General features: G+C 38.0%; 1 protein-coding gene across 1 annotated transcript; it reads left to right on the top strand.

Moving 5' to 3' along the window:
- Nucleotides 1-29,027: 29,027 nt before the first annotated feature.
- On the top strand, nt 29,028-134,484 carry LOC130682650 (THO complex subunit 2-like). Its single transcript, XM_057497496.1, has 35 exons — nt 29,028-29,098; nt 41,782-41,840; nt 51,771-51,862; nt 55,216-55,267; nt 56,696-56,766; nt 57,614-57,735; nt 58,288-58,421; nt 71,857-72,023; nt 82,739-82,831; nt 85,018-85,173; nt 85,673-85,845; nt 87,081-87,276; nt 105,255-105,296; nt 105,708-105,838; nt 105,930-106,031; nt 109,366-109,450; nt 110,065-110,158; nt 110,586-110,666; nt 112,194-112,290; nt 114,355-114,472; nt 115,062-115,241; nt 116,146-116,310; nt 120,425-120,700; nt 121,704-121,845; nt 122,293-122,450; nt 123,351-123,479; nt 123,838-123,969; nt 124,057-124,241; nt 125,569-125,747; nt 125,977-126,079; nt 126,808-127,235; nt 128,902-128,996; nt 133,755-133,889; nt 134,217-134,286; nt 134,369-134,484. Exons 1-35 carry the CDS (start codon nt 29,028-29,030, stop codon nt 134,482-134,484), a joined length of 4,629 nt encoding a protein of 1,542 aa, XP_057353479.1.
- Nucleotides 134,485-144,179: the final 9,695 nt, after the last annotated feature.

Genomic DNA, 144,179 nt, shown 5'->3' with positions numbered 1-144,179 from the left:
TTGTGACTTTCTTTGTTTTGAAGTCTATTTTGTCTCATTCAAGTACCGCAACTCCTGATTTTTTCTCCCTATCAGTTGCATAAAATACCTTTTTCCAACCCTTCACTTTTAGTCTTTGTATGTCTTTGGGTTTAAAGTGAGTCTCTTTTAGGTAGCACATAGAGGGTCTTGTATTTTTATCCATTCAGTGACTCTATGTCTTTTGATTGGGGAATTCAGTCCATTTACATTTAGGGTGTTTATCAATAGATATGTACTTATTGCTATTGCAGGCTTTAGATTCATGGTTACCAAAGGTTCAAGGGCAACTTCCTTACTCTCAGAGTCTAACTCAAAACACTTGATATGCTATTACAAACACAATCTAATGATTCTTTTTTTCTCCTCCTTTTTCTTCTCCATTCTTTTTATATAAAGTATCATATTCTGTACTCTGTGTCTATCCTTTGATTGACTTTGGGGATAATTGATTTAATTTTGCATTTACTTAGTAATTAACTGTTCAGCTTTCTTTACTGTGGTTTTATTATCTCTGGTGACAGCTATTCAATCGTAGAAACACTTCCATCCATAGTAGTCCCTCCAAAATACACTGTAGAGACAGTTTATGGGAGGTAAATTCTGCTTTTGCTTATATGGAAATTGTTTAATCCCTCCTTCAAATTTAAAAGATAGTCTTGCTGGAGAAAGTATTCTTGCTTTGAGGCTCTTCTGCTTCTTTGCATTAAATACATCATGCCACTCCCTTCTGGCCTGTAATTTTTCTGCTTAGAAGTCTGATGATAGCCTGATGGGCTTTCCATTGTATGTGATCTTATTTCTCTCTCTGGCTTCTTTTAATAGTCTGTCTTTATCCTTGATTTTGCCATTTTAATTACTATATGTCTTGGTGTTGTCTTCCTTGGGTCCATTGTTTTGGGAGATCTGCGTACCTCCATGGTGTGAGAGACTATCTCCTTCCCCAGATTGGGGAATTTTTCAGCAATTACCACCTCAAAAACACTTCCTATCCCTTTCTTTCTCTCTTGTTCTTCTGGTACTCCTATAATGCTAATATTGTTCCATTTGGATTGGTCACACATTTCTCTCAATATTCTTTCATTCTTAGAAATCATTTTTTTTTCTATGTGCCTCAGCTTCTTTGTATTCCTCTTCTCTACTTTAAATTTCATTTATTACCTCCTACACCATATCTACTCTGCTTTTAATACCCTCCATTGTGCTCTTCAACAACTGGATCTTTAAACAGAATTTATTCCTGAGTTCTTGAATATTTTTCTGTACCTCCATGAGCATGTTAATGAATTTTATTTTGAAATCCCTTTCAGGAAAATTCATGAGGTCAGTTTCATTTAAAAATTTCTCAGGTGTTGTATTTGTAATTTTACTTTGAACTATGTTTCTTTGGCATTTCATAATTGTATATGGTGCCTTCTAGTGCCCAGAAACTCTACTCTCTGGAGCTTCTCAACCCCTGAAGCAAGGTCATGTGTGTCATGACATTGTAGTTGTATTGGTACCTGGGGGGAGGAAATTGCTGTTTCCTGCTTCCCGGCTGCTATGCCTGTCTCCACTGCCAGAACCAGTGGGCCAAGCACACAGATATAAGCCTCTCTGCTCTGTGTCTGTAGTTGCTGTAGATGGGGCTTTCCTCTGGCTGGCCTAATGTCAGTTTAGATTTGGATGGTTTGCGAGCCAGGTGGGGCTGTCTTGGAGAAAGTCACAGTAGGCTGTGTATCATGGAGGGCAGTCCTTTGAGCTGTGAAGCCAGCCAGGGAGCTGGAGGGCCTGAAGATCGAGAAAGTTCCCAACCTGCTGGGCAGTGTGCACTGAGACAATTTTGTCTACCTCTTCTTTCTCCTGAACAGTAAGCTCTGTGCAATCCCTGCCCCTTTAGCAGCCCTCTTGCTGTTAGGAAGACTCTCAGACTGCCCGCCTTTCTTTTGTCCCATAGCAGATGGATGTGGATCCCTGCTTTCCACAAGGGGCTGGAATCTCAGTCTGTCCAGGTATTCTGCCTGTCTTAGCTTTCCAACCCCCTAATCACAAGAGTACAATGAAAGCACGATGAAATGTAGGTTTCTGCTCCCAGAGCAGATCTTTGGAGTTAGGTATTCAGCAGTCCCAGGCCTCCACTCCCTCCCTGGTCCATTTCTCTTCCTCCTCGCCAGTGAGCTAGGATGGGGAAAGGGCTTGGGTCCTGCCGAGCTGTGGCTTTGGTACGTTACCCTGTTTCATGAGGTTTATTGCTTTCTCCAGGTGTATGCATTTTGACACAGCTCTCTTTCCTGTTGTTCTTTCAGAATTAGTCACATTAATTATATTTTTCTATTATATGTGGTTTTAGGAGGAAGCCTCTGTCTCACCTCTCATGCCACCATCTTTAATCCATTCTCCATATATTACCTCATTTAAACCCCACATCCACCCTGAGACCTGAATATTACTGAAAAATAAATACCTCTAGAGACCAAGAGATATCTGAAATAAAAGGGTTTATTGAGCCTTTACAGATACTAGCCAGATAAGTACTGAGTCCTGGGATACAAAATTTCTGTTTCACCAGCAGCAACACCAGTTAAGAAAAACAACTAGGCCACCACAGTCAAGATACAGGGTACATTATGGGGAAAGAAAGATTATTAAGTTCACATTGGCTACAGATGAGGAAGGTGGGCTAATGCAAAGCAAGGAAAGTGTGGAAATAAGTGTTAAAGAGAAGGATCATAGATTGGTTGTTGATGATGGTCAGACACTGGTCACACACAAGAAGGATGTGCTGGTCCTGGAAACCTTCTAGGTGATTTCTGAAATGACTTCACCCAGTAGTGTGGTTTCTGGGTAGCTCTGGCCTCTGTGGCTATGTACTTATGACCTTCCCTTGTCTCTCTCCCTCATTCAATAGCCCTTGTGTCACTTCATTTAGGACATTTCAGCATTTTTGCTGTGTCATTATGACTTCTCATTTTACAATTTTGCCCAAAGCCACATCCCTAGTTAACTAACAGAAATAGGATTCAAACCTGCATCTGTCTAATTCTAAGGCCTGTTTTAATAGCAGAGTTAATATACTCAAGAAGTAAAATAATACTACAAGTAAACCCCCAAATCTGTTACCCTTTTCAATGAATGTCTCCATATCTACTGCCTAAATAAATAATCATATTAGTGGGAGAAAACAAAAGATCATTTTCACAGGGAGGGGAAAAGGACCTACCTCTTCTATAGCCTCCTGGGCTGCCTTTTCCTTGGGCTGCCTGGTGCTAAATGGTTTTCAAATAGCAATTTAACCACCTACAGGGAGACCTCGGTTTACAGATTTTCTGAGGGCACATCAGTGCTGTTTCTCTTTCCCTGGTTTTGGGGTTTGGTTTAATTTGTGCTTAAAATAATGGATGGGTACAATTTGTAAGCATAATGCAAGTGACTAAATTTGAAAAGTAAAATGTGTTTATATACATATTTTCCTTTCAGTCTGTTTCTGTGGAGATTTAAAAAAATCTGCCACCTGAAGCTGCAGTTGTACCAAAGAGAAATCTTCTGAAATACACAGAATCACAGAATGTTAGAGCTGGAAGAGATACTCTCTAGGACCTGGTGACAGAGAACACAGGTCTCATTCTGTCTATGATAATATAACAAGGGATTGGCTGTGTGGTAGGTTGTGACTCATAGTTTATTCAGTAAGGAGAGAAGGCTTACGTTCCAACCCTAATTTTCCTTCATTTGTAAAATGTGGGCAGTAATTGTGCATCCCCCAGAGGGTGGTGGTTATATGCTTCACACATAAATTAGTATTGTGCCTGAGCCACATGTGCTCAAGAAACGTCACCTGTCTTTATCCTTTTTTAGCTCCTTTATTTCTTCTTCTGCATTGTTATAAAAACCTTCAGCAACAGCTTTCTTTTTAAGCCTTTTGGGTTTGCATACTCTTCTCAATGCTAGAGATTTGTAGTTTGATCTTGTACATAATGATTATATTTGTTTTCTGGGTTCCAGTAGATGTCATTTTTCACTTCATTTACAAATAAAACTTAGTTTCAATACTTTTCTGAATGCAGACCATCCTTTTCTCCCATCATTCACACAAAGAACACAGAGTGATTACTAGAGGTCAGTCACTGCACTTGTGTTTATGTACATATAGTTACTTCATTCACCTTGTGTAAAACAGCCAAAGTCAACATTATCTCCACTCTTCAGTTGAATAAATTAACTGAGAGAAGTTAAGTAACTTATCCCTAGTTTTGTGGCTTCTACAAGGCAGAGCTAAGATTTGAAATCTGGGCCATTTTAAGTCCAAGTATAATATCTTACCCACTGTGCCATAATGCCAGTAGGGACCGATAAATTTCTGTCATTTATAACTGTCATGGAGTTGGTTACTTATTTGTGATGTATATTTCAAGCCCGTCTAAGGTTAAGAGTGAAGCTAAAGAGCCAGTGGAGAAAAACCCAAAACAAGCATGGCTAGTATGCTCCTTACTTCACCCAGAAGAGTCAGTAAAACTATAGAAAAGTCTTTAGTTACCTGAGTGTTAATTCTTGATCCAGACCCATTGACCATCTTGGGTAGAGATATTGTTGGACAGCAGCTGTCCTCTTTGATGTCAACATAAAATGTTAGAGATATCCTCAATGGTGTAGAAGTCCCATGTATTTATAGTTAATTATAATTAGCTTATAATTCTTGTGTGTGAAAAGCTCATCCTTTTTCAGTGTGAATATCTCTAGTGCCCTTACTCAATGAGGAAAATCACCATTTTTGACAACCCTAATTACTGTTCATTAAAAAAAGAAAACCTATGGTATTTCTTAACATCCATTACATCTATGTCATCCGTGAATAATTTTTATAAGATTTACATCAGAAGCAAGATGTAAAAATAATAAGATATATTATGTACCTACAAGGAGGACATCATCTTTGCTTATTGAAATTTTTCCCATTCATATTTCATTTCATCCCAGGCACAAAGTCTCCTGCTCCTTTCCCTTTACTGTATCCCTCCACCGTTTCCCACTGAAGATGGACAGAATAACTGGAAGGCATTTCATCTGCCCCTAAACTTCCATAGCATTTTAGCTTTTCCTTTCTTAGGGCAGTTAACACTGAGTGCCAGGTACAATAAATTTCTCTGAACTTATCTCCATTCTCTAGAGTCTAAGCTTTAGCAAGGTAGAAATTATTGTATAATTAGGATGCTTTGGGTTTGCAAGAAAAAGAAAACCCAACTAAATTTGACTTATACAGTAAAATATTTGTTGTCTCCTTAAACAGAAGTTCTGAGTTAACAGAGAGACTCAGAATTGCTTCATTTAACTGTTCAGCAATTCTGAGACTGGAGATTTTTTCCATGAATCTCTTGGTTTTCTCCTCGTGGACTCAAGATGACTACCACAGTTGCAAACAGCACCTCCCCAGGGGTCAACATTTAAGGAAGGAAGGAAAGAAATAGTTCTGTCACCTCTACAAGTCTATTTTTATCTGGGAAGAAAATATTTCCCTGAAGTTCTCCATTAGAATTTCTGTATTTCTCATTCGCCAGAACAAATTCACATGCCTGACCCAAACCAGTGACTGGCAAAAAGATTATCACCATTGGTTTAGATCAATACAAGTTTAGATCAGTCAAATTGCATCCCCTGGGGCCGGAGGTGGGGGGGCCCGGCTTTGCTGAGCACATTGTCATCTGCCTGGCTGCTGAATAAAACTGGAGTTCTGTTAGCAATCAGGGAGGAAATGGCTCTATTAAATAGAATAAAAAATATTTGAATATATTTAATTTATATTCAGTAAGTGAATTACTGGCCACAGCTTTGACTTACATATCTCTTCATTTCTCACAATGAATGCTTATTGGGCAGGATTAATTTATTTTATTCAACAAAGTTATTAAATACTATGTATTCATAGGCAGATAGGCACTGTTCTAGGGGTTAGATATACAATGGGAAGTAAAATCAGATGATATCCCCGCCATTAGTATTAAGAAAAAATAGCTAATCTTATTATGAGGGAAGTACAGTGCTAAAGCTTACATGCATTATTTTAATTAATCTTCAAACAACCCTATAAGGTAGGTTCCATAAAATTACCATTTTTTTCTGAAGAGAAAATTGAGACCCAGCAAAGTTGAGAATCTTCAGAAAGGTGACGAAAGGTAAGATCTGAGCCAAGTTTTGTTTGAATCCTCTTAAATAATACATGTGTCTATACATTGTGTGATTGGTAGACTTACCTTGCTTGTCGAAATAGTGTTTTCTGACTTTATTCTTTTTGAAGGACAGCTTGTGTTATGTTTTCTCAGCATTCCTTAAACTCCTTGAAAGCCCCTTTTATCTTATGCTCAGGATTCTGGAGACAAGTCTTTTTACCTAAAGGGTGTTTTAGATGATGATTCTCCCCTCTTATCCTGTTACTTCAGCAGCTGAAGAGTAAACTCTGGCTTTTGAGAAACCCCCTTGTAGACTGGGAGAGTGTAATATAGTAGTCTGTTTAACTCCCCCTAGTTTTGAACCACTTTATGTTAATAACAACAAACAATGCCAGAAGATAAGTTATATAGGTTAGTGATAAGATTTAGACAACGGACATATTTTTCCCCTGCCCCATATCTTTAAAAATTGTTACCCATTCTTTAGAATGGAGATATTTACCTTAAAGTGTGTATTTTCACACAGTACTGAAAAACTAGGGAATTAACTGCATGGTGGCCAGTGTGTGTGCTCACAGGACAGCCATCGGCAGGAACTGTGGAGCCTCTGTCCATCTTGAATGAGGCCAAGACACCCAGTTTGCCACACTAACAAACACTCTTCCAGCTGATTGCTTTAATCACTCTAGGTGTCTGCAATATTAGTCAGCATCTGCTGTAACAAGCAACTCCAAATTGTGATGGTGATGCCAAAAATGTAGTGAAACAACAAGCATCAATTTCTTGTTCACATCACGTGAGACCTGTGGCCCAGCCTGGAGCTCCGCCAAATAGAGCTGCTCCATGGCTATGTAAATGCTTGGCCATATAGGTTCTTACGCTAAGAAGGATCCCATCTATTGATGTTTTGTTGTCACTGTCTTAAAATTCTAAATTTTTTAATAAGATTCTCTAGGTTTTCCTTTTTCAACAGGTTCCACAAAATATGTTGCCAGTTTTGCTGCCAGGTTCTTGCTGAAGGGGCAGCCATTGCCAAGGCATGCCATTCTCATGGCAGAGGGCAGAAGGTGGTGGCACTGGGCTCAGAGCACAGGACGCCTTTGCAGCCTCCAGCAGGAATTGGCACATAGCCACTTTCTATGAGTCAGGGAAGTCATGTGGCCAAGCCGGAAGTCATAGTTGTGAGGAAGTGTGTGCTTCACTTCAAGAAAGAACTTAGGCCAGTCCCACCCTACCCTGGAGATTGTCACTCTTGAGAGGATGACAGATTCCATCCTTGCGTATCTGGTGTCTAGGACCAATGTTCACGATTCAGTTGGATACAATGACCGACTGGTCAAGCCATGGGATCTGTAAGGTAATATCAGATGGCCAGTAGTTTACCAAAAGTTAATACTTCAGTTTAAAAGGCATAAATCCAAATATGCAGCCAAAATTTTTCCTCACAAATTTTCCCTTGTTCAAAATTAAAGACCAATTTGAGTCTTATCCAAACTGTGCCTTGAGTCATTTCACTATGTTTAAGTATTAATCTGTCTTCATTGTGGGTGTAGTTTTTTTTCCATTTGGTTTTTCAAGCATAGATGATAAAGTTAAATAAATAAATAGATTAGCCTTAATATTAAGATCATATTGGTGGGATATATCATTGCTCCCTAATTGAATATTTAATTCTCTGGTGACTTAGGGAAGCTTCTGTCATGACATGTAACCTGTCTGCAATGTCAGAGCCTGACCTCAGGTTCCATTATTGTGATGGAGATGATGATTGTGGGGTATGGATCTTTGTAGAAAGAATGTATAGAGACTTATAAAATCCTGCGCCTGATACATAGGAATTCTTTTTTGTGAATACCCAGAAGTTCCTGTTATGGAGAAATCTGTAGTTTACATGAGACAGATTTCTGAATCTGAATTGAAGTTACAGGGTTGTTGGTCCCTAAGATCAGACTTGAGGACTGTGGTTCTAGGCTGTGCACCAAAGGATCACTTCTCTAGGTACTGATGGCGCTGGTGCCTGTGAGGAGGGGGCACAGTAGCAGTCAAGTCATTGGATCCAAACTCTGGTCAGGAATTTATACTGAACCATAATTACAATTTCAATATTCAGTACCTGAAACCATGTTTGCAGCCAATCTTCATCATAATATCTTAAGGAAGTAATTATGAAACCCTCACCACCTTTCTTGGCATCATACCACCAAGTTTACAGAGGACCCGTACATCCTCTCTCTCATGTATTCATTACAAGTGACCAGGTGCCCTAGGAAACCCCTTGTATTACTATTATTTCTATTTTACATACAAGGAAATAAGATTCCAGGGGTCATACAGCAAGCCAGGGGCAAAAAAGTAGGGAGACAGTTCTTAAATAATGACCTCTGCTTGGTTCTCTGGGGGTCTAAGTTAGCCCTAGTAGAAACTAGAGAATTTCCTTCATGAAGAATCTAGGACGAGCCAGCTCAGCCAAGTGTGCAGCTTTCAGATTTAGAGACCTGGGTTTGACTCCTAATTCCGCTACTGACTAGCTGGGAGACTTGGGGTAAGGTACATGAACTTCCTCATTCACATGGGATAATAATACATGCCTTATTTAGGGAGTTGTTATGGGGCTTACATGAAATAAGACATGGAAAATATTTAGCATGGCACATAGAACATACTATTCCTGGAGCAAATGCTTCCGTATTTTGAACACATTGAGAAATGAAAGAAAAACTAGAGACCAAAATATCATCCTATTTACTGATAAAGTCCAGATTGGAGAATATAGCTTCAGGTCTGATTGCCAAGTGGACCTACCAGTGGGCGGACTCAGCATTGTTTCTCAGCCATGGCCGTGCATGATCAAGGCAGTCCCTCTTTATAGATGGCATGGATGCCATGGAGGAGAAGAGGAGGATTTGTGTTCCCCAAGAAGGGAAAGGAACATCACTCCAGCCAAAGTTGTCCATCAGGAAAAGCTCTCCACAAAACCCCAGGGACAAAATGAATAAAGAAGTGCAGACAAGCCAGTGGATATACTAATTGAGCTCCCATCATGAGAACTGAATATGAGGAGTCAAGAAATACTCACCACTAACATAATTTCTGAATAGATCTTAGCTGTTATTATCATTGGAGTTCAAGTAAGAAATTTCAAAGTGTACAGAAACATCCATGACTAACCTCTGATGTTACACAAATCCTACCTTGAGCTAATGATATTCCATGTTGCGGCTGCCTTTTAGTTGGGGTTTTAAATAGTCTTGCTATCAGCAAGTAATGACTCTACAGCATCTTACTATGCTGAGGAGGACAGTGACTGCAATGGGGAGGGGGGACTTGATAATATGGGTGAATGTTGTAACCACAATGTTGCTCATGTGAAACCTTCATAAGATTGTATATCAATGATACCTTAATTTAAATAAATAAATAAATAAGTAGTCTTGCTATCAGATTATTTGTGCCCGTGATTTACCTCTATCAAGTTGTAGCTTCCTTCAGAAGCAAAGGCTATGCCTTGTGTGTCTTTATATTTCCCACAGTACCTTGCAGAGTCTTCACTAATAATTATTACAGTGATGGCTCATCTCACTGTGAATTTTACAGCTTACAAAGCACTTCTGCGTTGAGGATCTCATTTGGTCTTTTCATGAGTTCTGAAAGGGAGGGTGAGCAGAAAGGAAGAGGTTATTCACCTCATTTCACATCTGAGGATGTTGAGGCTTAGCGCAGCTGTGTAACTTGTCTGGCTAGTGAAACAGAGTGCCAAAATTTGATTCTGGAACTGAAATGTAGGTCACTGACTCTTAATTCAGTGTTCCTTACATTAATATTTTTTATTTTACCTGAATGGAACTGATTTTCATCAACAGGTTGATCTAATACACATCATCCTAGGAGTCCCAGAAACACTCACACGACAAGTTAAATGCCTCAGATTCGTAGGGGTTGGAGGCTTGCTTCTCTTAGGATTTCTGCTGAGGCTTCTGCCATTTATCATGGGTCATGAGTTGTTCTGATGGAAGGAGGAAGGGGGCTGAGCTGGAGGAGAATCAGAAAAAGTCTAATGGGATAGTACCAGCTGCAGAGGTGACCCTTACTGTTATGAAGGGAGAAGGCTTTGGACACTTACTAACATCTGTGATGGGTCTGGATATCTGAATCATCTCCCAGACACCCAAAATCCACTAAGGGAAAGGGGATTTTAGCTGTAAGACTAAATTAAGTTACTTTTTATCGTGGGCATCATTAATTTGAACCCTATCACTGTGCCACTAACACCAGACATACCCCATAGCATAATGGAAAGATAATATGGTAGAATAATGACCCCCAACAATGTATCTACATTCTAATCCTTGGAGCATATGACTATGTGACTTCATATGGCAGAAGGGAATTTGAAGATATGATTAAATTAAAGATCTTGTGATTGGAAGACTATCTTAGATTAGATTGTAGTAACAATCGTGTAAGTGAAAGGAGGCAGGAGAGTCATAGAAGAATATGTCACAATAAAAGTAGAGGTTGGACTGATACTTTTGCTTACCCCCAAAGAATGCAGGCTACTTCTAGAAGTTGGGAAAGGCAAGAGAAAAAAATGCTTCCCTCAAGTCAACAAACAGAAATTCAACAAGAAGAAATGCAGCACTGCCCTCACCTTTATTTTATCCTTGAGAGACACATTTTGGAATTCTGACCTCTAGTACTGCAAGACAATATTTTGTGTTGTCTTGTGACACTATGTGTTCATCAATTGTTTGCAGCAACAGTGGGAAACAAATACAAACTAAGGTTTACATTTGGGTACCTGCATTTAGTTGCCTCATACTTTGGGCAAGTTAGGTCTGAGTACTGGTTAATGTTTATATGTTTATAATGGGATGATAATAGTATTTACTTCATTAGATTGTTGTCGGGATGAAATGAGATAACCAATGGAGGCTACTTTTGTGCACACTGTGCCCTAGAGCCATTTGAAGGGTTTGTAAAATGCCAGTAAACACTCTTTTGTGTTTTTTTTTTACAACATTTCATCTTTGGTTTTCTTTCCTTTGCATCGTTTAATCAAAGTCATAGAATTTAACTTCTAATCTAAAAATTGCTGCAGATCTATATATACTATATTCCACTTCAGAAGAAAATGTATGCTTCGCACGTTGTATTTCTCCTACACAGAAGATGATTAGTTGGACCTGATTCACCTTGGGAATGGGAAGTAGGTTTTGGATAATATTACAGGTTATTACTTAAGAATTCAGAGAGAGGCTCAGACAAATAATCAGAACAAACCATGGGCTTTGTAGCAAGATGGTTAAACTTTTCGAAAAGAGACTAGATTTTGAGGAAATTCCCAACCTACTAAATTACATAAACATGATACAGAAAAAAATGTCAGAAGGCCTTTATGTGGCACATTACCCCTTCACCTTTGACCTAGTGGCCAATTCCTCCTTGCCCTTCAGACCTCAGTTTATTCTTCTTTCTGGAAAGTGTTTCCTATCCCTGCAGCCTTCTAATCCTGTCTGGGCTATATGACCTGCGTTCTCATCCTCAAGACACCCTGGGATTAGTTCCAGTACCACTTTGTAACTGACCATTTTGCTTTTCCTGTCTTTCCCTCAGTCTTTGAATCCCATGGAAGAAGGGACTGTGCCCCTCTTGTTCACTATTATCACCATCTCTTAGCACAAGCCTCAGTAAGTATATATTTGAGGAAAGGAAGGATGGCAGGCTCTAGTTTGAGTCCTAGCCTGCATATTATAAGCCTTGTGAATGTGTCAATCTTCTAAGCATCTATTTCCTAATCCATAAACTATAATACATTTTCTGTCAGTTTTCAGGCATGTTATGAGGTTCAAGGAAGGTACAGAAGATCCTAGTATGCATGGTTGGCTCAGTAAGAACAGGACTTGACTTCAGATCCACACTGTGGCCACATTCCATCCTGCGTATACTTACTGAGTGTCTCCTACATTAAGCGCTGCTTTAGGATTTGAGCTTACAGTGCAAACACAACTCACAGCATTTGTTTTCATGAACCGTAAAGGGCTAGTGCCTAGTTCAACAATAGCGCAGCAAAGCTTGCCTCCTTCATCTGGCTAAAAGGATTCTCTTTTCATTATCCAAGAAGAAAACATTGCCAAAGACTAAGTGATAACCCGTATGAGGAATAAGGCAGTAACAGGCAGCATTTTTACCCTACACAATCAAAGACTAACAGGAGTAAACATGCATGCAAATAGCTCAAAGGTAAGGATGCCTATGATCCCATCTCTAACATCAATCCCACCACTGTGTACTGGAGAATGAGGGGGTAGGAAGCCAGTGGGATCTCACTTTCTAGAAGGAGATGGCATCTGAGTTCAGTAGAGCTTTCTGAGTAATTTAATAGTTAATTGTTAACAAATTGAGTATTTGCATATGCAAAGTGGATGTTATTCTGCATAGCTGCTTGTATGGGGGCTGAAAAGGAGGACTGATTACCAAGAAAACAGAAATGTGTGATGTAGAGTGTTTCAATCAGATAGCAGAGGAAGGACAGTGGGCAGTAACACTGTCAAGTTTATTGGGCCCATCTATTTAAGATCTTCTTCCCATACCGGTGGAGATGAAGACTTGATTGGGATGAAAGATCCATCTCAGGTTTGTGAGCAGGTATTTGCCAAGGCACAAAAAATAAAGAATAGAGAGAGGGGACGTTTGTTGCTCCTACCAGTTACGATCCTGCCAACACCTTCCTGTGTGATTAGAGTGTGGAAAAATCCCAGTGGCTTCCATTTTTTATCCACACATTTGGGATTTGTATCACTGGGTATGAGTTATTTTTGTTGTAGGAAATATTATAGTTGCAATATCTCAACCTTTTCCTCCTCCCTCCCTTCCTCCCATCTTTCCTTCCTTCCCTCCTTCGTTGAGATATAACTGACATACAATACACTGCACATATTTAAAGTGTACAATTGAGTTTTGATATACGTATATGTCTGTAAAACCTTCATCAAGTCAAGAATATTCGTACATCCATCACCTCCAAAAGTTTCCTCCTGGCCCTCTGGAATCCCTTCCTCCCTTCCCTCCCCCTTCTCTGACACCAGGACTGCTGAACTGCTTTCTGTCACTGTAGATTAATTCACATTTTTTAGAATCTTATATAAGTAGAATCACACAGTATGTGCATTTTTTTTTGCCTGACTGCTTTTACTCAACATTATCTTGAGGACCATTTGTACTGTTGCATATGCTAGTTTCTTCTTTTTAATTGCTCAGTGGTAATCCATGGTGCAGATGTACTACAACTTGTTTGTGTATTCGCTTGATAAATATTTGAGTTGTTCCCAATTTGGGGCAATTACAAATAAGCTGCTGTGTACATTTGTGTAGTCATAGGCTTTATTTTCTGTTGGTCTGTTCATTTTTCTGCCTTCACTCATTTCCTATATATTTAGACTAATGTAAGTTACAGCCAGTGGATAAATACCAAAAGGGTACACAGAATATTTGATTCTGTGTTCTATAAATTTTCTTTCATGAGCAATTGAGTGATAGGAGAAGCTATCAGGAGCTTGCTTGGAGGTTTTGAGAATTCTAAATATTTAAACATAAAGTAATGGTGCATAAAGATTATAATACATGAACCTAAAAAGTGAAAATGAGATAGAACTTCTTAAATATTTGAACTATTTAAGAGTAGATTGGGATTTCATTAGAATAAATGAGCTTCAAGTTAGGAATGGCATGCAACAGGAACCTGGGCAAACACTCACAGGGGATATTTATCTTCAGTTCCTTTCTGTCCATAAGTATGTATTGAATGTGTACAGTGTGCCAGACACTGGGGTTATGAAGACAGGTAAATCATAAGAAGCTCACAGCCTAGGTGGGGAGACCGGCAGGTGAGCAGTCACTTGCATTATGGTATAAGAAGGATTTTGTAATCGGTGCATATAGAGAGTGCCAAAGGGGCATGTCCTCAGGGACATGTGGCCCATGGAGGGGACAGAGAAGTCATCAGAGGCTTCCAAGAGGAGGAGGTACTCTTACTCTACATGAAGGGAAGCAGGGTAAGACACGGGTGGAAGCTCATGGGAAGAGACGTGGCACAAGCAATGAGAGTAGCATGTGAAAAGGCCTGGAGTTCCCAGGAAGCATGAAATGATGGAAAAAGGTAAGTTTGCTGTACTGGGAACATGACAGAGATGAGGGGAAATCCCAGGGTTAAAATATAAAGAGCTGGTACATCATGCTAAGGAGCTTGGCAGTAGGGATCTGTAGAAATGGCTATAGGTGGACCTAGACTCAGGTGGGTTTTAGAAAAACAATTCCACCATAATGGTAGGGATCCTATCAGTGGCAAATCCCCTTGAGCATGAAGGCTGCAGGGGACCAAACTAAGGTAAGTGTAGAGGAAAGAAAAGTAACAGTCCTGAGAGGTCTCTAATCTGATGAACTTGTCCAATAACCTCAACCCAAATCTTTCACCTGGACAGTAATAACAGTGTACCACAGAAAGTACCCCAATGACAAATGAAGCATCCACTCCACAATGGTACAGACGGGCCATAGTCACCAAGGTGTCTGGAAACTGCAGTGGGTCAGACCTGGGACATTCCATTGAGAGCACTTTCCCCACTAGCTCCTGGCTCCAGAAGTCTGGGCGGCAGCCTCCTCTCTTGGTGAATTTTTGATGAATGCCAATCCCCAGTTGTTTACTTTCCATTTTTCTACCTTTAATGTAGCAAACATAGATTTTTATGCCCCCTATTTCATCCATGTACTTCTTTTGTTACCATGGAAATCAGCTTCAATTTTATCCCGTTCTGCAATTGTTTTTATAGTCTTGTGCTTTCAAAAAGATAAGCTACCTTATATTTATTTCACGTGGATGCCAAAAGTTGATCTTGCTCGAGACACAGCCAACCTTTACTTCAAAACTTCACTGCACTTAGTTATTGTAGCTGATGTCTTTTTGATTTCTACCTGTGAGATCAGTTTCCAATAAAATCTCTTTTGGCTTTTACATACCTCTGCTATCCAGGGGCTAGAGCGCAGCAAGCCTGCAAGATTGAATTCTAGGCAGGCTCAGGGGCTAAGGGCACTGAGACTGAACCTGCAAACTATCTATTAAAGATGAAGGAAACAAGTTTGGATCAAAGAAGGAAGCTGAAAGCAGTGAATTCTAGTTCCAGCTCAACTACTAATTGGATTTCTGACCTTGGCCACATCACTTCTCTCCAGATCTGCATTTTCTCACCTCTAAAACCAGGAAGATGGACTAGATTAGAAACCAGCTTCAAGTGAGTCAGTAGATGAAAAAGATAAAAGTACAACAGCTTCCTTAAAGCAAAGAGGAAAAAATTATCTTGCTTTGAGAGACTTTTTAATCTTTTTTATCTTTTGTATTCAAAAGGATTTCCTATAGCTATGAAATGCCTGAAATTATAAGTGTTGTTTTACTGTCTGGTGTCGGGTTACCATACTAACAGTTACAAATAAATTTTAATTAGCTTGCCTCTCCTGGCATTCTCCAGTTTGGTACACCTTGAGTTGTCTATGTCTGTGTGTGATCACTACATCTATTGATTTTCCCTGTATCTTTTTCGTTGGGATCATCTTGGCCAATTTTGAATTGTTTGGGTGTTTTTCTTAGATATTAACTAATAAAATAAGGAATTTCTAATACATGGGATTCTAAGGTTCTGTAGGGTTCTGAATAAGTGAAAAATCCACTTATTCAGTAAATATTTATGGAATGTGAGAAGCAGTAGCCATGTTAAACAGTGATGATAAAGCTGCAGATTGGGAAAGCTTCCATTCACAAGGAGGCTGCCGCCTGGGAGGGGTGCCTGACTGCGACAGGCTGCCGAGTTACAGCGTGGAGAGTGTCACCCTTTCAGAGGGAAGCACACTGATGGAGATTAATCTATAGATCATTTCATCTACAATGTACATAATAAATGGAAACTGGTATTTTAGAATTTAAAATACCTATGTTTGACATACTTTTATGTTAGCATATACAGTGCTCCCCTCCTTCAAATACTTCATAGAATTGTGGCAGCATTACAGGCTTTTTCTGATAAAGTCAAATGTAGAAGGTATTATAGATTTTTTAGCTTCCGTAGCTCTCCTGAGTTTCCACTAAGTCCTTCCTCCACTGTGCTTGGTAGATGGAGTGGGTGGGGGGCAGGGGAAAGGAAAGAAAACTTAAACACTTGCCAACTCACTGATGAGCTGTCCCTTCTTGATTCAAGAAGGTTTCTCTTAGTTTTAAAACCTATCTCCTTGATGAAGTCCGTCTCAGGTAGGTGGATGTGTGGTCTTTCAGGGCTTCTCCCTGTTGCTTTACAGGATGGCTTTCAGTATATCAGAGGGAGGTCAGGAAGGGGTTGCCTTGGGGGTGTCCTCCTGCCGGTCACTGGATTTCCCTGGATCTATACTGGGAGGAGGCCTGGCTGGTGTGGTTCCTGCACACCATGGCTGGTATTCAAAGAGGTGCATCCAGCAGGGCCGGACCCAGTTAGGCATTCTTATTGTCTTGGAATATCTTCACTCCAGCAAGTGTCACACTTCTTAAATATGGCCACATTCTCCCTCCAGCTCCTGGATTAGATTGCCTGTCCACCCCACACCTATCCAGCCTCTGGGGCACGATCTATTCAGATCCTTTAAAAGACCCCATGGAAGGGACCAACTGGTTCTCAGCTTAATGATGCTCTACATTCCTATAAGTTAGAAGCAAACTTGCCCTTTTCTGTGCTGAAACACTACTCCTAGGGGAAATACAGGGTTAAGTTCCTGTGAGCCTCTGGTCCCATTTTCATCAACTGACGAATACAGGACCTTGATTTTTGTGTCTCTGTTCAAACACATCTTATTTAATATATATTGTAAGTTCGTTAACATGGAATTCACATCCAACAGAACCGTAACTCATGCCTGATCAAAGCTTGTCTTACGTACTCATTCTCCATAAGGCATATCACAGCCTTCTTTCTTCAGGAATAGCAGACAGCACTTCAGCACTGTGCTTTGTCAGGGGTGGGTGTGGGTGTTAGGGGTTGGGGACAGGGGGCAGCAGCTATTTTAAACAGTGACATCACCAGCTAAAAGCACACAAATGCTGAAAATGTGACACTAAATAAACTGCAAGAAAGACACTTGTTTACAATATGAAAACTGCAGTAAAAAGCAGAGTGTCATTTTGTTTGACATCAGTTGAAGATGTATATTTTGGGCGGTACAGATTTTCACAGCTCTGGGCAGGTCTGCAGGTGACCTCACAGGACTGTGGGTGTTAAGGTGAAGGTCTTGGAGTGGAGATAGTGATGCAGGGAAGCCAGGTGTGCAGGACCGCCTCTACCTGCTCCACCAGAATCACTCATCTTTGCTTTTCCATGACCACCCCTATTTCTGTGGCCCCACACAGCATGGAATTTCTAGAATGCCAAATAGTGAGCGGATAACAAGCCATCTCTGCTTCCAAGTTTTCCCACAACTTTCCCAATACCCATTTCTAGGGTTGAGATTTAGCTGAGTATTTAGTATATAGTCAGTTATTCACAGATGAATTTATAGACTATTCATAGGTTATGTCCAGGTTTTAACTATTGAAAACAATTTTTCATTGGACATTCCTGTCTGTATTTGGCATCTTTGTGAGAGAAGAGCCATAGGAAAATTCTGACATTGTAACCACAGGATTAAAAAATTATATGCTTTTAAAATTTTCATAAATATTGTAAAATTGTCTCTTGAAGTAATATACCAATTTATTATATACTGAGATTAAAATACATAGAGCAAATTGCAAAAATGCACTAATACAACCTGTGGGTATTACTAATATATATACTCAGGAGTAGAGTATATGGATTATCTCACGATTTTGCCAAAAGTGAATATTACAAATTTTAAGTATTTTGCCAATTAGATAGGCAAAAAGCTAAGCCGTTTTGAAAATTTGCTTTTCTTGACATACGTAACTGAGGCTGAGTATCTTTTCATGTTACTCGGCTCTCTTTGGGCTGCCTTTCCTCATTTTCCTATTTGCCCAAATGTCTCATTGATTTCTGGTAAACTTTTTTTTTACATCAAAATATTCTTTTTCTCCCTTCATATTTAATTGAAGATGTGAGCTATAATATGAACACATTGGGAAAGTGCCAACAACACAAGATAATAAACATAGGTGTCAATTGAGTGGTACAGAAAAGAACTGGGACATTCTAGAGAAGCTTCAGCAGAGCAGTTGAAAATAAAATTTGTGCAAATCTGTGTGGCCCGGATTTGCACAGCCTGTCCTCTCCCATAATACCATAACATGTGATCACTTTACTAATGTGCATCCCATCTGGTGTATATGGAAGCCGTACGGAGGTCAGGAACCTGAGCATAGCCCATCAAACTCCACTGCCCAGCTGCCAGCTTCCATGGATGCAGCTCAGACCACTGACGGTGCACTTGCACTCTCCCCATAGCACCGCAGATCAGGAGGAGTAATTTTATTAGTATAACAGTAGTTCAAAACTCTCAGTAAACTAAGGTGGATTGGACTGGATTGGAATAGGCTGAGCTGGGAAGAAGTTATTGGTAGACATGGTGAGGGGTAGGGTTTCCTGGAGTTGGGAAATGAATAATATGTATGGAAAAAGAATTGATTTTAATAGGAGCAGCATGAAAGCAATACAAATGGAATAAATCTGGACAGTGGTAGGTTGTGTCCAGATTGTGGACCTTTGCTTATCTGCTTATGTATTTGGAAGTCCAAGGAGGAGCTCTCGTGACTTGGCTGGGGCAGTGGAAGTCAAGGCTTTGACAAGCAGCGTGATGTGGTAGTTTACATCTGGCCACTGCAATAGTGGGTCCTGAAGATGCAATTTGGAGACTTCGTCACTTTGGGAAATTTATTTAAACTCTGAAAGTTGGTTTCAAAATCTATAAAATTGGGATAATAAAATAACAATACTAAGATCATAAGATTATCAGTAGCCTTTATTTAAAAAGGAAAGCAGTACTTCTATACTGAGATTCTACATTTTAACATATTATTCTCTTACCACATGGCATTTAAATTTTTTTAAGATTTCTAAAATTGTAACACTGGCTAACATAGCCTGAAGCCTCAAATATAATAAATGAGCACCTCTTAAAATACTAAAAAAATCCAAACACAGCCCCCAAACATGTGAAAAAGAGAAGCATCTCATATATAATGATGAAGAATTAAAACCAGCCTTTCTGGAGACAATAAATGAAATAGAAACGAGAGAAGAGGAATACAAAGAAGCTGAGGCACAGAGAGAAAAAAGGATCTCTAAAAATGAAAGAATATTGAGAGAATTGTGTGACCAATCCAAGCGGAACAATATTCGCATTATAGGGATACCAGAAAAAGAAGAGAGAGAGAAAGGGATAGAAAGTGTCTTTGAGGAGGTAGTTGCTGAAAACTTCCCCAATCTGGGGAAGGAGAGAGTCTCTCAGGCCATGGAGATCCACAGATCTCCCAACACAAGGGACCCAAAGAAGACAACACCAAGACACATAGTAATTAAAATGGGAAAGATCAAGGATAAGGACAGACTGTTAAAAACAGCCAGAGGCAGAAATAAGATCACATAGAAAGGAAAGCCCATCAGGCTAACATCAGACTTCTCAGCAGAAACCTTACAGGCCAGAAGGGAGTGGCATGATGTATTTAATGCCATGAAGCAGAAGGGCCTGGAACCAAGATTACTTTATCCAGCAAGATTATCATTTAAATTTGAAGGAGGGATTAAACAATTTCCAGATAAGCAAAAGCTGAGAGAGTTTACCTCCCACAAACCATCTCTGCAGTCTATTTTGGAGGGACTGCTATAGATGATGGAAGTGTTCCTAGGGTTGGATAGATGTCTGTCACCAGAGGTAGTAAAACCATGGTAGGGAGGGTGGAGCAGCTGATTGCAAGGCAAATGCAAACTTAAATTGACTATCCTCAAAGTCATTCAAGGGATAGACAAAAAGTCAGAATTTGATACCTAATATATAAAGAATGAATGAGGAAGAAAAAGGAGGAGAAATAGAAAAGAATCTTTATATTGTGTTTGTAACAGCATACTAAGTTAGACTCTTAGATAGTAAGGAAAGTAACCTGGAACCTTTGGTAACCATGAATCTAAAGCCTGAAATGGCAATAAGTACCTACCTATCGATAATCACCCTAAATGTAAATGGACTGAATGCATCAATCAAAAGACATAGGGTCACTGAATGGATAAAACAAAACACCCATCTGTATACTGCTTACAAGAGACTCACCTCAAACCCAAAGACATGCACAGACTAAAAATCAAGGGATGGAAAAAGGTATTGCATGCAAAAAACAGGGAGAAAAAGCAGGTGTTTCAGTACTAGTATCAGACAAAATAGACTTCAAAACAAAGGAAGTAAAAAGAGATAAAGACGGACACTACATAATGATAAAGGGCTCAGTCCAACAAGAGGATATAACCATTCTAAATATATATGCACCCAACACAGGAGCACCAGCATATGTGAAACAAATACTAACAGAAATAAAGGAGGAAATACAATGCAATGCATTCATTTTAGGAGACTTCCACACACCATTCACTCCAAAGGACAGATCCACCAGACAGAAAATAAGAAAGGACACAGAGTCACTGAACAACACACTAGAACAGATGGTCTGAATAGACATCTATAGAACTCTACACCCAAAAGCAACAGGATACACATACTTCTCAAGTACACATGGAACATTCTCCAGAATAGACTATACTAGGCCACAAAAAGAGCCTCAGTAAGTTCCAAAAGATTGAAATCCTACCAACCAACTTTTCAGATCAAAAAGGTATAAAACTAGAAATAAACTGTATAAAGAAAGCAAAAAGGCTCACAAACACATGGAGGCTTAACAACACCCTCCTAAATAGTCAATGGATCAATGACCAAAATAAAATGGAGATCCAGCTATGTATGGAAATAAATGACAACAACAACACAAAGCCCCAACTCCTGTGGGATGCAGTGAAAGCAGTCTTAAGAGGAAAGTATGTAGCAATCCAGGCATATTTAAAGAAGGAAGAAGAAACCCAAATGAATAGTCTAACATCACAATTATAAAAATTGGAAAAAGAAGAACAAATGAGGCCTAAAGTCAGAAGAAGGAGGGACATAATGAAGACCAGAGGAGAAATAAATAAAATTGAGAAGAATAAAACAATAGAAAAAAATCAATGAAACCCAGAGCTGGTTCTTTGAGAAAATAAACAAAATAGAAAAGCCTCTAGCCAGACTTATTAAGAGAAAAAGAGAATCAACACACATCAACAGAATCAGAAACGAGAAAGGAAAATTCATGAGGGACGCCACAGAAATATGAAGAACTATTAGAGAATACTATGAAAACCTATATGCTAACAAGCTGGAAAACCTAGGAGAAATGGACAACTTCCTAGAAAAATACAACCTTCCAGGACACACCAAGGAAGAAACACAAAATCTAAACAAACCAATTACCAGCAAAGAAATTGAAGCAGTAATCAAAAAACTACCAAAGAACAAAACACTCAGATCAGATGGATTTACCTCGGAATTTTGTCAGACATACAGAGAAGACATAATACCCATTCTCCTTAAAGTTTTCAAAAAAATAGAAGAGGAGGGAATACTCCCAAACTCATTCTATGAAGCCAACATCACCCTAATACCAAAACCAGGCAAAGACCCCACCAAAAATGAAAACTACAGACCAATATCCCTGATGAACTTAGATGCAAAAATACTCAACAAAATACTATCAAACAGAATTCAAAAATACATCAAAAGGATCATAAACCATGACCATGTGGGATTCATCCCAGGGATGCAAGGATGTTACAACATTTAAAAATCCATCAACATCATCCACCACATCAACAAGAAGAAGGGCAAAACCACATGATCATCTCCATAGACACTGAAAAAGCATTAGACAAAACTCAACATCCATTCATGATAAAAACTTTCAACAAAATGGGCATAGAGGGAAAATACCTCAACATAATAAAGGCCATATATGATAAACCCACAGCTAACATCATACTGAACAGCGAGAGGCTGAAAGCTTTTCCTCCAAGATCGAGAACAAGACAGAGATGCCCACTCTCCCCACTGCTATTTATTATAGTACTGGAGGTCCTAGCCATGACAATTAGACAAAACAAAGAAATACAAGGAATCCAGATTGGTAAAGAGGAAGTTAAACTGTCACTATTTGCAGATGACATGATATTGTACATAGAAAACAATAAAGACTCCCCTCCAAAATTACCACAATTAATATTGGAATTCAGCAAAGTTGCAGGGTACAAAATTAACACACAGAAATCTGTAGCTTTCCTATACACAAACAATTAACTAATAGAAAGAGAAATCAGGAAAACAATTACATTCACAATAGCATCAGAAAGAATAAAATACCTAGGAAAAAACTAACCAAAGAAATGAAAGATCTAAACTCTGAAAACTATAAGACACTCTGAAGAGAAGTTAAAGAGGACACTAACAAATGGAAACTCATCCCATGCTCTTGTCTAGGAAGATTTAATATAGTCAAAATGGCCATCCTGCCCAAAGCAATGTACAGATTTGATGCAATCCCTATCAAATTACCAACAACATTCTTCAATGAACTGAAATAAATAGTTCAAAAATTCATATGTAAACACCAAAGACCCCGAATAGCCAAAGCAATCCTGAGAAAGAAGAATAAAGTGGGAAAGTGGCAGGGGGATCTCGCTCCCCAACTTCAAGCTCTACTACAAAGCCATAGTAATCAAGACAATTTGGTACTGGCACCAGAACAGAGCCACAGACCAGTGGAACAGATTAGAGAGTCCAGTCATTAACCCAAAGATATATGGTCAATTAGTATTCGATAAAGGAGCCATGGACATACAATGGGGAAATGACAATCTCTTCAAGAGATGGTGCTGGCAAAACTGGACAGCTACATGTAAGAGAATGAAACTGGATCACTGTCTAACACCATACACAAAAGTAAATTCGAAATGGATCAAAGACTTGAATGTAAGTCATGAAACCATAAAACTCTTAGAAAAAAGCATAGGCAAAAATCTCTTGGACATAAACATGAGTAACCTCTTCTTGAACATATCTCCCCAGGCAAGGAAAACAAAAGCAAAAATGAACAAATGGGACTATATCAAGTTGAAAAGCTTCTGTATGGCAAAGGACACCATCAATAGAACAAAAAGGTACCCTACAGTATGGGAGAATATATTCATAAATGAAAGATCCGACAAAGGGTTGACATCCAAAATATATAAAGAGAACACACACCTCAACAATCAAAAAGCAAATAATCCAATTAAAAAATGGGCAGGGGAGCTGAATAGATAGTTTTCTATAGAAGAAATTCAGATGGCCAACAGACACATGAAAAGATGCTCCACATCGCTTGTCATCAGAGAAATGCAAATTAAAACCACAATGAGATATCATCTCACACCAGTAAGGATGGCTAACATCCAAAAACAAACACCAACACATGTTGACAAGGTTGTGGAGAAAGGGGAACCCTCCTACACTGCTGGTGGGAATGTAAATTAGTTCAACCACTGTGGAAAGCACTATGGAGGTTCCTCAAAATGCTCAAAATAAACTTACCATTTGACCCAGGAATTCCACTTCTAGGAATTTACCCTAAGAATGAGGAAGCTCAGTTTGAAAAAGACAGATGCACCCTTATGTTTATCGCAGCACTATTTACAATAGCCAAGAAACGGAAGCAACCTAAGTGTCCATCAGTAGATGAATGGATAAAGAAGACGTTTTACATATACACAATGGAATATTATTCAGCCATAAGAAGAAAACAAATCCTACCATTTGCAACAACATGGATGGAGCTAGAGGGTATTATGCTCAGTGAAATAAGCCAAGTGGAGAAAGACAAATACCAAATGATTTCACCAATCAGAAGGAACAAAACAGCAGCAGAATCAAAGAACCCAAGAATGGACTAACAGCTACCAAAGGGAAAGAGACTGGGGAGAATGGGAGGGCAGGGAGGGATAAGAGCCGGGAAGAAGAAAGGGGGTATTATGATTAGCACGTATAATGTGGGGGGTGGGGGAAAGGGGAGGTCTGTCCAACACAGAGGAGACAAGTAGTGATTCTACAACATCATACTATTCTGATGGACAGTGACTATAATGGGGTTGTGGGGGGAACTTGGGGTAGGGGAGAGCCTAGTAAACATGAGGTTCTTCATATAATTGTAGATGAATGATAACAAAAGTTTAAAAATTATAAATAAATAAATAAATTAATTAATTAATAATAGAATGCAGCAGCCCAATTTATAAAAGACATGTGCACCCCTATGTTTATCACAGCACTATTCACAATAGCCAAGCTAAGTGTCCATCAGATGACGTAGAGTGAAATATTATTAAGCCATACGAAAAAAAAAATCCTACCATTTACAACAACATGGATGGAGGCAGAGGGAATTATGCTCAGTGAAATAAGCCAGCCAGGTGGAGAAAGACAAGTTTCAAATGATTTCACTAACCTCTGGAGAAGGAGAACCAAGGGAAACTGAATGAACAAAACAGCACCAGATTCACAGAACCCACGAATGGACAAACAGTTACAAAAGTGAAAGGGGCTGGGGTGGATAGTTGGGAATGGAGGGAAAAGGGGAGAGAGAAAGAAAGCACGCATTACGATTAGCATGTATAATGTGGGAGGGGGGGTCACAGAGAGGGCTGTACATCACAGAGAAGACAAGTAGTGATTTTACAGCATCTTACTATGCTGATGGACAGTGACTGTGAAGGGGTATGTGGGGGGATCTTGGTGAAGGGGGAGTCTAGTAAACATAATGATACTAATGTAGTTGTAGACTAATGATAAATAAATAACAAATAAATTAGTAAGTAAATACATACATACATAAAAGAATGCAGCAGCACAGTTAAAAAAGACATGTGCACACCTATGTTTATCAAAGCACTATTCACAAAACCAAGCAAAGTGTCCATCAGTAGATGCATTAATAAAGAAGATGTGGTACATATACACAATGGAATATTATTCAGACATAAGAAGAAAACAAATCCTACCATTTGCAAACAACATGGATGGAGCTAGAGGGTATTATGCTCAGTGAAATAAGCTGGGCAGAGAAAGACAATTACCAAATGATTTCACTCATATGTGGAGTATAAGAACAAAGAAAAACGGAAGAAACAAAACAGCAGCAGAATCACAGAAACCAAGAGTGTACTAACAGTTACCAAAAGGAAAGGGACTGCGGAGGATGGGTGTGAAGGGACAGATAAGGAAGGGAAAAAGAAAGGGGGCATTACGATTAGCATGTATAGTGTGGGGGGGCATGGCGAGAGCTGTGCAACACAGAGAAGATAAGTAGTGATTTTACAGCAACTTACTACGCTGATGGACAGTGACTGGGAAGGGGTATGTGGGGAGATCTTGGTGAAGGGGGGAGCCTAGTAAACATGATGTCCTTCATTTAATTGTAGATTAATGATAACAAAATAAAACATAATTGTAAATTGAATTAAGAAATGGAGAAAAGTGAAGAGATGTTTCATAAAACAAGGTATACAAATGGCCAATAAGTACATGGAAAAACATTGAGCAACATTAGTCATCAAATAAATGCAAATTTAAATAACATTGTGAAATCACAATTACATCAGAATGATTAAAATTTGACAAACTGACACTGCGGGACATCAACTGTTGATCAAACTGGTGGCCATGTAAAATGGTATACTATTTTTGGGAAAAAGATCCGGCACTTTGGATAAACTTAAAAACATACAGACCTTATGGCCCAGCAATTCCACTTGTAGGCTTTTACCCAAATGAAAATGGGTGCTTATGCTTACAAAAAGACTTATACACCAACCTTCTCAGAGACTATATTCATAGTAGGCAAAACTACAAACAGACTTTTTAAAAAATCTGTGGTTTATTCATACAATGAAGTACTACTCATCAATAGAAAGGACTGAATCACCAATACAAGATGATTGAATCTCACAAACATGCTGAGTAAAAAACCTTATGCAAAAAAAATACAAAAAATTTACAATTGTAGGCACGCCGCTCGGGCGGTGGCACGGGCGTGGCTGAGGGCGCCACGGAGCAGAGGCAGGAGGCGGCGAGGGGCGGCCACACCGGGCGCGGGGAGCTGTCAGCGGCCGCTCTCTCAGGGCCGCCCCGCTGGCTGTACACTTTCCACCGTATGAAGGCTTTCAGGGAATTTCGGCGGCGGCAGTGGCGGTGGAGGTGGCGGCGGGCAGCCGCTTCCTGTGGAGGGAGGAGCGTTCGTCTGAGCGAGGCCAGGCAGGAGGCCTACCCTCGAGCGCCTTCCGAGCCCGCGCACGCACCCGCGGGTCCCCGGCCCGGCGGTTCCTCGCGGTCGCCCCGGAGGCGGGCCCTGGTGGCGGTGGCTCGGTAACCAAGCGGCATCAGGGTACCGGGGATGGCTGGGCCGCCGCGCAGGCGCCTTGGGAAAATGACCCCGGGGCACCGTGGCGCGCTGCCTGACGGGGGCGGCCAGGGAAGCCCTGCTAACCCAACCGGGAGAGCGCACCAGCTTGCAGGGACCGGCGGGACGCCCGCCAGGAGCTCACCCTGCTGTAACCCTCACATCTCCGATATTTTTTTTTTCAGGGTCTCATCGTTATCTAGTCAGGAATACACGGCTTTTATTTTCAGTATCATTAATCAACAATTATATGAGCAATATTATGCTTAGTAGACTCCCCGGATCAAGTGCCCCACATACCACATACCCTATTAGAGTCACCGTCCATCAGCATAGTGAGATACTAAGGAATCACTACTTGAATTCTCTGTACTACACTGAATTCCCCAGTGGAACCCCTCCCACATTATGGGAGCTAATCTTAATGCCCCCTTTCCACCCTTCTCCTTCCCTTCCCAACCAGCCTTCCTAGTCCCTTAGCCTTTGGTAAATTGGTGTTGTGATGAGTCTAGTAAACATAATGTTACTCATGTAGTTTTAGACTAATGAGAAATAAAGAAAGAATAAATAAGTACATAAATGAATACATATATACATACATACATAAAAAATAAATAATAGAATGAAGCAGCCCATTTTATAAAAGACATGTGCACCCCTGTTTAGTACAGCACTATTCACAATAGCCAAGCTAAGTGTCCATCAGCAGATAAACAGAGCAATATTAGTAGGCCATATGAAGAAAACAAATCCTACCATTTGCAACAACATGGATGGAGCTAGAGGGTATTATGCTCAGTGAAATAAACCAGGCGGGGAAAGACAAGTATCAATGATTTCACTAACCTGTGGATAAGGATAACCAAGACAAACTAAATGAGCAAAACAGCACCAAATTCACAGAATCGAAGAATGGACTAACATTTACCAAAGGGAAAGGGACTATGGTGAATAGTTGGGAGTGGAGGGATGGGGGGAGAGGGAAATAAAGCACGCATTGCGATTAGCATGTATAATGTGGGAGGGGGGGGGTCACAGGGAGGGCTGTACAACACAGAAAAGACAAGTAAGTGATTCTACAGTATCTTACTATGCTCATGGACAATGAGTGCAATAGATTAGCTTGGGGCATCTTCGTGATGGGGGTAGTTTAGTAAACATAATGTTACTCATCTAATTATATATTAATGACAGAAAGAAAGAAAAAGATAGATAGATAGACAAGATACTTAATGGCAAGTATTAAAATTAAGAACTGAACACTAATGAAACATTATTGTTTAGTCTACAGATGTTCAAATTTGCTTAAGTGTCCCAACAATGCCCCTTTTAGCAAAAGAAAACAAGTTTTTTCCTGGCTGCGGATCAGTTGTTTCCATTCATCTAGAAGAGTACCTCTCAGTCTGTCTTTGTCTTTAGTGACTGACAGTTTTGAGGAGTGCAAGCCAGTAATTTTGTAGACTGTCCCTCAGTATGTGTTTGTCTGATGTGCATTCAAGAGGAAATTCCTGCTGTGTGAATATTGGTGATGTTTTAGTACCTTTTCACGAGGCACAGGCTGCCCGTCTAATTTCCAGGAGGTGCTTCTTTTCACCATAGGATAGTGTGTGCCGTGGTTTCCCACCACAACGTTAATATTTCGCTGTTTGAAATAGTACCTGTTGGGAGATACGTGAACACCAAATAACGTAAAGTTGTTTCCAGGGTACTTGCTCCCCCTAGTTTTGCCAAGGTTACAATGACAGTGGCAGACCCAGCGTGTCAGCTCTGGTGGCTGTTTCCCAGGGCCAATTTCTGTCTTCCCCCTAGATTGTATGCCTTGTATTAGCATAATGCCTGGCACACAGTAAATGACAGTTTCTTACCTGATTCATTTCTTTTATGTCAGCAGTTAGAATGTGTATTGTAATTATCTGCCTATATGTCTTTCCCACAGACTGAGCTTGTTGAGGGTAGTCATCACGACTTATTGCTTTTCTGTCCCCAGTGTCGGTCACATATTATTAGGTGCTTGAAAATTACATTTTTCAATTAGTGGCATGCAACAGACGCTAGGAGAGAAGGTAAGGGCTACAAGTCAATCAGCGGACTGCACTTTTCCTGCTCTAAGCGGAAGTGACGGCAGGGGTAGCGGAAGACGCGGCCGGTGCAGTCCGCGTGGAAACCCACACATCTCAGCCGCCACGCTGGCGGTTGGGCCTCAGAATTCCGCGGGTGAGGAGGATAGTGGTGCGGGAAACCGAAAACCGATTTCTATACTCCCAGCATTCCACGTAGACGGTGCTTACCTTTGACCCTTCGCTCCCTTGCTACATATCCGGGCTTCTGCTGCTACTAGTCCGGGGAAGATGGTGGGTGCTGCTGTCCTGCTTCCTGTCGAGTGGATAAAGAACTGGGAGAAATCAGGGAGAGGCGAATTGTGAGTGTCCAGGTTGGAGGCGGGCACGGGCCGGGGCGTCAACTACGCTCTCACCTGTGCTGGGAGGTTGGGAGAGGGGTGGCAGTGCTCCTTCCCCCATCGCGCAACGGGCGGGGATGGTTGTATTGTTGTTTCGAACTCGGAGAGGAGCGGTGCTGGTCACCGCCGCTGACCTCCTTCCTTCCCTGGTCTCCTGAAATTCCCGTAAAAGTCTTTTCCTGCGACCCCCGAGGTGGCGGACAGAAGAGACAGCAGGCACAGGGCTCGCAACAGGGTTTATTATCTGCAAAGACAAAAGTGGCTGCCTCAGAGCTGAAATGAGAGCAGCAGCTAGGGTAGGGGCTCCCTGGCCTATATACTCTCTTGAGGAGAGGAAGTAGGTCAGGTGTTTTCTGAGAAGCGTTGCCTTACAGGGAAATGGAAACAAGTTTGTTGGGGCTGTTTTTCTTGGCAGCTGGCTCTCGGATGTGGGTGTTCTCATTACATTCCCACTGTTTGTTGATGGTATTCTGAGAGGGAGTATTGGTAGTGGGAAAAATGGTCGGGATCGTGTTTTCTTAGCTACTTCTTGCGGGTTTAGGACGGAGGTTCTCTGCTGGTGTAAAGTTCTCTTTTGGTATGGAAAAGAAGAAAAGAGAAGTGGAGGGATGGTGTGTAAGTCTGCACTCGAAGGTCTCTCAGCAATTGGAGGTGGCGCCCGTGTCTGAGTCTCTGTGCATCTGGTCTTCTTGAGTCTTTAACCGTTAGTAGTCTTGGGTCAGCATTTGGTTGATGGTTTCATTGGTGATTTTAGAGATTTGAGTAAGGAGTAAGGCTCGGAGGCAGTTGAGGAAGCAGGGGGCTAGTAGGAGTAGGGCGCAAACAGCTAGTAGGGGTGAGAGAAGAGGTAAGAGAATATTTAGAAAATGGTCAGAAAAAGGCCATCTCGGGCTGCTATTGGGATTTCTTCTCTTATTAAGGAGTTCTTTTGAGAGGTTAGTTAGCTGCTAGATATTGTATTCAATTTTACCTGATTGGTTAACATAGTAGCAGCACTCTTGTAATAAGAGGCATGTTCCACCTTTTTCTGCAGTTAGGAGATCTAAGGCCCTCCTATTCTGTAGGGTAACTTCTGCTAGAGAGGAAAGTTGGAGTTGAAGAGACTGAATGGATTGAGCAGTGACTTCTACAGTACTTGCTAGCTTGTTGGTGAGGTCTAAGAGGTCTTGAGTGAAACGGTGGGAGGATAATAACGAGTGGGCTAGACACCCTGATGGTAGCCCAGCAGCTGTCATAGCTGTGATGAGGCTCGCCCCGACTAATCGGACTCGGTGTCTGTGCGCAACTGCTGCAGCGTTTTTGTGATGATAATTTTCCCTCTCCCGTCGGGGGGGTTGGCGTTGTGGAGGCCTACTGCTGTGATTCGGTCTGAGTGTCAGGATGTGGAGTTGTTAATGGTGAAGGTGACATTGGGTTGATTATTAGATGACACAGGCGGGTGGGATTTATTCCCCAGGCTCCAGTTTGTTTTACAGTGGGGTAGGAGTAGTGCTATTTACAGCTCCACGAGGGGCACCCCACCCACCCGTTGGGATCACTTTTGCAGAAGGCGGAGTCTTGGTCTTCTGCGAAGCAAAGATACCTGGCAAAGATGTTGTGGGCAGAAAGAGGACAGCTATGGTCTACGCAGGTTTCGAGGTCATTAAAGGTTAGGGAGATAGATGGGCAGTTTGAGAGAGGACATGAGGAGGAATTTAAGAGTTTAATTTTTTCTCCATCGTGAAGTTTCCAGACTTCAAAGGTGTACTGGCCAGGGGGGGAAGTACAGTGTTTTGGGATGGATGTGTGAATGAGAAGAGTGAGAAGGAGGGATGAGATTAGGCTAGATGGCATCTTTCTTTCAGGATAGGAGGACGCACGAGAGTGTTTATTCTTCGGCGATGGGTGCACGAGGAGTGGAGCGGATCTTCTTGAGTTTGAGGGTCAACGGTCCAGTAGAAGTAATTGAATGAAGGTCTGTGGGATGAGAGTGGGGAGGAGAGGACTGGTAAGGTTTGACATGAGAGTTATGGAGCCAGTATGGAAAGTTGGCTAACTTTACTGCTGTGGAGGTTGTGAGTATGGCTTGGTAGGAGCCCTGCCATTATTTGGGGGTTAGGGGGTTATGTTTTTTATGAGGAGGGGTGATAGAAACTCTGTCGCCTATGTGATAGGTGTTCATGGAATGCTGCACTGGGGCAGGAGTGAGAAAGTTGGCACGAGACCATAGGAGGTTTCTTATAAGTTGGAGAAGAGGTGTCATGTAGGTGGGGGGCAGTTGAGGGGCGCTGGAAGGATTCCTGGAGGGAAGACTGGCCTTACGTATAGGAGCTGGAAGGGAGATAGGAGGGTGGGTTTTTTTGGTAAGCTACGTAATCTCAAGAGTGTGAGAGGAAGGAGTTGAATCCAGTCTAGGTGAAGTTCGAGGGATAGTTTGGTGAGTATACTCTTTAGAGTCCTGTTCGTTCTTTCTACTTCTCCTGCGGATTGGGGGTGATATGGGATGTGGAAATGCCAGGGAATGCCAAGTGATTGGACTAGGGATTGGGTAATTTCGGAAACGAATTCTGGGCTATTATCTGATTGTATGAATGTGGGAATGCCGAAACGAGGGATGATATCACTGAGGAGGAGTTTGGACGCAGTAGAGGCTTTCTTACTGGTAGTGGGGAAGGCTTCAGCCCAGCCGGTAAATGTGTCTACTCGGACTAGGAGGTATTTGTGTTTTCTATCGAGGGCATGTGAGTAAAATCAGTTTGCCAGTAGGAGCCTGGCAGATTCCCTCAGGCTTGGTGGGAGGCAAAAGTGGGTTTGTGAGATGAGGTATTAGGACTGGTTTTTTAGCAAACTTCACACGATGAGGCGAGATGCTGTAGGAATTTGATACTGTTCGGTGAGAGGGGGATGAAAGGTTTCACGTACTGCTGAAATGTGTGCATCTGCATGAAATAGTTTATGTAAGTAGGTAAAAAGGGATTGAGGCATAGGGATTGAAGAGGGGTATTTTTGGGAGTGGTGAAGAGGAGTTTTGCTGCTGTTAGGGTTGCCTTTTTTGTTGCTTCATCATCTTGGTTATTACCCAGAGGTGGTGGATTGGTCTGTTTGGTGTGCTTTGCAATGGACTAGGCCTATAGCTTTTGGGAGCTGTGATGCTTTGAGAAGTGTGGTGATGTGAGGGCGGTTTGTGATTGAGGTCCCTTTTGTGGTAAGGAGGCCCCTCTCTTTCCAGATGGCTGCATGGGAGAGAAAAATGTGGAAGGCATACTTGGAGTCAGTGTAGATTGTAAGAGAAGAATCACTGGCAACAGTAAAGGCTCTAGTTATAGCAATAAGTTCGGCTTGCTGGTTAGTGGTGTTGGAAGGAAGGGTTTGGGCCTCAGTAACTTCAGTGAGAGATACTACTGCATATCCTGCAATGCGGGTGTGTGGTTATGGGTAAAAGAGCTCCTGTCCATGAACCAGGTGTAATCGGCTTGAGGGAGGGCTCCCTCCTGCAGATGTGCGGGGTGAGGGACTCACTTGCTTAGGAGTTGCATGCAAGAATGGGAGTGTAAGGGGATGGGTGTTGTGTAGATAGAAGTTTGGCTAGATTGTGAGGGGGGCAGGTTTAAAAGGTAAGAGGGGGATCTTCAATGAGGGATGTTTGAAGGGTTAGGATTCGGCAGGGGGGTAGCGTTTGAAGTCTTCTGTAAGTGACAAGTTCAGTGAGGTGGTGTGGGGAACACATATGAGTGAAATCATTTGGTACTTGTCTTTCTCTGCCAGGCTTATTTCACTGAGCATAATACCCTCTAGCTCCATCCATGTTGTTGCAAATGGTAGGGTTTGTTGTCTTCTTATGGCTGAATAATATTCCATCGTGTGTATGTTCCACATCTTCTTTATCCATTCATCTACTGATGGACACTTAGGTCGCTTCCATTTCTTGGCTATTGTAAATAGTGCTGCGATAAACATAGGGGTGCATGTGTGTTTTTCAATCTGGGCTGCTGTATTCTTAGGGTAAATTCCTAGAAGTGCAATTCCTGGGTCAAATGGTATTTCTATTTTGAGCTTTTTGAGGAACGTCCACACTGCTTTCCACAATGGTTGAGCTAATTTACATTCCCACCAACAGTGTAGGAGGGTTCCCCTTTCCTCACAACCTTGCCAACATATGTTGTAGTTTGTCTTTTGGTTGGTGGTGATCCTTGCTTGTGTGAGGTGATATCTCATTGTGCTTTAAATTTGCATTTCTCTGATGACTAGTGATGTGGAGCATCTTTTCATGTGTCTGTTGGCCATCTGAATTTCTTTGGAGAACTGTCTCTTCAGCTCCTCTGCCCATTTTTTAATTGGATTATTTGCCTTTTTGTTTGTTGAGGTGCATGAGCTCTTTATATATTTTGGATGTCAACCCTTTATCGGATCTGTCATTTATGAATATATTCTCCCATACTGTAGGACAAGTTTTTGTTCTATTGATGGTGTCCTTTGCTGTACAGAAGCTTTTTAGTTTGATGTAGTCCCAGTTGTTCATTTTTGCTTTTGTTTCCCTTACCGGGGAGATATGTTCATGAAGAAGTCGCTCATGTTTTTGTCCAAGAGATTTTTGCCTATTTTTTTTTCTAAGAGTTTTATGGTTTCATGACTTACACTCAGGTCTTTGATCCATTTCAAATTTACTTTTGTGTATGTGGTTAGACAATGATCTAGTTTCATTCTCTTACATGTAGCTGTCCAGTTTTGCCAGCACCATCTGTTGAAGAGGCTGTCATTTCCCCATTGTATGTCCATGACTAATAGGAGCATTCTTATTCAAGTATCTTGGTGTACACATTGTGTGTTTTGTTAGGTATATATTGAGGTGTACAATTACTGGGTTCTAGATTGTGATTAACTTCAGGTCTGGTGGATACTGTCAAACTAGTTCAAAATGTACTCCCATCAGCAGTGTATGACAGACAGTTTACTTTGCTTCACATCCTGGCTAACATTTAATATTGTCAGACTTGAAATTTTTGGTCAATATGATAAGTATGTAATGGTATTTTATTGGGACTTTTATTTTCATGGGCATCTTATTATATGTTATTGGTCATTTAGATTTCCGGTTTCTTGTAAAAGGCCTATTTATATCTTTTTCCCACTTTTTTGTTGGATTGTTTTGCATTTCTCACATTGATTTGTAGTTTTTATGTAGTCTGTATTTGTGCCCTTTGTCGGTTACATTGTGTGTGGCAAATATGTTGTTATTCTTTGGCTAGCATTTCTGCTTTTATAATAGTGACTTTGGAAGAACAGAAGTTACTCGTTTTAATGTGGCCCAGTTTATCAGACTTTTGCAGTATGATTAGTACTCTTTTGTGTTTAGCAGTCTTTCCCCATTCCAACATTAGTGAACTTAATCCTCTTATGATTTTCTGGAAACACATTATTTTGCTTTTCATTTTTAGGTTTTACCTAACTAGAATTGATTTCACGTCTGCTGGGAAGTGGGAGCAGCAATACATTATCATTGATATATATGAAGAAAATCCACCCTCACACTGATAGTTGTTGGCAGAAGGAATTTAATACCCTTTTGAGATAATTGTAGATACCCTTCTTTGATACCATGTTAAAATTTGTCTAGTGGTAGGTTCTTAATGGTTTGTTGTAATGCCAGATCCAAAACCACATCTGTGAACTTTGTGTACTTTGTTAAATTTAAATGCATTTGTCTCTCTTCTACTGGGTGTCTTCTACCCATGCATTATTTTGCAACATCACTTATCAGTCCTTTGGAAAATACCGGTTCACTGAATGATGCAGCTCTTTCAAATACTGACACAGTACATCGTATTACATTAAAAAAACACATTGAACTAATCAGGAAAGTTGTTACCATCTGGGAACAAATCCATGGCTGCAGATACAAGTTTTCCAAAATTCCAGTTTTAGTTTGAAACCTTACCTTTTATCATTGGCAACAAATACTCTCATTTGCTTTCCTTGAAGTTCCTTTTTGAGAAAATGTCTGCGAAAGAGCCAAGTCTGAATAACCATAGTTTATCAGTTCTTTCTAGTAAAAATGGTATTCTGTGAAAGCAGCTAGTTCAGCTCACAATTCAAATATTGCATAAGTGATTTTCCTGGAGACAATAACAGTATTTTGATGTGCAGCAGAAATTCTTTATGTAATTTCCATTTCATTACATAGAAATTAAAAATGTACTAAAAAAGACGTTTTTAGGGCTGAAGATTTAATAAAATTAATAATTTTTACTGCATTAAAGACATTTTCTTTTTTTTCTTTTTTATTAAGGTGTCATTTATATACACTCTTATGAAGGTTTCACATGAAAAACAATGTGGTTGCTACACTCACCCATTTTATCAAGTCCCCCCACACCCCATTGAAGTTGCTGTCCATCAGTGTAGTAAGATGCCACAGAGTCACTACTTGTCTTCTCTGTGCTACACTGAAAGACATTTTCTTTATTGTAGATAAAACCCATAACAGATCAATCCCTAACAGTTTTTTAAGTAAACAGTGTGGTGTTGTATTACAGACCTATAGATCTTTTTCATCTTGCATGACTGAAGTTTTATGCCCATTGAGCAACTCCCCCATTTCTCTTTGCCCTTAACTGCCTAGCAGCAACTGAAATTCTGCTTTTTGCTACTATGATTTTGACTACTTTAGATCCTCATATAAGTAGAATCATACAGTATTTATTGTTCTGTGACTGATTTCACTCAGTCTCAGGGATCATCCATGTTTTGGTATATGATTGGGTTTCTTTCTTAATGACTGGATAATATTCCATCATATGTATAATCTACATTTTCATTATACATTCATCTGTTGATGGACATTTGGGTAGTTTTTACCTCTTGGCTACTATGAATGATGCTGCAGTGAACTTGGGAGTGCGAATAACTCTTTGAGATACTGATTTCAACTCTTATGTATGAATACCCAGAAGTGGGATTGCTGGATTGTGTGGTAGTTCTATTTTTTAATTCTTTGAGTAGCTTCCATACTATTTTCTGTAGTGGCTGCACCATCCATTTCACATTCCCACCAGCAGTTCACAAGGATTCCAATGTCTGCACATCTTTCCCAATGCCTTTTCTTTAAGAATTGAATTTTTAAAGCAGTTTTGGGTTCACAGAAAAATTGAGAGGAAGGTACAGAAATTTCTTATTTACTCCTTGCCCCCACCATATGTATAGCTTGCTCCATTATCAACATTCAGTACATCAGAATTGTGAACCTACATTGACACATTATAATCACCCAAAGTTCATAGTTTAACCTTTTACTTCACTGTTGATGTACATTCAGTGGGTTTGGACAAATGTCTGATGATGTGCATCCATCATTATAGTATTGGAGTATTTTCACTGCCCTAAAAATCCTCTGTGTTCTACCTATTCATCTGTTCTCCTACCTCCACCTCCTGGCAACCACTCATCTTTTTACTGTCTCCATAGTTTTGCCTCAGCCAGAATGCCATGTAGTTGGAAATATAAAATACGTAGCCTTTTCAGGTTGGCTTTTTTCACTTAGTAATGTGCGTTTGAGATTTCTCCATGTCTTTTCATGACTTGATAGCTCATGTCTGTTTGGTGCTGAATAATATTGCATTGTGTGGATGTACCAGTTTGTTTATCTAATCACCTACTGAAGGACTTGTTTGTTATTTTCAAATTTTGGAAGTTATGTATGAAGCCTCTTTAAAGATCGGTGTGCAGGTTTTTCTGTAGACAGAAGTTTTCACCTCCTTTGGGTAAATACCAAGAAGTGGGATTGCCACATCCTAAAGTAGAGTATGCTTAGTTTAAGAAACCACCAAAATGTCTTCCAATGTGGCTATACCACTTTCATTCCCTCTAGCAATAATTGAGAGTTCCTGTTGCACCACATCCTCACCAGCATTTGGTGTTGACATTGTTCCAGTTTTGGCCATTCTACTAACTGTATAGTGGTGTCTCGTTGTTTTAATTTACATTTCCCTAATGACATTTGGAGCATCTTTTCATATGCTTATTTTCCATTTGTGTATTGATGAGGTGTCAAGGGCTTTGTCCATTTTTAAATTGGTTTGGCTTATTGTTGAGTTTTAAGGTTTCCTTTTATATTTTGAGGAACAGTCCTTTATTATGTGTCGTTACTGTTTTTATAAAAAATTTTTATAATGGCCATCCTTGCAAATGTGAAGTGATAAGTTATTGTGGTTTTGATTTGCATTTCTTTGATGTGGTGATGAACATCTTTTCATATACCTATTGGCCATTAGTATATCTTTGGATAAATGTTTATTCAAATTCTTTGCCAAACTTTTTTTTTTTTTGGTAGATAATTATTTTTTATTGAAGGGTAGTTGACACACAGTATTACATTACATTAGTTTCAGGTGTACAACACAGTGATTCAACATTTATATACATGATAATTCTAGGTACCAGCTATCACCATACCAAGTTATTACCATATTTTGACTATATTCCTTATGCTATACATTACATCCTGATTACTTATTTATTTTACAATTGGAAGTGTGTACTTTTTTGTTGCTGTTGTGAGGGCATCTCTCATATTTATTGATCAAATGGTTGTTAACAACAATAAAATTCTGTATAGGGGAGTCAATGCTCAATGCACAATCATTAATCCACCCCAAGCCTAATTTTCGTCAGTCTCCAATCTTCTGAGGCATAACGAACAAGTTCTTACATGGAGAACAAATTCTTACATATTGAATAAGTTACATGGTGAGCCGTACAAGGGCAGTCATCACAGAAACTTTTGGTTTTGCTCATGCATTATGAACTATAAACAGTTCAAATATGAATACTCATTTGATTTTTATACTTGATTTATATGTGGATACCACATTTCTCTCTTTATTATTATTATTTTTAATGCTGAAGTGGTAGGTAGATACAAGATAAAGGTAGAAAACATAGTTTAGTGTTGTAAGAGAGCAAATGTAGATGATCAGGTGTGTGCCTGTAGACTATGTGTTAATCCAAGCAGGACAAGGGCAATAAAACATCCACATATGCAGAAGATTTCTCTCAGAACGGGGGGGGTGAGGCTCCAAGCCTCACCTCTGTTGATCTTTGCCAAATTTTTAATGTTTTTTTCTTGCTATTGAGTTGTAGATGTTCCTCATATAATTTGGATATCAACACCTTCTCAGATGTATAGTTTGCAAATATTTTCTTCCATTCCATAGGTTGCCTTTTCATTCTGTTGCTGTGCACCCAATTTTTAGTTTGATGTCCCACTTGTCTGTTTTTGCTTTTGTTGCATCTGCTTTTGGTGTCATAACCAAGAAGTCATTGACAAGACAAGTGTCGTGAACCTTTCTCCTTGTGCTGTTTTCCTAGGCATACAGTTTCAGGTCTTATGTTGATGTATTTAATCCATTTTGAGTTGATTTTTGTGTATGACATAAGTGTCCAGTTTCATTCTTTGGCATGTGATTGTCCATAATCTGTTTCATTCTTTTGTGTGTGTGTGTGTGTGTGTGTGTGTGTGTGTGTGTGTGTGTGTGTGTCTGTCTGTCTGTCTGTCTGTCTGGATAGTCCTTTTGTTGAAATTCTCATTTTGTTCATGTATCATTTTTCTTAGCTTGTTGAGCATCTTTATGATGAGTAATTCAAATTTTTTATTGGATAATTCATATACCTCTATCTTTAGTGTCAGTTTCTTCAGACTTATTTCGTTATTTTTATTGGACTGTTTCCCCTGTTTCTATTATGTTCCTTGTAATTTTTTGTTGGTATCATTGCATTTGAAAAAACACTCCTCTCTTCCAGTCTTTACGTTCTGGCTGAGTACAGAGAAAGGCCTTTACTAGTCAGCCTGGCTGTAGATTGTGGGGGCTTCGCCAGCCTTTTCTCTGGGTCTGTCTTCTCTGTACCTGTATATGTAGATTCCAAATCAGAGGGATTTTCCAGTTTTTTCTTCCTGCCCTGGAGGCTTGTTCTCTCTTGCATCTTCTGTACCATGGGTCCTGTGAAGGAGCACACTACCCAGCTCTTTTTGTTCCTAGTGGCCCCCAGATAGCTAGAGTATGCCAGGTACTGTTAGCGCCCTAAGTCAGGCTAGATAAGAGACCAGCCCCACAGGCAGTCCCACAGAAAACTGAAATGTTGGACACAGCCACCAGTCTTCCCTTTCTCCCATGAGGGAGAAGTTGCTGAGCTGTATTGGTCTGTTTGTTGTCCCGTGGGTTCTCTGGATCTGTAGTTAACCACCCAACTCCTTTTTTAGTTCTCAGTAGGCCCCAGGCACCTAGGGTGTGCCAGTTCTTGTCTGTGCTCCAAGAAGTGGAGAAAGAAGCTAGTCCCTCAAGCAGGCCCCGCACTCCCCTCCCCTCCCTGCCAAGTTAGGATGTTAGATGTAAAGTCCAGTCTTCTTTCCCTCCCCAGGAGAAATTTGGAGGCCAGTTTACTTCCAGTTGTGTGGTGCTGTGCTGGGAGGAGGGACTATGGGTGTCATGAATTTTCCTACCATCTTTGATGCAGCTGGTTTAGTAGCACCTGGGGTGCAGGAGCCTCTTTAACTGATTTCTGAGTTCTCATAAAGGGAATTGGTATGGGTATTGTTGAACAGGTGTTTCTGAGGGAGGAAGGAAGACCTGGGGCTTCCTGTTCTGCCGTCTTGCTGATGTCACTTCCATCAAGGACATTCTTAAGTGAAGTTGGCTTTTTTTGTGAATGGTCATGAAAAATAAAATGAAACAGTTTGCATCGTACCTGAGACTGGCTTTATTCTCTGATTTCTTTATCACAATGAATCAATGAAACAGTTTGGTGCTACTGCCCTGATACATTTTAAGGTGCCTGGAGTCCTGCCTTCCTTTGTTTTTGAACAATTAGTGTAAATGTAAACAGCAAAAAAGGAAAATGAAGTCTTGGTATTATGGATATAGTTTTGACCTCACAGAACTCCGGGAACTGTCTCTGGATCAGGAAGTTTGTGAAGCACACTGAACTACCGGTTTTCTAAGTGTCTTAAAAATAATAGTGAATGGATATTGAATTTTATCAAGTGTTTTTATGCATCTATGAAACTATCATGTAATTTTAAAAACTCTGTTTAATGTGATGAATTAATTAGAACAAATATTTGGGATAAACCTGCATTAGTCTTGATGTATTTCAATATTATTTTTCCATTTATATATTCTCTTTATATACTTAATACTACATGTTTAAATACCACAAAACACTATTATTATTATTGAAGTTAATATTCACTTAGAATTATCCATGTACTTGCCAGGTTTTTTCCTCATCATCATCTTGCTGCAACTGTAAGGTTCTATCTGGGATCATTTTTATACTGTCTAAAGTATCTCCTTAAGCATTTCTTCTAGTGTGAAGTTCAGTCTTTACCTTCCCTTAGAATTGTGTTTTTTGGGTACAGAATTTTAGGTTGGCAGATACTTCATTTTAGCACCTTGAATGCATCTTTAATAATCTCTGGCATTGTGTTCTTTTTGAGAAGTCATGTTGATAATATTGTCTTTTTTTTCCTTAGGTGCTTAAATGATTTTGTCTTTTTCTTACCTTAGATAAAACAAGTTTTACAATGTCATGTCCAGATGTGGATTTCACTTCAGTTCTGGAAAACTGAATTCTAATTACTGGCTTTTAATTCCTTCAAATATTATTTTTGCCCTGTTTTCTCTCTTCTTTCTAGGATTCCATTTAAGTATACCTCTTCACTGTATCCTGTATATCTTTCTTTACTTTACTTACTCTAATGAGGAAGTATTAAAAATACAAGTATTTTTTTTCAGATTTTCAGTTTTTGTTTTTAAACTTTATTATTGAAAAAAATTTCTAAACATATGAGGAAGTAGGATGGTATATCCCCCGTGAAATCATCAACCAGCTTTAATAGTTATCAACTGCTTGTTTCATCTGTAACCCCATCACCCATTTTCCCATTCTACTGAGGTAAATATTTCATCTGTAAGTATTTCAGCGTCTGTCTTTTAAAGATAAAGAGTCTATAAAATATTATAATTGACTCATAAATGTAAATTTTAAAAATACTTGCTTGAAACAGGATCCAAGTAAGGATCCATACATTGTGATTGATACATCCCTTAAGCCTTTTTTACCCTAAAGATTCCCCACTATCTTCTATTTTTCCTTGCAATGTATTTGTTGAAGAGATTGGGTTATTGTACCGTAGAGTTTCCCATAGTCTGAATTTAGGTTCATGCCTTTTTTAAAAAAAGACAACTTCACAGGTGGGTGGTGTGTTAATTCATTAGGATCAGGAGGCACTAATGTCAGATTGTCTCTTATGATGTGAATAGCCATTGCTAGATGCCTGTGTATATTCTTCAATTTTTAGGGATTTAAAATGATGATGTTCTAGTTCTAGCATTTTTTTATTAGCTGAAATACTTCAATACAGAGACATTTCTTATCAACTGTTGGTTCATATATGAAAGGCAGAGTAAGTACTTGGTTTTTATTTACCAGTTTTCAAAATAATCAATTGATTCACTAGTGTCCGTCAGTTCTGACCAGTTAGGGTTTTTAGATTTGTTTTATTATGGATTTAACATATATATTTCCAGATATTTTTAGTTGAAATGACTTTCTCTTTAAAGACATCTGTGGTAGTATTGAAATTAATAAATATTATTTCTGGTTTATTCTAGTTTGCATTTATGCCGTGTCCTGAGTGAAAATAAAAGCCATGATTGTTCATCTTATAGAGGTAAGACTTTCAAGAGTATCAAAGCTGTTATGTTTGGCTTGGCCAAAATTAATAAATATTGTTTTCCATTAAATTGTTGCAAACGAAAACAAAGCTATAAGATAGTTCACACTATATAAAGCTTTTATATGAATATATTACAGTTAGGATTAAAACCGTAAGACTAGAAATCTCTATATGGATGTCATTAACCTGTATAATAGTCATAATGATATTGCTTGACTTTATAATTATGACATGGAATATTTAGCTACATTTCAACAGTTGCTAGCTGTATTAAAAATTATATAAACTAGCTATCAGTCATAAACAGAAGAGAAAAGCTAGCATGGAAAGGAAAACTGTTTTGATATTGTTTGCACAAGGAAATTTCCAGAAACTGAGGTTCAGTGTTTTTACTAAAGCTGGTTATGTTTAGGTGGTATCTGGGGATCTTGTTAAAGGCAGTTGTCATGGAAAACGTTAAAAGCAAAGGAATTGTTTACGCACATCACAAATACTGTTTATTAGTAAAATGTTATGTAATTAACTAGGATGTGAACTTTAATTTTAAAGGACTTTACTATTTAACACTCATTAATTTAAAATTAGGCCTTTAAGAAATTTAGATTTAGAAAAGGTGGGGCAAAAACAAAACAATTATGTCCATTATGTTTAAAGAATTTTCCTGTGTAGCTTTCATTGTGGGTGGGAACCATGACATTTTTTCAATCTGGAAAAAATGATTTATAACAAGTGTTCTATTTTAGAGAAAAATTATTGGATAAAATTAATTTTATTTAAATTATGCTTTTGTGAATAGATGATTAAGAATAGAAAATACTTCTATAGAAATGTTTACTTTAATCAAAATATTACCTTGATGAAATATATGAAAGTATATACTTTTTAAAGAATATTTGAATTTTTTAATGGAAAGCATTCAAATGGGAAGACTTGAAACAAATGAATGAACCATTTTCCCCCTGTCATTTGAGTTAGATCTGTTGTAAGATTTAACATTTGTAAGCTCACATTCCCAAAGTTATTTTCCAGTTCCTCCTGCTTATAAAATTGTAAGATCGTTCATAAGGTTTCTGAGGTTGATAAAATGCCTTCTTTTTGAATAAATCAGTTCACTGAAAAAGTATAAGAACGTAAAAAAAGACTCTTTCCTAAAAGCACTAGGATACTTAATTTTTTTCGTTCCTGTGTTTGATACAAGTGTGTGACTTCTTGGTTAACTTTGATCTTGTTTACAATTGAAATCTTAAGTGGGTTAAATAAGAACTCTCAGAAGAACTATGCATAATATAACCTAGGGGATTACTCTTTTAGTTTTAAATGGAACTGGGTGGATCTTCTATCAGATCTAACTATCATATTATTGTTACTTTTTGAATGTTTGTTCTGATTCACATATGAAACGAAAAGTATTTGAGTGTGGCCTCATTGGCTGGATTGCCAGTGCTCTCTTGCTTGCCCTTGTCGTTCTTCAACACGTTAAAGCTCTGGCTGATAGCTGCCACCAATCAAGCTTTGGTCTGAGGGCCCCAGTTTGTAGTCCATGCTGGAAATTGCATGTCATTTCTTCAGAATTTCTTTTGTTCTATCTCGGGGATTGAGTTTGGATAGGGTTCTCTCTACCCTTTCCCTTTCTGCTCCTCTCAATTGATTTCATTTCATTTCAGGCAGGCAGTTTACCTTGCACACACTACTTCCCTTGTTCTTTTATACATCCCTCTTCCCCAGTAAAATAACATTGTAATGATGGCTGATAAACCAGGGTAATCCTAGTGACATTCAACATAACAAAGAACTGTTATCTTCAATATTCAAATCCCACAAAGCACTTGTAAGAATGTCTAGAAGTTTTTTTTACTTGTGGCTATTCTTAAAACTGCTTTTTCTGAAATGTAAGCATTAAGATAAAATCCTTTGTTCATTTTTTTATGTATAAGGGCTTTAAACTTTCCACTCCATTGTAAATGCAAAGTTTTTGAACTTTAGTGTAGATTTTTTTATGATTTTGTGGAGCTAGCCATGGTAGTCTCCAGGTACCATTTACTATTTCTATGGACAAAATACAGTAGAAGAGGGAGAGGATTAAAGATGGCTGCATGAGAGGAGAGACAGAGGCTTCCTCCTAAAACTGGATATAACAAGAAAATATAGTTGGCGCAACTAATCCTGAGACAGCAACAAGAAAGAGGCCGGCGCCAGACTGCATACACCTGGAGAAAAGAGCAGATCTCGCTGAACAGGGAAATGTACTAGAGTTGTGGCTTGGCAGGACCCGAGCCCTTCCCTCACCCCAGCTCACCGGCAGGAGGAAGAGAAATGGAGCAGGGAGGGAGTGGAAGGCTTGTGACTGCTGAATACCTAGCTCCAGAGATCTGCTCTGGGAGCACAAACCTACATTTCATGGTGTTTTCATCATACTCTTCTAATTACGGGATTGGAAAGCTCGGACCGGTGGAGTTCCTGGGGAGACAGGGATTCCGGCCGCCTGTGGAAAGCAGGGATCCATATTCGGCTGCTCTGGCACAAAAGCATATCTCTGTGCTTGGCCCACTGGTTCAGGCAGCGGAGACAGGCACAGCAGCTGGGAAGCCGGGAACAGTTCTTTCCTCCACCCAGGCAGCAATAGCACTCCTCTGCGACGCCTGACATTCCTTCAGTGCTGAGCAGCTCCAGAATAGAGCTTCTGAATACTAGAGGGTGCCATGTACAAATATGCAATGCCAAAGAAACCTCATCCAGAGTAAAATGACTAATACAACTCCAGAGAAAGATTTAAATGATATGGACCTCGTGACTCTTCCTGAAAGGGAGTTCAAAATAAAAATCATCAACATTCTAATGGAGGTACGGAAAGATATCCAAGAACTCAGAAATGAATTCAGGTCAGAGATCCAAGCGTTGAAGACTATGATGGAGGGTATTAAAAGCAGGTTGGATATGGTGGCAGAGACGATAAATGAAATAGAAACTAGACAAGAGGAATACAAAGAAGCTGAGGCACAGAAAGGAGAAAGGATCTCGAGAAATGAAAGAATATTGCGAGAAATATCTGACCAAACTAAACGGAACAATATTCGCATTATAGTGATACCAGAAGAAGAAGAGAGGGAGAAAGGGATAAAACGTGTCTTTGAGGAGGTAGTTGCTGAAAACTTCCCCAATCTGGGGAAGGAGATAGTCTCTCAGGCCATGGAGATCCACAGATCTCCCAACACAAGGGGCCCAAGGAAGACAACACGAAGACACATAGTAATTAAAATGGGAAAGGTCAAGGATAAGGACAGACTGTTAAAAGCAGCCAGAGACAGAAATAAGATCCACATACAAAGGAAGCCCATCAGGCTAACATCAGACTTCTCAGCAGAAACCTTACAGGCCAGAAGGGAGTGGCATGATGTATTTAAAGGCATGAAGCAGAAGGGCCTGGAACCAAAATTATTTTTTCCAGCAAGAATATCATTTAACTTTGAAGGAGGGATTAAACAATTTCAAGATAAGCAAAAGCTTAGAGAATTTACCTCCCACAATCCATCTCTATAGTCTATTTTGGAGGGACTGCTATAGATAGAAGTGTTCGTAAGGTTGAACAGCTGTCACCAGAGGTAATAAAACCACAGTAAAGAAAGTTGAACAGCTAATTACAAAGCAAATGCACAATTAAATTAACTATCCCCAAAGTCAATCAAGGGATAGACAAAGAATACAGAATATGATACCTAATATAGAAAGAATGGAGGAGGAAGAAAAAGGGGGAGAAATAGCAAAGAACCTTTAGATTGTGTTTGTAACATCATACTAAGTGAATTAAGTTAGACTCTTAGATAGTAAGGAAATTAAGATTGAACTTTGGTAACCACAAATCCAAAGCCTGCAATGGCATTAAGTACATACCTATCGATAATCACCCTAAATGTAAATGGACTGAATGGACCAATCAAAAGACATACAGTCACTGAATGGATAAAAAAAACAAGACCCATCTACATGCTGCTTACAAGAGACTCACCTCAAACCCAAAGACATGAACAGACTAAAAGTAAAGGGATGGAAAAAGATATTTCATGCAAACAACAGAGAGAAAAAAGCAGGTGTTGCAGTACTAGTATCAGATAAAATAGATTTAAAAACAAAGAAAGTAACGAGATAAAGAAGGACATTACATAATGATAAAGGGGTCAGTCCTACAGGAGGATATATAACCATTATAAATATATATGCACCAAATACGGAGGAGCACCAGCATATGTGAAACAAATACTAACAGAACTACAGGAGGAAATAGAACGCATTCGTTTTAAGAGACTTCAACACACCATTCACTCCAAAGGACACATCCACCAGACAGAAAATAAGTAAGGACACAGAGGCACTGAACAACACACTAGAACAGATGGACCTAATAGACATTTATAGAACTCTACATCCAAAAGCAACAGGATGCACATTCTTCTGAAGTGCACATGGAACATTCTCCAGAATAGACCACATACTAGGCCACAAAAAGAGCCTCAGTAAATTAAAAAAGATTGAAATTCTACCAAGCAACATTTCATACCACAAAAGAATAAAACTAGAACTAAATTGCACAAAGAAAATAAAAAGGCCCACAAACACATGGAGGCTTTAACAACATGCTCCTAAATAATCAATGGATCAACGACCAAATTAAAATAGAGATCAAGCAATATATGGAAACAAATGACAACAACAACACAAAGCCCCAACATGTGTGGGACGCAGTGAAAGCAGTCTTAAGAGGAAAGTATATAGCACTCCAGGCATATTTAAAGAAGGAAGAACAAACCCAAATGAATAGTCTAACGTCACAATTATAAAAATTGGAAAAAAAGAACAAATGAGGGCTAAAGTCAGCAGAAAGAGGGACATAATAAAAATCAGAGAAGAAATAAATAAAATTGAGAAGAATAAAACAGTAGAAAAAATCAATGAAACCCACAGCTGGTTCCTTGAGAAAATAAACAAAACAGATAAGCCTTTAGCCATACCTATTAAGAGAAAAAGAGAATCAACACACATCAACAGAATCAGAAACGAGAAAGGAAACATCATGATGGACCTAACAGAAATACAAAGTATTATTAGAGACTACTATGAAAACCTATATGCTATGAAGCTGGAAAACCTAGAAGAAATGGACAACTTCCTAGAAAAATACAACCTTCCAAGACTGACCAAGGAAGAAACACAAAGTCTAAACAAACCAATTACCAGCAAAGAAATTGAAGCGGTAATCAAAAAACTACCCAAGGAAAAAACCCCGGGCCGGATGGATTTACCTCGGAGTTTTATCAGACATACAGAGAAGATATGATACCCATTCTCCTTAAAGATTTCCAAAAAATAGAACAGGAGAAAATACTCCCAAACTCATTCTATGAAGCCAACATCACCCTAATACCAAAACCAGGCAAACAGCCCAACAAAAAAAGAAAATTACAGACCAATATCCCTGATGAACTTGCATGCAAAAATACTAAATATAAGCATACTGAATTAAAAAATACATCCAAAGTATCATACACCATGAAGAAGTGGGATTCATCCCAGGGATGCAAGGATGGTACAACATTTAAAAATCTATAAACATCATCCACCGCATCAATAAAAAGAAGGACAAAAACCTTATGATCATCTCCATAGATACTGAGAAAGCATTTGAAAAAATTCAACATCCATTCATGATAAAAACTCTCAACAAAATGGGTATAGAGGGCAAGGACCTCAACATAATAAAGGCCGTAGATGATAAGCCGACTGCCAATATCATACTGAACAGTGAGAAGCTGAAAGCTTTTCCTCTGAGATCCGGAACAAGACAGGGATGCCCACTCTCCCCACTGTTATTCAACATAGTACTGGAGGTCCTAGCCACGGGAATTAGACAAAACAAAAGAAATACAAGGAATCCAGATTGGTAAAGAAGAAGCTAAACTGTCACTATTTGCAGACGCCATGATATTTTACATAAAAACCCTAAAGACTCCACTCCAAAACTACTAGAACAAATATCAGAATACAGCAAAGTTGAAGGATACAAAAGTAACACACAGAAATCTGTGGCTTTCCTATACACTAACAATGAACTAATAGAAAGAGTAATCAGGAAAACAATTCCATTCACAATTGCATCAAAAATAATAAAATACATAGGAATACACCTAACCAAGGAAGTGAAAGACCTATACCCTGAAAACTATAAGACACTCTTAAGAGAAATTAAAGAGGACACTAACAAATGGAAACTCATCCCATGCTCTTGGCTAGGAAGAATTAATATCGTCAAAATGGCCATCCTGCCCAAAGCAATACACAGATTCAATGCAATGCCTATCAAATTACCAACGGCATTCTTCAACAAACTGGAACAAATAGTTCAAAAATTCATATGGAAACACCAAAAACCCCGAATATCCAAAGCAATCCTGAGAGGGAAGAATAAAGTGGGGGGGATGTCACTCCCCAACTTCAAACTCTACTGCAAAGCCACAGTAATCAAGACAATTTGGTACTGGCACAAGAACAGAGCCACAGACCAGTGGAACAGATTAGAGACTCCAGACACTAACCCAAACATATATGGTCAATAATTATAAGATAAATGAGCCATGCACATACAATGGGGAAATGACAGTCTCTTCAACAGATGGTGCTGGCAAAACTGGAGAGCTACATGTAAGAGAATGAAACTGAATCATTGTCTAACCCCATACACAAAAGTAAATTCAAAATGGATCAAAGACCTGAATGTAAATCATGAAACCATAAAACTCTTAGAAAAAAACATAGGCAAAAATCTCTGGGACATAAACATGAGACACTTCTTCATGAACACTTCTCCCTGGGCAAGGGAAGCGCAAGCAAAAATGAACAAGTGGGCCTGTATCAAGCTGAAAAGCTTCTGTCCAGCAAAGTTCACCATCAATAGAACAAAAAGGTACCCTACAGTATGGGAGAATATATTCATAAATGACAGATCCGATAAAGGGTTGACATCCAATATATATAAAGAGCTCACACACCTCAATAAACCAAAAGCAAATAATGCAGTTAAAAAATGGTCAGAGGAGCTGAACAGACATTTCTACAAACAATAAATTCAGATGGCCAACAGACACATGAAAAGATGCTCCACATCGCTAGTCATCAGAGAAATGCAAATTAAAACCACAATGAGATGTCACCTCACATCAGTAAGGATGGCCACCATCCAAAAGACAAACAACAACACATGTTGGCGAGGGTGTGGAGAAAGGGGACCCCTCCTACACTGTTGTGGGGAATGTAAATTAGTTCAACCATTGTGGAAAGGAGTACGGATGTTCCTCATAAAGCTCAAAATACACATACCATTTGACCCAGGAATTCCACTTCTTGGAATTTACCCTAAGAATACAGCAGCCCAGTTTGAAAAAGACAGATGCACCCCTATGTTTATCGCAGCACTATTTACAATGGCCAAGAAAAGGAAGCAACCTAAGTGTCCATCAGTAGAGGAATGGATGAAGAAGATGTGGTACATATACACAATGGAATATTATTCAGCCATAAGTATAAAACATATCCCACCATTGGCAACAACATGGATGGAGCTAGAGGGTGTTATGCTCAGTGAAATAAGCCAGGCGGAGAAAGACAAGTACCAAATTATTTCACTCATATGTGGAGTGTAAGATCAAAGAAAAGCTGAAGGAACAAAAGAGCAGCAGAGTCACAGAACCCAAGAATGGACTAACTGCTACCAAAGGGAAAGGGACTGTGGAGGATGGATGGGAAGGGAGGGATAAGCGCTGAGAAAAAGAAAGGGGGCCGTACAATTAGCACGTATAATGTGGGTGGGGGGTCATAGGGAGGGATGTACAACACAGAGAAGACTAGTAGTGATTCTACAGCATCTTACTACGCTGATGGACACTGACTGTAATGGGGTTTGTGGGGGGGACTACGTGAAGGGGGGAGTCTAGTAACCATAATGTTCTTCATGTAATTGTAGATTAATGATAACAAAATGAATAAGAAAAATTACTACTATAGTATATCCACTGAAAAAAAATACAGTAGGACTTCCTAACCAGTTAAATGGGCATTTAAAGAATATGTGAGTTGGGGACTGTTTTTGCATCTTTGTGGATTACGTTGTGATTGTTTTTATGTCCTTTACTGTCAGCAAAATGACCTGGGCTCTTTGTTCTCTGTTTTATAGTCTCCTGTGATTAAGATTAGAATTCCCTCAGCCTCTGTCAGCTTGTATTCTTATGGAAATTTAGTTTGATATTCAGCTGTTTTTTCCTAAGAGTGATTGCTTTTTTAAGAAATCTTAGTTATCTGGATAACTTTACATGAGTATTATTTGCTGTAAAAGCATTTTATTGATGGAAATTCAAAGCATTAAGTTAACTTCATATTCCTACCATGCTAACAAGTTAGTTTTTATATAGTTTATTTTAAGCATAATTAAGGCATATTTGTGAAAAAGGTGGGATTATTTAATAATGAATTCTTCATAAGGAATTGGGACAATTGGGCTATAGTACATTAACAAATAATTTGAGGACAAATTTATTTGATTGTAGAATACTATTTCCATTGTTTAAAGGGGGATTGATATGTCTTGATTTCTATTATATTCTCTTTTTGTGACCAGTAAAACCAAGAGAGAAGATTTTAAATATTTAGTTTTTTATTTGCTGTTTTGCCCTGAAAACTTTTTGATTCCTTTTAAAAGGGGATTATAAATTGACTTTATTTTGCATAAATGTTTTTAGGGCTGCCTGTTTTCCTTTTGATGAAAGGAAGCAAGTTTTTATTGTATGAAACTAAATAAAATGATAGCTGGAAGGAAGTGTTTACCTAACCAATAACAACCCGCCCCCCACCCACACACACACAAAAGAGATTCTTCCTCCTGGAAAGGGGACTACTTGCTAATTTTTAATAGTGAATGATAGTACTTGTGGTTGACAGTTCTCATAGAGCTGCTGTTTTATGTATGTAATTATTTCAGTTTGAATTCTGATGGAAATAGAGGACAAAAAAGATTGATATTTGGGGAGAAGTTTCTCTGACCTTAGGATATGGGTAAAACTTGATTTTATATTTACTTCTATTCCTTACTTTTTGTCAGTGTAGCCCTGAGATTGAATTGACTATAATCTGAATATATTTAGAAAAATCTGTGAAATGTGCTGATGAGAGGAATGGCTAATTTAGTTTATATTCACATGGTGGAGTTCTATTCAGTCTTCTTCTTATTCAGCCATAAGAAGAAAACAAATCCTACCATTTGCAACAACATCGATGGAGCTAAGAGGGTATTATGCTCAGTGAAATAAGCAAGGCGGAGAAAGACAAGTACCAAATGATTTCACTCATATGTGGAGTATAAGAACAAAGAAAAACTGAAGGAAAAAACAGCAGCAGAATCACAGAACCCAAGAATGGACTAACAGTTACCAAAGGGAAAAGGACTGGGGCGGATGGGTGGGAAGGGAGGGATAAGTGCAGGGAAAAAGAAAGGGGAGACTTTGGTAATTTTGGAGACTTCTATAGCAAGAGAAAATGCTTTTAAAAGAGTTAGTGGGGTAATTAGAATACCAAATGATGTGCCTTGTGAATTCAAATATATAAAGTATGTTGACATAAAGGAAAAGATGGGGAGGGAATTCTCAAGCAGTAGTTATGTTATAGTAGTATAGTCAAGGTTCACTTTTTTTTACTCTTTTAGTATTTTGTTTTGTGAAAATAAAAGGAAAAAAATCTAGAGAAAAGTATTAGAAGTATATTTTTCATACCATTGTTGATGTTTATAATAATTCTTAGAAGTAGGAAATACATAGATCTAACCCTCGAGGGTCTACATTTCATGTTCCAGAGTCTGTGTTCTCACATTATTTCTATTATGTTCTACAGATTTCCAGCAAGCTCTTTATGAGTTATCATGCCATGTCGTTAATGGAAATCTCAAGCATGAACATGCATCTAATGTTCTTAAAGACATTAGTGTAAGTTGTGTGTGTGTGTTCTTTTTTGATACAAATATCCCTGAAGTGTATAAATTGGCATTTCATTTTATTCAGAATTATAGTGAGGTAGGGCAGGGACATGGGACAAGCATCATAACTTTTCCTACCTATGATGAAAAATTCTGAGATATAAACAGTATGGTAAGAACAGGAGGGACCCCATCTTAAAGCTAAGATTCCATTTTAAAAAGCAGAGAGTTGAAGAAGTAAGATTCCTAACATATTCTCTGGTAATGAGACAGTAGCCCAACAGCCTATCTTAAGGCAGGGCAGGCAGTCTTAACTGATATGTCCCCACTACTTGAGGGTAACCCTATCTTGGAGAAGAACTGGATAAATAAATTCCTTGTGTTGGGTTTATTTAGCAGAATTATCTGGAGGACTGATAAGAAAGGAAAGGAGACACGGTGTCTCTCACCAGAGATAAGCACCTTGAGACCACAAGTCAAGCCTATGCCCAACAATCCCCCTCTGCCGTTTTCCCCATTCTTGAAAGCCTTAAAAGGCAGAATCCCCAAACTTTCAGTGTGCCTTCTCTCTGAGGTCGTCCGCACTTTCTTTAAGTGTGTACTTTCAGATAAAGCTTTCTAACTGCTCAGATTATTGCGGTCTTCGCTACTCCTAATAAGTAGGAAGGGGCTGCTAAGAGATCAGATTTGGGCCTGCACGTTTCCAGCCCATTGCCTGGGTGACATGGACGGAACTGCCGCTGTGTGATCTGTTCTTAGTAGCCTGCCAGAAAATCTCCTTTCTTTGGGAAGTTCTCAGAACATAATCTTACTCCATTCTGTGCTCCGTGGCTCCCCAAAATCCTGGAGTCGTAGGGGCTAGTCCACATGCTGTGCAGATCCAGGTGGACGCAAGATGCCAGGTGACTCTGGCTTCAGGAGTTGGCAAGGGAATCTGTCCTAGGCCAAGAAATTTCCCTCTTTCCCTTGTACTTTCCTGTTCTCTGGTGCCTGCAAGGCAGCTGCCATTCCCTGCTGCTGTAGCTTTAATGAATTCCTTCCTTACCTACACTGGGCTGATCTGTTTGAGAATTCTCTCTCACCCAGAATTAAGTAGGCTTCCTCCATCCAGGTTGAGGTTTCTCCTAATTCTTCAACTAGCTGCTCAGCAACAACAGTAGTGAATGTTTTAAGGTAATAGTGATACGTCATTGTTGCTAGGCAGAAACACATTTTAATCTTTTGTCTGGTTGTGAGTAAAATGGAAAATGTTAGGTAAGCTGGGAGAGCAAGAAAAAAAAGCCTGCATTTTACTGAAGTCAAGGTATACTCAATTAAAAGTGCTAGTATAAAAAATAATTTGGCTAGAATATGTTTTTCTCCCAATATAGCATCTCTCAAGGTATTTTCTTTAGTTTGCCTTTATGTTTAGAAATTAAATGTAGTTTTTTAAATTGAGGATTCAGTGATATTGAATTGAGGTTGCATAGAGGACCTTCACTTGATACCAATTTTCATGTTTTTGCCATTTATTTTAGAAAATATTAACTAGATTTTCCCCCCAACATTTAAGTGGTTATTCTGTTTCACTCTTTTATTCTTTAGAGTATTTAAGTTAACTTCAGACCAGATACTGGTCATTGTGGTTTGATATTTAAATTGAAAGATGAATTGTCAAATTGTAGTCATGTTTATTGTAAACCAGTAGTTAAGTTTCAGTTTTTACAAGTGGTGTATTACTCTATTAGGCTGTATTTTAAACTGGCAGAAATAAAATTATCTGCCCAGTTGAGAACAACTTTCATAACTGTTACTGAGGTAGGACCTGGCACTTCTGGATATCAACATGCATTTTCCCCTGTGTTGCTTTAAGCTTCTGTGGCATTTTCATGCTAGCGTAGGTCATCTCCTTTATATTTTTGTGTTTTCCCGCGGATGGTTCTAAGGAACTTCTGTGTTTAGCTGTTGTGATTTTTTCCCCTCACATTGAGATGTATTTGAGCAGTAGAGGTTCAATATGCATTTCTCTTTTATCACTAAATTTTCTATATGGGAAAGCAACATTAGTTCATGTCTTTCAACAGTGAGTTTTCCATGTTTGAAAACTCTTGTCTTGCTCTATTATTTCTGGTCTTCAGGTATCCTGAGTACTTGCATTCAAGTAGACATAGCCAAAGTTCATAGCCATTTAAGAAATTTGAGGTTAAAATCTGGTTGACAGTTAAGGTTATTTCATTCCATTAATTGGGCATTGGTGTAGGGTTTAGTGTATTTATGGAATTTGATTATAATACTTTTCTCATTTATTGAAAATGAACAGTCTAAATGAACTTAATGTTTATTAAAGAAATTTTACTAAGTATAGTTGACATATTAGTTCTAGATGTATGACAGTGATTTCACATTTATGTACATTACGAAATGCTCACCATGACAAACAAGTGCAGTTACCATCTGTCGCCATAAAATGTGTGTTTTGTTCTTCCTTAGCTCACCCTTCCTTTCAGTCCTTCGTGATACATATTCTTCTGCAGCTGGATTGTCTTTGTCATGACCTTCTCATAGTACTGAATCTCACGGTCCCACTTCTTAGCCACAGGAGCATATCCTGTGTGTCTCTTACAGCTGCCAGGTTTTGCTTTAGAATTACATTTCTTTCTTTTAGTCTCTGAAAATAGGCTAGTTTCAGGGTTACTACAGTGCCAGCAAACTAACTGCGATAATTGAATTATGTCCTTCCTAATGAAAAATTGCTCTAAAATGGGGCATGGGAGTGGGAAGTTAGGAGACAGATCTGGTAAAAATGTTGAAGTTTTCATCCAGAAATGAGGGGACACTTTTGGGTCAGTTTCTCCAAAGGCTTACAACTGTTAGAGCATAAGGAAAATAAATATAGATTTTTGGTAATTATCTTCAGAGAATCTTGAATTAGGGAACACCAGCTTGTGATTGTTCTTGTATTTTTTAGATTTCTGTTCTGATACTACTATGATTTTTGCATAGGTCAGTGATGGGCACAATATTTGAAATTTTGGATGAGAAATAAACCATTTTTAACAGTTTTGCTTTAAGTAGGTATGAGGTACTGCAAATTCCAGTGGTTTCTAACATGAAAATTCATTGGAAAAATTTCAATCAGTTGTGCTCTTTAATATTTCCTGGTGTTTATTTTATTTAGGTTTCTATTTTATCAAGTTATTTAATGATAGAAATTCAAACATTTTTTCCAACTGTTGTCTCTTTATTTTCTCTATATTATGAAACATGAAGAATTTCATTACATGTCAACACAGTGGTGTTGGGGTTTTCTTATTCTGAAACCATAATACTTGCTGGTGTGCTATTGTAGTGTTTTATTATGAATAATTATATTTTTAAAATTAGGAATTTCATGAGGATATGCCTTCCATTCTTGCTGATGTATTCTGCATATTAGGTAGGTATTAAACCTTTATTTCACCTGTAAAAAGTGCTGTTTATTAAATTAATGTACTATGTTAAAATGTTTTCTTCCAAAGTAAGGATTTTACAATGTAGAAATGTTTTTATAAATCTAGAATATATATCTTTTTACTCTATAGAGACTATAGTATTTTAAGTCAAATGTGAGTATAATCACTGTTTATAAACTAGTGCTAGTTTTAGTTTATAATTCAGTTTTCAGAATGTATCTTTATATAAAATGAAGCTAAATTAAGTCATTTCAAATAAAAAGGCTAAGTTTTCTGAAGTTAGCTACATTGGCCAGGATATTGGAAAATGGCACTGTCCAGGAAGGGAAAATGGAGAAGGGCAAAGAAAACATGGGTATATTTCATGATAAATCCCCTTCTCTCAACTCTCACGGATGGTGGTAGAAAGTAAACCGAAACAAAGCGGTGGTAGGATGTCTGGGGAGAGCCCTACAATACTTAGAGGACAACTTTTAATACATCCCTAAAATCAGTGCTGCTTTCTATAGCACATTCTAAAGTATGAGTTGACTTTAAAAGAATAGTATGTAATTAGTTAAAGTAATAATCCTAAAATCAGCTTTGTAATCTTGCTAATTCTAGTTGAAATTTTTGATGCTTGGCATTTGGAGCTAATTGTTTTATTTCTTTCATACTTCAGAAAATTATTCGACAAATAAGTCTTTTTTTTATTGAAGTATTGTTGATATGCAATCTTTATTGGTTTCAGATATACAACAAGGAGGTCTCAGCTTTTAAAAAAGATTTCAGTAGGAAGAAAATGATGAAAATCTTGAATACATTTTTGTTTGCTGACTAGAATTATAACTCAAAATAGGATATTAAAAATATCTTTTAATACTGTCTTTTCATAGAACTGATGGCCAGGTAGCTTGAATAGAACATGGTACATGGTAACAAGGTGGCCATGGTCAAGAGTTTTGAACTTCCTGAGTAATAGGATCTTTAATGTCAGAAGAGATCTTTGTTGTCACCCAGTTCCACTTAACACTCAAGAAAGGAATTTCTTCTTTAGCATCTGTGACATGTGGTCATTTAAATTTTGCTTTAGTATTTCCATTTTTTAAAACAGTGGGGTTTTTTTGAAGCTTTGTTGCTTTTCCAATGCCATAGCACGCAGCTTCTGTGTAATCTACTTACCATTTTATGGGTTTACCATTTTATGGGTATGCCCTTGGTCACAGGGTCAGTCTCCAGTATAAGGAGAAATTAATTCTAAGCATTCATAAGCATATGGAGGACAGCTCATGCTTACCATAGTTTCAGATATTTTTTCCAAATGAGCATTTCAAAATTAGCTAGTTTTAAAGAAAATTAAGTATCTTATTTTAGTGTTGGAGAGAGTCTAGGAAAATATGTCAGACTTTCATCTTTTTTTTCCTTCACTGTAGATACTGAGACAAATTGTTTAGAAGAAAAAAGCAAGAGAGACTATTTTACACAATTGGTATTAGCATGTTTGGTAAGTTTTAAAAAGCACTTTCTACATTTTCCATTGAACACTTGTAATTGCAGTAAACACGATAATGGAGGAGGATGTTGACATCTAGTTGACTATTCATTTTAAGGTGAGATTGGGGTTTTGAAATGGAATGATTTGTAAAATTGGACATACTAATTATTTCTATGAAGTAGACATGCTAGCATATCATTTATCTATACATATAAAACCTTAGGTGGTATTCCTGACCTAATAAATTCCTGAGAGAAAGGTAAACATCTATCAAGTGAGTAGAAATTATGTGGACAGCTTTTAAACTGAGCAATTTTTCCTAAATGATTAGGTATGGAGAAAAGAAATGAAGGTAGTTTGAAAATAATAAATTCTAGAACTTGTCATAATCATTGTCTAATAAACCATTTTATGTTTATACATTTAGAATCAAGGAGAAATGCCGTTACTCAGACCTGGAAGAATGTCCTTGTCTTTGCTGTGCTAGAATTTGACCGAAGTGCTGTATTATCTTAAAATACAGTTGACAGATTCAATTTTAATCAGAATTTCATCGGTTGTTCTTGTCATTTGTAGGCCGTGTACAGCATGCATTTAATTTTTTAGTGAGTGTTTTTTTTAAAGAGCTATGTCATATTTTTCAATATTTGCAGTCTTCATTTTTTCAATTGAAGTTCTAAGCTTTTTTTATTGTTACAAATTGATATGTTTTTGTGTTATTTTAGTATTTGGGAAAAGCTGTTTTGAATATATTGAAATATACTCAATATAGATAAATATATAATATATTTTAAATATTGTGGTTGTGTAGTTGGAATGCTAAGGAATAAATGGCCTTTAATATTTTTTAATGCAGTATTTAGTTTCAGACACAGTTCTAAAGGAACGCCTGGATCCAGAAACATTGGAATCATTAGGGCTTATCAAACAATCACAGCAGTTCAATCAGAAGTCAGTTAAAATCAAGACAAAACTCTTGTAAGTACACGTACCTTTCTGTTGCAGATCAAGTTACCTGAGTGTGTTTTCTTAGCTCTCATTTTGAATACTAGAATTTCTAAAGGCAGTTGAAGGTTTTTTATGTTGCTCTTACCATGTGTCTCCTATTTTTTCCTTTTAAAAGTAGCCTGTAATTACTGAGTCAGCATTGAACGTGGCCTGTGTGAAACCAGTATAAATTTTTTCCCATATTAGAAGTTGAAATAGTGTTCAGTGCTTTAAAATAATTTACAACTGGCTATATTCTAGGGTATATCCTGAGTGATGGAAATAGTGGTATGTTGTTGCTCCTTGGGATTAGCAATATCTGTTCTTTGTGTTACTCATTTTCCCTGTGTAACTGTCTCTTTGAACTATTGTTATCATTCTATCCTAAAAGATAAACAAAGGTAAATTTTTCAACAACAATTCTTAGTATTGTTATCTGAGAGAGAGATATAAGAATATTCAATGAAAAGAACAAAATACTCTTAATTAAGCTTGCTAATTGAAATTAATTTTATCCCCTGTATGATGTTTATCTAATTTCAGTTCTAAGCAGCAAAAATTCAATTTGTTAAGAGAAGAGAATGAAGGTTATGCCAAGATGATTGCTGAATTGGGGCAAGATTTATCTGGAAATATTACTAGTGATTTAATCTTAGAAAATATCAAATCTTTAATAGGTAAGACATGCGTAGTATGTTAATAAGAAATGAGTTTTTTAGTTATTGCAAGATATCCATAAAGACAAAATGAGTGCATTCCCTACAATTTTTTTTAAATTAAGAAATGAGAGCATGTGTTTTTAAACTTGTTCTTTTAAGATTTTATCAGTAATAAAAAATTTAAGTTGATGATGACAAATCTTTTTGTCACTGTTACCTGTGTGTTTGTATTAGTTTCTGCTTTCTCTGGTATTTCTCTTCAACTTTTAAGTATTTCTCAGTAATTTTATAGAGAGCAGAAAATAAAGTAAGCAGCTGAAACATCAATAAAGTCTTTGCTGAACTCTTGAAATGCAGAGATGTTTAGTTTTTGTGAACTTGATTTACAAAGTATCTTTATCAGGGACATTGAACACAGCTTATTTTATCTTTACAGCAGCCTGTTAAAGTAAGTGCAGCAGGTGGTATAAAAGTGTAACAGGAAAGTTATTTTTATATGAGAATTTTTAAAAATAAATATTTCTTTAGCATTATTCTTTTTACTTGCATTGAGTATATAGAGGAAATAGTTGGCTTCTATAAAAAGGAGGAATGAATGGTAGAAAAATAGGTAGTCCTGATTTTTCAAGAAAGGAAAGAATTGTCGCTCTTAATGGTTAGGTATTGTGCTAACTTAGGGAAGATTATCTAACAGCTAGATGTCTTAGGTTTTGAGACCTTTTGGAGAAGTTGTATTTCCTGCTTCTCTTTTTTTTTTTTCTCTTTAGATATTTTTTATTCATTTAGTTATCATTATTATACAGTTACATGAAGAACATTATGTTTACTAGACTCCCCCCTTCACCTAGTCCCCCCCACAAACCCCATTACAGTCACTGTCCATCAGCGTAGTAAGATACTGTAGAATCATTACTTGTCTTCTCTGTGTTGCACATCCCTCCCCATGCCCCCCGGCATTATACATGCTAATCATAAGGCCCCCTTTCTTTTTCCCCGCCCTTATCCCTCCCTTCCCACCCATCCTCCCCAGTCCCTTTCCCTTTGGTAACTGTTAGTCCGTTCTTGGGTTCTATCATTCTGCTGCTCTTTTGTTCCTTCAGTTTCTCTTTGTACTTATACTCCACATATGAGTGAAATCATTTGATACTTGTCTTTCTCCACCTGGCTTATGTCAATGAGCATAATACCCTCTAGCTCCATCGATGTTGTTGCAAATGGTAGGATATGTTTTCTTCTTATGGCTGAATAATATTCCATTGTGTATATGTACCACATCTTCTTTATCCATTCATCTACTGATGGACACTTATGTTGCTTCCTTTTCTTGGCTATTGTAAACACTGCTGCGATAAACATAGGGGTGCATCTGTCTTTTTCAAAATGGAGTGCTGCATTCTTAGGGTAAATTCCTAGAAGGGCAATTCCTGGGTCAAATGGTATTTCTATTTTTAGCTTTTTGAGGAACCTCCATACTGCTTTCCACAATGGTTGAACTAATTTACATTCCTACCAACAGTGTAGGAGGGTTCCCCTTTTGCCACAACCTCGCCAACATGTGTTGTTGTTTGTCTTTTGGATGGTGGTGATCGTGAGGTGATATCTCATTGTGGTTTTAATTTGCATTTCTCTGATGACTAGTGATGTGGAGTATCTTTTCATGTGTCTCTTGGCTATCTGAATTTCTTGTTTAGAGAACTGTCTGTTCAGCCTCTCTGCCCATTTTTTAATTGGATTATTTGCTTTTTGTTTGTTGAGGTGTGTGAGCTCTTTATATATTTTGGATGTCAACCCTTTATCGGATCTGTCATTTATAAATATATTCTCCCATACTGTAGGGTGCCATTTTGTTCTATTGATGGTGTCCTTTGCTGTACAGAAGGTTTTCAGCTTGATACAGTCCCACTTGTTCAGTTTTGCTTTTGTTTCCCTTGCTCAGGGAGATATATTCATGAAGAAGTCGCTCATGTTTATGTCCGAGAGATTTTTGTCTATTATTTTTTCTAAGAGTTTTATGGTTTCATGACTTACATTCAGGTCTTTGATGCATTTCGAATTTACTTTTGTGTATGGGGTTAGACAGTGATCCAGTTTCATTCTCTTACATGTAGCTGTCCAGGTTTGCCAGCACCATCTGTTGAAGAGACTGTCATTTCCCCATTGTATGTCCGTGGCTCCTTTATCTTATATTAATTGACCATATATGTTTGGGTTAATGTCTGGAGTCTCAATTCTGTTCCACAGGTCTGTGGCTCTGTTCTTGTGCCAGTACCAAACTGTCTTGATTACTGTGGCTTTGTAGTAGAGCTTGAAGTTGGGGAGCGTGATCCTCCCCACTTTATTCTTCCCTCTCAGGATTGCTTTGGATATTCGGGGTCTTTGGTGCTTCCATATGAATTTTTTTACTATTTGTTGCAGTTCATTGAAGAATGTCATTAGTAATATGATAGGGATCGCATCAAATCTGTAGATTGCTTTGGGCAGGATGGCCATTTTGGTGATACTAATTCTTCCTAGCCAAGAGCATGGGATGCGTTTCCATTTGTTAGTGTCCTCTTTAATTTCTCTTAGAAGAGTGTCTTATAGTTTCCAGGGTATAGGTCTTTCACTTTCCTTGGTTAGGTTTATTCCTAAGTATTTTATTATTTTTTATGAAATTGTGAATGGAATTGTTCTCCTGATTTCTCTTTCTATTAGTTCATTTTTACTGTATAGGAAAGCCACAGATTTCAGTGTGTTAATTTTGTATCATTCTGTTTTGCTGTATTCCGATATCAGATCTAGTAGTTTTTGAGTGGGTTCCTTAGAGTTTTTTATGTACAATATCATGTCATCTGCAAATAGTGACCATTTGACTTATTCTTTACCAATTTGGATTCTTTATATTTCTTTTGTTTAGTCTAATTGCCGTGGCTAGGACCTCCAGTACTATGTTGAATAACAGTGGGGAGAGTGGGCATCCCTGTCTTGTTCCGGATCTCAGAGGAAAAGCTTTCAGCTTCTCACTGTTCAGTGTGATATTGGCTGTGGGTTTATCATCTATGGCCTTTATTATGTTGAGGTACTTGCCCTCTATGCCCATTTTGTTGAGAGTTCTTTTCATGAATGGATGTTGAATTTTGTCAAATGCTTTTTCAGCATGTGTGGAGATCCTCATGTGGTTTTTGTCCTTGTTCTTGATGTGATTAATGATGTTGATGGATTTTCAGATGTTGTACCATCCATGCATCCCTGGGATGAATCCCACTTGGTCATCGTGTATGATCCTTTGGATGAATTTTTGAATTCGGTTTGCTAATATTTTATTGAGTATTTTTACATGTAAGTTCATCAGGGATATTTGTCTGTAATTTTCTTTTTTTGTTGGGGTCTTTGCCTGGTTTTGGTATTAGGGTAATGTTGGCTTCGTAGAATGAGTTTGGGAGTATTTTCTCCTGTTCTATTTTTTGGAAAACTTTAAGGAGAATGGGTATTATATCTCCTCTGTATGTCTGATAAAATTCCTAGGTAAATCCATCTGACCTGGGGTTTTGTTCTTGGGTAGTTTTTTGATTACCGCTTCAATTACTTTGCTGATAATTGGTTTGTTTTGATTTTGTGTTTCTTTCTTGGTCAGTCTTGGAAGGTTGTATTTTTCTAGGAAGTTGTCCATTTCTTCTAGGTTTTCCAGCTTGTTAGCATATAGGTTTTCATAGTAGTCTCTAATAATACTTTGTATTTCTGTTAGGTCCGTCGTGATGTTTCCTTTCTCATTTCTGATTCTGTTGATGTGTGTTGATTCACTTTTTCTCTAAATAAGTATGGCTACAGGCTTATCTGTTTTGTTTATTTTCTCAAAGGATCAGCTCTTGGTTTCATTGATTTTCTCTATTGTTTTATTATTCTCAATTTTATTTATTTCTTCTTTGATTTTTATTAAGTCCCTCCTTCTGCTGACTTTAGGCCTCATTTGTTCTTTTTTTTCCAATTTTGACAATTGTGATGTTAGACTATTCATTTGGGTTTGTTCTTCCTTCTTTCAATATGCCTGGAGTGCTATATACTTTCCTCTTAAGACTGCTTTCACTGCGTCCCACAGGAGTTGGGGCTTTGTGTTGTTGTTGTCATTTGTTTCCATATATTGCTTGATCTCTATTTTAATTTGGTCATTGATCCATTGATTATTTAGGAGCATCTTGTTAAGCCTCCATGTGTTTGTGGGCCTTTTTGCTTTCTTTGTGCAATTTAGTTCTAGTTTTATACTTTTGTGGTCTGAAATGTTGCTTGGTATAATTTCAATCATTTGGAACTTACTGAGGTTCTTTTTGTGGCCTACTATGTGGTCTATTCTGGAGAACCATGTGCACTTGAGAAGAATGTGTATCCTGTTGACTTTGGGTGTAGAGTTCTATAGATGTCTATTAGGTCCATCTGTTCTAGTGTGTTGTTCAGTGCCTCTGTGTCCCTACTTATTTTCTGTCTGGTGGATCTGTTCTTTGGAGTGAATTGTATGTTGAAGTCTCCTAAAATGAGTGTATTGCATTGTATTTCCTCCTTTAGTTCTGTTAGTATTTGTTTCACATATGCTGGTGCTCTTGTGTTGGGAGCATATATATTTATAATGGTTATATCCTGTTGTTGGACTGACCCCTTTATCATTATGTTATGTCCTTCTTTATCTCTTGTTACTTTCAGTGGTTTGAAGTCTATTTTGTCTGTTACTTATACTGTAACACCTGCTTTTTTCTCCCTGTTGTTTGCATGAAATATCTTTTTCCATTCCTTGACTTTTAGTCTCTGCATGTCCTTGAGTTTGAGGTGAGTCTCTTGTAAGCAGCATATAGACGGGTCTTGTTTTTTTATCCATTCAGTGACTCTGTGTCTTTTGATTGGTGCATTCAGTCCAATTACATTTAGGGTGACTATCGATAGGCATGTGCTTATTGCCATTGCAGGCTTCAGATTCATGGTTACCACATGTTCCAGGTTAATTTCCTTACTATCTAAGAGTGCAAGTTATCTCACTTAGTATGGTTTTACGATCACAATCTAAATGTTCTTTTCTGTTTCTCCTCCTTTTTCTTCCTCCATTCTTTATATATTAGGTATCATATTCTGTACATTTTGTCAATCCCTTGATTGACTTTGGGGATAGTTAATTTAATTTTGCATTTGCATAGTAATTAGCTGTTCTAATTTCTTTACTGTGGTGTTATTACCTCTGGTGACAGCTATTCAACCTTAGGAACACTTCCATCTATAGCAGTTCCTCCAAAATAGACTGCAGAGATGGTTTGGTTTGTGGGAGGTAAATTCTCTCAGCTTTTGCTTATCTTGAAATTGTTTAATCCCTCAAAATTTAAATGATAATCTTGCCAGATTAAGTAATCTTGGTTCCAGGCCCTTCTGCTTCATGGCATTAAATACATCATTCCACTTCCTTCTGGCCTGTAAGTTTTCTGCTGAGAAGTCTGATGTTAGCCTGGTGGGCTTTCCTTTGTCTATGATCTTATTTCTGTCTCTGGCTGCTTTTAACTATTTTTCCTTATCCTTGATCTTTTCCATTTTAATTACTGTGTGTCCTGGTGTTGTCTTCCTTGGGTCCCTTGTGTTGGGAGATCTGTGGATCTCCATGGCCTGAGAGACTATCGCCTTCCCCCGACTGGGGAAGTTTTCAGCAACTACCTCCTCAAAGTCACTTTCTATCCCTTTCTGTCTCTCTTCTTCTTCTGGTATCCCTATAATGGGAATATTGTTCCGTTTGCATTAGTCACACAGTTCTCTCTATATTCTTTCATTCTAAGAGATCCTTTTTTTCTCTCTGTGCCTCAGCTTCTTTGTATTCCTCTTCCATAGTTTCTATTTCACTTAGTGTCTCCTATACCGTATCCAACCTGCTTTTGATACCCTCCATCGTGCTCTTCAACGATTGGATCTCCATCCTGAATTCATTCCCGAGTTCTTGAATATCTTTCTGTATCTCCATTAGCATGTTGATGATTTATATTTTGAACTCACCCTTCAGGAGGAGTCACGAGGTCCATATCATTGAAATCTTTCTCAGGAGTTGTATTAGTAATTTTACTCTGGACCTGGTTTCATTGGTGTTTCATATTTGTACATGGCGCCGTCTAGTGTCCAGACGCTCTATTCTGGAGCTGCTCATCCCCTGAAGCAATGTCGGTGGTCGCAGTGGAGTGGTATTGGTGCCTGGTGGTAGGGAAGAGCTGTACCCCACTTCCCAGCTGCTGTGCCTGTCTCCACTGCCTGAGCTAGTGGACCAAGCACACAGATACAAGCTTTTGTCACAGAGTAGCCGGATATGGATCCCTGCTTTCCACAAGCAGCCGGAAACCCAGTCTTCCGAGGAACTCCACCTGCCCCAGCTTTCCAACCCCTGTTCAGTGAGGTCTGCTCTTCTCTCCAGGTGTGTGCACTCTGGCGCCGTCCTCTTTCCTGTTGCTGTCTCAGGATTAGTTGCGCCAACTATATTTTCTTGTTGTATCCAGTTTTAGGAGGAAGCCTCTGTCTCTCCTCTCATGCCACCATCTTTAATCCTCTCTGGTTATATTTTAAAAGATGTTTATGCCTAACTTCTTTCCCTGTTTTTTAAATTTATGTATGACTAAGAGTGGGGAGTATCCTGATCCTTACACAGTTCTTCCAATGTTATACTGAGTAGAAACTCAGATAAAACTAGGTTTAACTACAGTCATCTTTAGTAAAAATCATGTTTTTAGCTTATGCTTTTGGTATAGAAGGTAAGATGCTTTTAGTTTAAAATTTCTACTTTCCTTGAAGTAAGTTTAGTTTTTGCATCTGATTTACTCTCTCTGCTACTTCCTCCTGTTTTCACACCAAGACTTGTATTCCCCTAGGCCTGCAGGGCTCTTCCTTACCTGGGTGGCAGTGGCATGTGTAAAAAAATCCTCCTGTAGGGTTTCCTTTTCTCTTTCTAGGGTAGGCTGTACCTTTTTCCTGCAGCATTTTGTTCTAGCTTGAGATGCCTGTCAGTACTGCTTTCCTATAGGTTTGTCTTTCCTTATGGCCTGCTATGTACTTTCCTAAGATGGTGTTTCCCACGTAAGAATTTTGTGGTGTGTAAGTACCTGTTTTTTTTTTTTTTTCACTTTGTTTGCCTATATCTTGTCATCTCATCTGGCCTTGTTTCTTCTAGTCTTTGTCCTTGTGAATTTATACCTTTTTATTTTGGTCCCTTGTTATTTTGGCAACATTTGAAAGTGGGTTTTTCCTGAAGGTGTGCTTTTATCTAACTGGGAAAATGGATGCTACTTACATTTTTTTGAACTTTGCCCTCAGAGAACTGATTGTGTTATTGTCTCTGAAGTACAGTCTGGGAATCATAACTGCAAGCTCATGACATAATGGATATTCCATGAGTATGAACAATTAGCTTTTATGGGCTAAACTTCTAGTTCATCAAGCATACTACGATGCACAGAAACGTCACCTCCTCGGTGTAGCCTTTCCTGCCATCTCACCCAGGCCTGCCTCGTGTTCACTGTTCTTCTGAGCACTTACCACCATATAACATGCAATGCATTTTATTCTCCAACCCCACTGGAATGTAGGCTCCATGAGGACATGGATTTTTGTTTGTTTGCTTTAGTAGCTCTAACCTCAGTGCCTGCTATATAGGTGCTGGATAAATACTTGTTGAAAATTTACTGCATTTTCCCCCCTTTCTTGTACGGTTTGTAGTGATTCTTACCTTCCTTCCCCTGACATTGTGGTGGGGGAACAGGATGGTACTTAGTCTGATCAGGAGCATCCTTATTTATTACCCTGTAACTAAAGGGTAGTTACTTGTTCCCTACAAGATTCTCGTTTATCAAAATGTTTTTATCCTAAATATAGAAAAGTTTCTAGCCCGTCGATAGCCTGGGGTTGTTTACTGCATGAAAAAGCAAGGAAGCAGAACTTTTATGAGCCTGCATGTGGTTGTGTTTTCAAACCCGACACTAAATTTGAAAAACTTGTCAAATAGGAGTGGATAGGATAGTGATCAGTAAGTTCTTGGGCTGTCATGATAGATCCCACACAGACCATCCCTGCATCAAGATGGCAGAAAACATCTACAATAAATTAGAGACGAGGATATTAGAACTGGACTCCTTTGATTGCTGAACTAAACCATAAGCACTTTACTCTTCTGAATGCCCTTCAAAAGAAAGTAGTAGCTAGGTATTCTTCTAAATTAGTGGTCAGGAAACTTTTTTCTGTTAAGAGTGAGATAGTAATTTTTCTTTGTTTCGTCGGCCACGTGGTTTTTGTTGGAACTACTCAACATTGCCATTGTATTATGAAGGAAGCCACAGGCAGTAACTAAATAAATGATTGTTTCTGTGTTCCAGTACAACTTTATTTACAAAAACTGAATGGATTTGAGCCATAGCCTATAGTGTGCTAATCCCTGCTCTAAATCAAAAGTGCTGGCTAACATTATTTATTGACCTAGCTTACTTGAGTTTAGTTTTAAAGAATGAAAATGGTTCTTCCTGGTTTTGGGTTTAGTGGTTCAGGATCTCTTTGGCCTAGGCTCTAGACCTGTCCTACTCACCCTCAGTCAGAGACCTCTTCATCAAATTTCAGGACCTTCATTTGTTGCCTGGTGTCCAAGGTTGTAGCTTTGGCTGGGGGTAGGGTGAGAGTCTCTGCCTCTTGAGTCTCACAGGTTAAATGTGGTTGCTTGTCAAATGACCACAAAAACATTAAACACAAAATAAAAACCCAAGCCAAATTATTTTATTCTTGGACAGATTATGGGACATTTAACCCCCTTGACTATGTTATCTCAAGTATGCTTAATATTTTGTATTGGGTCCAGTCTGAATATAAGGGCCCTTCAGCCTAGAAACATCTTACTGTGTTAGCTGTCTGCTGTCCCTTTGAAAGGGAAGCCAGTTGACTGCCTCCTCTGCTTAATTTTTTGCTTTATTGAAGTTTCTTAACTGTATACTAGTTATGAAGAGGTTGTTTTTCTCTACTATGAAAAAGAAGATAGCAATTGGTGTTCTCATCGTTAGTTTTTTATAATTATACTTTCATTTTGTTTGTTTTTTTTGCAAGGTTCATTTTTCTGCATCTTGGTTCCTTGGTTCTTGCCTTGATCCTATGTGCAGTTTTTTGCAAATACTGTTTCTTAGCAATAGTCTAATACAGGTTTTTATTTGCCTGTTTTAGTCCGTTAGGGCTACTGTAACAAAGTACTACAGACTGGGTGGCTTTATAAACAACAGAAAGGTATGTTTCACAGTTATTGAGGCAGGAAGCCCAAGATTCGTCAACGGCATCTTTGGTTCTTGCCTTGATCCTATGTGCAGGGTTTTGCAAATACTATTTCTTAGAAATAGTCTAACGTAGGCTTTTATTTGCCTGTTTTAGTCTATTAGGGCTACTGTAACAAAGTACCACAGACTGGGTGGCTTTATAAACAACAAAAAGTTACGTTTAACAGTTCTTGAGGCAGGAAACCCAAGATTGGGCACCAGCATGTTTGGGTTCTGATGAAAGCCCTCTTTTGGGTTGCAGGCTGCTGACTTCTTGCTGTATCCTCATATGGTTGGAGGGGCAAGGGAGTTCTTTTTTTTAAAGGGCATTGCCCTCATTTATGAAGGCTCCATTCTCATGACCTAATCATCCCCTCCACCCCACCCCATCCTCGCTATAGGTCCCACCTTCTGATACCATCATATTGGGCATTAGAAATTCTACACAGGAATTTTTGGGGGGAGAGGTGGAGGACAAACATTCAGACCATGATATAGCCTATTTCTAAAGTGAATTCTAGATGCCAGATCATGTTGTTTTATTCAAAATATGTTTTTTTCTGTATTGGAAGGTCTGTTACATCAGAAACATGGTTACTGGAGCTATCATATTGTTTGACATTATGGGCTAGAAATCTCTCCCAATCATGTTTGCAGTATTACATTGATTTTTTTTTTCCTGTTAAGAATCTCAATTTGGCCTTTTCCTAAAACAACCATTGTCAGTTTAATTATATTTTTGCCTCTAGTTAAAATCACTTGGTCTAATACACTGGCTGTCTTGTCCATCTTTGAGGAAACTCCAGTTACTTTTCAGTGCATTTTTTCAAAGATGTATCACCCAAAAGTTGTGAAGTCCTCAGGATTTGAGAAGGCATTTTATTAATCTCTGTATCACAAGCATCTGGTATATAGAAGGTATTTATGTTTATTTAAATGAAGGAATTTCACCATTACAGATTCACCATTTCTGTATTTTTCCACTTGTTCCCTTCTGATATGGTTCCTTTGTTTGTTCCTCAAAAGTCATAAAGATATTATATGTGCTTATAAATATTCCTTAATGTAGCTGGTGAAAGAGGTAGGGAGCTAAGCTTATGTTCTCGTGTAAGGTCACATGACTACTGATGGTTAGGGTGGACAAGAGCCTTATAAGATGCTTGAGCACAAGAGTGCCAATGTTCTGCCACAGCTGCCATTAGAAAAAAATTACTTTGGACATTCAAGATTACTGATTGTTACTAGAGTCCCATTGTATATGAAATAGCTTAGCTGTTACTTAGCAAATCTGTAAGGTTTTAAAAAGCATTTTAAAAATCTTTGGTTTGGTTACATTTTCTGTCTTATGTAGCCAAGGTCACTCCAATTGATTGGTCTAACTGATGGCATTTGAGACATTTAGTAGTAAATTCATTAGCCAGTTCTTCTTTTTGAAAGATGCAAGGTTGATACCTGTTATAAATAGAAGTGCATATACTGCCTTTTCTAGATTACTGCCTTAAATTGCACCTAGAAAGAAGTTAGTAGATAGTTGACAGTGCAGGTCATTGATAGAAGTCTCAATAGAGTAATACTGCTTCATAAAACATGTCATTGGTTCATATTATAGGAAACTAAAAATGTGAACTTTAATGTGAGTGAAACAACATTTCCATGTAACATGTTGCTGTTCTAGTTCTTATATACACGTTTTGTATATGTAGCTTAATGGGTAATTAATTATAAGCCAGCCATTTTTTTCAAAATTATATTCAGTGTATCTTTTGTCCCTTCTGTTAGAGTATTATTCATTTTATATAATGATTGAATCTTTACATTTAGTAAATGTAGGAGTAGGTATAAGGTTGGAGAATTTGCTAGATTTTACTTTGATAATCTTTATTGTCAATGTTACTAGCAGTTTGGAGGCATTTTTCCCAACTTTATTGAGGCATAGTTGACATATAATAAACTGACCAAATTAAAGTGCATGTTGAGTTTTAACATATGTATACACCTGTGAAAACCTCACTGCAACTTAGATAATGCTTGTTTCTATTACCTCCTCCCCCACCCCCCAGTTTCCTCCTTTTTTATTTCATTCCCCTTCACTCCCTCGCCAGGCAACCACTGACTTGTTTTCTGACTCTATAGACCAGGTTGCATTTTCTAGAATTCTTTTATAAATGGAATCATATAGAGAATATTCTATTTTGTCTTGCTTATTTCATTCAGCATCATTATTTGCGATTCATGCATGTTTATATTAATAGTTCTTTCCTTGTTATTCCTGAGTGGTAGTCCACTGTATATACTACAAATATACTGTACCACAATTTCTTTACCCATTCATATGTTGATGGACATTTGAGTGTGTCCTGTTGTATATAGAGCTTCTAGGAATATTTGTGTACAAGTCTTTGTGTGGACATAGATATTTACTTCCCTTGGGAAAATACCTTGGATTGAAATGGCTTGGTCATATAGTAGGTGTAAGTTTGACTTTTAAGAAAACTCCTAGTTTTACAAAGTAGTTGTACCATTTCATATTTTATATTTCTTCTAGTAGCATTTAAAAATTCTAATTGCTATTTTGGAGTCACTTTTACATTTATTTTACTTTTTCAGTTGTTATTTTAGAGCCATACTTTTTGGGGATACAGGGAAGGGCTAAAATATTTAGACATTTTCTTCCCAGAACTTTAAGTAAACATCGTTTTGGAAAATTTGTGAAAATTGGAACTCTTTTCAGTAAGCCATGATCAATGTGTTAGTCCATTTTTTCCTTAGTATGTGAAATGGAAAAAAATGTGTTCTTAACTTCAGATTTCATAAAAAGTGGAAAGAAATACTTACAGTATTTGAAGAATTTGGTTTTCTAAGTAATTGCCAAGATAGTGTGAATCAGACATTTGTTTTATAGCGTTTAATATAGCTGCAGAGTTAATAGGAGTAACTCTGGAAATCTTATAAAATAGGTTATGTAAGAATTTTCTTTGAAAAATCCCCAAAGTCATCTGTTAGGTACAGTGTTTGACATAATGCCTCTCCCTAAGTTCAGCACAGTTCTATTTTCTGCTGCATTAGCCAGTGTTTATTTGCTTGCCACTGTGAAGTGGTTAGCTAGCATGTACGGGTTGTGTCTAATGAAAAAATATGTAATTTAAAACACTAGAATTCTATTTGGCTTAATGCATAAGACATGTGGGAACTGATATAAGCGGCATAGCAGATTAACATCTCATGCTGACTTTGGGTCATAAGTATACATTTTATTGAGAGGAATGGTGGGTAGAATTGCCTGTATCATTTAATTTAATTTTTATTTCTATCATTTTTTTTGCTGTGTGTAAATGTTTGTATTCTCATAAATTAAATGCATACGTGATGTCACTGCACTATAATATAATAAGGCAGCAGCTGAAGCTGAATGCAAATAGAGGTAATAATTTACTAAGAGTAGGGTGGCTGATAGGCAGGTTTATTAAATCTGTGTCCATTGGCCCTTTTGAGCTTACCTTAAGGGATTAGCAAGGATAAGTAGCCGTCTGCACTTACTCAGTGCTTCTTTCCCTTTTCCTGCTCTACCTTATTTTTTTCTTTCTCTCTTGCTTATCTTTATAAATGCTGCCCAAAACCATAAGTATAAATCAGTGGTACAATTATTTTCTGTAGCTTTGTTGTGTATGTAAAATAAACTAAAAAATGATTCTAACAATATGTTCTGCTTTCATGAATCTGAGCTTTTAACTGTTTGTAAGCTTTCAAAGTACTTCTGTATAAAACATTAAAAAATCTCCTTTAGTTGCTTAACTTGTAAAATGCATTGTTTGATTTTCATATTTTGCTAAGAGTTAACAATGTTCATCTCTTTCACTAGTGAGAGTAATCAGTAACTGATGACACAGTGAGGCAAAGAGGAACGTTTGCTTGACTTAGTGTTGCAGATCCTGAGCTTCAGCTCTATCACTAACCCACTTTGTAATGCTGGGAAAGTCACATTTCTTATCTGTAAAATGTGGGGAATGGACTTGATGATCTTGAAAATTATGGAGATATTCTTCTGGGGAAGGGGAAGCAAATTGATAAAAGAAGTTGTTTTTAGAAACATTTTTATCTTGTTATGTAGGTTTTCCCTGGAAGTTAATGGCTTCAGTAGAAATGATGTATAATCACTTTTGAATTTGTGTGTATCTCATCTCTTGCAGGATGCTTTAATCTGGATCCCAATAGAGTTTTGGATGTCATTTTAGAAGTGTTTGAATGCAGGCCAGAACACGATGAATTCTTTATATCTTTATTAGAATCTTATATGAGTATGTGTGAACCGCAAACACTGTGTCATATTCTTATATCCAAGTTCAAGTTTTATCAGGTAATAAAAAAATGTGTATATGTGTATCCCTATATATCAATGGAGAAAGAGGGGGAGGTTAATTTCATCATTTTATATGTACGGTTTAATTTGATTTTGTTTGTAAATGATTGGCTCCAGCTCAGCCATTCAAGCAGAGGAGAGAAGATAAACGGATAGGTAACAAAGCAATATGATCAGTGCTATATTAGTAGGGTGAATGGTTTGATGTGAAAGCCTAGAGGAAAGCATAATAAATACTTGCCCTTCAAGAGAAGGAGTCAGGGAGGACCTTACAGATACAACCTTTTTTTCACCTGGTTCTTGGAGGATGAGTAGAAGTTTTTTGAGAGTTGTCCATGCAGGCGTAACAAGTACTGTGAGAGTGAGGACATGACAGTATGAATGTATGCAACAGATTGAAGAAATGGTACATAATCTGATGTGGCTGGATTGTAAGATGGGAAAAGAAGGGACCAGAAGTGAAGTTGGAAAGTTAGGTGCACTTTAGATTGTCAAGGTCCCTTGATATCTGTGCTGATTTAGAATTTTACTGAATAGATAGTACCCATCGCAGTGACCTTTGGAATTTTTTATGGATGTGAATAAATTCTTACGGTATATCTTAACATAATTTTTCATTTAAAACACTATAATAATTATCTAACAAATCTATGCTTTAGATTATTTCTATTTCAATCCATTATTCATATTATTACTATTACATTCTGAAATAGATGTAATTGACACACTGCACAAAAACCTTTGCCTGCAGACTGAAATTCAAACTTCCAAACATGGTAGAAAGGCTCCTCACAATCAATCTAGCCCCATTCTTTCCTTCCACCCTCATCTTTAGTGATTTTATTTTCTTAGACCTAATATTCTCATCATAAGAAATTCCTAGCCATTTCCTGCATTTAGGTAAAGACAGTGCTATGTATAAACCTTTGTTTACATGCAGTTCTTTATAACTAGAAAAGTGTTCTTACCCAGCCATCTCACCTGTCTTTTCATCTTGTGAACTCCTATTTATTCTTTAAAATCAAGTTCTACTTGTTCTGTAATTTCTTCACTGACACCTCACCCATGCAGAATTAGTCACTTTTTAATCTCTATTCTCATAAAACTTGGCACAGAATTCTAGTACTTATCAGGTTATATTAGAATAAAACATATCTACATCCTTTGCAAGATTGTAAGCCACGTAGGAGAAGGTCTGTGTTTTACTAATTTTTCTGAATTAATTTACTACTTAGCCTATAGTAAATGCTCACTAACTGTAAATGAGTGATCTATGTTTTAGGAAGATAACTGTTGATAGCATGGAGGATTTTAACATAATAAGGCCTCCATTGTCCTGTTGGTATAGCTTTCCTAATTTGTTTTCCTGCCTGGGGTCCTTAGCTAGTCAAGAAATACTCATTTATTGAGTGTTTATGATAATGGTGTTGCTTTGCTAGGCACTGAGGATACCCCGGTGAAGAGTGTGTATTCCTGTTGTCTGAAGGTCAAGTTTAGGATAATAATACAGTTTTTTAAGGATTTTCAAATGATAATATCACCTACTGCCTTTGCTTATCTTTGATTTCCAATTTTTGGGGATGTTCCAGAAGAGAAGTCAGATGAGAACTTGAAAGCGTATACCATTTTGATACCAAACAAGACTCATGGCAGGGTTTTCAGGCAAGAGCACTTTATCTTTGTTCAAGAATTGATGATAGCAGCTGTCCCCTGTTTCACCAGCAGCCAGGGAGGCCACTGTTAGTACAGGCAAAGAGAAGTTCAAGTATTTAATCACATTTTAAGAGGCACTGTGATTGCTTTGGGTTTGAGAACATGAAGCCAACTGCTGACATGACAGGGTAGCTGAAATTTAACTTGAGCATGCATGACTAGAGTATAGGTTAGGGCTTTGGAAATTGTAGGTCTTGGACCATATTGCAGTGAATAATGAAAATCCACTGCATAACATTAAGTATTGTTAGTTGAATGCAAGTTTTAGAACTAAAATTTTTATATGAAAATATTCCTCATAATGGTAACCTAACACTTTTTGGGATGAATTAAAATATCCCTGGGGGTGTTGAAAATGTTGGAATAATCCTTTTTTCAAAAATAGAATGTCTTTTTCTTATATGAGAAATGCCCAACCAAAAAATACTTGATTTAGAAATAACCTATTATCAGAAAGAATAACCCTCAAATTATAACACCATTCCCTTGTTTCTATTGCCCAAGTTATCTTGTTGTGACAGTCTGCAGTCTTAAGGACCATTGAGGTTAAGGGAAGAAAAGTGTTAGTGTTAGAAGTTTTATAGCGTGGGAGGTAAAGGAAGGAAAGTCATAAAAATCAGGAACTGCTTAGGGGCTACACCCCTGGGAATTGGTTCCTGGACATGTATGGTCACCCTGTTTATTGGTCCCTTAATTTACTCCTCCCTCCCCTCTTCCTATCACTACCTGAAAATGTTCACTCCTCCTGTCTACAGCCCATATTTTCACCAGTTGGGAATTATTTGGATTGACAGGCTTCTTCCCACTCCCCCCATTGCTAAGACTTTTTGGCACAGCTCATTATTTCGCTGTGAAGTCAGTGAGAGTGATTTTATTCTGGATTCAACCTGCTCGTACTGGATGTTTTGACTTGGAATGATAGTAGGGGATATAGGCAGTTTTAGTGCACACGACCATTTTGGAAAATTGGGCAGGCACATTTGATTGATTTTCCTAACGGGGATTACTGTAATGGAGGGTTTAGGGACAACATGAGGGTCAGCACAAAGGACAGGAAGGAAGGAGTACTAGAAGGTGTGAGGGTACCCCAGGACTCTTGGGCTGGAGTTGTCTTGCCATCAGAAAGAGGAGCAAGATGATCACTCTCACCCATATCACAGCCCCTTCATTCATGGATTCAAGACAAAATAATAATAGTAATAGTGGTGCCATGGTTAGGCACTATTATAACTGAAATTCATTCATTTAAGAAATAATGATTGAGCACCTCTTGTGTGCTAGGCAATGTTTCAGGTGCTGGGGTGAACAAATAGAAATCCTTGCCTTCATGATCCTCACATTCAAAGTAAGTTACATTGTATGTCAGAAGATGATCATTGTGATGGGGCAAACATAGAGTAGGACAAGGAAGACTGGGAGTGTTGGGAGTGGTAGGCTGCAATTTTGAGTAGAATGGAGAGAGTGTAGCTTGTTAAAAAGGTAAGATTTAAGCAAAGATACAAAAGACGTGAGGGTGTAAATGTGCACAAAATCTGGGGAAGAACCTTCAGGTTAAGAGAACTGCCGGTGCAAAGGCCTTAAGGTGTGAGCATGCCTGATGTGTTGAAGAATAGCAAGAAGACCAGTGTGGGTGGGGCAGGGTGATTGAACTGGCAGAGCGGTGGGGATGAGGTCTAATACGAGGGGCCACGTTACACAGAGCCTAGTGCAAGGTTTTTAACTTTGATGCTGGATGAAGCCAGTGGAGGATTTTGAGTAGGAGAGTGATATGCTCTGACTTTGTGTTTTCATTTTATTTCTCTTTTACTTTTTCACTTTATTATGAACATTTTCAAACACATAGGGAAGAGTGAATAGTGAAATAAATACCCATAGGCCATCACTTAGAAGCGAGTTTATTAACATGTTGGTACACTTTTTTGGAAATAATTATTTGTATTGCTGATATCATGAACATTTACTCCTACATACGTTAGTGTGTGCTTTTTAAAAGGTCATTTTTCTGTGTACCATAATACCAATTTCATATCTAACTAGATTGCCATTGTTATAGTGAACTCAGACCACATTCATATTTCCCAAATTATCCCTGAAATTTTATAGCTGGTTCATTCAAGTGATAATCCAAAGACCAAACATTACATTTGATTGTTAGGATTCATTAGTCACTTTTAGTTTAGAATAGTGCCCGCCTTACCATTAATGGCATTGACTTCTTGAAGAGACCATTCCCATAGAAGACTCTGCCTTTTGGATTTATGTAATTACTTTTTCATGATTGGTTTAATTTGTTCTTTGTCCCCTGTCTTACATATTTGGAGTTAAGTCTAAAGTCTTGACTGTGTTCAGGTGAAATTTTTTATCTCAGAAATATTTCATAGGTTGTACTGTATATTTCACATAACATAATGTCTAATATCTGTCTGACTTTTAACATTCCAGAATACTGGTGACAGTCTAATCTCTCCATTATACAATAATATTTCCGTCCTTGTCAATAGCAAGTAATCTGTAGTTTGTCACTTTTGTACCATGTGAATATCCAGTTTTTCATCAACCTTACATTAAGTGTCTTAGAATAATGGATGATCCTTTCCTGAATCACTTACTTCCTTAGTAGTTCCAAATTTTTCATTTACTAATTTTATCACGCCCTCTATATTTATTAGCTGTCATTCTTCTATAAAGAAGAGTTGTCCCTTATAAACTTGGGTTGTTTGGTTACCCTGAAATGAAGTTCCTATGAAAGCCAGGGAAAATGCTTTAGTTTTTCCCCCATTAGTTACTAGCTGGCAGAGTAAGGAGCTTCTTTAGTAGCCACCTCTGATGGTGACATGAGTGGTGAGTGTGTGAGAAAGAGACAAAAGAGACAAAAAGACAGAGTGCATTTGTGTTTTGGCTTAGGTTTTCAAAGAATCAATATGGTTATGGTAGCAGTAGAAATTGACGAGATCCTGAACATATTTTGAAGGTAGAGCCAGTAGTATTTGCTAATGGATTAGATACAGAATGTGAGAAAGTAGAGTTAAGGATTATGTTAACATTTTTTTTGCACTGACCATTTAAAAAGGTGATGTTGATGTTGTCATCATTGAGATAGGGTAAATTTTAGGTGGAATGGGTTTGGAGTGTTGGGAATAGGAGTTAGGAATTTGGTTTTGGACATGTTAAGTTTGAGGTTGTGTTAGATATCCAAGTGCAGATGTTGAGTAAATAACTGGATATATGAATCTGGTGTCCAAGAGAACAGAATGGGCTAGTGATAGAATATTGATGTCAAAAGCATGTAGATATTTAAAGTGGTGATACTGTATAAAATCACCAAGGGTTCAATATGGAGAGACAAGAGGAGAGAATCAATGGCTGAGCCTTGGGGTACGCCAATGTTAAGGGGCCTGGGAGAAGAGGAGGAACCAGCAAAGCAGGTATAGCAGGAACATATAAAGTAAGAGGAAAACAGAATATAGCATCTTTTTTGTGAGCTAGATAGAAGAAGGAATGATGAACTCTGTTAAATGCCTCTGGGAGGTCATTTGAGATGACTAAAAATTGATCATTGGATTTATCAGCAGAGAGGTCTAAAGTAGCCAGTTTGGTAGAGTTAGGGTGGTGTTAAGAGAGAATGGGGAGAGTGAAATTAGAGACAGAATAGATAACTGTATAAAGGAGTTTCTACAAAGAGGGACAGACAGTTGAGGTTATAGCCGGCAGGGGAATGTGAGCTTGAGGGCATTTTTGAATATGGGAGAGAGAACATATGTATGCTAATGGGAATGACTGAGTGGAGAGGAGGAAAACTGGAGATGTAGGAGAGAGGAGAGAATTATTGGAATAGTGTTTTGAGTAAGATAGACTGGAGTCTATGGCATAAGTGGATGGATTGGCTTTAAATATGAGCATAGAGAGTTCATCTATAATAATAGGTGGAAAGGCAGCATATGTAGGTACAATTGTTGGTAGTTGGGTAGATACGGTGGTGAAAGTTTATAGCAGTCCTGTTAATTGCTCCCGTTTTCTTGCGGAAATAGGAAGCAGGGTCAGGCTCTGACAGAGAGGATGAAAGAGGAGGTATGGAGGTTAAGAAAGAGGGTAGGAAATAGTTGTGTAGGACAGTGAATGGATAAGAGAAAATAGAGTATGATTGGCCAGCAGCACTAAGGACCCACTTGAGGGTGGATACTTGAAATTAGCATATCGGAGGGGTTGTAGCTATTGGTAATTTTAAAGTTTAGGATATGGAGCTAATGGCTGAAATAGTGTAGAGGAGAAGGTCTTTGGAAGAGAGGAATTCAAGGAACTGAGAAGGCAGCTCGATGGAAGGATCACTTACATATGTATGAAAATCTCCAAAAATTAAGAAATGAATAGAGTTAAGACAGTGACAGTGAAGGCCATTGCTAAATGAAGGATAGTGACCAGGGGTCCACAGATAGCAGCAATACGACATCACTGAAAATGGCTTAGTAGGGAAGTCCAGAACTCTGTCCCTCCATAAAAGCAACCAGTGAATTGGCAAAAACTCTCAGTCAACTTTTACAGAACTCTGGAATTTAGCAAAAAACTTGAAGCGACCAAGAAAAGGCTTGGTGAAGAAAGAAGATGCTGGTCTGGGGTAAGAGAGCACTGTGGTGTCTTAAATTGCTTGCCTACTATCGCTCACACCCAGATTGGTGGTGTCTGTGAAGACGATAGAAGTCCACATTCCTAGTGCAGATTGCTAATGCCAGAGGATACAAAGAATTGTTCTCAAAGAGCTGTGGGTTGTGACCTGTCTGGCTGCTTCCTGAAGAACTGGTGTAAGGGCCTGTCTTTGTTTCACCAGACTGGCGCTATCCCCAGGGCTGGGGTAGTTTTGACAAAAGCATTTAAAAGCACAACCATTGGCTTTAGCAGCCTGGAGCAAGAGACAACAATCAAATAAGCAATAGAGAGACTTGAAAGCCTAGAAAGGAAGGAGTTGAATAAGGAGATATGTGGGAGAATAAGGATTTTTAAAACGCTCCTGCATATACCAGGGAATTGCAGACAAAAAGGCCACGTACATGCTCAGAACTGAAGGCGGGCTCAGAAAAGAGCTGAGAAGACCCCTAAGCCTTTTCCTCTGGCTGACCTTCAGGCTCTGCACAAGTGGGAAGTGAAAACTAAGGCAGAGTTGCAAATGACCTGGCCGAGTGTTGAGGAGTGCCCTAACAATACAGCCAGTGTGCAAAGCCCAGAAGAGTATTTTTTTTTCTCTTTTTTCTTTCTTTTTGTTTTGGCTTCAGGCCTTTAAGAAAATTCAAAGTTAACAACACAGATTTAATTAGACACACAAGACAATAAAACAGACTTTACAAAGTGAGTTTAGAAAAGTCACTAAAAAAGCAAGCAACAATAACCCATAATAAGCAGCATCAACAAACCCTTCAGAGAGGCGGTAGGATCTGATTTTAAGAGTTGTCACATGATCCTCAAAATGTCTGGTTTTCAGGAAGAAATGAGGTATGCAAAAACAAAGCATGGCTCATTCACAAGGAAAAATAAATTAGTAGAAACTGTCCCTGAGGAAGCCCAGGTGATGGACTTACTAGGTCAATTAAACTAACATTTCTAAATATGCTTATGATCTATAGGAAACTATGGGCAAGGAACTAAAGCAATCCAGGAAAGCACTGTCTCACCAGGTAGAGAATACCAATAAATAGAAATCATAAAAAAGGAACCAAATAAATTCTGCAGTCAAAAAGTATAACTGAAGTGAAAAATTGACTAGAGGGGTACAAGAGCAGAGTGGAGGAGGCTGAGGAAACAATCAGCTAAGTTGATAAGTCAATTGAAGTAGATCAGGCTGAGGAGTTGAAATAGAAAAGAATGAAGGAAAATGATAGAGCCTAAGAGACCTATAGGACACCATCAACTGTACCAATATGTGCATTACGGAGTCCCAAAAGCTGCGGACAGAGAAAGGGACAGAAAAAATAATGGTTGAAAACTTCCCAAATTTGAAGAAAGAGATGAATGTGCACATCTAAGACTTTCCATTCATACCAAGCAGGATAAACTCAAAGGATATCTTCACTGAGACCCACTTTAGTCAAATCATCAGAAGACAGAGAATCTGGAAAGCAGCAAAACAGGTGACCCATTGCATACAAGAGATTGTCATAAGATGAACAGCTGATTTCTCTTCAGAAGGCAGTGGGATGGTGTATATAAAATGCTAAAATAATAAAACTGACAACCAGGAATTGTATACAGAACAAGATTGCCCTTCAAAAATGAGAGATCATGAGCTGGACTAGTAGACCTGCCCTACAAGAATGCTAAAGGGAGTCCTTCAGACTGAAATGAAAGGACACTAGGTAGTAACTTGAAACCATATAAAGAAATGAAAAAGAACCCTGGTAAAGCTAACTGCATAGGTAAATATAAAACCAATATTACTGTATCTTTTAGTTGTAGGCCTTCCTTTTTTCCTATATGATTTAAAAGACAAAGGAATAAAACAGTAATTATAAATGTAATTGGCACACATCGTGTAACACTGGAGGGATAGAGATATATACGTGCTTTCTGTATACTATTACATTGAGTTTTCATATAGTGTTAAAACTAAGTTGGTATTAATTCAAACTATGTTATTACAAGTTTAAAATGTTAATTGTAATATCCCAGGTAACCACTAAGAAAATAGCTAAAAAACACACAGAAAAGGAAAGGAGAAGGGAATTAAATGGTACATTCTAAAAAAACAAGCACAAAAGAAAGCAATACTAGAGGAAATGAGGGACAAAAAATAATGTAAGACATGGAAAACGAATAGCAAAATGGCAGAAAGCCTTCCTTGTCACTACAGTTGACCCTTAAACAACATGGGTTTGAACTGTTGAGATACACTTACATGGGGAATTTTTCCAATAGATATATTGGGAAATTTTTTTGAGATTTGTGACAATTTGAAAAAAAAACATTTTGTTGTAATAATACAGTATATAATACATATAACAGAAAATATGTTAATCAGCTGTTCATGTTAATGGTAAGGCTTCTTGTCAGTAGGCTATTAGTAGTTATGTTTTTGGGGAGTCAGAAGTTATGTGTGGATTTTCAACTGTGTGGAGGTCATAACCCCTAACCTAGCCATCCTGCATTGTTCAAGGGTAAACTATAACACTTTAAATGTAAATGGATTAAACTTTGCAATAAAAAAAGACAGTTTGATATAATATATGAGAAAGCATGATCCAACTTTATGCTATCTGTAAGACTCACTTTAAATACAAAGATACAAATATGTTGAAAGTGAAAGTGTGGGCATTGGTATCCCATGCAAATAACACCCAGGAGAGAGCTGGGTAGCTCTTCTAATATCAGGCTAAATAGACTTCACTCTATAAACCAATTAGAATTGACAGGCATATATAGAACACTCTACCTAACAATAGATGACACATTATTCTTAACTGCACATATAACATTCTCCAGGGAAGCCCCTTGGATGGCAAAGTAAGTCTCAGTACATTTGTACAAAACATATTATTTGACTATGATGGAATAAAACTAGTTAACAGCAGTAGTGAGTGATAAGAAATCCAAAGCTGGGTGGGTTTTAGTGAGGGTGCAGGCGAAAAAAATAGACTGAAAACAACTATTAAAAGCAAAGATGATTCATACTTCACCTCCAGGCCTAGTAGTGTGGGGCCTGGGGAAAATAGCCCCCAGGTTACAGTGGGAGTGGTGTTCCTAGAGAGTGCTAGGCTCTGTTCAGGCATGAAGGTGGAGGGGACATTTAGAGGAGAGGTTCAGATATAGGGGGTTTTGCTGAGGATGAGTCATGAATTCCAGAGGATTCCATGGAAGTTTTTTGAGAATGTGGAAAGGTGGGAAGGACAGGACAGAACAAGGATTGTGCAGGGCAGTATCAGGAGCAGAGTATGGAAGCTGACGTATGGCTGGGAGTTGGGGGCTTGTGGTGACTCATTTAAATAAAGATAATGGAAATAATGAGAATAATACCTGGTGGATTCAGGTCAGGTAGTGAGCTTTTGTGGGTTTGCTCTGAAATCCTGACTACCATTTGTTTTTATGGGAACATGTTTTGATACTAAGTAACCATGTACAAAAGTTTAGAATTAAACTCTTAAGTTGATGACATCTCTTATCTGTCTTAAAAATTAGAGTAGAACAATGCCTTTTTTTAAGATAAACCTATTTGCTTTTTTAGGTTCATATGGTATGTGCAAAACACCTGTCACAGTTGTGGGGGAAGCCTTACAAAGATCTCATTTTCAGTTTTGAGAAGCAAAACAGTATATTGTTACCTGTTTGCTTTTTATTTTCTTTTGGCCATTTAGTAATTGCCAATTGTCCTCACTTCACTCTTCCATTCATCTGACCACAAGCAGTTTAAAAATTAGGGTAAGATCTTCCTGACAGCATTCAGATATCCTTGTTTCTATGCAGGGTCTGCAGGGCTGGCCTAGAATTGACCGTTTTTATTTTAAAATGTTGATTTATCCATGTGTAATATGCATAGAGACCTGTTTTGAAGGGGAAATCTGCTGATTTACATAGCACAAAACCAAGAAATAAAAGAATAGGGAGAAAAAATTAAAGCAGACACAGAAAGTGCTGCACTTACCAATTTGTTAGTCTATCTGCATCTCCACTGAGAATACCTAAAAAAGCCAGGTAATAAAACACAAAAACAGAAACCCAAACTAAGTATTATGCAGTATAAGATGTTACTCTATTCAATTTCCAGATTTTATTAAACTATTATCAAGCATTGTATAGTGTATCCATTTTGAAATCCTTCCTCATGCTCTTTAGAAGATGTTCTAATATGAAAAGGGATCTTTGTCCTGCATTCAGATGTTATGTATGATCAGGAAGAAGAATGAAGCTTATTGTTAACCTAGAGTTATTTAGTCTCTTTGTTCTTAATTATTGGTAGGTAAAGGATATGATTTTAATTGTATTTTGTGCACTAAGAAGAAACTTTTCTTCTGTTCTTCAAGGAACTAAATGGAGAGACCCCTTCATCTTTATACAGAGCTGCAGCAGTACTTCTACAATTTAATATTGTTGATTTAGATGATCTTTATGTACATGTAAGTCAATAGGCTGCTAAGAATATTTAGTTGTCCATCCCAGGGGTGCGGGGAGGAGTAGACAGCCTTTATAGCACTCCAAGGTTGGTCCTAGGCTTTCACGTCTTAATTTTTGAAGCCCTAATGCTTTATTGCTTCGTGTTTACTTTATAAAGGGAATGAATTTAATGCTTTGACAAACTGTGGAAATCAGATACTTTAATCATCCTTGCAGGATTCAAAGTTGGATATGACATTCTCAATTGTCATCAAGGCATATCTCATGGGGGAGAAGCCAAATTCTAATCAGTGTGGTTTTAGACTTCTCTATTACATGTAAATCACAGGAAATATGGGATTACCTAGATACTTGTTCCTTTTCCCCAAAATGTTAATTTTAGGCATTTAGGATGAGTTGCCGGATCCGGGATCTAGAAGAGTATGTATGAGATTGTGATTGATGGCCTCTAGTTTAACAACAATTTAGCCTGTCAGTTTAAATAAAACTAAGTTTGTAGTATACCAATTACTGTTTTATTAGGTTGTGTGCTAGGATATCTATGAACTTAAACTTGTCCAAATCTGACATAACTTTCACTGCTTTTGCAGTCACTTTCTGACTTTCTTGCTTATCATGTACTGTGGTTTACAGAGTTGACTACAACTTGGTCTTTACCTTGGAGGCAGTCATAGTCTAGCAAGGGAGAAACATTTTGCATTATATAGTAAGTACTCTGCTGGAGGTATTCACAGAGTGCTGTTAGGTCTTAGAATAGATAGTGACTCTCTGTGTTGGAAGGCTTTTCCAGACTAGTGATGTTGTACTGGGATCTTGATAGATGTGTAGGTGTTGGCTAAGCTTACAAGGTAGGAAGCTTTGTAAGTAAAATTAACTGGGTATGAAGGTGGAGGTTTGAAAGGGCCTTATCATCACCTCAGGGGAACATCAGGAAGCTCAAAGTCATTGGACCCTGGGCTGGTATGTATGGGAAATGAAGATGGAGAAATAGATTGGGGCTGAACTGTGATCACTTCATAATAAACATGTGTTCACTAGCAAGATGTGGCATGGCAGTTGTAACTTTATATGCACCTAGTAATACATTCCCAAAATAGACAAAACTAGAAATAGAAATTTAAGAAGCTTAAAGTTCATCCATTGTAATGAGAAACTTTAGAGACAATTGGCAGTACTCTATATAAAAGATGGGGACCATATAAAAGATGGGGACCTACAGCAGATATATAGGAAAACAATAAAAATAGAGGGCATAAAGAATAAGCAGTGGAGAGCATAATGAATGACAAAAGTTTGTTTAACTCCTTGTACCAGTCTATAGTGACTTTTCTTCCACCCCCTCTTTTGACTAATGGGACGAAGTCTACAATATGTAGTTTATTATTTCACTGTTGACTTTTTTTATTTGCTGCTGGTTTACATTGCATTAGATTTAGCTACTGAATTATTAGATTATGCATTTCTTGGGGCAGGTACACTTTTATAGCTCACTATAGTGCCTATCAGAAACTGCTAAATAATGGATTGTTGGCTGTGTTTTTCTTTGTGTCTGGGTTACTTTATGAAATGTCCACATTAACCGTCTTCCATGCATACAAGATGGCTGTATTTGAGATACTCAATCCTTTTCCATGTTGGAGGGTCAGCTATACGCATTACTTTCCCTTTTGTAATAAACTAGAAACTAGTTTGTGACTTAAGTCATATAGTTATCTAGGAAATGACAACTAAGATGTCAAATTGTTTATAATTTTTCTACTTTAGATTTTTCATTTAGAGGAATCAAATTTATGCTGTTACGTAATTCAGTAGCTCACCTCTCCCAAATTGTATCTGTATGTAGTACTTTATTTAATTTGGAGTTTGTCCTTTAGAGGGGTAATCTGATATTTTTAATGGAACAGGTATACATTTGTTGGGTAAACCAAGTTCGGTGGTAAGCATCACTGTTATAGTATTGTGTTAACATGAAACTTCGAACTGCTACCAGATGTTAAAAGGTATACAAAATTTAAGCTCTTAATTAGATTATAAAATTATAATGGAGAGAAACTTACTTAGAAGGGATATCATGGTCATGAATAAGCTTGACTTTGTTATTTTCAGTTTTATTAATTGAGTGTAGTGTTTGCTTTTTATGTGCAAATAGTATTACCTGTTACATGAAATTTTAATGAACCATTTTTAGCTTCTTCCAGCTGATGATTGCATTATGGAGGAACACAAACGAGAAATTGTGGAAGCTAAGCAAATTGTTAGAAAACTTACAGTGGTTGTATTGTCTTCCAAAAAAATTGATGAGCGAGGGAAAGAAAAGGAAAAAGAAGAGGAGAAAGTAGAGAAGGTATGTGGTTCATTCTAGTAAAATCAACATTGTCTTCTGGATTTAGAATTATTTAATTAGTTAATCAACAATTTATTAATTTTGATTGTGGTGAAGAAAGGTGGTTTGATTTCTTACATACATTTCAAAATAAGTTCTAAGTGAAACCACAAATGTATTTGTGACTTTTATTTGTGCTCTGTCTCTTAAGTCCCAAGGGGTTCTCAAAGGTGAATGAGTTCTAGTTTGCTGTGGCACAGAACATTAAGTACAGTGTAGTATAATCCCTAGTCTACAAACTGTCACACTGTGTCTGCTAAATGAAAAAACAGATCCTGTTTTTATTTCAGGTGGTAAGAAGCTTGATTGTATTTTCTGGAAAATACCATTGCATTTACCATGAATGGCAGCCATAGTTGACATACATTGTTGTATTATTTAGCTCAATTTTTTTAAAATAAAAAAAATTAGGATTTATTGGTGTCTGGTCTGTGTTCTTACTGTAATTGTTTATTTTTAGCCACCTGACAACCAAAAACTTGGTTTGTTGGAAGCCTTGTTAAAGATTGGTGATTGGCTGCATGCCCAGAACATTATGGATCAGATGCCTCCATACTATGCAGCTTCACATAAGCTAGTAGCCCTTGCTATTTGCAAGCTTATTCACATAGCTATTGAGCCGCTCTACCGAAGGTATGTTAGCATATGCTCTAGTACTCATTGAGGTAGGATTAGTTTAGGACTATAAAAAAATCTGCATGTTTATCGTGTCTCTTCAAACCAAACATATATTTTAGTATGTTTTATCAGAAGATACAAATTATTCTCAGTGTATCGGTTTGATATGTGTTAATTAGTGACTTGTCTCCTAACGTCTATATCAGGTGTTACAGAATGTGTGCTGCAGTGTCGTCTAAAAAGTATAGGTTAGACTTTTAGGTTGAGTTTGTTCCATTGAGAGTGAAAACTCCATTCTTCTGTTCTTTACTTTTCCTCCTATCTGAGGGGTAGAGAATTCTAAGGTTTTTACTTAGTGTATTTTCCTCTATCCTGGGTTGAGTGGCTCTGAGTGAGGCCTTTGCCGCTCTTCTTGCCTTACCTTTCCTGGCATTTAGGCTGCTGTTGGGGAAATTGCTAGTGCAGCCTCTCTCATCATCCCTAGTTACTGTGTCGACCAGTCCTCTAGTCCTCAGCCTACTTGCAGGATACTTAGGAGCAGTATTGGCAGAAGCTCTGGCTTCCGCCCCAGAGAGCAGAGCCTGCCTCAAAAGCCCCAGCCTTGTGACTTGTGGATAGCGGCTGGCGGCTGGCTGCTGCCTTCAGTGCCACCTGGGCTGTGGACCATGAAGGCTGCTTCTCAGAGAGTGACCCCTGTGACTCCACAGCAGGTGAGAACTCTGGGCATGCTGTGCTTTTTAGTGTGACACACTCTTTCATTATGCCGCTCACCTTCCCTCCCACCACCTATCTCGTACTCCGTCTAGCTAGTGGAACACAGATTGAGGAATGTTTATTGACTTAAATCAGTGTTGTTTTATCCATATTTTTCTGTTTCATCTTCCAGTGTCTCTGACATCCATCCCTTGTTCCCCATGCCCATATTCAAATTCCTGATACTGGCCAAGTTTAACTAAAAGCAAATTCATATGATGTATGTTAAGTGTTACTTGAAATTTGCATTTTTCTTATTTCCTTTTGTTACACAGTAAATTTAAAGCGTTCTCCTCTGAGTTCTTGATTTTTTTTCAAATGAGTATTGGTTTTGTATTTTCTACTAGTTAAATTATCTGGTAGAGTAAAGTTAGGCACGGTTGAAATATAGAAAGCAAATATGAGCAAGAAAGGTTTTACTTACTGATTAATATGACTGTATTAATTTAAAATGGGCTATTCAATAGTATTAATAAGAATTTTACTTCCTTTTATAGAGTTGGTGTTCCTAAAGGTGCTAAAGGCTCACCTGTTAATGCTTTGCAAACTAAGAGAGCACCAAAACAAGCAGAGAGCTTTGAAGACTTGAGGAGAGATGTCTTCAGTATGTTCTGTTATCTTGGTCCTCATCTTTCTCATGATCCCATTTTATTCGCCAAAGTGGTGCGCATTGGCAAATCATTTATGAAGGAGGTTAGTAAGAGTCTTTTTTACCAAGCAGAAAACTAAGTTGTGGAGTGAACATGTTCTGAGCTTATTTGTTTTATGTATTTCTCTTGAAATAAGAATAACATGAACTTAAGAAAAAAAGGTTGATGGTTAAAGTTTCGGGGAAAGTCCATTGTATCCTCTCTCTCTCTCTCTCTCTCTCTCTCTCTCTCTCTCTCTCTCTCTCTATATATATATATATATATATATATATATATATATATATGTATGTATGTATATATACACATATATAGATATATAAAACTTAAATTTAGCTAGATTATTAGTTGTCGCCCACATAGGAAAATATGCTTTGGAACAAGTGATTGCTTTTGAATCACCTTATAATTAGTTCCTCTTGCTTTTCTTCTGCTCAGTTATTTTCTTAGCTGCAATTTTGAATCATTGCCATGATTTGTATGAAGCCAAACTGTTGAGGAGGACCCATTCCTTAATTTTTATAGTAAGCTTTTCATTGAAATAAAGTACACAGATCATAATTGTACAACTCAGTGGCTTCCTCCAAACGGAATACCCATATGTCCCCCACCCAGATTAAGAAATACAACAGTACTGGTGCACCAGAGTTTTCCTTGTACTCCCTTGTGGTCGCTACTCTATGAGTAACCATTTGTGCTGCTTTATTTTAAATCGGCTTTGAGTTATTACTGACATACAGTAAACTTCACTCATCTTAAGTGTATAATTTGATGAGTTTTAACAGATGTGCACACGTTGTGTGTTCACCACCACAATGATGACATTAAATATTTTCATCACCCCAGGAAGTTCCCTCTTGGTCAATTCCTTACCCTTCATTTCTGGTTCCTGGCAACCACTGGTAGGCTTTCTGTCACTATAGTTTTGCTTTTTCTAGAACTTCATGTAAATGGAGTTCTATAGAAAATACTCTTTTCTGTCTGGTCTCTTCCACTTGATGCTTTTGAGATTCGTCCAAGTTGTTGCATAGGTCAGTAGTTCCTCGACTGCTGAGTAATATTTCATTATATAGACATACCAGGGTTTATCCATTGACCAGTTGATAGGCATTTGGGTTGTTTCTAGTTGGGGGCTATTATAAGTAAAGCTGTTGTGAATATTCTTGTACAAGTCTTTGGGGGTGGAAGGCACATTTTTTCCTCAGGAATGGGATTGCTGGGCCATACAGATAAGTGTATATTTAACTTTTTGCCAAACTATTCCAAGATGTGTGTATCATTTTGTATACCTGGAAGCAATGTATATGACTTCCAGTTGCTTCACATACTCATCAACACTTGGTATTTTCAGTCTTTTTAAATTTTAGTTATTCTAATGGGTGTGTAGTGGTATCTGTTGTGCTTTTAATTTATGTTTCCCTGGTGATCCATGCTGTTGAACATCTTTTCATGTCCTTCTTTGCCATTTGCAATCATCTATATTGAAATGTCCATTTAAATCTGCAACCCATTTTTAGCTGGGTTGTCTTCTATTATGACTTTTCACTTTGATTTGCCTTTTCATTTTATGAACTGTCTTTTGAAAAGAAAAAACTTTTAATTTTGATTCCAAGTTAGCAGTACTTTTATGGTTTGCTTTTTATAGTCTAAGAAATCTTCGTGTAATCTAAGGTCCTAAAGCTGAAAAGGATACACAATTTCTTTTCAGTTGTAAAACAAGGCAGCCAAAAGACTGGTAATTGTTACAAGCACAATAGCAGTTTTCTCCATTGTTTGGTAATTGCATCTAATTTTGATTTATATGTGTGTATATATATATATATATATATATATATATATATATATATATATATATATTAATTTTGGCATCATTAATACACACTTACATGAGCAACATTGTGGTTACTAGACTCCCCCCATTATCAAGTCCCCACCACATACCCCATTACAGTCACTGTCCATCAGCATAGTAAGGTGCTATAGAGTCACTAATTCTCTGTGCTATACTGCCTTCGCAATACCCCACCACTACATTATGTGTGCTAATCATAATGCCCCTTATCCTTCCCTTCCCACCCATCCTCCCCAGTCCCTTTCCCTTTGGTAACTGTTAGTCCATTCTTTGGTTCTGTGAGTCTGCTGCTGTTGTCTTCCTTCAGTTTTTGCTTTGTTCTTATACTCCACAGATGAGTGAAATCATTCAATACTTGTCTTTCTCCACCTGGCTTATTTCACTGAGCATAATACCCTCTAGCTCCATCCATGTTAATTTTTATTTTTGATAATAGTAACTGCCTAGAAAATTTAACAGCTGTTGTATATCAATCCTTTGGCTACTGAAATATTTGATCTACCATTTAATACATAGTTGGTCAAATTTTTTTGATTTATTTATTTTTTATTTTATTTTTGAATCATTAATCTACAATTACATGAGGAACATTATGTTTACTGGCTCCCCACTTCACCAAGATCCCCCCCAAACCCCATTACAGTCACCGTCATCAGCATAGTAAGATGCTGTAGAGTCATTAATTGTCTTCCCTGGGTTGCACATCCCTCCCCATGCTTCCCCCCACATTATGCATGCTAATCAGAATGGACCCTTTCTTTCCCCCCCTTATCCCTCCCTTCCCACCCATCCTCCCAAGTCCCTTTCCCTTTGGTAACTGTTAGTCCATTATTGGGTTCTGTGATTCTGCTGCTGTTTTGTTCCTTCAGTTTTTTTCTTTGTTCTTATACTCTATACATGAGTGAAATCATTTGGTACTTGTCTTTTTCCACCTGGATTATGTCACTGAGCATAATACCCTCTAGCTCCATCCATGTTGTTGCAAATGGTAGGATTTGTTTTCTTATGGCTGAATACTATTCCACTGTGTATATGTACCACATCTTTATCCATTCATCTACTGATGGACACATGGGGTGCTTCCATTTCTTAGCAATTGTAAACAGTGCTGTGATAAACATAGGGGTGCATCCGTCTTTTTCAAACTGGGCTGCTGCATTCATATGGTAAATTCCTAGAAGTGGAATTCCTGGGTCAAATGGTATTTCTACTTTGAGCTTTTTGAGGAACCTTCATGCTGTTTTCCACTCTAGTTGAACTAATTGACATTCCCACCAGTAGTGTAGGAGGGTTCCCCTTTCTCCACAACCTCGCCAACATTTGTTTTTGTTTGTCTTTTGGATGGTAGTCATCCTTACTAGTGTGATATCTCATTGTGGTTTTAATTTGCATTTCTCTGATGATTAGCAATGTGGAGCATCTTTTCATGTGCCTGTTGGCCATCTGGATTTCTTCTTTAGAGAACTGTCTGTTCAGCTCCTCTGCCCATTTTTTAATTGGATTATTTGCTTTTGTTTGTTGAGGCATGTGAGCTCTTTATATATTTTGGATGTCAATCCTTTATCGGATCTGTCATTTATGAATATGTTCTCCCATACTGTAGGATACCTTTTTGTTCTATTGATGGCGTCCTTTGCTGTACAGAAGCTTTTCGGCTTGATATAGTCCCACTTGTTCATTTTTGCCTTTGTTTCCCTTGCCCGGGGAGATATGTTCATGAAGAAGTCACTCATGTTTATGTCCCAGAGATTTTTGCCTATTTTTTTTCTAAGAGTTTTATGGTTTCATGACTTACATTCAGGTCTTTGATCCATTTGGAGTTTACTTTTGTGTATGGGGTCAGACAGTGATCCAGTTTCATTCTCTTACATGTAGCTGTCCAGTTTTGCCAGCACCATCTGTTGAAGAGACTGTCATTTCCCCATTGTATGTCCGTGGCTCCTTTATCGTATATTAATTGGCCATGTATGTTTGGGTTAATGTCTGGAGTCTCTATTCTGTTCCATTGGTCTGTGGCTCTGTTCTTGTGCCAGTACCAACTTGTCTTGATTACTGTGGCTTTGTAGTAGAGCTGGAAGTTGGGGAGCGAGATCCCCCCCCCCCACTTTATTCTTCCTTTGCAGGGTTGCGTTGGCTATTCGGGGTCTTTGACGATTCCATATGAATTTTTGAACTATTTGCTCCAGTTCTTTGAAGAATGCTGTTGGTAATTTGATAGGGATTGCATCGAATCTGTATATTGCTTTGGGCAGGATGGCCATTTTGATGATATTAATTCTTCCCAGCCAGGAGCATGGGATGAGATTCCATTTCTTAGTGACCTCTTTAATTTCTCTAAAGAGTGTCTTATAGTTTTCAGGGTATAGGTCTTTCGCTTCCTTGGTTAGGTTTATTCCTAGGTATTTTATTCTTTTTGATGCTATTGTGAATGGCATTGTTTTCCTGATTTCTCTTTCTATTAGCTCATTGTTAGTGCATAGGAAAGCTACAGATCTCTGTGTGTTAATTTTGTATCCTGCAACTTTGCTGAATTCCGATATTAGTTCTAGTAGATTTGCCGTGGAGTCTTTTGGGTTTTTTTATGTACAATATCATGTCATCTGCAAATAGTGACAGTTTGACTTCTTCTTTACCAATCTGGATTCCTTGTATTTCTTTGTTTTGTCTGATTGCCATGGCTAGGACCTGCAGTACCAGGTTGAATAACGGTGGGGACAGTGGGCATCCCTGTCTTGTTCCTGATCTCAGAGGAAGAGGTTTTAGCCTCTCGCTGTTCGGTATGATGTTAGCTGTGGTTTTATCATAGATGGCCTTTATTATCTTGAGGTACTTTCCCTCTATGCCCATTTTGTTGAGAGTTTTGTCATGAATGGATGTTCAATTTTGTCGAATGCTTTTTCAGCATCTATGGAGATGATCATGTGGTTTTTGTCCTTCTTTTTGTTGATGTGGTGGATGACGTTGATGGATTTTCGAATGTTGTAACATCCTTGCATCCCTGGGATGAATCCCACTTGGTCATGGTGTATGATCCTCCTGATGTATTTTTGAATTCGGTTTGCTAATATTTTGTTGAGCATTTTTGTATCTACGTTCATCAGGGATATTGGTCTGTAGTTTTCTTTTTTGGTGGGGGTCTTTGCCTAGTTTTGGTATGAGGGTGATGTTGGCTTTGTAGAATGAGTTTGGGAGTATTTCCCCCTCTTCTATTTTTTGGAAAACCTTAAGGAGAATGGGTGTTATGTCTTCTCTGTATGTCTGATAAAATTCTGAGGTAAATCCATCTGGCCTGGGGGTTTTGTGCTTGGGTAGTTTTTGATTACCACTTCAATTTCGTTGCTGGTAATTGGTCTGTTTAGATTTTCTGTTTCTTTCTGGGTCAGTCTTGGAAGGTTGTATTTTTCTAGGAAGTTGTCCATTTCCCCTAGGTTTTCCAGCTTGTTAGCATATTGGTTTTCACAGTATCCTCTAATAATTCTTTGTATTTCTGTGGGGTCCGTCGTGGTTTTTCCTTTCTCGTTTCTGATTCTGTTGATGTCTGTTGACTCTCTTTTTCTCTTAATATGTCTCACTAGAGGCTTATCTATTTTGTTTATTTTCTCGAAGAACCAGCTCTTGGTTTCATTGATTTTTTTCTACTGTTTTATTCTTCTCAATTTTATTTGTTTCTTCTCTGATCTTTGTTATGTCCCTCCGTCTGCTGACCTTCGGCCTCATTTGTTCTTCTTTTTCCAATTTTGATAATTGTGACATTAGACTATTCATTTGGGATTGTTCTTCCTTCTTTAAATATGCCTGGATTTCTATATACTTTCCTCTTAGGACTGAGTGCTTTTGCTGCATCCCACAGAAGTTAGGGCTTTGTGTTATTGTTGTCATTTGTTTCCATATACTGCTGGATCTGCATTTTAATTTGGTCATTGATCCATTGATTATTTAGGAGCATGTTGTTAAGCCTCCATGTGTTTGTGAGCCTTTTTGCTTTCTTTGTACAATTTATTTCTAGTTTTATAGCTCTGTCGTCTGAAAAGTTGGCTGGTAGGATTTCAATCTTTGGAATTTACTGAGGTTCTTTTTGTGGCCTAGTATGTGGTCTCTTCTGGAGAATGCTCCATGTGCACTTGAGAAGAATGTGTATCCTGTTGCTTTTGGATGTAGAGTTCTATAGATGTCTATTAGTTCCATCTGTTCCAGCGTGTTGTTCACTGCCTCTGTGTCCTTACTTATTTTCTTTCTGGTGGATCTGTCTTTTGGAGTGAGTGGTGTGTTAAAGTCTCCCATAATGAATGCATTGCATTCTATTTCCTCCTTTAATTCTGTTAGTATTTGTTTCCCATATATTGGTGCTCCTGTATTGGGTGCATATATATTTATAATGGTTATATCCTCTTGTTGGACTGAGCCGTTCATCATTATGTAATGTCCTTCTTTATCTCCTGTTACTTTCTTTATTTTGAAGTCTATTTTGTCTCATAGTTGTATTGCAACACCTGCTTTTTTCTCTCTGTTGTTTGCATGAAAAATCTTCCTCCATCCCTTGACTTTTAATCTATGCATGTCTTTGGGTTTGAGGTGAGTCTCTTGTACGCAGCATATAGATGGGTCTTGCTTTTTTATCCAGTCTGTTACTCTGTGTCTTTTGATTGGTGCATTCAGTCCATTTACATTTAGGGTGATTATTGAAAGATATGTACTTATTGCCATTGCAGGCTTTAGATTTGTGGTTGCCAAAGATTCAAGGTTAGCTTGTTTACTACCTTACTGTCTGACCTCACTCGCTTATTGAGCTGTTATAAACACAGTCTGATGATTATTTCTTTCCCTTCTTTTTCCTCCTCGCCCATTCTTCATATGTTGGGTGTTTTGTTCTGTGTCATTTTTAGGAGTACTCCCATCTAGAGCAGTCCCTCTAAGATGCCCTGTAGAGGTGGTTTGTGGGAGGCAAATTCCCTCAACTTTTGCTTGTCTGGGAATTGTTTAATCCCTCCTTCATATTTAAATGATAATCGTGCTGGATACAGTATCCTTGGTTCAAGGCCCTTCTGTTTCATTGCATTAAATATATCATGCCATTCTCTTCTGGCCTGTAAGGTTTCTGTTGAGAAGTCTGATGATAGCCTGATGGGTTTTCCTTTGTAGGTGACCTTTTTACTCTCTCTGGGTGCCTTTAATACTCTGTCCCTGTCCTTGATCGTTGCCATTTTAATTATTATGTGTCTTGGTGTTGTCATCTTTGGATCCCGTCTCTTGGGAGTTATGTGTGCCTCTGTAGTCTGAGCAACTATTTCCTCCCCCCAGTTTGGGGAAGATCTCAGCAATTATTTCTTCAAAGACACTTTCTATCCCTTTTTCTCTCTCTTCTTCCTCTGGTACCCCTATAATGCAGATATTGTTCCTTTTGGATTGGTCACACAGTTCTCTTAATATTGTTTCATTCCTGGAGATCCTTTTATCTCTCTCTGCATCAGCTTGTATGCGTTCCTGTTCTCTGGTTTCTATTCCATCAATGGCCTCTTGCATCTTATCCATTCTGCTTATAAATCCTTCCAGAGTTTGTTTCACTTCGGTAATCTCCCTCCAGACATCTGTAATCTCCCTTCGGACTTCATCCCTTAGCTCTTGCATATTTCTCTGCAGCTCTGTCAGCATGTTTATGATTTTTATTTTGCATTCTTTTTCAGGGAGTCTTGTTAGGTCTGCCTCTGCAGATCCTTTCTCAGGTGTAACTATCTTGGACTGGACCAGAAGTTTTTGCCTTTTCAGTGTGATAGCAATGGCTGTAGGCAGGTTGCGGGTGTGTCAGCTGGGAGAAGAAAGTCCTTTCCTGCTTGCTGGATGCCTTGCCCTTCTCTGCTGCCTGTGACGGTTACCTGCACTCCTGGAGCAGCCACCGGGTTAATCCCCTAAGCTCCTGTGGGCGGGGTGTCCATCAGAGCAGTGTGGGGCCCTGCGGGGAGTGGCAGGCACTCCAGGTGCACTCCTCCGTGCTAGTGGCGACCCTGCCAGTCAGCTGTGTGACAGCATCAGCCTTTGGGTCTGGCCCTGGTGGCTGTGTGCTGGGCTAGGATTCTGGTCGGCTGCTGGGAGCATGCCTGCTCCCTCTGGCTCCGCTGCAGGTGCGCGTGGGGCTCTTCCACACAGGCTTCTACCGGGCTCTGGCTTCACTGCCACCGGTGCGTGCGAGCCGTGCCCCGGCTGTTCGGTCATGCCGCTGCGGGCTAGCAAATGCCTCTCCTGTGGCACATGGATCTGCTCTCGGTTCCTTCCGGCACTGCTGTCCCTGGTGCGCGCTGCCACTCTCCTGCTACTGGGCCCATGTTTCGGGGTCCGCACCAGTTGGAGGAATGACTGGCAGGCTGCTTATTGCTGTGAGGGGCTTCAGAGCTGCCCTGCCTCCGTTTGGGTCTCCTAAGTTTCCCCAGTATTCCCAGCTGCCGGGACAACTTCATCCAGCTATGGGGTCCCTGTCTCTTTAAGACTTGCAGAAAGCACTTGCTTTTCTTTTGTCTCAGGGACGCCGGTTGCAGGGACCTGCCCCCAGGTTTTTCTTTTCTGCTTCTCTAATATCCAGCACACCGTGCACCTTGTGTCTGTGTTCTGAGTGCAGATTTCTAGAGCTGGTTGTTTAGCAGTCCTGGGCTTTCACTCCCTCCCCGTTCCGACTCCTTTCTTCCTGCCGGGTTTTGGGGTGGGGGAGTGTTTGGGTCCGGCCTGGTGGCGGCTTGTATCTTACCCTTTCGTGTGATGCTGAGTTCTCACAGATGTAGATGTATCCTGGCTGTTGTACTGCATCCACTGGTGTCTCTTTTAGGAATAGTTGTATTTATTGTATTTTCATAAATATATATGTTTTGGGGAGGAGATTTCCTCCGAACTACTCTCGCCGCCATCTTCCCATGATGTAGGATGCCTTTTTGTTCTGCTGATGGTGTCCTTTGCCATACAGAAGCTTTTTAGATTGATGTAGTCTCACTTGTTCATTTTTACTTTTGTTTGCCTTGCCCAAGGAAATGTATCCAGAGAAGAATTGTTCATGCTAATGCTCAAGAGACTTTTGCCTGTGTTTTCTTCTGAGAGCCTTATGATTTCATATCTTACATTGAGGTCTCCAATCCATTTTGAGTTTACTTGTGTGAATGCAGTTGCACAGTATCCCAGTTTCATTCTCTTGCATGTAGCTGTCCAGTTTTCACAACACCAGTTACTGAAGAGACTGTCATTTCCCTAGTGTATATTCATGGTTCCTTATCATATATTAATTGGCCATATATGCAAGGGTTTATTTCTGGGATTTTTATTCGGTTCCACTGATCTGTGGGTCTGTTCTTGTGTCAGTATGATACTGTTTTGATTACTGTAGCTTTGTAGTATAGCTTGGCGTCAGAGAGCATAATCCCCCAGCTTTGTTTTTCTCAGGATTGCTTTGGCTATTTGGAGTCCTTTGTGGTTCCATATGAACTTTAGACGGTTTTAGTTTGTTGCTGGTGTTTTTTGGGGATTGCATTGTATGTGTAGATTGCTTTGGGAAGGATGGCCATTTTGACAATAGTAATTCTTTCTATCCATGAACATGGGATAGATTTCCATTTATTGGTGTCTTCTTTAATTTCTCTCATAAGTGTCTTGTAATTTTCAGAGTATAGGTCTTTCACCTCCTTGGGTAGTTTTAGTTTTAGATATTTTATTGTTTTTCATGCAATTGTAAATGGAGTTGTTTTCCTGATTTCTCTTTCTGCTAGTTTGTTGTTAGTATATAGGAATGCGACAGATTTCTGTATACTGATTTTGTATCATGTAACACTGCTGAATCCAATTATTCTAATAGTTTTTTGGTGGAGTCTTTAGGGTTTTACATATATTATCATGTCATCTGCAAACAGTGACAGTTTTACTTCTTCCTTACAATTTGGATACCTTTTATCTATCTTGTCTGATTGCTTTGTCTCTTATATTGTGAGTACTTATATTGTGAATACTTCCAGTACTATGTTGAATAAAAGTGGTGAGAGTTTTTGTCATCCTTGTCTTGTTCTTGATCTTAAAGGAGCTTTTCTTCATCGAGTTTGATGTTATCTGTGGCTTTGTTGTATATGGACTTTTTTATGTTGAGGTATGTTCCCTCTGTACCCATTTTTTTGAGAGTTTTTGTCATGAATGGATGTTGAGTTTTGTTAAATGCTTTCTTAGCATCTATTGAGATGATCATACAGTTTTTATCTTTCCTTTTGTTTATGTGGAGTATCACAATATTTACAAATATTGTGGCATCCCAGCAATAAATCTCAAGTTGGTCATGATGGATGATGTTTGATGTATTTTTGAATTTGGTTTGCTAATATTCAGGATTTTTGCATCTAAGTTCATCAAGGATATTGGTCTAAAATTTTCTTTTTTTGTAGTGTCTTTGGTTTTGGTATTAGAGTCAAGCTGGCCTCATAGAATGACTTGGGAAGTATTCTGTCATAACTTTTGCAATGCTCTAAGAAGGATGGGTATGAGCTCTTCTTTAAATGTTTGGTAGAATTCAACTGTGAAGTCATCTGGGCCTGGACTTTTGTTTGATGGGAATGTTTTGATTACCAGTTTATTTTTTTTTAATGGTTATTGGTCTGTTTAGATTTTCTGTTTCATCCTGGGTCAGTCTTGGAAGGTTGTACTTTTCTAGGACTTTCCCATTTCTTCCAGGTTGTACAATTTATTGTCATATAATTTTTCATAGAGTCCTCTAATAATTGTTTGTATTTCTGTGTTGTTAGTTATAATATCTTTTTCATTTCCGATTTTTTTTGTTTTGTCTTTTTATCTTGATAAGTTTGGCTAGGGTGTCTTTCTGCATTGTTTATTTTCGCAGTGAATCAACTCTTGGTTTCATTGATTTTTTTTTTCTATTGTTTTACTCTATTTTTTTCTGCTCTGACCTTTATAATGTCCCTCCTACTGCTAACTTTGGGTTTCATTTGTTCTTTTTCTAGTTACTTTTGTTATAAGTTTAGACTGTTTATTTGGAATTTTCTTGTTTTTTGAGGTAGGCTGGTATTGCTATGTACTTCCCTCTTAGAACCGCTTTTGTTCCATCCCACATATTTTGAACTGTTGTGTTTCTGTTTTCATTTGTCTCCATGTATTGTTCGATTTCCTCTTTGATTTGTTCATTGCTCCATTGATTATTAGAAGTGTGTTGTGTAGCCTCCATGTCTTTGTGGGGTTTCATTGGTGTTCTTGTAATTGATTTCTAGTTTCATAACATTGTGATCTGAAGAGGTGCTTGATACAGTTTCAGTTTTTTTTTAGTTTATTGAGGCTCTTTTTGTGTCCTAATATGTGATGCATTCTGGAGAATGTTCCGTGAGCACTAGAGAAAAATGTGTATCCTGATGCTTTTAAATGGAACATTCTGTATATATCTGTTAAGTCCATCTGATGTGTCATTCAGTGCCTCTGTTTACCTATTCTGTCTGGATGATCTGTCCATTGATTTAAGGGGTGTTAAATCCCCTAATGAGATTGTATTTCTGCCTGTTTCCCCCTTTAGTTCTGTTAGTATTTGCTTTCAATATTTAGGTGCTCCTTTATTAGGTGCATAGATATTTACAATTGTTATATCCTCTTTGTGTACTGATGCCTTTATCTTTATGTTATATTCTTTTTTGTCTGTTGTTATTTCTTTGTTTTGAAGTCTGTTTTGTCTGATATAAGTACTGTTAATCCTGCTTTTTTCTCCCTTTTATTTGTATCTAATATCTTTTTCCATCCATTTCTTTTCAGTCTGTGTATGTTGTTAGGTCTAAAATGAGTCTCTTGTCAGTACTGAATAGTTGGGTCTTGTTTCTTTATCCATTCTGCCACTGTCTGTCTTTTGATTGGTATGTTGCGTCCATTTACATTTAAGGTAATTATTGATAGGTATGTACTTATTGCCATTTTATTAGTTGTTTTCTGGTTGTTTTTGTAGTTCCTCTCTGTTTCTTTCTTCCTCTCTTATACCATTCTCTTTGATTGTTTTCTTCAGTGTTATGCTTGGATTTCTCTTTTTGTTTCTTCATTTTTTTGTGTGTTTGTATTATAGGCTTTAGGTTTGTGGGGGTACTATAATGTTCATAGTTTCCTAAGTGTATAATAGTCTATAGTAAGTTGATGGTCTCTCTAACACATCTAAAAGTACTACTTTTTTATTCTTCTTCCTCCATACTTTACGTATGTGATGACATAATCTACATGTTTTGTGTATCCTGTGACTGATTTTGTATATAGTTGATTTTACTGCTTTTTTTAAATCTTCATACTTTCTTAGTAAGTAATTGGTTTACTACCTTTACTGTATGTTTATTTTCACTGATGAATATATTTGGGCTTAAGGACATTTGTCTACAGAAGACCCTTTAGCATATACTATGAGGCCATGTTAGGGGTGTGGATTCTTTTACCTTTTGTTTATCTGGGAAACTTTTAATCTCTCCTTCAGTTCTGAATGATAACCTTGCCGGGTAGAGGATTCTTGGTTGTAGGTTCTTCCCTTACAATACATTAAATAGTTCATGCCACTCCCTCTGGCCTATAAAGTTTCTGCAGAAAAATCTGCTGATAGCCTGTGGAGTTTCCCTTATAGGTAGCTGTCTGCCTCTCTCTTGCTGCTTTTAAGATTCTCTCTTTATTTTAATCTTTGTCATATTAATTACTGTATTTCTTAATGCTTTCCTCGGTTTCCTTTTGTTAGGGGCTCTACGTGCTTCCAGGAACCTGGGTGTCTATTTCCTTTCCTGGATTGGGGATGTTTTCAACTGTTACTTCTTGTAAGAGACTTTCTACTCCTTTGTCTCTCACTTCTCCTCCTGGGACCCCTATTATGTGAATATTGTTTTGTTTTGAGTTGTCACACAGCTGTATTAGCATTTTCTCATTTTTAGAGATTGTTTTTTTCTCTCTGGTCCTCAGCTTCATTGTTTTCCTCTTCTCTAATATCCATCTCATTGATTATCTCCTGTACTTCCAGCAGTCTATTATTCATGCCTTCCATTATATTTCTCATTTCAGTTATTGCATTCTTCAGCTCTGAGTAGGTGTTTTTCAAATCTTGTAATTGTTGAAGTCTTCTCTGAGAGTGTCAGTACTTTTCTGTAGATCAGCAAGCATCTTTATGACAGTTACTTTGAAATCTTCAAGAAGATTGATAATCTCCATTTCATTTAGCCCTCTTTGTGGTGTCTTATCCTGTACTTTTTTTGGACCATATTCCTCTGCCTCCTCATTTTGTCAGGGTTTCTGTGTTTTTTCCTTTGTATTAGATGGATCTGCTATGCTTCCTGGTCTAGAAAGTAATGGTTTTATGGAGAAGGTGTCCTGTGGTGCCCAGAAGCTCAAGACTCTTTGCTCTCACCCATGCCTTGTTCAACTTTGTGGTGGACCTGCAGTTGCTGTTGGTGGGCTGTGGGTGGGACCACCTTTCTGCCTATCTGCTGGCAGTAGCTGATCTCTGTCAGCAGAGGCTGATAGGTGCCCCTGTGGGCCCTTTGAGTGCTATGAAGCACTTCTGCTTGGATCGTTGTGGGAAGGCTGCCCTCTGCTTGCCAGGCAGCAATGGTGGTTGCTGTTGGGTTAGTGGGGTGGGTGTGCAGGAGATTGTGACATGGGGCTGAGCTGCCAGCAAGGGAGATGGAGTGTTTGGTGCTGGCTCTGACAGGTGCCTCACCTATTCGGCTGAGAGAGGGCCAGGAAAGCTGGGGAGGCCTCCCTCTGCCTGCCAGGCAGCAAAGTCTAATGGCTGCTAGGCCAGGCTGGCCAAGCAGGCAGGTGGGTGTGCAGGGAAATACATAGGGGCTGAGCTGCCAGTGAAGGAGATGGATCCTTTAGAGCTGGTTTCCCAGATCATTTGGGCTAAAGGAGGAATGGGGAAGCATCAACCACCTGCCCTTTCTCCTCCAGAGAGAGCTCCCTCTGACCTCCGTCTGTCTGGTACACTTCCCACTGATGGTTAATCTTTCAGACTGCTGCCTCTGTGTTGGGTCCCAGGAAGACTGAGGGAGCATTCCTGTCCTCCACAAGTGCCTGGAGTCTCAGCCTCTCAGAGTGTTCCAATGCGCCCTGGTGTTGAGCCCCACTAATCACCACAACCCAGTGCAATGTGGACTCGTGTTCTCTGGGGCCAGGTGTGCAGAGCTCCTGAGTGCTTGCTTATCCCCTCTCCCTCCTGTTTGTGGGATGGGGTAAGGGCTTGGGTCCTGACCGATCCTGGCCCTGCCACTTTACCCTTCTCCGTGTAGTCTTCTCTTCACCAGGTGTAGGTGGCCTGATCTGCATGCAGTCTTCAGGTCGTTTTCAGGGTTAGTTGTGTTTGCTGGAGGTGCTTCCTTGGTGGGCCTGTGGGAGGTTGCCACTTTGCCTTCCTTCTCCCTCTTTTCCATCCAACATCAAATTATGTATGTTTTTTTAGAAAGAAGCTTATGTATTTAACACCAGATATTATTTAAATGAATACTCTTCCAGCCTGAAGTTATTTGTAGTCATTTCTCTCTCTGATTGTGTGTGTATTCCTTAAATTGGAGGTGCATAGTTGTAGGGAAGGCCCCCCCCCACTTTCTCTAGTGTTCTATGAGGACAGCTGTCCGCTGCTTCACCCCAAATATATCTGGCCTTGTATGGTGCCAGGTACGTCTGGCCTTGAGAAACCTGAAAACACAGCATGTTGTGCCCGTGAAGGAGCTAATAAGGGCCCTGAAGGCCAGGCACCTGGCCATGAAGGTCACATGCATACGCGTCTTCAGTACTTCTGTAACCATGACTTAGCACTGTAGCATATAAGAGGTACAGCTTTGTGCAGAATAAAGTGATCTCTTTGAGCACCCTCCATGACAACTCCCGCTGCCACCTTTGCTCTTTGCATTGCCCCAAAACCTCAAATGCAACCCCTGGACTCCGACAGTAGTATAGGGCTTTCTAATAGTGTGCTGATCCTCAAACCTTAGCATGTATCAGAATCGGCTGGAGGTCTTCTTTTTTTAAAATTTTTTATGAAGGTATTATTGATGCACACTCTTTGAAGGTTTCACATGAAAAAACAATGTGGTTACTACATTTACCCATATTATCAAGTCCCCCACCCGTACCCCAATGCAGTCACTGTCCGTCAGTGTAGTAAGATGCCACAGGTTCACTGTTTGCCTTCTCTGTGCTACACTGTTTTCCCCATGATCCCCCACACCATGGGTACTAAACATAATACCCCTCCATCCCCTTCTCCCTCCCTCCCCACCCACCTTCCCACACCCCTCCCCTTTGGTAACCACTAGTCCCTTATTGGAGTCTCTGAGTCTGCTGCTATTTTTTTCCTTCAGTTTTGCTTCACTGTTATACTCCACAAATGAGGGAAATCACTTGGCACTTGTCTTTCTCTGCCTGGCTTATTTCGCTGAACATAATATACGTGGAAGTCTTCTTAAAACACATTTTTGGGCTATTATTTCTTCAAAGACACCTTCTATCCCTTTTTCTCTCTCTTCTTCTTTTGGTACCCCTATAATGTGGCTATTGTTCCTTTTGGGTTGGTCACACAGTTCTCTTAATATTGTTTCATTCTTGGAGATCCTTTTATCTCTGCATCAGCTTCTATGCGTTCCTGTTCTCTGGTTTCTTTTCCATCAATGGCCTCTTGCATCTTATCCATTCTGCTTATAAATCCTTCCAGAGATTGTTTTTCATTTATGTAGTCTCCTTCTGGACATCATCCCTTACCTCTTGCATATTTCTCTGCAGTTCCATCAGCATGGTTATGAGCTTTATTTTTAATTATTTTTCAGGGAGATTGGTTGGGTCTATCTGCTTCTCAGGATTTGCCTCTGTGATCTTGGTCTGTATCAAATTCTTCTGCCTTTTCATGGCGATAGAGGTATTTGTGGGGAGCTGGCATGTGTGTTGGCTAAGAGAAAGTCCCTTCTTGCTGGTTTGTGGCCTTCCTCTCCTGGGAGGACAGCGACCCCTAGTGGCGCGTGCTGGGTAGCTGCGAGCAGCCGGGGTATCTAATTCTTGCCAAGCTGCTGTGGAGCTCTGCAGTTGCTGTGGTCGTGGCCAGACTCAGGCTGCTTCTCCAATATGGCGGAGCTGCATCCAAGGGGGAACGGGCGGTAGGCTGTTTATCGTTAGGGGTCTCTGAGCTGCGCTGCCACCCAGGGGGTTAGGGCGCCCAGAATTCCCTGGGATTCCCAGCTTCTGGGCTAAGTTTCCTGGGATGCTTCCGTCCAGCTGTGGGGTCCCTGTCCCTTTAAAAAACTTTCAAAAAGCACTCGCTTTTCTTTGTCCCAGGTGGGCAGGCTGCAGGGACCCGCTCACACGTCTTACTGTCCCGTTTCCCTAGTGTCCAGCACACCACGCACTGTGTGTCTTTGCTCTGGTGCGGATGGCTAAGGCTGTGTGTTTAGCAGTCCTGGGCTCCCTCTCCCTCCCTGCTCCGACTCCTCTCCTCCCACCCGGAGCTGGGGTGAGGGGCGCTCGGGTCCCACCGGGACCTGGCTTGTATCTTAACCCCCTTCGCGAGGCATTGGGTTCTCACAGGTGTGGATGTAGTCTGGCTGTTGTCCTGTGTCTTCAGGTCTCTCTTTTAGGAATAGTTGTATTTGTTGTATTTTCAAAAATATATATGGTTTTGGGGGAGATTTCTGCTGCTCTACTCACACCACCATCTTGGTTCTCCCCTCTTGATTTATTTTTGTCTTCATCGTTGTTATAATTAATGTTTGATAAAAATGTTTCTTAGCTGCTCTTCTAGATGGTTTTATTGTGCTTTCTTTATTTTTCTTTCAAATTTTCCTACATATGAAATACAGAGAATTGACATACAGACTTTTGAAACTCATAAATATCTAGTAGGGAATTAGGACAGCTTAGAACTAAGAAAATGTTTTATTTCTATGGAGAAAACTGTGTAGCTTTATTAGGTTTCTTCACATTGTTGTATACCAGGAAAGGAGTAGCTTAACTGCCTTTATATCCAACATAATATACTGTAAACCTAGTTCTTCAAATTATGGCCTACCCTTATTTCTGCCTCCCAACATATACTCCATATGCCGTGAGAATTATCTACCCTCCCCACCCCCAACCAAACAGAAGAAAACAACAACCTAGTTTGTTTTCTGCCAGGTCACTCCTTCATAACCTGATGCCTTATTTGCTGAGCAGGATATATGTTGATTTAGTAATGGTTGCTGTGAAAGGGCCTTATATCTTTTTAACCTGCCAGTTAAAAAAATGAAGTGTCTTTTCCCATCAGGGTAATGCAGCAGTCTCTAAATGAGGGTATGTGAAGATCTTGCACGGAGGTTTGACCTCCCGGTAGTAGCACCTGTTAAATTATTCATGCATGAAAACATACATGCACAGAATTCCTTAATCTGCTAAGGAGATAAGCTTGTTAGGTGCATTATCAGCTTTTCCCCCTCCCTGACTTGGTATTTAGCTCACTCCTTCCCTGAAATCAATTGTTCTTGAGTATCAGTGCTTCAGTAGTCTTGCTGGCCTTTGCACAATCCTCTGACCTCCCACCTGCCTATATACACAAGTGTTACTACTTCATTCAGAATGACCAGTCAGCACTGTCAGACGAGGCGCTTCTGGCTGTCATGCAAATCACTGGTAATAATAACGACCACGTCATTTTGGTTCAGTCTGTTGAAGTTAGGCAGTGGTTTTGTCTTTTTTTCAGCAGTGTTATTAATATTTTTGGCTTATTTCTCAGTGATGGCTAAGTATTGTTGAATTGAAACATAGCTTTAAATTTCTTAGGGTTTAATTGTTTTTAATTGTTGCCTTAGTGTTAGGTTTTATTCTGTAGAGGCAAAACTAGAACATCTAGATGGGAAAATGCAGATGCATCCCAACTAAATTACATTGGCTGTGGTTTTAGGATGCTTTCGTTTGTGATAATGAGGTTGAGAAAATAATTGGCTTATAAAATTGACATTTAAAATTCATGAATGTCCCAAATTATTTGGAGGTTAGAAATATAGATGGAGTCTAAAAATGTTCATTGGTAGTGCTGGCTATTTAAAATCTATATGTGTATAAAAAGTAAGAAAATAATTCACAACCCTGTGCAAATTAATTTTTTCATAATAGAAACTAAATTGTGACAGCATAATCTTAACCTTTTTGCATTTTATTTATATATATTTTTTAACTTTTAGTTTCAGTCTGATGGAGGCAAACAAGAAGATAAAGAGAAAATGGTAAGACTAGAAAAATCCAGTGTGTCGATGTTTGTCTGGGTGCCACATACTGCAGATTTTCCTGTGAGCCAGCTTTCGTCCCTTGTGAATAATCATTTTATACATTTCTTACTGAATATAGCTTTTGGCATATGATACGGTTATTTTGAGAGTGGTAGCCTCCTGTTCTTGAGGACTACCATGTTGAGAAAGGAAGAGGGATAAAAATCCCTTGTTCTCTTGCTACCCCTTTCCTTCCCTCACCTCATTTGCTCTGTTAGATGGAGAGACATAACGAGCCACTGTGGAAAGGACAGTGATAGTGTGGGAAAGTAGATGTGGCAGTTTTTCCAAGGCTGACATAAATTTATTTGGGGAGGGGGGACTAATATGGACCTGGTACTGAAATAATTTTTCCTCCCTTCTTCTTAGGAAGTTATCCTTAGCTGTTTGCTTAGCATTACTGAGCAGGTACTACTTCCATCTCTTTCGTTGATGGACTGCAATGCTTGTATGTCTGAGGAACTATGGGGATTGTTTAAAGCATTTCCATATCAGCATAGGTAAATACATAATATATGTTAACTACTGTTCTAGTGCATTAACCTCTAAGTGTTTAACTTTTCCTAATTCTTCATCTCATCATTTTTTAAGATATCGTCTGTATGGCCAATGGAAGAATGAAACTTATAACAATCATCCACTTTTAGTAAAAGTTAAAGCTCAAACAATAGACAGAGCCAAATATATCATGAAGTAAGTCTTAATTTGTTTTTCTTCATATTAATCTAAAGTATATCTGAATCTATTTTACTTCCTTTCAGTCAGTTTGTGTGTGAGCCTCAATTCTGAGGGAGCCCAGGAGTATTTGCTAATGGTATAACTGATTGTATGGATACTGCAGGTAAAATGACTATCAATTTTTGTGGTATTTTGATTACCAAGATTTTGTAGTTGTCATGTTTGCATAGTTATAAAATCTAATGAAAATCCTCTTTAATGCATCATAGGATGAGTTTTTTTAAAGGACAGCATACTGTGGCCATTGCTCAGTTTACAAAATACATTTAGTGGTTGGTACTAGATAGTCAAGGTTCTGCAAATTTCCTCTGCTAAAGTTATAGTGATTTTCTTTTTTTGGAAGGTCTAATGGAATTATGTAGAACTGTTTCCACAGGGAGTCAACTTTTGAAAGTTTTCTGTTTTTTTCATTTGTGTGCTTTATTTTCATGTCATTAAAAACTTACTAGTTATTTTATTCTACTTCCTGGTAAACTGAGAAGTTTAATTGAAAAATTATATACTTCAGATTATTTTGGTTTAAGATACTAAACACACTGCTGTATTCCCAGTGTTTTCAGCAAGGCTGTTTATTGTCTTTTCTTTCACATTGGTGGTATGGCTATTCTCATTAAAAGTAGCGCGTGCTGTAGTTTTAACTAGATTTAACAGTATGCAGTGATACTATCTTTGCCCAGTTGTGTTGTCTTTGGTCACCGTCTGTGGGGGAAACATGTATGTACAGTCATAATCTGGTTTAATAGGTGCTGTTGTACAGTATGTATAGACTTAGGGGAAAGAAAAGAGAGTGAATCATCTGATCCTGTGGAAATGGGGAGAGCATGAAAGGAGATGATCTATTAGAACTGATCCTTCTGAAAGAGTTCCAGTCTTAAGAATTTCTCAAATAGAGGTTCTATCTTAACAACAGCAGCTAATATTTATGGAGCCATTACTATATGTGCCAGGCATTGAATTAAGTGCTTTATATGGATTACTTAATAATATATCTAATATTATTAAATCTCTTAAATTTGTCTTTTCCATTCCTCGCCATTAACTTAGTTATTTTATTTGGAGTATTACAGCACCTTGTATTACTCTCTTTGTTCAAACCCTGCAGGTTATATGTCAGACTTTGTGGCATGGCGTTGTAAAGGAACCTCCATGACCTGTCCCTTCCTATTTCCAACCTCATTTCCCACCAGTTCTGCCTCCAGTTACAGTGAGGCCACTTATGTTTTCCTGAAATGTGCTATGATCTCCTTTTCATTTGCATATATTTTTTGTTTCTTGTGTACAGATTTTACCTTATATCTGTTTCCTTTCTCCATTTGGTGACCTCATCCTCAGAGGGTGGGCCTCTGGTGGCACCTCCTCTGTGAAGCCCTCTGTTTGCACAAACCACCAAGCACAATTGATTCTTTATTTGTGACACCACTGTCCCAAATGCATATAGTGGTATCATACCCCTTGATATATTATGATTATTTTTCTTTTAAAAATCTTCTAATTGTTTGAATAGTTTATCCATTCACACGGTTTGATTTTCAGTAAGTATAAACAGGTAGACAGTAAAATGTCTCTCAGCCTATTGCCTGTCCACTTGGTTCTCTCAAGGAAAAAGAAGTAGTCACTGTTTATTTTCTTACTGATCCTTCCAGAAATTTTTATTTATGTGAAAGTGAATACAAATATATTATTCCCCCCTTTTATAGTATTGACAGCACACAATAAGTACTGTTCTATAATTTGCTATATTTAAGAATATAATAATTTTTAAATGGTTTTAAATCTGTCTACCCAGCTGGACTGAAGTTAAGAGAGGATCTATTATTCGTCCTTGTATCCCTAATGCTTAGCACTTGGCCTCTCATAGAAGACATTAATATGAATGAATGAAGGGACTGACTAATTAATTAACTAAAATCTTTATCACAGAAGAATATGTGTAGAATTCTTAATACACTTGAATTTTTGTTGCATTTTTAAGCTGTAACTGTTTCACCAGGCTTGAACAATGTGATTTTGCTATTGATTGAACCTTATGTTGAGAATAGAATGTATTAATGTATTACTTCCAGAATTTTATAAGTTTTTAATTACTCTTTAAGACATGAATTTGCTGTAGGGAATCCAGTAATTCATTCCATAAATTCTCATTGATTGTGTTCCATATACAAGACACCATGATAGATTGAGGAGAAGACATAATCAAGAAAGTATTCCTTTTATTTTTGTTTTTTTCCCCCCAGGGTGGTGGAGGCAGAAAGGAATGTGATAAAAAAATGTATGGAGAGCAGAGGTTAGCTTTTTCAGGTAGTGAGGCCACCTGAAATAGTAGGGTTAAAAGTAAGGACATGTGGTATTACGTTTGAAGGTAGAACAGAGAGTATCACCAAAGTTTAAAACTTGATGGGTCTCTCTTTACCATGGCAAAAAAGAAACTGGGCCATGGAGAATGGGAAAGAGAAACACTTGATGAAATAATTTTGATTGATGGGTCAGTATTGTCATAAGAAACTCCTTAAGGTATATCAAGTTTTCCACTTCCAGAATGGTCACATTCCTTGAACTATCAACTGAATTGATTATTTGCTTCATTATATTTTCTGTCTAGAAAGCTTCTTGTCACGTGTATGCTTTTTAAGTTTCTAGATTTATTATGTAATAATCTCACCAGAAGAGTTGAAGGTGCTGTATAATAATTGTTTTGATTTCTAAGTACTTCATAGATATGAATTTCCAGAATGTTAGTAAAAGAATACTGAACAGAGGAAAAATTAAACAGGAAGAAAAGGAGTAAAATTTATTTTTCAAAAGTTGTTTACTTTGAATATAAAAACCAGAGAATTTCCTTTATCAAGGAGTGCAGCTTTCGCTATTACTCTTTTGGGGTCACTGAGACAGATGGCACAAGGTGGTTCATTGCATTACACCAAATTTGATATCTTAATCCCTAAGGTGATAAATGAGCCTTTCTAAATGTAAAGTAATGATTCTCTATAAGAAGAGTTGTATGTACTTGTAGGGCACATTAAGAGTTGTAATGCTTACTACTATTACTATATAAGGAAATGTATATATTATAAATATTAAGCATTAGTACAAAATCTTAATATCCCCTGGGAGAATGCCTAATTAAAATAGCCCAAGTCCTGCAGTAAAGTATATGATGAATGTGGTTGTTTACATGGATTCATTTTGGATACTTGGGAAAGAATTCTTTTTTTCATGATGTAACAAAGTTATCAACATTATAGGGAAAATTATGTAAGATGATCCCTGCCACCTTTTTCTCCCCTTGTAGGCGTCTAACCAAGGAAAATGTGAAGCCTTCTGGAAGACAAATTGGAAAGTTGAGCCACAGCAATCCAACCATTTTGTTTGATTATGTACGTTTTGAGGTTAACATTATTTTAAGGGACTTTTCTGTTTGTTATCTTTAAATCAGCAGAGGTGGAAATGAAATAATGTAGTTTTTAAAATGTGTGGTAGTCTTGGGGTGGAACCTTTAGCAAATGGTTATTTCAGAAACGAAACTTGATACACAATATATTTAATACATTGATATATTTTTCTAGTAATATGTAACAGTGCTACTGTTTAAAACACTCTATCAGTCATTTTGATTTATTGAAACATAGTAAAGAGATGGATTAGTTGTTGATTTAGTTATTAGAAACATCTGAATAACATTTCATTGTGATTCAGATACAACACTTTCATATTTTGAGATCTCTAAAACATTTAGCATGAAAGTAGCCTCTGTAATTCCAGAATTCAAGTTTAGATGCCCTGGAATTATTTGCTAATTGGAAAATACAGCCTAACAAAGTATTTTCTAAGTAAATGGTAGAATAGTAGGTTGTATATAAATACAAAATGGAAGGAAACAAATTTTAAGCATTACTTCTTTTGAAAAATAAAAAGTGTAGCCATTATTTAGATAGCACCAAGTTCTCTTTTAATTAGTTAACGCCATCTATTCTTTGTTGCTGTCTTCCAGATCTTGTCACAAATACAAAAGTATGATAACTTAATAACACCTGTAGTAGATTCATTGAAATATCTCACTTCGTTGAATTATGATGTCTTGGCCTGTATCCTTTTGAGTGAAGTAATGCGTACATTTCATTTTTCATAGGTGTTAATGATGAACATTTTATTTTCATTCTGAGTTCCTTTAGAAACTATTTGCATATGATTCTGTTGGCTGATCTGAAGGTGGGCCAGTCAGGAGTGAGTGAGTGAGTGAGTGAGTGAGTGAGTGAGTGAGTGAGTGAGTGCATTATATAGAGAGACACAATGTTAAGTTTACTAAACACCTTGAAATAGGTGGAATCTGCCTTGCTTGCTGAGAGATGGAAAAGAAGCTAAAAAAGAAAAGTTGGTACTACAGTGTGTGTATTTTTCAATAATTTGTAATAACTTGAAGCTTAGTTTTTCCCAAGATGCAGCATTTGTTGTTGTTTTAAGGGTCTTTGTTAGAGATATAGTGACTTAAAATTATTTCTTAATGTATGAAAGATTGTATCATTGAAGCGTTAGCTAATCCAGAGAAGGAGAAAATGAAACACGATGATACAACCATCTCAAGCTGGCTTCAGAGTAAGTATTTTTATTTTTCCGAGGATGAAATTTTCATCTGTCATGACTACCATTCGATGTATTCTACTACCTGTACTAAGGACCTACTTGTCAAGAGCTCTTTAGAACATCTAGCCACTTGATTTCTACTGAATGTCCAAGTCCTTGGCTGTGTTAGGATGTTTATATGTTATGTACTTCCCAACTCAAGAGGCCGATATTGGCTGTGGTAGTATTTGGGTAAGCATTGGTAGGGAGATGAAAATTCCCTTCTGGTCTATTATTTTATAGGAATTAATCTTAAAGGAATGATTATCTTTACCATCCTGAGGTTCCAGTCATCTTAAAAGAAATAAAAATTTTCTCTTGTTTAACAAAAAACCTAGTCTTGTTTCATATATTTTTTATTTCTTGTACCTTAGCAGCTAGTTCACTTTTCTTTCAACCTATTGTGTCTGATAGCTGAATCTTGCAATAGATCCTCATTGCCCTTTAGAATCTGAAATCTGTAGAAATCATACAAGTAAGTTCTTTCAGAGTTGGGTCCTTACTCACTGTACTAGCCTCGTCTTTTGCCTCTTCCCTAATATTCTAGGTTCCATTAATACTGAACTACTTGCACTTTGCATGCCCTTTTGCACGTGTTATTCCCTCTACTTGGGATACTCTTCTGTGCCCACTCATCTCCTCCACCACATCTCTACTTGCTCATTAGATTTCAGTTTAGAGGTCAGTTTCTTTGGAACTCTTTCCCTGTTAATGCTCCCACCAGAAGTCAGTATTAGGTGTCCCTCTTCTGTACTCCCATGGAATCTTTTATTTGTCATAGTGATTTCAGTTTACTTTTCTGTGTCCCTCACTAGACTGTAGGCTCCTTGAGGGTAGGACCTAGGTTTGTTCATTTAGGTGCTCAGCAAATAATTGTTGAAAAGGCTGTGGATTACTTGACTCAGATCTCCTCCTCTTGTCTTGACTGGGGTTTTCTCACTATTCAGTGATAATGGATTGTTGGCTAAAATTGGTCTTTGTCTGCTTCTTGCTCTGGCAATGCTTTACCTGTTTCCTTGCCTCTCCACAACTAGTAGCATGTTCCCAGATAAAAAGATTTTTGTGTGTGTATGACTCAAACGTTTTAGAGGCGGGTGTTTTGTTGATCATACAACTCTATGGAGCGATCTGCAATATCATAAGCCCTGGAATCAGGCCAGATAGGTTTGAATCACTTTTCCATCCCATACCAACTCTGCGACCATGAACAAGTTACCCAAATTTTCCTCACTGATAGGTTTGTACCAACCTGAGATGATTATTGCAAAGATTAAATGAGATAATTAACAAAGGGCTTAGTACAGTGCTTGGCTTATGTATGTATGTTCAATAAATATTAGCTATTATTATAAAATTCCATTCAGTGGCATTAGCAATACAATTATTACAGCCTCATTTTGTTTTAGAAATTGAGTTAGTTGAAGAAATCACACACTTAGTATTGTGTTTTTTTGTTTAATGAACTGTTTTTAAAAAGCCCTATTTTTTAATTTCATATAGGTCTGGCTAGTTTCTGTGGTGCGGTTTTTCGTAAATACCCAATTGATCTTGTTGGTCTTCTTCAATATGTGGCTAATCAGCTAAAGGCGGGCAAAAGGTATTCTTAGCAAATTATATGTAAATGAAATTAAGTAATTTGAGTTCTTCTGGTGGTATTATTGGGATATTGAGATTGCTATTATCCTGAAAATGTATTTGTTACAGTCTTATTAGAATAGTTGCTCACTTATATTGAATTCTGTAACTAAAACTGTAATTTAATACATAAACTTTTTTTTTTTTACAGAAAGAAATGTAATATTTGGCTACATATGTGATTAAAAAGACTAACTTGTTTTGACTACCTGTTAGGCTTTTGAATAAATAGTATAGTGTATTGTAAATCCTCTTAAGACAAAACATATTGTACTATTGATTATTGCTACTGGACAGTAATTGACCTTTACATTAAGCATTTGGTTAAGGACATGTTTATTTTGCAGGTGTGGTATCTTTAAGACACTATTAATTATTGAACTTGAACTTTAGAGATATGTAAAGCTTACATACCTTCTGGACAGTGTCCCATTTTCTTTGTAAATGCTGAGGTGTAATATTTTATTCTGGACCAATACCAGTGCTAAAAGTTTGAATTAGTATGTATGGGAATTAAACCTCATCTGCAGTAGACTGACTAGAATCAAGGAACTGAAAATTGTTTCCAAAAGCTTTCTGGTAGAAAATGAAAAAATTTATAAAGCTATCTGGTGTTCCAAAGAAGTATTACCTAAGTAATTCTTGACAGATTATTACTTTGGTTTAGGGAAAACCTTTAAAAAAAAGTACTGTTTAGATTCAGGATTTTATCAGCGTGTCATTCATACTGTGCTCATCTAGTGATCATTCCTATATACTCTATTTACTCTTTGTAGGCCAGGAGAACATGTTATTTGTAAGTCCGTAACTCGGTTCTCTGTCCTGTGAGTATAGTTTTTGTGACCATCTAATTAAAAGATAGTTTAAAGAAGAATTAAAATATTGCATTGGTACTTGTTGCATTCTAATTTGCATGAGGGCCCTCTTCGTTTCAAAAATCATGTTAAGGGAAGTCAAGTCAAGTTGCAAGATAAAACAACAAGAATCTTAGAAAATTCTTCCTTTGTCTATTTAAACTTGCGTCTTGGGTATGTGTAGCTTTCCCTTTGGAAAGACATCTATACTGGTTTTGTAGGAAATAATGTTTTCATTTTATCTTCATTACTTAACTAATTAAAGATCTTGGAAGTTATAAGGTGTTATTTCTGTTGAAAGTCCTAAGCTTTGAGAATTAAAATGCATGATTGTCAACACAGTAATGAATGTGGTTAAGGCTGACCACCAAACTTCCACCTTAGGCCCAAATACCACAACTTGATACTTTTGTTTCCTTCCTTATTTCCTTTCTCCTCTCCTTCCCTCCCTCCATTCCTTCCAAGTGTGTGATTATTTAGAGATGGCTCTAGCCAACAAGAATACATATTGGCCATCCTGTACTGGAGGATTAAAAAATTCTATGAGACATTCCTGGGTCAACTGATAAAAATGGAATAGGAACTTAGGTTAGATAAAAGTATTGTATCAGTGTTAGATTTACTAAGTTGGTAACTATGTTGTGGTTATATAAGAGAATAGCTGTGTTCTTAGGAAACACATTCTTAGGAATTGTAGGGGTAGAACGTACCCCTAAGTGATGTTGCTAAATAAGTAAGTTATTAGGTGGTTCAAAAAATTGTGTGTGTGTGTGTGTGGGTGTGTGTGTGTGTTTGTGTGTGTGTGTGTGTGTCTATAGAGAGAGGGAGGAAGAGAGAACAAAAAATGATAAAGCAAACAGGAGTAAAAGTGTTAATAGGTGAAATTGGGGTAAAGGGTGTATCAGTGTGCTTTGTACTATTATTATCTTTGCATCTTATCTGTAAGTTTGAAATTAGTTCCAAGTAAAAAGTTGAGCATAAACACATTACATGCCCCAAGTATTTTTCAGTATAGTTCTAGGAGTGCAGTTTTTCCATATAAACTGCTTCAGCCCCTCACCCCTATATTTGTGTGCAAATAATTTAGGGATTTTCAGTATGTTAATTACAATATATTCTTACTTTTATGTTTGAAGTTTCAACTATAAACTGTTTCTTATTTTTCTAAATAGTTTTGACCTGCTTATATTGAAAGAAGTGGTACAGAAAATGGCAGGAATAGAAATTACAGAGGAAATGACCATGGAGCAACTAGAGGCCATGACTGGTGGAGAGCAGCTAAAAGCTGAGGTGAGAGTTGCTATTTTTGTCTATTGACTTTTTAAATTCAAAATGTGTGCATATTCTCACAGTGAAGAATCCAAATACGTAAGTATAGAAAACCAAACAAAACCATAGTACCCTTCTCTCCTAACCACCCCCACCTCCCCTTAAAAATTGAGGTAAACTGGTTGTTTTGATTTTTTTTTCAGCCGAAGCAAAGTATAAAAGACAGTAATAGATGTGTAAGAGAAATAAATACCACCTTCTGTGGTCCTTGATATAACTGGCATAAATCTGAACATAGTTATTCTGTTGTTGAATATGCTCCACTTGGAATAAAGAATATTCCTTTTCCTTTGTAAGGGACCGCAAGGTATAAAATGGAGAATGCGCAGAAGTTTTAATTCAGTTATCAGTTATCTTTCAGCCACTGACTATAATCAGTAACACTGTCACTGAAATAAATTTGTGAAGAAAGGGAAGGAATGTTGCAAGTATGTGAGTTCTTAATCTTCCTGAACTGAATTGTAACTGAACTTTTTCTTCTTTCTGTCTTCAAACCAGATGGCCTGTGTTATGTACTGTATGCTGGTAAATTTTGTCTTCTTTTGTGCAGGGTGGCTATTTTGGCCAGATCAGAAACACTAAAAAATCTTCCCAGAGATTAAAGGATGCACTATTGGACCACGACCTTGCTCTTCCTCTGTATTTGCTTATGGCTCAGCAGAGAAATGGGGTCAACTTTCAGGAAGGTGGAGAGAAACATTTGAAACTTGTGGGAAAGCTCTATGATCAGGCAAGTTAAAGTGGCTTTTGTATTTATGTGGATTTTTAAAAATCCTAATACGGGAAAATATGGAATGTTATATAATTTGAAAAATGCCATTTTGCACATCATAGGAATGTGAAGCAGACCTAATGTAAAATAGATATTTTGGAAATATAGGGGCTATTTGTGCAAATTATGTTTAAGAGATGGCCCTTGGATAATGTGTTTATATATATATATATATATATATATATATATATGTGATATATATATGTGTATATATATATATATGTGTGTGTGTGTGTGTATGAATATATATATATATATATATATATATATATATATATATATGTATTATGTATAAGGTTTTCAGTCAAGCATATAACTTCAAGTTGTTTGCTTTCATATCTTACCTGATTTCTGGAAATCTGACATTTCAATCACAACAAAGTAGATGTGATCTTAATAAAATATATTTCTGCATACTAAGCACCAAAACCTATGATTAGCCTACAAGGTGTTTTTTTAATCACCGACTATATTCCAAGAGAAAAAGAGATCCACATGTATTTTATAAAGTTTTCATCTATCAAGGACAGTAGAATTGACTTCTATATACATAAAATTGTTGTATGTGATTTAGGTAAATATATTCTGCTACTAAAAGTGGTCAAGAATAGTTTGAAACTTGAGATCTTGTTGACTGTTAAAGCCTTAGATTAGTCAACTTTTCAGGGCCTTGGCGTTTATTTTCTTTGTAATGTGAGTATGTTTGTAGATTGTCTCTAAAGTTCTTTCAAGTTGGAACTTTGAATTTGTGATTGTTAACCAAAATATTGTTAAAATGACATATCTTAATCGTTTTGGAAAATGTTTACACTGGTTTTGTAAAAACCAGTAGCATTCGTCTTTTGTCTTTTTTTAAATTTAGTGTCATGATGCCCTGATGCAATTTGGTTGGTTTTTAACATCTAATCTAAGCACAGAAGATTACATAAAGCGAGTACCTTCAATTGATGTGCTCTGTAATGAATTTTATGCACCCTACGATGCAGCATTTTTCCTGTCTAGGCCAATGTATGCACAGCACATTTCGGTAAGATAAATAAATACTCTCTGCTGCCGTTCAGGAATGACTTCAAATTATTTCTTACCTGTTTTATTTGTAAATGCATTTTAGCCTGACATAGATGTAGATCGTGTCTCTTGGAGTTACTCTTTGTTAATACTCAGCTCTGAGCAGTATACAATGAGAATGCCCCTTTAAGAAAATAAGCCTTACTTTTTGTGTGATTTTACTGTTACTGCATCACCAGTTGATCAGATTGATGTCTTGTGGACCCTCTAGAACTACAGCTCTCAAACATTAGTGTAGATGAAAATTACCAGGGAAGCATCTTAAAAACTCAATCCCATGTTCCCAAATTGTAATTTAGAAACTTGAATAGTACCCGGGGGAATTTGTTTGTTTGCTGTTTGTTTTTTTAACAAGCACTAGATCGTTCTAGGCAAATGTGGTACATTATTGAAAAACACTCCTGTTGAATACAGAGCCCTTTTCCTTCACTGATAATATCCTGTCAGATAACTGACTTGTTGATATGCAGAGTGCTTTGAAAGTCATAAAGACAGATGGAGAGAAAGACTTAACCACCGCAAGTACTCTAAAAACTCTTGCAACCTCAGTGGTGTAATACCTGGGAAAGGTGTATTCCTGGTTCTTGTTTTATTTATCTCCATATAAATGAAATAACAACAGAAGTAAACTAGAGCCTTCCTAGCAGGATAGCCCAGTAATGACTGTATTGAAATTCAAGTAAGGATGTGGGCGAAAGGAGACAGCCTGCCCTCTCCTCTACTCCTCTATGCCACCTGCATGCTTTCCTGCAAAGCAGTGCCCACTAATGGTGATTCACTCTTCCTTTTGCCTTGGGCCATGGCCAGTGCTCATTTGGAAACTGTGATACTTCCCCACTCTGACTGGAGCCCCAGCAGACTCTTCACTTTTGTGCAGGCTTGGATTCTTCCCCTTCTGTTTTATTTGTTGTTTTAAAGTCTGTAACTGTATGGGTTGGGGAAAGAGCTCGGTCTTTTCTCTTAAACTAGGATTCCATGTTTGTTCCCAGTGGGAATACAGGGCTGTGCGGTAGAAGTGGGGGGGGGGAAGGCCCTGAGAAATTCTGGGTTCTCATTGATTAGGCAATCAGCGGGCAGCTATTCGTATTTACATATCAGCTGCTGCAGTCTCACACTTCCCTTTAAGAATTGACTAAATGCTAATTGATTTAATTATCACTTCAGCATTGTGCAGCAATTCTGTGCTATACTCTTTAGGGGAAGGGGATAAGGCCTCTTCTTCCTCTTAGAATTTCTCAATCCCAAAAATGGTATGCTCCCTTTGCATAGTTATACCCGGTGTTGTTGCTCCCCCTCTTCCCCAAGAAGATCAGTTTCAGCTATACAACAAGGGACCTGATTTCTTGAAGGAGTGAGGTTAGAGGATTGCTTCATCTCAGGAATTCTGCCCTGCCCTGTGCTGTACTGAGAAGTGAACACACTAATCTGTGATAGTGAACACTTTGGCTGCCTGAGGTTGGCTGAACTTTTCCAGGTCAAAAAATGGAGCCAGTCATTCATACCAGTAGCTACCTTTTCTGTAGCCTGTGTAAAATACTGTGTCTTTGTCATTTAAGAATTACAAAAATCTAAACAATAAATGTCGTTTGCCTGTCAGGGTTGAGGAGGAAAACAACTATACAGAGGTGGCTAGATAGCTCAGTCAGAGCTAAGTCTGTTCCCCATTGGCTGTATTCTGTCTTCTGGAAAGGGAGTTCTTGGCAACCTTGCCTGCACTTTGGAGGAGTATCCAACCTCCTGGGGATCCTTGCTTTCGCTTCTTGAGTGAAAGCCTGTCTTGTAAAGCCTTTGATGAGAGAATGAGTATTGGAGGACTGCTGGGTCCCTTCCATAAATTAACTACTGATTTCTCTCCTGGAAATAATTCAGCTGACCAAACACTGCTCAGAATATTGGGCCAGGAAGAGCTTTCTGAATAGTAATTAGAAGTACAGCAATAATTGTGGGTATCAGTTCTGTTCCATAGATCTAGGGTCCCAGTGCGTTGAGCTGTAGAGCTGTTATGCCTCTCCGCTTGACTGAAGATGTGAGCCTGAAGAGGGAGTTAAACTGACTTTAGACAAATACTCATTGTAGGTAAATACAAAGCATAGATATCTTTTCTGATCAAAACTGTTGTTGTTTTTTAACAAGATAGGGACTAGGGGAGTACCTAGTAACAAGTCACCGACTTAGAAGAGGATTGGGGAGATGGGCTATCCTATAACCCTCTCATTCCTATAACCTAATTTTCACTTATAATTATTGAGACTCACCTTGCAATGTGGGTCTGAAAAAAAGGCTCTCCCCCATTTCATATTCTAGATCTTGTCTAAGTCAGGTTGCTATAAACAATCTTATGCAGGTTGTTTCAACCCTATGCTATGTTTTATTAGAACCTTAGATGATATCATTCTGCTCACATAGAGTCATTATTATTTACTCTTGATAGTACCTACCCTCAAATTTTTAAACCCTTTCTTATCCCAGCTGCTCTGCTCTTAGGTCTCTGTTGTAATTGGGACCTCTCTCTTGTAAGCAATGTTCTTCATAGTCACCTGTGTAGTCTCAGTAGTTATCAGTGTGCTTTCTAAAATGGGGTGGGAGGAGGTAAATCTTCTCACTTCCAGAATAATTTTAAGATTCTCAGAGCCTGCTTGAGATACCGTCTGGAACCAAAAGCACTTGGTATTTCTTCAGTCTCGTGAGCCTGGGGTATAGACATACTTAGGAGGGAAGGCAGCTGGACTGTGGGGAGTCAAGACTGTTCTGCCATGATGGAAACTGGAAGTGGATCCTTTGACCTCTGACCTTCTAGTTCTGGGTTCCATGTTTAGCCCAAACAATGAATGATTTAAGTGTTTTTCTAACATAAAGAAGAAACTCTTTTTGGGTCTCCTCCTAGGTTCATCTTCAGGATTATGCCTAACCCAAACAAAATTTTTTGGGTGAGAGCTCTTGTATCCTCAAGAGACTGAGGGACATGAGACAATTCTTTGTATTATATATATATATAGAGAGAGAGAGACAATTCTTTGTATTATATATATATATAGAGAGAGAGAGACAATTCTTTGTATTATATATATATATATATATATATATATATATATATATATATATATATATATAGCATAGAGCATGGGTGTGGTGAGTACTTTGTATTATATATATATACAACTCTACTTTGTATTATTTTCTTCTTTGCATTTGGCATGCACACTGTAGTGTCCCATCCTTTACCCCTCCCACCCCCCTCTGGTACTAACAGGTTCTTCCCTTGTACAACTAAGAGTATGGCCTCCCTCTGGCATGCCCCCATCCCCCATCACACACCCCCTCAAATTAGGGTAAACCAATCGGGCCACAAAATAAAAACCCACCATAGTGTCAGTTCCCACACCCTTTAAACTCTAATATACCACAGCCATTCACAGGAAGTCGTGTTTAGCTTTGCAGTCTAGTGACCAGTTGGTTCCAGTTTGCCAGGGACGTCCTAGTACTAACACTAAAGTCTTGCATCCCTGGAAACCTCGTAGTCACTGGCAAAACTGGGCAGTTGGTCACCCTACTTATCAGTCTTATGATAAATTTTTCATAACCTTTCTTAGCATTGATCCAGCTTCATCAAGAAATTGTAACAGGCAATATGGGTATGTGTAGTGATAACACATTCTGTCCAGATTGGCTGTTATTAGTTCCATTCTGCCTCTTCGTTAGTGTTAAGACCCGCTCCTTGGTTCCCTTGACTATCTCAGAAGCCGGAGTGGAAACCCTGTATGTTTAATCTTTGTGCAGCAGTAAGAGAGAGTATGGTTGGGGGAAAGGGCAAGAGGCACACATACCTATCCCCTTACTGAACAGGTTGGGTTCAGTAACAATTTCCTGAAAAGCTCCTAATGAGCACCCAGGAGCAAAGATTAGAGCAGTTTCCAGGGATGATTTATTTTAAAATCAATGTTGGTAAGGAAGTAGAATTCCTACAGCTGTTTAGATTGGTCATCTTTTGACTCTTGAAAAGGGAACATAGGTTTTTATACTATGAAAGTGACCGCTGTAAAAATGTGTGTGTGTGTGTGTGTGTTTATCTTTAGTCAAAGTATGATGAACTTAAAAAATCAGAAAAGGGAAGTAAACAGCAGCATAAAGTTCATAAGTACATTACATCATGTGAAATGGTGATGGCTCCTGTCCATGAAGCAGTGGTCTCCTTACATGTTTCCGAGGTCTGGGATGACATCAGCCCTCAATTTTATGCCACATTCTGGTCATTGACGATGTATGACCTTGCAGTTCCACATACCAGCTACGAACGGGAAGTCAATAAACTTAAAGTCCAGATGAAAGCCATTGATGACAATCAGGAAATGGTAGGTTTTTGTTCTAGTAGCTCAAGTGTAATAACTTTATGGTATTAGTTCAGCATTTCCCATAGTTTAAACTTGTACTAACAAGCTATGATCTTCTTGCTACATATGTTCTTAAGTGGGTTTAGTGGTGACCTCTCACTGGGTAGGAGCATGGGTATGGATGAGTACTTGGAAGTTAGCATCAGTCAAAAGTTTTTGAGTTTGCTTTTCTACTGAGAGCTGGGTTAGCAACTTTACATGGTCTGTGTGATCATTTTACAATTGCAATTGCAAGAGCAATAGGAATTCCTAAAAGGAGAACTCTTTCGGAGAAGACTTTACTGAAGAGGTAAGTCTTGAGCTGCATGGGCCTTGAAGGTAAATTAGGTTTGGAAATTTGGAGGCAGACTGGCCACTCTAGAGCTCCAGCAACGGTGTAAAGTAGTCTAAGGTTTAAGGAGACCACTTCTACTGTAGTGAATTGGCTTAGGGATAATTTGAATAGAGTCAGATTATGTAGAGCAATGAAAGTTAGAAGAGAAGGCTTGATAAAATTGAGAGCTATTTTAAATTCCTGAGCAGGGAAATAATAATGGTAAAAATGGTACTTTAGAAAGATTACTTGTGACAGCAGCATAAAGGATGCATTTAGTGGGGGAAACGACTAGCATTAGGCTGGAAACCAGCAAAGTGGCTTTTTGGGTATTTCATTGTGAGAACGTAGACTGGTGGAGGTATACTGGGAAAGCACAGGACTTGTAAGCAATTGGGATTTTGGAATGAATAAGAAGGAAGAGTCAAAGGTGATTCCATGCCTTAGACTAAAAGTACCAGTGTTGGGAAGGTAGCCTGTTTTGATGGTGTATGAGGACTGGATGACTTTGTCTTAGATTTGTTGAATGGAGGTAAACATCCGTAAATATCCCTGTTGACATAATATATCAGCATTTATCTCTGCTTTTAATTAAAAGAAAGGGAGGTAATGTGCCTGTACTTAGAGAAGTATCTAACTTATACTTTGTAGCCTCCAAATAAAAAGAAAAAAGAGAAGGAGCGCTGTACTGCCCTTCAGGACAAGCTTCTTGAAGAAGAAAAAAAACAGATGGAACATGTACAGCGAGTTCTACAGAGACTGAAACTGGAAAAGGACAACTGGCTTTTAGCGAGTAAGTTAGAATGGTTACATTCCTGCTGCTGCTGAATTACGAAAGCAAACCTTAATAATTCTGGAGGTGTTGAAGTGTATTGTGTTTTTATTTCGACTCAGTGTTCACTATCCCAATTTTTGGTTACTCATAATTCAGAGTCGACTTCATATGTTCACTAAATGAACCGATTTAGCTTGCTGGCGAAATTAACTTACAACTACAATATTGGCAGCTTATCATTCAACTTTTCTGTATAAAATCACACTTCTGGAGAAATTACAGGTAGAAAAATATCCTCAGAGTGAAAACAAGTCTCATCCCAGGCATGACCTTTAGTTACAAACTATAGTTTGTGGTTCTATAGCATTCTCTACGGTAAAATTAATATGTTGTTATTATGTTTAGTGGCTTTGAGGCACTTGAGGACGAAATTTACCACTTAATATATTCTTTCCTTATTTTTAGAATCTACCAAAAATCAGACCATCACAAAATTTCTACAGCTGTGTATATTTCCTCGATGTATTTTTTTAGCAATTGATGCTGTTTACTGTGCTCGTTTTGTTGAACTGGTGCATCAACAGAAAACTCCAAATTTTTCCACACTTCTTTGCTATGATCGTGTAAGTTCTTTTCATTGCAACCTTTAAAAAAAGTCTCACACAAAGATAGCTAAACATTATAATCTATAGAGGTGTTACTGTGTGTCTGGTTAAAAGCATGAACCCAAGAGCCAAGTGCCCTGAACTTGAATCCTAACTGCCACTTTCTAGATACATGATCTCTGGCAAGTTTTTAACCTCTTTGTGCCTCAATTTTCTTATCTGTGAAGTGGGATAATAACACCTGCTTCATAAGATTCTTGTGAGAATCAAATGAATCACTATACGCAAAAGTACTTTGAATAGTGCCTGATATGTAATAAGCACCTCTAGTTAATCTTTTAACATTTGGGTTTATATGTTTGTCATAATAGGTAGAACTCTCTTCTCCACTCTTAACTTTACCCTCAAAATACACCTTTGCACCTACATAAAAAAGCAGGGACGCTTTTCAGTATGATCACATTCACAATTTTTTGCATCTGGCTTTTTCTTTGTAATAAATTACTGCATTTTCATGGTTTAAAAATGTACTATACGTTACAGCATGTCAGCTGCCTATTTCTGTTTTCTATTAGCCTTTTCTCTCCTTACTGTTCCTTTAACCCCAGGTAGTATCTGTGTCTAAGTCTCTGTTAAAGCAGTGAATGATGTAATAATAATGGTAGTTTTTTTCTTCTGTCATTGTTAATCAGCTTTTTAAATAAAAATTTTGTTGTCATTGCTTTATTAATGTGCTGTTCCCTCACAAAAGCCAAAATATTTAAAGGTCTCAGAAATTGTGCGTATCAAAGGGGACAATACATTGTGACTAAAACTTATCTGTTAGTTAATTATGATTTGCTATAGCATGATCTTTTAGTATTTTGAACTAATTTTGACCTTGATTTGTTTTTATTTTTCAAATATTTTTTCTTGTAGGTTTTCTCTGACATAATTTACACAGTCGCAAGCTATACTGAAAATGAAGCTTGTCGATATGGGAGATTTCTTTGCTGCATGTTAGAAACTGTGACCAGGTGGCACAGTGATAGAGCCACATATGAAAAGGTAGGACTAATAAATATCATTATTTTATCCATGTCTCTAATAGCCACTTCTAGTAATTGCTAGGTTGTTCAGTTTTTAAAGGAAACTGAGTTTAAGACTCAGCTGTAAAACAATGTTTAAAATTTAAGCACAATTTGTTCATTATTAAAAAGTGCTATTTTTAAAAATCCTACCTTATGTTGACATTCCAAAATTAATATCATCGACTAAGCTGAACCATCCTATGAACACTACCTATCATTCAAATACGCATCACGTTTTCACATGGAATCATTAATCTAGTCTACGTAAGTTTCAGCTTCTGCTATTTTGAGGAACAGAACTTTTCTTTGAAAAGTAAACCTTTTTTTCCCCTTAGGAATGTGGAAATTATCCAGGATTCCTCACTATATTACGGGCAACTGCATTTGATGGGGGAAATAAAGCTGATCAATTAGACTATGAAAATTTTCGTCATGTTGTACATAAATGGCATTACAAATTAACCAAGGTAAAAAAAAAAGAATTTCTCAAAGGTGTTTTTTTCTTCTCCATACTTAGACTTTTATAATGACATATCTTAAAATGTTTGTTGTAGGCATCGGTGCATTGCCTTGAAACAGGCGAATATACTCACATCAGGAATATCTTGATTGTGCTAACAAAAATACTTCCTTGGTACCCAAAAGTACTGAATCTGGGTCAGGTTTTGGAAAGAAGAGTACATAAAATCTGCCAAGAAGAAAAAGAGAAGAGGCCAGATCTATATGCATTGGCTATGGGGTAACACAATTATACTTTAATGTGATTTATGAGACTGGATGACAGAAGGATTCTGAAGACTTTAAAATGATTTAGTGTTGAAGTTTATCTTCTGCCTTACCTCAGGAAATTATGGGAGATTATGCGTTCATGTTCCCACAGGCTGGTGAGAGTTGTCACTTCCAAGTATCAGCTTCCAGTCTATACTGGATGATAGTTTCAAAAGTCACATCCAATATATCTTGGTTTGAAGGAAATGTCATTTCACCATCAGTTAATCAGCTCATCGATAGCAAAAAAAAAAAAGCGTCTTCATTTAAGGATTAGTTTACATTGAAAAATTTTTTTTTAGGAGAGGCTTTTATTGAGAGATACAGTGAGAGGACAGAGCTCTGCCAGGAGGGGACCAGAGAGCCTGGGGTGGTGCTTGTCTAGGGCATTTATAGGCAGTTGAGGATTTTGGGGAACTGATAAAGGGCTTAGGGGTGTGGACTTGTTAAAAGTGGTCTTAGGATGTTTGTCCTTGATGAGACATTAAGTCTCTTTTAGCATGCTAAAGTGAATCTTACACATGATTGCAAATGATTAGCATAATAAAAAACAGGCTACTTTCCTTTATCTGGGGAATATGAACTGATCTCACAGAAGAATGACTCTAGAGCTTAATGTTTAACACAGAGTTTTGGTAGGGGGTTTCCTTGTATGTAGTTACATTGCTCTGAGTGTAAATATCCTGCCTTGCTTTTTCTGGAGGTCCTCACCCTACTCTGACTACACCCAAGGTCCCTGTCTCATTTCCCCCTCTACAGATAGAGACCCTAGCTGCTGCTAGGAAAAGGGGGCAATGACCACTCTGGCTGCTTCATGCTGAGAGGGGGTGCAGTAAAGGGTGCAGTTAGGTCCCCATCACTGGTCAGTCGAGAGGGCCTCAGAATATGGGCACTTCTATTCTGGGTTCCATTTCTATTACTAGTTTCAGTTTTATGGCTTCTCCAAGGCTATCCTGGACAAGCTCCCAAAGATGGTGCTGGGGTTCTTGTTCGCAGAGTCAAAGAACAAACTTAGCAAACACCCAAGGTAGAGCCAGGGAGAGGCTTTTATTGAGAGATAGAGTGAGAGGACGGAGCTCCTGGCTCCTGCCAGGAGGGGACAAGAGCCCTGAAATTTTTATTTTTAAGGAAGCATCTAGGGCTCCTATAAAGACCTTCAATAACACTGAAAATTAATATTTTTTATTTTCTGGAACCAAGTAGCGGAGTGAATAACTTGATAATTTTATTCTTTTAAACCCCATGTTTGTATTTTTTTATTTGTATTTGTATACTTAAACCCTTTGTGTGACCTCCAGCTACTCGGGGCAGTTGAAAAGTAGAAAGTCATACATGATAACTGAAAATGAGTTTCATCACAAAGACCCCTCTCCGAGGACTGCAGTTGCCAGTGTACAAAATGGGCCTGGTGGTGGGCCTTCTCCATCATCGACAGGAAGTGCATCTAAATCTGATGAAAGCAGTAATGATGAGACTGGTATGCTTGTTTATCGAAATTTATAAGTAACAAACTGAAATGTTTTGTATCACATGACAAGTAAAATGAAAGCTTAGTATTACTTTTTATTCCCTAAGTAGGAGTATGTAACTATCAAAAAGTAATCAGCCCTTTATTTCCTTCTAATTAATCTGTAATCATTTTGCTGTGAAATTATAGTTTATTTACATTTAGGGAGTGGTCAAATAAATCCTTACCTTTATTTCAGATAAATCAAGGGAGAGATCTCAGTGTGGTGTGAAAGCTGTTAATAAAGCTTCTAGTGCTACACCAAAAGGAAATTCAAGCAATGGAAATAGTCGCTCTAAAAGGTGGGAACACTGTGCTATATGTCAAAATTCTGAATTCTTTTTATTTCATTTTATTGAAGTGTCACTGATATACAAAATTCTGAATTCTTACATGATGAACCTCATTAGACATGAATGAAAGGTAGTTGAATGCTGTGAAATGAAAGTCATCTATGTTGGGCTTTGAAATTTTGTATCTACCCTTGCTTTGGTTATGTGCTTACCATCCTCATTATGTTTTGTATAAGCTGAGACTGACTCTGTTTTCCCTGCTGTGGCATGCAGGAGAAGGTAGGTGATGAAGTTAAAAAACATTTTAGGATTAAGTGTTTGCTGTAGACAGTCTGGGTAAGGATTATTTACATAAGAGAGGCCTGTGCTGATTTAGACCAGCAAGTGATTCATCCAGTCAAGTAATCCACTTCCTGATAGTAGCACCTTCAGTTGACTTGTGGGATAATTTTTGGTTATGTTCATTTGTAATCTCCCAAGGTTATGAACATATGCAAGAAAAGGGCCTGACATCACTTAAATCATTCTTTTTAATCTGCTCTTCATGAATTTGGTTATTTATTACTTACTGGATAAAGAAGTACTTTTTCATTTAAAGTTGTTCTTTAGTTTTCAAAGGGCTACTCTTCTAGAATTTTTGAAGCCACTAAGAAACCTTTGTTTATGATTTAAAACATTCCATGGAGTGTATTTTATGACCATTTGTCCTAAAATCTCATATTTGTATTCCTAAGCAGCAAAGCTGTTAAAGAAAATGACAAGGAGAAAGGGAAAGAGAAAGAAAAAGAGAAAAAAGAAAAGACTCCAGCTACGACTCCAGAAGCCAGGGTACTTGGTAAAGATGGTAAAGAAAAACCGAAGGAAGAATGGCCAAATAAAGATGAGAAAGCAAGAGAAACGAAGGAAAGAACACCTAAGTCTGGCAAAGAGAAAGAAAAATTCAAGAAAGAAGAAAAAGCTAAAGATGAGAAATTCAAGACCACCGTCCCCAATGTAGAATCAAAATCTGCTCAAGAAAAGGAAAGAGAGAAGGAGCCATCCAGAGAAAGAGATATAGTAAAGGAAATGAAATCAAAGGAAAATGCTAAAGGAGGAAAAAAAGCACCAATTTCTGGGTCCTTAAAGTCACCTGTTCCCCGATCAGTCATTGCAGTGCCTGAAAGGGGCAAGTTTACCTTTCTTTATATTTGTTTACCTTTGCATGTTGTAATGCATGGTTGTTTTCAATTTCCTTGTTTTGGCAAGTTATCTAGGGACTTTACTGGGGGAAGTAATACTTAATTACCTAAAAGTTGGTGGGTTTTTTTTTAAGTATTTGGAAAAAGTGGAAATATACCTTATTGTCACTATTTCTTTTTCCCAACAGAACAAAAACGCTACAAAATTGATACACACCATTCTCCATCGTATTCCTTGACAGTAAAGGTTAGTATAGCCTGAGGAAGGCAGCGTCCATGTTAGGCTCACCTGTTTGGAATACGTGTCCTGACTTCCTTCAAGTCTTGTGCCAAGTATTCACTGGAGCCACTGGAGGTTTTATGTTGCATTAGAAAATGAAATTTTTACGTATTGGTGGACTGATATTTTTTCTTATAGAGTATTTTTATTAGAAAAATATTAAAACTTCAAGGACCTAGCACTAATTTTGTAGCATTTCAAAGTGCAAGAGAAATTTTACCCAGAAGTGCCTCACTGCTTAAAGCAGTCATTTTTGGGGTGCAATGGTAGCTATAAGCAAACGAGTCTTTTCAGCAGAATGAAGCATATTTTTCAGCATAAATATTGAAGAATTTATAGCACTGAAGACTTCCTGGATGGTACAGGATAAACAAGATACCTCTGAATTCATCAAGCTTCTTGATGAGCATCCTACCGATGTGTGCCTTCTAAGAAGGAGTCTTGAAAGGAGTTCCATTTTAAAGTCTCCTTGGTGATCAGTTCTCCTGTAGTTGTGTGTATTCAGTGAGCACGCAGCTTCTGTTGTATCTTCCCCTGGAGGTTTGTTTATACCCATTGGTTTCCCAACAAGTTGAACCTTGCGGTACGATAAAAGCAGATGTGGCATCCAGTCCTACCACCCAGCAGAGAAATCCCAGGCATTCAACTGCAGCACAAAATCGTGGGTGTAGACTTCTTGAAGACTCGGGGTAGCCATTCCTTGCTCCATATTTAATTTTAATTCTAAAGTCATCTAATTTCATGGAATATTTGAATTTGCAGTATGTTGAACTTTTAAAACTGTAAGTTAACTAATTCTTTGTCAAGAGCACTGTGGTGGAATACTCTAATTGGTTTCTTTTTTTTAAGTGCTTTTTTTTGTGGGAGGTATGAGACTCACCATCAGAGTCACTTTGCAAAAAAAGTGATTACTCTCTTATGGAATACCTTTTTGTTTTCTTGTTACTGTAATGCCACTGAGTTTTCTGGCAAGGATAAAAAATGTGTATGGTAGAGTCACAACTGAAGTAAAATTTGAAGCCTCCTGATTACAAACTATGAAAATGTAAGATAATGTTGTTCTTCCACAGTGACCTCCACTATTTTAAACATTTTGTGCAGAAAAATGTTTTGCTTTCTTAAGACTCTTAATATTACTTATAATAAGTACAGTATTATGAAAAATGTGGCATTGACATTTATTTTTGAATTCTGAGCAGAGAAAGAGTTTTGTTACATTGAGTGCATACAATTGTTTTTTCAACATTACAATTCCATTACATGGTTTTGCTTTTGCTTTTTATTGTTGATATTCGTATAATAATGACATCATAAGATTTATCCTTGCAAGAAGTAGCTGGTTTATTTCCAGCTTACAGCCATATTTCCCAAAGTTCCTCTGGGTTCTGAGAACTATGGCAGCTCACCTGTCATCTCCATTCATTTTCTGCAGGACAGTATCATCGAACTCAAGAAGTCTTCAGCAAAGGTTTGAGTCTTTTAAAATCATCACGCCTAAGTAAAACAAAAAATTATTTACTTCATTTATTTAGTAGATGACCCTCGCCCTAGTAAGTGTTCAGTACGCTAATAGAATAACCTTTAAAAATTCCTATTACAAACAATGGATGAGAGTGGCCTCTTTTACTGAGATTGTTACCAAATGTGTGTGATGTGGGGACATTCCTATAATCTCTCCTTACTTGCTGTGTTATGCATTATCCTATTATGCTTCAAAATCTGGAAATAAGTTTAACATTTGGGGAATGGGTTGTTGGTTTGTTTTGGGGAGTTGATTTTGTCTTTAGACAATGCAAAAGACCAAAAAATAAATTTGATGCATTCACACAACTTTCTAAAAAGTGAGCCCATCTCAATCCATAAAAGTCTTATATTATTGCCTCTGCCAAGCTACCTTTTTGGCAGTTGTGTAATATCAAGAAATATGGTTAATGTAAACCAACCTTTCTCCAGGAGTTGAATACTCAACTTGATGGTTGTGTTTACATGTCAGTATTAAGTCTTGCCTATTATTCTACTTTCTTGAGTATTCTGCTACGAAGAATAATGTGCAGTTTGTGTATCTTATTACGAGTTCATTTTATTGCAGTTGAATTGTCCATTTTTCCTGTTATTTTGTCTTTATGGTAAAACTTGTACCCTCTTTTCACTCTGCTTTTCTACTTTGCCTCCTTTTCTATCTGCTAAGTATGATTTCTTACTGGTGGACCGATGCAAAATGAAATTTTGAAACAAAATCAGTTGACATTACTGCTTTTAGCTCTGTAGCTTTATAATGAAATATCAATGGCAAATGAGGACTAATTTTTAACACTTTAGCCAAAGTGCCTGTGTTCTGAACTCATAGCATTGTTTTTAGATTGTCCTGTCCTGTATTAATCAAGACTATCAGCTGTACTGCGAATGCTTTCTTTTAAAGTAACTTTTTTATTGGCTGAATTAAATATGTATTGCAATATAGTAGGTTTTCATAACCAGATTGTTTGTGTTAGTCTTAACCATCAGTGGCTTGTGTGGGCTATTTAAAATTCATGGATTAACAATGTTACCTTGTGAGTATTTATTCCCTGAAACATGCTTTAAAGCAGTTTGAAAGCTGCTGTTACAGGTGACTGGATTTTCTGATCGTTGATGAATATTATAGTTTCTTATATTTGTGAAAATCTTTTGAAAATAAAACCTATGTGAGATGAACATGTGTTATCTCATTTCGTGCTATAACAGCGCTGTGAGGTAGATAGAGCAGGTGGTAGCATCTTTTTCGACAAACTAAGTTCTTGATCCTTTCTCAGTGGCATATAAGTTGTTAGTGCCAAATCTTGGACTAAAATTAAGGTTCCTCAAATGTTCCTACCACAATGAAAAAATGCTGCAACAAAAATTATAGCTCCTTGATCCTTAGCACCTGCTTCAACAGTAGTTGAAAGGGTTCCTAGCCGCTGTAGTGAGTTCATCTTGTTTAAATTACACTGATTCAAGTCGGTCTGTCCTCCCCCTTTTAAAAAAGATGGTGATTTTTGTGGGCATTTAAAATTCAGTAGTTTTATTCCACATTCAGTCAGAAAAATTAGAAAATGGCATATGAATACGCTTCTAACAATTGTGAATCAACCACTTTTCAGGTCCTTAGTGCTTAGTATATAGTACCTTGACAATATGGTTAGGTGATCAGTAAATATTTGAGATGAACTCTTAATGCCTTTGGCCTTTGGTCAAACATCCAGTGTTTACTGGTCTGCGTAGGAGTTGATGTTGCGTTTTCATGTGTCTAGGAAAATTTAATAGCATATGAATGTCTTTACAAAATTTTGCTGGGCTTTGATCTCTAAAATCGATGCTCTATATAAACTCACTGTTTCCTGGGGTAGCTCTTACTTTTTAGAGGATTTGAAAGACGTGTGTCTGTTTTTTCATGTTACCTTGTCACTCATACATATAAAATTGTTTCCCTCCTTTGTTTAACCTTTTAGTTATGTTTTGTCCCTGGGACCCTCTTTTTTATTAAATTATTTACTATTTTCACCTTCTAATCAGTGGTAAAAGTAACATGGACTTGTCCTTTCAAGTAAGATTAATTAAAGGGAGAAAAGCCTAAGTCTAATTCAGTATCTAAATCTTTTCTCTCAGTTCACCTTTTAACCCCCAAACTCCAGCTGACATATTTCCACTTTTCGTCAGTTATGTTTTCACCTAGCTGTTCCAGCAGCTATACTGATGAAGAAAGTGTGAGGAAAGCTTGTTACTTTAACCAGGCTGCTCTGTAATGTTTTTTATTAAGGCCTCATTGATATACATTCTTATGAAGGTTTCACATGAAAAACAGTGTGATTCCTACATTCACCCATATTACTGAGTCCCCTCCATGCCCCACGAAGTCACTGTCCATCAGTGTAGTAAGATGCCACAGGCTGCTCTGTAATTTAAGAGGGCAACAATAACCACCTTAAAAACAATTCAGCTTTGAATTCTGAGCCCATCTTTATACATTGTAGCCTAAGTAAAAGCAATGTTCTCTTAAACAGATTTTGAATTATCAAATTGTTTTTTGGACCTAATGATCCCAATGCCGAAACTAAAAGCAAATCAGAAACAAAACCCAACAATGCTACATGCAGATCACTTTAACAAATCAATGATTTTATTTTGCAAACTTGTATTGAGTACTCACTGTGTGTACAAGGCACTGGGAAGTGTGTAAAGGTAGAAAAGACATATTAGCTCCCCAATCATATGGAAACTATGTATGGACAAAAACAAAAGCCATGAAATTGATAGGAAATAACCTATCACAAAAAAGTTTATATGAAATAATACAAGAGTTCACCGGAAATTGAGTTGAAGGATGGTTGAAGTGTTAATGGCTTTTGAGCTGTCTTTAGTCTTTGGAGATTAAGATAAAAGGGAGCACCTGAGAACTGCTGGGAAGGACAGGGTGTTAGGAAGCAGTGGTAGTCACAACACGAATACATTGAATTGCTTCATAGTAGGACATAATTGTGCAAAGATTGTGAAGAACTTGGAATGTCCATGCTAAGTTGTATGCATTTATTCTCTATGCAGTGAGAGATGATATGTTTTTGTAGAAAAGGGTACTGTGATCCAAACTGTTCTTAAAGGTTAGAAAGAAGAAATAGAATTGGGTACATTTCTAAACTAAGAATTTCTAGTTTTCTCAATTCCTTGCAATACAGAATTCAAGTTAGACAGTTAAAAACTTCATTCTTGTGGAGGCTGTGTGTGCATGTGCCTGCTCATTTGTAATAAAAAAAAAATTTTTTAATCAAGAGAATTGGGCAATACTTCCCTTAGGGAAATCCTTGAGTATTGCAGTAATATATAATTTCCTTTGTCAGTTTCATAAGTAATATTAAGACATGAATAAGCATTACAGTTATAAAATCTTGAGTGTCATTTAGGTCATTATACCCAGCAGGAGTACCTTTTGGACAAGCACTTTGATGATTGTTTCTCATTCTCTTGCTCTTTGTTATTAATAAACATTTTGTCTATTTCATTTGATCAACAACTTTTCCACAATGAAATTTTAAAGAATCTACTTCTGCGTTGCTATGGCAGTATTTCTGAGCCAACTGAAATTGGAAATATTTGATGGTGTTAAAAAATGTGTTTCTTTCAATTTTCAGACTGATGGTTGTCTCTTTTCATATATTCCTTTGAATATCAAAGGATTTCCTCATGTAAAAATACTTGACTTTTGCCTCACCTTTCTTTTCATGCCTAAGGTGTATCTAGAATTGTGTAGTTACGTAATGAGTTCTAGTCCGTATTCTGCTGACTAATACATATAATGTCTTTAAAAAGCTTGTAGCACAGTTATAAGTGCCATAAGGTTAGACATCTGATTACTTCCTTCATATTTTCTTTTATAATGGATTTCCATATTAACAGCTTGCATAAGTAAGGTCATCTTTTTAATTATTTAAAGTTAGCATATCTTTGATCTTTGTCTGTTTTTATTGCCTCTGGGCGTTTTGGCAGAGAAAGAATAGGCAGAGAACATTATTTCATCATTTTCCAGTCTTTTTGAGTTGTTTCATCATTCTCAGATGACGATATGGTTTTCTGGGCTATTTAGAACCAATAGTTAGACAAATTTCATAGTCAGTTGTGATTATTTGATGTAAATTGGGGCACTTTCTGAAGTAAAGAATGTACAGCCTTTACATTTGTAAAAATAATTTAGGATAATCTATGCATGGTGTATGCTGAGGCAGAAAAGACCAGTAAACTTACAGCTTGGTTTTATTTTTATACTTCTGTTCACTGTCATCGATTGCCTATCAGTGGATGGGAAAACTATTCAAAATTTCTATGATTGTGTAGAGGCTTGTATTTTTTTCACAGTAGAGAAAGTCTAGTTACTATTTTTCATATATGGACTCTTGTAATGGTAGTTACAGGTCTTCATAATAGAGCTGTATAAGGAACTGGAGCTATTTACTAATTTACAAATTTACTAATGAGTCTCAGTTGAGGCAAGAATTCACTGATTGGGTTTAAATGATCATTTTTATACAGCCAGGAATCGAAATCTTTGCATAATTTGTGTCCTGCTCTTTTTATTTTACCTCTCATAATCCAGACTGCTGACCAGTTTTGACTTTGGGTCTAACTACCAATTATCTTTCATTAAATAAACAATCAAGCAAATGATGCTAATACTGGCAAACTAATAATCTTTAGTAATATTGCCTTAATTTAACAGCTCTACATTAATCATGCTCCACGGCTGTCCAAGAGTAAGGGGAGAGAAATGGACAAGAAAGATTTGGACAAGTCAAGGGAAAGATCCAGAGAAAGAGAGAAAAAAGATGAGAAGGACAGGAAAGAGCGGAAAAGGGTTTGTAATTTTTTTAAAACTAGTTTGGAATGCTATTATATACAGTAGCATGTTTTGTTGCCTTTTTAAAAGTACTAGTTTGTTGCATGGCAGTCTGATAACTGGTATTTTCATCTTAAAGTGTGAATCTTCTGCAGTAATAAGCATCTTCAGCCTAATAATTTCTGCCAGCTCTGCTTGTCTTTCATGTCATTTTACCAAGTATGTGAAACTATGGCAGATACTCTCCAATGCTAGTTAGCTATGCCCTTCTTGTGTAAGAGTAATATTTTATTAAAACAAAAACATAAACTCTTGATCAATGTAGTTCACGATTCTTGGTTCTAGGATCGCTCAAACAATGACCGTGAAGTACCACCAGACTTAACCAAGAGACGAAAAGAGGAAAATGGCATAAGTAGGTAGACTTATTAATACTTTCAAAGCAGTCACCACCCTCAATGAGAAGAAGCTTTCATGATTCTTTTTTATAATTTTAGTGGGGGTCCCAAAGCGCAAAAGTGAAAGTCCGTGTGAGTCTCCTTATCCAAATGAGAAAGACAAGGGAAAAAATGTCAAAATCTTCAGGCAGAGAAAAAAGCGGCGATTCATTTAAATCTGAAAAGATGGATAAAATCTCCTTTGGCAAAAAGGTAAATTAGAGAAACAAAGGAACAATATAGTTTTTCTTAGAAAGCCAACTCTGAAAAGTTAGCAAATACTGAGGGTTTTTTTGCAGTCACAAATAGTCTGTTAATTATTTGGAGGTGGGAAGAGGAGGCTTTGAGGGAGGGCAGGTTTTTGGGGAATTAGAGGCAGTTCAGTCCCAAATTACTGGGAAGGTAGAATTGGTTTACTTGTAAAATTCCTTTCCTCTCCATTCCACTCCCACCTAGTTCTCTGTTCATGGTTCAGCCTTTCTTTCTGTGTTCTCTTTTTTCTCTGCCAGCAGTGCTTTTAGTTTCTCTTCATTCATGAGATTAAAAGATGGTCACATGTATTCTCCCTGATCCTTACATTGTCATAAAGTCTTTATTAACCGTGGTTTTTAAACATATTTCTATAACATTTTCTCCCGATAAACTTGTTGGCAAACTTTTTTTGATTTTCAAATTAGGTAGTGTGCATTTTCTTAGATACTAGTGGATGATATTCAAAATATATCTCATGCATTTGCCATAAAGTAATAATTTAGTAATAAGCAAGTCATTACAAAAGTTTAAAGTGTTTATTAAGCATTATTATGGTACATATTAAAAATGTATTCCATATATTAATAGTTTCTTAAGTGGGAGTCTGCTCCTTTTAATAAGTATTTTTTCAATTGAGGTAAAATTCACATAACATAAAATTAATTATTTTGAAGTGTAGAACTCAGTGACATTTAGTATATTTATAATGTAATGCAATCATCTCTAGTTCCAAAATATTTTCATCACTCCAAAGGGAAACCCCATACCCCTTAAGCAATAATTCTCCATTTCTCCCCTCCCTTTAGCCCCTGGCAACTACTAATCTGCTTTCTGTCTCTATGAATTTACCAATTTTGATTATTTCATATAAATGGAATTGTATAATAATGTAGACTGACTTATTTCACTAGTCATAATGTATTGGGAATTCTTCCATTGTGTAGCATGTATTAGTACTTCGTTTCTTTTTCATGGCTGAATAATATTCCCTAGTGTGATGTACAACATTTGTTTATCCTCAGTTGATGGACTTCTGTGTTGTTTTCCACCTTTCGGCCATTGTGAATAGTGCTGCTATGAACATCTGTGTGCTGCTGTGAAGTATTTGTTTGAAAGCCTGTTTTCAGTTCTTTTGTGTGTATACCCAGAAGTGGAATTTCTAGGTTACATGGTAATGCTATGTTTAACTTTTTGAGGAATTGCCAAACTTCCACAGTGGCTACACAGTTTACATTTCTGCAAGCAATGTGTGAGGGTGCCAATTTCTCTACATCCTTGCCAACACTTGTTATTTTCTGTTTTTGTTCTGCTTTTTATTATATCGATCCTCATGGGCTTAAAGGGGTATCTCATGGTTTTGATTTGCATTTCCTTAATGGCTACTGATGTTGAGAATCTTTTCATGTGCCTGTTGGCCATTTGTATGCCTTCTTTGGAGAAGTCTATTCAGATGCCTTGGCCATTTTTTAATTGGATTGTCTTTTTGTTGCTCAGTCATAAGAATTCTTTATGTAGTCTGGGTACTAGACCATTATGAGATACATGATTTGCAAATGTTTTTCTCCCATTCTGTAGGTTGCCTTTTCACTTTCTTGTTAGTGTTCTTTGATGCATCAAATTTTGCACTTTTGATGAAGTCCAATGTTTTCTTTTGTTGCTTGTGCTTCTTGTGCTTTTGGTGTCATATTTTTTAAGTAAGTTTTTGAAGAAAAATTTGTGACTGGTGGGTGATGAAAAAGGATTTTGAGCTGTTTTTTCATAATTGGTTTTCCCTTCCCGAACTAATTCCGCCACTCCTTAGAGGAGTCTAGGCATGATAAAGAAAAGATAGAAAGGAAAGAGAAACGGGAGAGTTCAGGAGGAAGGGAAGAGAAGAAACAATATCCTTTTCATCTTATTGATGTTTTTAATCAGTAGAATGGAAAGCTTTGATACTGGTCATGTTTAGAATTGTACCCTTATAGTATATGGCCCAAATGCTGAAAGGCTTATTAGCTTTTAAGTGGTCTCTCCAGTTAACCCTCTCAAATACGTGAAATATGGAAGTGGGACACTTGATTACTTTTTCACTTCTGTGGTGACTGAGGTTGTTTTATGCCACGAAGGGATTTAGATGCCCTCTGGCTGTATTAGCACTGAGAGGAGGAAAATGAACCAAGCCCCTTAGGCTTAGGGCATGGGGAATAGAAGGGCAGGATGATGGGGCAGATGAGCAGAGCTGGTAGAGTGTAGAGTTGGAGGCCACCAGGCTGGTCAGAGCCAATTAGGCCTGCGGACTGAGGGATTGAACTAAAAGATGAGATGCTGTTCTCTCTTTTTTTCTTTCCCAAATTGTTTTCTCTTAATTTGTCGTCTACTCATAAGTCCTCCGACAAGCACAGAAAATGAAGACTTTGAGTCAAGGTGAGTGTTCTCTCACCTTCTTTTCATTTAAAGATAGAAATATAAAATAAAGGTCTGAGAATGTTGAAGAAACTAGATCCATTTTGCCAGATATAACTAGAATTTTTCATGTAAATACGATGACCAGGTGTTTGGGTATAGATGCAAAAGAAGATTCACAGTTATTTTTAAGCTGTTTTCATTTTAAGCTTGCACATTAGCCACACTTTTTTTTGCATCAAGATGTATTTAAGAACACCTGCTTTACTTCTACACTCATTCCCATCATCTCTAGATAGTTTATTACCTTTTTAAATTACCTATATATATATAGCCTTGTAGGTGGTGTTAGTATCTGCATTTATAGGTGAAGAAACTGAGGCAGAGACTAAGTTGAAGAGGGTTACAGAGATATTAGCTGACAGAGCCAGAACTCAAACGTAGGTCTTCTTGCCCTTTACCTGTTCTCTGTTCTTCATTTTGCTTTTTCATGAAGATGTTATGCAGAGATTTTTAAGTTTTTGTGCCTCTTTTTCTATCACTGCCCATGTGTTTTCTAAAGTCTAAAAATATGGTCCATGCTTTCAATTCTGGAATTTTGAATAGGCGGCTTTGTTGTCGAGGTAGTTATATCTTACGAAATTTTAAAAGCGTTTTAGCCATCTTAAGTAAATTGTGTGTGAGCAATAGTCCACTCTATCTTAGTGGACAGAGTGTTCAGAACCTAATTTAGTGTTTTTTGAGCACTCAGATCACCATCTGAACGGTTCTTATTTGGTGATGCCTTAGGATTATGGAGGTATGTAGCATGATTTGCCCTCTTCTTTTAATGGTTGGAGATGGCTGTATTTGAAGTTGTTGACTTTTTTTGTACCCTATTTTCTTGCTTCCATATTAGCTGTCACCACTGAATGATATCACGTATGCTTGCTGTCTGTACCCTCCCCCTAATATTATCTGCTGCTTCTAATCTTTTACAAAACCAGGTAGATAACCAAGGCTGTTTGCAGTTGCTTAAATTAGGAGTGAGAAATGTCTGAGAGCCCATTCTGTGTAAGAGTATGTGAGCATTAGGGGTTGCTTTTTGTTGTATTTATTTTAGCTGCCAAAGCAGGGTTTTGAAGCTGCCAGATAGGAAACTTCCTGACAAGTGGTGTGCTTTTTCTGCTCTGTTACTGTGTGCTTGTTAGCTGAATACTAGAGGAGGGTAAATGAGAGTTAAGACAGAGCATTTGGACTTCAGTAGGTTCTTTTTTAAATTAGAGAGATTGAAAAAGATACATTAATTGCCCATTCTTCAATTCTACCCATCCCCTGCCCCAACAACTTTGCTTTCTTCTCTAGTTAACTATAAACTCTTAATCTTTCTTCGTTTTTTAATTTAAATTTTAGTTTTTATTAATTTTGATCCACTGCTTTGATTTTTTTTCAGACTTCAATTATGTGTATTTGGTACCTTCTCTAATAAGATTATGCTGTAGTTGTCCATGTATGGGCTTCATATACTAGAGGTACCATTCTGTGTTCCTGCCCAGATATCATTTAAAAAATGATTTTCTTATTTATTTCTTTTTCTCCTCTTGCTCCCTTGTTCCCCCTCCCTCATCTCCTCCTCTTCATCAGCTCCAAAGTTCTGTCCTCTTTTGCTAGAGCCATGCCAGAGCTGGTGCTTACAGAGTATAGCATTTCACAAGCAAGGACAAAGGTGGTTACTTGTGAAATGCAAATTGGTTTTATTGAGATTGCCAATAAGTGATTCTCTCTCAGATTACAAAACCAGTAGTCTGGTACCATGACAGATCATCCATTATAAATGTCTGCATACTTATTTCTGCCGAAATGGTGCCATTTGGTGGTGGAGTGCTAAATTCAGACAGATCTGAGTTTGAATTTGGTTTCCATCACTTACTACCTAACAGGTCTTGCTCAGCTGTTTCCACCTTTCTCTCTACCTGTTTCCTCATTTCAAAAATAAGGGGATAGTAGTTTCCATGAGGTTTTGGGGGGGATTCAGTGTGATAATGTTTATGAAGTACTTAGCTATCAAATGGCCAATCTTCTTTTTTTATTACTTACCTTAACCTTTCTTTTAGTTTGCCATTTTGCTTTTTACTTTCACATGGCCTCTTTATTAAAGAAACAGGAAAACCTCCCTCTTAAATCTTCATTAAGAATGGCCCAACCATTGTCACTGAGAACTTTCACTGTGATTTTATACATTGCTCTTCGCTCACTGCCTAATTGATGTTATGAAGGTTATGCTGTAGATTTCTTGGGAGTTCTTATTTGCGTGGTCCATGGATTTGTGCTTTACTTGTCTATATAATCTCTCAGGACTAAAGGCATGAGAAGACTGGCCTGGGTGTTAGGTATTAGGTTAGAGGTCTTGTAGTAAAGCTTCTGAGTTCAGATAACCTTTAAAGGTACATTGAGCTTGATGTTCATCCTGTTCAATTTCTTGTTGACAACTATGTCCTATACTTTCTTCTTGAGTATACTTTTAATTTGTGAGGTTCTTCTTGATTTTTTTCCTTTTTCTGGCTGTTCTGGTCGCCTCGTATTGGATACATTCTGGGGTTGGTCAGGTCTTTCTGTTTTTCTTCCTTTTATTTTCTTAGAGTTCTCAGCGTTCCTGATTGGCACCTTTACTTAAACTCAGGCTACTTCAAATAGCTGCTCTGTTTTTAATTTATGTTACATTATACAGAAAGGAGAGCTGCTGCATATGACACATTCTCATGATTCAAAGATATCATTAATACTAAGATTCATTGTTGATTTCTAGAACTGTTTTTGGGGAAGGGTGAGTAGGAAAATAACATTGATTTGCAAGCATTACCCTGGTTTCAGAAACATTAATATTAGAGGTATGGAAATGCACTGAGAGGAATCAGTGGCTCTAGACTAAGATTAATTCCTTCCAAACTCTTCTGTATTCTTTTCCTATCTCATAATTTTTACTTGCAAAGTCCTTTATGCTTGCTTATCCTCTGTATCTTTACTATTACTTATTATTGCTAAAGTCCAAATTCATCTTACATATCCTTGATTTAGTCTCTTGAACACTATTAGCTGCTTTGCCTTTAACCTTTTCTCATAGTTTCATCTTTTTTTTTATTTTGGTGTCATTAATCTACAGTTACAGAAAGAACATTATGTTCACTAGGTTCCTGCCTTCACCAAGTCCCCCCCACATACCCCTTCACAGTCGCTGTCCATCTGCGTAGTAAGATGCCATAAAATCACTACTTGTCTTCTCTGTGTTGCACAGCCCTCCCCGTGCCCCCCACGCTCTCTACATGCTAATCGTAATGCCCTCTTTCTTTTTCCCCGCCCTTATTCCTCCCTTCCCACCCATCCTCCCCAGTCCCTTTCCCTTTGGTAACTATTAGTCCATTCTTGGGTTCTGTGCTTCTGCTGCTGTTTTGTTCCTTCAGTTTTCCTTTGTTCTTATACTCCACATATAAGTGAAGTCATTTGGTACTTGTCCTTCTCCGCCTGGCTTATTTCACTGAGCATAATACCCTCTAGCTCCATCCATGTTGTTGCGAATGGTAGGATCTGTTTTTTTCTTATGGCTGCGTAATATTCTATTGTGTATATGTACCACATCTTTATCCATTCATCGACTGATGGACATTTAGGTAGCTTCCATATCTTGGCTATTGTAAACAGTGCAGCGATAAACGTAGGGGCGCATCTGTCTTTTTCAAACTGGAGTGTTGCATTCTTAGGGTAAATTCCTAGAAGTGGAATTCCTGGGTCAAATGGTATTTCTATTTTGAGCATTCTGAGGAACCTCCATACTGCTTTCCACAATGGTTGAACTAGTTTACATTCCCACCAGCAGTGTAGGAGGGTTCCCCTTTCTCCACCATCTTGCCAACATTTTTTGTTGTTTGTCTTTTCCATGATGGCGATTCTTACTGGTGTGAGGTGATATCTCATTGTGGTTTTAATTTGCATTTCTTTGATGATTAGCAATGTGGAGCATCTTTTCATGTGCCTGTTGGCCATCTGAATTTCTTCTTTAGAGAACTGTCTATTCAGGTCCTCTTCCTGTTTTTAATTGGATTATTTGCTTTTTGTTTGTTGCGGTGTGTGAGCTCTTTATATATTTTGGATGTGAATCCTTTATCGGATCTGTCATTTATGAATATGTTCTCCCATACTGTAGGATACCTTTTTGTTCTATTGATAGGGTCCTTTGCTGCAAAGAAGCTTTTTAGCTTGATATAGTCCCACTTGTTCATTTTTGCCTTTGTTTCCCTTGCCTGGGGAGATATGTTCATGAAGAAGTCGCTCATGTTTGTGTCCATGAGATTTTTGCCTATGTTTTTTTCTAAGAGTTTTATGGTTTCATGACTTACATTCAGGTCTTTGATCCATTTGGAGTTTACTTTTGTGTATGGAGTTAGACAGTGATCCAGTTTCATTCTCTTACATGTAGCTGTCCAGGTTTGCCAGCACCATCTGTTGAAGAGACTGTCATTTCCCCATTGTATGTCCATGGCTCCTTTATTGTATATTAATTGGCCATATATGTTTGGGTTAATGTCTGGAGTCTCTATTCTGTTCCACTGGTCTGTGGCTCTGTTCTTGTGCCAGTACCAAATTGTCTTGATTACTGTGGCTTTGTAGTAAAGCTTGAAGTTGGGGAGCGAGATTCCCCCAACTTTATTCTCCCTTCTCAGGATTGCTTTGGCTATTCGGGGTCTTTGACGGTCCCATATGAATTTTTGAACTATTTGTTCTGGTTCATTGAGGAATGTTGCTGTAGTTTCTTAGGGATTGCATCAAATCTGTATATTGCTTTGGGCAGGATGGCCATTTTGACGATATTAATTCTTCCTAGCGAGGAGCATGGGATGAGTTTCCATCTGTTAGTGACCTCTTTAATTTCTCTTAAGAGTGTCTTGTAGTTTTTGGGGTATAGGTCATAGTTTCATCTTTTAAAAGTCTGCCTATTGAAGTTTTCCTGATAGAACCATCCCTTAGCTTCTCAGTTTTACTTTGATGTGTGTGGTTTTCAATTCATGAGTCCTTTTGTGAAGTAGGTGCTGTGCTAAACTGAGACTTGCTCACAGACTTTGAGAAGCTCAGTCTTCTTGGACTTTGATTCTTAGTTTCAAAGAACATAAGCAACTAGCTCTAACCTTTCCATCTGTGTTTATAATATACTACATTCCTATTCTAATCCTTCACTCCAGTGAGGCCTAATACATTTTGCAGGTCCATCTTTCACCTCTGGTTTCGTATGTGTCCTAATTCTCTCACCCTTTAAAACCAAGGTTGAAAATTCTCAGACCTTGGGCAGAATGTGGCTTGTTAGGTGTACCTTTTTGATCTCACACAATATTTACCATTTTGTAAATTGGTTGCCTTTAAAAATGAAGAGTTGACAAAATCCAAGTATCAGTTCCTCTTGAAGAACTGGAGAATCTGGCAACATCGTGTCCTGAATTCTTCATAGCACCAGTCAGCAAGACCCACCTAGGTACTTGTGCCTCTCATATAGAGTGAGTCTTTATTTTTTATAGTTTACCTCAGTCTGTCCCCATCCAGCTCACTTCGTTTGTTTCCATTATGAACTGACTCCTGTAAACAACTGATTTGTAATTCCTGTTCTGAGACTTTTTTCTTCAGTCTGTACTTGGAAACTGGCCTACTAAGTGCTCAAAGATGGCTTATTTTAGGAATGTTTGCCAGTTCAAGGCATAACCCTAGATGCTGGTAATATGTGTTGGAGTAGGGAGTGTTCAGTTAAGTTTCTTTCTCAGTAGTTCCCCATTGCTTACGTGTGTGTGTGTGTGTGTGTGTGTGTGTGTGTGTCAGCTTGCCTGCAGAGTCCTAGCAACTGATTCCTGTGTATATACAAGTGTGTCATATGACCCTCTCCTTAGATTGTGATCTTGTTGAAGGCAGTTACATCATCACTTCCTTCCAATCAAACAGTCAAGTATTTTTCTTTTTCTTTATTACCTGCTGTGTTTCAGATACTCTGTTAACTTTAATAGAGACATGTACATCTCTTGGGGATTGATGAGACATAGCACTGGCTTTTTTTGTTTTGTTTTTGCCCTCAAAAGAAGATTCAATCTATTTACAGCATTTGATAGTATACTGTATAAGGATAAATTGCTTTGTGTGCTGTACCATATTTTTTGAGCGTAGGTTTATTATGCTTGCATTTGGTTCTGTGTGTAGTAATCATTAAATGTGTGTGAAAGTTTCATTAGGAGATTGGAATGATAGACAGAAACTATTTTTCCCTTCATTATCATCCTTTATACTCTTTAAAGTACTTGGTGTGAGTTCTGTGCACTGGTATTCATGGACACCAAATAGTTGGAGAGAACAAGAGGATTTGTCTGTTTCTGTTCCTCCACTTACGGTAGACCAAATATTTGCTACAGTGTGCTGTGCTGTTTTTTATCTAGACATGGGCGTGAGCATTTAAATGGTTCCCCTGCCACATTTACCTCTAAGTGGCACTATCCCTACACATGCATTTATCCTGAGTATGCTAAGATTCAGTTTGTTTTAACTGTGACATATGTTATCTACATGGAACATCTCAGGGACTGTGTTTGTCATGATAAGGATTTCTAGATAGTAGTATATAGGTAAATGAAGGAATAATGAGGAATTAGGAGGGTTGTCCCTGTCTTTTTCCTATAACTTCTTTCTTCATTTTTTTAATTGTCACCTTCGCCCATATATGTCTTTCTACTCGGGGTGGTGTGGGTGTATGTGTGAGAAGTAGGATCATGAAATCCTGACAGCTTCAGACACTCGTGCAAATGAAGGGAACTAAATTCGGGGATACTTCCTTTGAGGTGAAGACACTGAACCAAAAATAATGAATTTGGTGGGCTTGTAGTTTATGGCTTCTCTAAAAAAAATCTGTTGCCATCACGAGGGCTCTTTTATGAGGAATCTGAGAACTGTTGAAACATTTATTAGGACCTTGTTGGTGAATGCGATCATCAAATTAGAAAGAATATGTGCGTGTTTATGAGGTATACCTCTGATAAGAAGGCTGGTTTTATATTTGCTTTTCTTCTCGGTGTTGATCACCAGTCTAGCTGCTCTTTTCTCCAGAGCACTGTAACTTTTCAGACTTGCTTCTTGATGTCACCACTCTATAACATCATTTGAAATCAGCTGTCTCAACTCTGAGAAGGTGCTCTTTGAGGGCATTTCATGTAATAGTTTCCTGATGCCCTGACAAAGG

The sequence above is a fragment of the Manis pentadactyla genome, chromosome 2, assembly GCF_030020395.1.
Source record: "Manis pentadactyla isolate mManPen7 chromosome 2, mManPen7.hap1, whole genome shotgun sequence".
Lineage (NCBI taxonomy): Eukaryota > Metazoa > Chordata > Mammalia > Pholidota > Manidae > Manis > Manis pentadactyla.
This window is presented reverse-complemented; position numbering and strand designations above follow the sequence as displayed.

Bases quoted from the DNA above. Each gene is read 5' to 3' on its own strand.
- LOC130682650 (XM_057497496.1), top strand. From the start codon at position 29,028: ATGGTGGGTGCTGCTGTCCTGCTTCCTGTCGAGTGGATAAAGAACTGG. The intron at 51,863-55,215 runs GTAAGTTGTGTG...TTTTAAAATTAG, and splicing joins ATGTTCTTAAAGACATTAGT to GAATTTCATGAGGATATGCC. The intron at 55,268-56,695 runs GTAGGTATTAAA...CCTTCACTGTAG, and splicing joins TGATGTATTCTGCATATTAG to ATACTGAGACAAATTGTTTA.